At 43.1% G+C, this 106,267-nt stretch overlaps 5 protein-coding genes across 7 annotated transcripts; all 5 read left to right on the forward strand.

Annotated features, from left to right (window-relative positions):
- Nucleotides 1-607: 607 nt before the first annotated feature.
- tppp2 (tubulin polymerization-promoting protein family member 2) lies at nt 608-3,495 on the forward strand (the record flags this gene model as incomplete). The annotated part of the gene is made up of 4 exons (XM_080839992.1): nt 608-730; nt 1,898-2,089; nt 2,348-2,501; nt 3,301-3,495. Exons 2-4 carry the CDS (start codon nt 1,899-1,901, stop codon nt 3,493-3,495), a joined length of 540 nt encoding a protein of 179 aa, XP_080696118.1. The 5' UTR covers nt 608-730; nt 1,898.
- Nucleotides 3,496-17,469: 13,974 nt separating this feature from the next.
- Nucleotides 17,470-26,146, forward strand: tagln2 (transgelin 2). Its single transcript, XM_080834718.1, has 5 exons — nt 17,470-17,622; nt 24,586-24,776; nt 25,103-25,274; nt 25,391-25,493; nt 25,638-26,146. Exons 2-5 carry the CDS (start codon nt 24,597-24,599, stop codon nt 25,777-25,779), a joined length of 597 nt encoding a protein of 198 aa, XP_080690844.1. The 5' UTR covers nt 17,470-17,622; nt 24,586-24,596; the 3' UTR covers nt 25,780-26,146.
- Nucleotides 26,147-30,630: 4,484 nt separating this feature from the next.
- On the forward strand, nt 30,631-35,163 carry ftr84 (finTRIM family, member 84; the record flags this gene model as incomplete). Its single annotated transcript, XM_080845499.1, has 8 exons — nt 30,631-31,200; nt 31,663-31,758; nt 32,432-32,557; nt 33,218-33,325; nt 33,652-33,808; nt 34,084-34,137; nt 34,459-34,515; nt 34,622-35,163. The coding sequence occupies 8 exons, from the start codon at nt 30,631-30,633 to the stop codon at nt 35,161-35,163; spliced, it is 1,710 nt and encodes a 569-aa protein (XP_080701625.1).
- A 10,129-nt stretch (nt 35,164-45,292) lies between these two features.
- LOC308365868 (ubiquitin carboxyl-terminal hydrolase 32-like) lies at nt 45,293-69,542 on the forward strand. Its single transcript, XM_080839484.1, has 34 exons — nt 45,293-45,431; nt 46,865-46,992; nt 48,771-48,876; nt 49,231-49,349; nt 50,515-50,674; nt 51,802-51,933; nt 52,366-52,473; nt 52,651-52,766; nt 52,890-52,952; nt 53,103-53,186; nt 53,851-53,912; nt 54,204-54,306; nt 55,333-55,534; nt 55,971-56,134; nt 56,426-56,566; nt 56,775-56,892; nt 58,036-58,190; nt 59,078-59,159; nt 59,264-59,338; nt 59,737-59,875; nt 60,198-60,303; nt 60,761-60,934; nt 62,159-62,333; nt 62,716-62,867; nt 63,054-63,174; nt 63,573-63,778; nt 63,969-64,153; nt 64,509-64,595; nt 64,950-65,070; nt 65,474-65,665; nt 65,904-66,123; nt 66,401-66,861; nt 68,394-68,486; nt 68,705-69,542. The coding sequence occupies exons 1-34, from the start codon at nt 45,374-45,376 to the stop codon at nt 68,876-68,878; spliced, it is 4,782 nt and encodes a 1,593-aa protein (XP_080695610.1). The 5' UTR covers nt 45,293-45,373; the 3' UTR covers nt 68,879-69,542.
- An 11,303-nt stretch (nt 69,543-80,845) lies between these two features.
- LOC308373878 (amyloid beta precursor protein binding family B member 1-like) lies at nt 80,846-97,142 on the forward strand. 3 transcript variants are annotated; one of them, XM_080849537.1, is made up of 14 exons: nt 80,846-80,982; nt 82,188-83,127; nt 84,197-84,402; nt 85,125-85,181; nt 85,502-85,575; nt 85,770-85,830; nt 87,654-87,800; nt 88,188-88,315; nt 89,863-89,977; nt 90,505-90,589; nt 90,952-91,047; nt 91,894-92,009; nt 92,342-92,518; nt 93,168-97,142. In XM_080849537.1, the coding sequence occupies exons 2-14, from the start codon at nt 82,197-82,199 to the stop codon at nt 93,330-93,332; spliced, it is 2,358 nt and encodes a 785-aa protein (XP_080705663.1). In that variant the 5' UTR covers nt 80,846-80,982; nt 82,188-82,196; the 3' UTR covers nt 93,333-97,142. The 3 variants fall into 3 exon arrangements, with proteins under 3 accessions (XP_080705663.1, XP_080705664.1, XP_080705665.1); XM_080849538.1 differs by having other exon boundaries at nt 90,952-91,032; XM_080849539.1 differs by lacking the exon at nt 91,894-92,009 and having other exon boundaries at nt 90,952-91,032; nt 93,168-93,284.
- The last annotated feature ends 9,125 nt before the right edge of the window (nt 97,143-106,267 follow it).

The raw sequence follows: 106,267 nt of genomic DNA on the forward strand, positions 1-106,267 counted from the left end.
ACATCACATAATGCAACAATTGGCCTCATGATAGGTAGACCAAGCTAAACTAAAGAAGCTCTTAGTGGGTGCATGAGTGCGTTTGTGAGTTGCATCAGTCCCTCCCATGAGAACAGAAATGGTACTTCCCTGGATGCGAGACAGAAAGAGTGCAGGGTGTGGTTAGTGAGGACACGGAGAGAGAGGCAGAGAATGATGAAGGGATATGAGGAGAGTCGAGGAGGATGAGAGAACTAAAAAGAGCACACAGAGTGTGAAGGATGGAGTGATGGAAGGAGGGTGGAGAGAGATGAAGTGGAATGGAAAGAGGGAGAGAGAGAGGAAGGAGAGGATGACAGACCCAGAGCCGTATGATGTCATCGTTTGTGCTGGGCTGTGCTCGCTCGCTCTCCCTCCCCTCCCCTTCTCTCTTGCTCACTCCATCTTTCCTCCTCCCCCCTCTACAGCTCTCTCGCTCTCTCCATCTCTCCTCCTCGCCCTTCCCCTTCTCTCTCGCCCACTCCATCTCTCCTCCTCCCCCCTCTACAGCTCTGTCTCTCTCTCTTCCTTCCCTCCTTGCTGCTTCCCCTTAGTCTCACCATCTCTGCATCTCTCTCCGTCGTGCGCATCACAGTGTAACCAAGAGACAAACACTAGAGAGACAGAGGAGGGAATAAACACACTGATCAACACAGCAGCATCTGAACAAAAACAACAAAACACTCTCTGGATTCTGTCACCTTACCCTCAGGTACGTTAACCTTACAGTCTGGAATACACACACACACACTCAAGCACACACACACACTCAAGCACACACACACACATACATTCACACTTGTGACTGGATTTTGCCCTCATTTTGCCTACCACACAGACACCTTGTCTTTGACTTGGAGGAGACTGGCAGTTGGGATGCTCCTGCCATGTTGGATGTGTTACTTTAGTGTTATGCATTTACTCTAGTGTTTGTTATGCAGTGTCTTTTGTAAAAACAATAATTCATACAAATATATTACAGCTGTCTTAATGCCAAAGATGTTTGTTTAGAAATACTCATAAATAGTCTTAATAGTTTGACGGTTGTTTGATAATAAACTGTTGCTTCCTGATGATGTGAATTATATATCCCGCCTTTGGGTTAACACTAAGATTATGGTTGTGAGATGATGGTGATTGTGGGAAGTTTATCAAGTTAGAAAGCTTTCATTTTTGTATGTTTTACAGAGAGAAAAAGAGAAAGGGAGAGAGCTTTTATGTTTCTTTGGATTGTGTTTGTGTATGTTAATGTGTGTGTGTGTCTGTGTGTGGGTTTGGGTGTGGGTGTGGGTATGTGTGTTTGTGTGTGGGGGTTTGGTGTGGGTGTGTCTGTTTGTGTGTGTGTGTGTGTGTGTGTGTGTGTGTGTGTGTGTGTGTGTGTGTGTGTGTGTGTGTGTGTGTGTGGGTTTGTGGGTTTGTGTGTGTGTTAGTGTGTGGGTGGGTGTGTCTGTGTGTACAAGTGTGTAACATCCAGTGGTCATTTCTGTGCTGTGCAGTGAATCAGCTCCACTAATGGAATCACTAAATGTGCAAAGGCTCATGGGAGAACAGTAGGGTGTGCCTGAACCTCAGCCAGTTATTTCTCATTGCGGCCCACCCTTTCTCAGGCAGCAATGCTAAAACAGCACAACATTGCACCTCAAACAATAAACCTGTATAAACAGGACGTGAAATTGTGTGTGTAGTCACTTTTTTATAATTAAAAGAAAAAAGTACTTTTCCAGGAATATATTGGCTCTCTTAATCTTGTACACTGTTCAGTGCATTATCACAGTAACAGCAATCGTGTATCTTTGTGTATACTGCATTTTACCCCTCGTTTCAGATTTTTGGTCATTAACCCTATGGGTTCGGTTTTTATATATATTTATTATGGTAGAATGGCAGAAGGCACTGTGACGGTGGCTGAGGTGGAGACAGCATTCCAGAAGTTTGCCGTCCATGGAGACACCAAGGCGACTGGCAAGGAGATGACTGGGAAGAACTTTGTCAAGCTGTGCAAAGACTGCAAGGTCATCGATGGGAAAAATGTCACTAGCACAGATGTGGACATCGTCTTCAGCAAAGTGAAGTGAGGCAACTCACCTCATCGCACATTTTGTAGTGCCATTGATAGTGCATGGCATCAGTCTGACTGTCAAGATGCATAATTGCAGAGCAAATGCGCATACTATCACATATATTCCTCCATATATTCTACTGGTAAAAACACAAATATCTTCAATTCAATGTCGATCATTATGGTACAAAGAATCTGTAACACAGTGAATTAATACACTTCTGTGTGTGTGTGTGTGTGTGTGTGTGTGTGTGTCCCTACGTGTGTTAGGGCGAAGACAGCTCGTGTGATCACATTTGAGCAGTTCAAGCAGGCAATGACGGAATTGGCTCTAAAGCGCTTTAAGGGGAAGGGACAGGAGGAGGCCCTGCAGCTAGTCTATGGCCTCATCGCAGGCAAGGAACCCACCAACGTAGGCGTGACGGTGAGTTTGAGCCAATCAACACAGACACACATAATAACCAATCCATTCACAGTTCAACATGATTGACTCAAGACCTAGTAGGGGAGAGTGGGGTTAGATGAGCCAGTGGGTAAGTTGACCCACCGCTTGTATCTAGGCTACCATACACAATTTGCATCCCTAGATTTCTCCATGTTCATGGTGGTAAGAAAAAAACTATGTGGATGAAGTAGTAAGCAGCTTTTTTGGCATATAAGGTATAATTAGTCTCACATGCGAAGCAATTTATTTCAGTTTAGAAAGTCAGATTTGTTGATGAACTGGGAGTGTGTAAAAGCATGTGAGTGAAATAGAAAAAGTGTAGCCCTTTTCCCAAACTTTAGCCAAACTTTTCCCAAACTTTAACTCTGGAAACAATTATCTTCATGCAAAAATGACTTTCATTAATGTACCATCAAATGTGGCTACAAAAATCTCAATTAATTTGTATTTTTAGCCTGCTTTCATATGAAAATCCTTAAACAACTCTTGTAAGAATTTTTCTACTGAGTTCCTGATGTGGAAATTGTTCCTTCATAGTTATTGATCTGCGTTCATGTGTAAGCTACATCAAAACTTCATCAACCTCACAAATCTCAGCGTGCAATCCGGAGGATACCTCTAAAATCCGCTCTAAAAATGAAACCACAAAGAAATTCTTACCTCCCGTTTCCCATGGAAATATATATAATATATAATTGTTTCTCTCCACTCATGTTCTAATCTCCTCTCTGTTTCTCTCTCTGACTTAACTATTTCACATTCTCCATTCCCCCTGCAGAAAGTAGCTAAAGCAGCAGCGGTGGACCGGCTGACAGACACTACTAAGTTCACAGGCTCCCACAAAGAGCGCTTCGACGAGTCCGGCAAGGGGAAGGGGAAAGTGGGCCGAGAGGACGTCCCTGACGGCAGTGGCTACGTGGGGGCATACAAGGGCCAGGGGAGCTACGATAGCAAGGTCAAACAGGACGAATGAGGGGCAGGGGTAGTAGGAACAGGAGAGCAGGATAGGGGAGGTCAGGGAAGGATAGGTGAGAGATTAGAAGATAAGAAAAGAGAAGAGAGGAGAGGAGAAGAGAAAAGCAGCGTTGTGACAGAGAGAATTTAGACGAGGAGAGGAGAATAGAGAAGAGAAAGAGGTCACAGATTGTATACATTTGATGATTATATGCATTTGTTCAAATGTTACATTGATGTACTCTATGTGTGTATACTGGAGCTATGAAGAAGGCTCTGTATGATGCATTTCCACAGATCACAACCAGCACTAACTACTAACCAGACCAACCTCATTCACCCCCCCCCCCCCCCCTACTCTCTAACAACAGTGGAGCTTTTTAAACGCTAGAGTTAGTGTCTCCCTCACCTCAGATGCTTGTATTAAAAGTCCCCTTGGCTGTATGTATCCCTGTGCCTTAGCTACTGAATGCAATTCATGCGAAATGCCTTATTCTCTAGTAAGAACCCCCTTAACTGTTCACCAACTATCACTGTCTGTATCATTGTATGTATGACTGCTTGACTGCTACACTGAGATAATTAGTGATAAATCATAGTAATATTTAGTAATAAAATGAAGGACAGAAAAGGTCAGCTAAACAGATGAAAGAATGGATAAGGATAGCGCCTTGAGTGTTTGATGAACTGGGGGCTCAAGAGGACTGAGAGATAGATGGCACTGCTCTCTCGTCTTCTCTCCTCCCCCCCCCCTCTCTCTCTCTCTTTTCCTTTTCATCCTCCCTCCATCTCTCATATGTGAAAGTGATTGTTCATTCGTCTGAGTGTGTGAAGGGGCTCTGTCTTGTATTGGAGTGTCGGGTGCTGCCATCTCTTACTGAAATGTGTGGATAAAAAGTCCTAAATAAAGTGCTTGCAGAGAACGTACTGAATTAGAGGGTGTTTAATTTAGCATGCACAATCACACACACACACACACACACACACACACACACACACACACACACACACACACACACACACACACACACACACACACCACATGTTCAAACTCAGCCGTTCTTTCATACACCAGACACCCTAGACTTCACAGCTGCAATAGGACCCTAATGTACTTTCCCTTTCTTGTACTTGTACTATTCCACTCATCCTCTATTTCTCGAGTGTCGCTCTATTATTCCTCGTCTTTTTACCTTTCAATAATCAGGCCTCTGTGATAAAAGAAACAGGATGGAAAAGATGCAGGGCAAAGGAGCCAAAAACAGCACACCCAACAAAAATCTCTCTGAAACCAGGCAGCTTAAGTGTCTGCTATTTCACATTCCTCTTTTATATCAGATCTGACATTTTGTACACGGCTGAGGGATTAGCCCATAATATGTTCACAATGGAAGGTGGGGTGCTGTGGTCAAATAAATAAGGGACACCAAGAAAAACTTAACCTAACTGACTGAGCTGAGACTACCCAGAGATATTGCGGACACATCTTTGTGCCATCTGGAGACGCTGAGACCATCACTGAGACAAACCAGGGACAGGAAAAATGAAAGGTAAGAAAATTAGTAGTCCACCATCTGCCATTTTTGAATCCTAAAACATATCAAAAGTTAAAGTTTTATAATCCAAGGGTTTATGCAGATCCTTTGTTTTTACACTTCAAATTTTCTTCCATTTACTGTGATGTAATTTAATATTTAGATAAATAGATAGCTACTTTATTAATCCCGCAGGAAAGTTGTACCCTCCTAATCAATTTAGTATAGTGCTTTTGAGAGTTCCTCTGATTTTGTAGAACGGTTTAATGATCAATCACTGTGTGAACGTGTCGCTCCAAGGCACAGCTCTTGCTCTTCTTGGTCTGTTTGGGTTGGCGCTGGCGCTGGGCAGTGAGAACTCTTACTCCTGGCATGGTCCCGGAGCGACGCCACCACCTGCTCCTGATAACCGTGAGTGAGATACAGGAGGGGAGAGAGCTGACTTACATGGATTCTAGGACAGGATAGATAAACTGTACATAAAACATGTTAGATTTATGTCAATTTGAGTTAATTATTTTCTGTTGGTGAGTGTATATGTGTGTGTCCCTGTGTGTATACGTGAACATGACTGTGTATTTAAGTGAGCAGGGAGTATTCAGGTCCACTGGTACTGGTATAACCAATACTTCTCTGTGTTTTTAATAAACATTATTATACGGCTCTTCAGAACGTTCCAAAAAGTACCGTTGATTTGAATGGGCCATCCCTACGTCATACCCATACATTAATTCCTGCTAGCAGACCTCTGCCAAAGATAATCACCGCTGTCATTGGCAACGGGTTTTGTACTTCTAATTCACATCTTTCATATCATTCCGCCAGAAGTCCAGTCATTTTAACGCAACAGTAGAGAGTAATTTGAAGTCAGCAAGTAATGGGTTGCTATGCAACACCTGAAACTTCAAAGTTCTATTTGCTTGAAGAACTATTTATTTCTAAACGGGACACATGAAACGGCACCTAAATCATTAAAAAGAGGTATGTTGGAGGAATGTCTTCTATCGTTTTTGGCAAGTACCCGTATAATAAGCGGGATAATGTATTGTCCGTCGGTCATTCTACAAAAATAATTCCCTTCGGTACGAAACAACACCCTCCGCTGCGCGTCGGGGTGTTGTTCGCCCCGTCGGGAATTATTTTTGTAGAATGACCTCCGGACAATACATTATCCCTTACCTAGTGCAGTGCCCGTAGGGGGTAACATCTATGACGACGACTGTTTTATGATTATGACATCATTCACAAAAAAAGTGTCCCGATGTATCTGTTGTAATTCGTTTGTAGGCTACTTTGTTTTCTCATTATTGCAATATTATAAACCTCAGTCTGCATTTACCCTGGATGGGAGAGGCTGTCATTCGGAAGATACTGTGTGTGATCGCCTTTGCTCTGTGTTCATTAAACCTGTGAATAAAAGGCTGGGTGCCAATCAAAATCACAACGCAAGAGTGGAGTAGGCTACTACACCGCTACAACGGTGACATGGGTTTGCACCGTAGGCTACGGCAAACGGTAAAATACAAATATCTCGCAAACTATGAATTCAAAAATCTTCAAAATCAAGGATGCACAGGTTCATGACATGCGTAAGCTACATTACTTTGAAACTTAATATAAAGAAGCTTAAAAATAAACGAATAGATCAAATCAATCACTGTTTTAAGATTACCTGAGCAAAAGTCTGTATCTGTTCACCAAGAAGAATTTGAATGCGGACCTCGTATCCAACGGTATTCTGAACTTTGAGTGAAGGCAGTCTAGTTACTACGCGTATATTGTTTGATTATGACGTCACTACCCATAGTGCCGACGGGACGGGAAACGATAACCCATTAGTGGCTACGGGAAACGGTAAAATACAAATATCTCGCGAACTATAAATTCAAAAATCTTCAAAATCAAGGATGCACAGGTTCATGACATGCGTAAGCTACACGCAAAATCTCATAACTAACGTAACTACCGTCAGTGAGATACGCCCTAGACTGACAGACTGACAGACACACAGATTCCTGGATTTATAGATAGATATGATTAGTTGTGTGCATACATGGCAATATGCACATGGCCATATATGTACTATTGTGCTATGATATATTAATTTCTATATCTCCTTCAGTGTGTGTAGGGTGTGTATAGGTTTAGGCTATGTGTGTGTGTGTGCATGCATGTGTTTGTGTACATGTCTGTCTACACTGATATATCCTCTCTCCCTCTCTCTCTCTCTCTCTCTCTCTCTCTCTCTCTCTCTCTCTCTCTATCTCTCTCTCTCTCTCTGTGTAGTGTGTTTGACTGACCCGATGTCCTGCAGCTGCTGTGTGATGCAGCAGCGGATGTGGCAGATGGAGGGGCGCCTCAACTCCAGCCTCACAGACCTGCAGGACACACTGGACCAGACCCAGACCATCCTCTCACATTACTTGGGTGAGGAGCTTTAACCAGGAGCCTTCTGCTCCACTCACCTTCATTTGTGTGTGAATGTGTGTTTAAATGTGTCTGTGTGTATGGGTGCATGTTTATGTCGATATGTGTGTGTGTGTGTGTGTGTGTGTGTGTGTGTGTGTGTGTGTGTGTGTGTGTGTGTGTGTTTGTGTGTGTGTGTGTGTGTGTGTGTGTGTGTGTGTGTGTGTGTGTGTGTGTGTGTGTGTGTGTGTGTGTGTGTGTGTGTGTGTGTGTGTGTGTGTGAGTGCACAAACACAGTCTCAGTCATACTAAAGCATGTCTTTAAGCGATGTCTGCGTGTGTCGAATGGGGTAAATTAGCCAGTGATGAATCAGTGTTAGCTGTGAATGAGAAATGACTGTGTTGAAACTGAGACATTTCATTAAAAAAATGTAGACCTCACTCTCTCATCAGCTTCATAACACTGCCCCAGTTTGTATCTGAGACATGAGAGTGTTGTATTATCTTCTCTGTCATTGGTCACCATGCTGTTACCTGTTCTCAGAGAGCCGCACAGCATTTTCCGTGGCGCTGACGAACTGGCGACACTGCTTGGGCCCGGAGCGGATGGATATTGACGTGGCTTACCAAGCCGTCTTCCTGAACATGGGCATGGCGTACAACCCCTGGACCGGCATATTCACCGTGCCTCACTCCGGTGTATACAGCCTGGCCGCGACGGTGTACAGCGACGCCGGCTCCCCCGGGTCCCTCCTGGCCGCCTGCGCCCAGCTGAGCCGCAATGGCGCCGCACTGGCTAGCCTGAGGGAGAAGAACTACGAGGACCAAGAGGACACTGCCAGCCTGGTCCTCACATTGCAGCTCAGTGCTGGGGACCAGGTGTCCGTCAGGCTGCTCCCTGGCTGCTACCTATGTGACGACCAGAATCATTACAACACCTTCAGTGGCTTCTTGCTCTACACAACAGAATGAAAACACACTCACACACATCGTCGAACACACAAACGCACACACAAAAACACACACATCCACAAATAATAAAGAAATAAAATACACAATGCATTCTGCCACAAATAAAAAATGCACAATTATCTGATCATAGGTTTCAGAGGTCTGTTAGCAGAAATAAACTTTCATTTGAAAAACAAGGGACTTGTTTAAATTTGAAAGCTCTGATCTATCTACCATTAAACAGTTGGGTCATGTGAGAGGATATACAGCCATCCAATTAACGTCACAGCACATTACCAAAAATTAAACATTACAGTCAGGCATTCTACACAGCACCACTGTGGTGTTCCACAGCCTTGCCGATCTAACAATGTTAAGCAATGTCCTGAAACACAAGCCCATTTATCCGTTGGCAAGCTAGCTGATGTCATGCTAGTGACTCTGATACACTCCATGAGACAAACCGAAAAAACCTCTCCTTTCCACATTAAGCGGCACTCACAGAATCAGGTGATGTACTCTTTCACCCCATGGCCACTCCCTTCTCCCAAGAGGCCTCTAGTGCTATTCACGCTGATTAGACAAACAGATTTAGTCACTGATAAGCCATTTCACCACTGAAGATTCAGGACTTGAAAGATCTTTCATGCACAGACAGCTATTGAGCCATGAAGGATGTGAACAATGACGCCTATCTACGTCAACGGTGCCCTCTAGATTTTGGAAGCTTATATGAAGGAATACGGTAGTTTCAAATTGCTTAGTAATTCTACATTTACAGCAACCAGTCTTAAATAACCTGAAATAAACCCCAAGGCTTTTATTAGTTAAACATTCAGTACTATGTCAAAACAAGGGTATTTTCCCTAATCGTTTTTCACTGTAAGAAACCACATCCACACTCCACAGTGGACACAGAATAGAATTCAGTAGAGTGGAACAGAACCTACTGCACTGGAGATATTAAGTTCAGGAAAGAGCTGCACTTTAGATAAGGTTGAGGGAAAAAATATTGGGTTTTAAAAGGTAAAAGAAGAAGGGTCGTGCTCCTGTTCCTCTCTGAATCAGTTTTCACACTTGGGGATTATGATGATATTAATGTCACAAAGGGGGACTTAGTGCTCCTTCTGCTGGGGTTTGGAATTAAGACTTTGATTCTCAGATGGAATTGACACCAGTGATACCTGATAGATCTGCAGAGACAAGGCAGGCACTCGCAGGGAGAAAGATTAGCAGAATTAACACAACACACTCAACACTATTATGTATATGAAAAAACACAACACACATAACACACATCCCCTCATTGACACAAACACACACACACACACACACACACACACACATACACATACACACACAAACACTCACTCACACACTTGTGGATAAACCCAGGCATAGGCATAGGTGGAAGGAACTGTCCTGTAAACTAGGTCTCCCATTGAGGTCTATTCAAGGTGAAATACTATACCATGGGGATGGACAGGAGCCCCTATTGAAAAAAAGACTTATCTCAAATCTTATCTCTCAATCCATGCCACAGGTGACTCCGATGACCCAATACCACCAGTAACACACTCATGCAAGCACGATTCCCATCGGGTTGAGTCGGTTTTATTTAAAAAACACCTCTGGTGTCACTATCTTAGGTCACTGCACACCAGTCCTACTAATGGATATGTAGCATGGAAAGAAATCACTCATAAATCATTCAGACAGTTGCCAAAGGTACTCTTGTGCAATGGATAGAATACAAAAATAAATGATTATATATGAAACTATTATTATTATTATTATTATTTTTATTATTATTATGGTAACAGTTTAATTTGAATAGTCCACCTAAAGACACTTTACAGATAGTTTGCTGAAATTCAAGTTCAGTCTTTGTAATTGTTCTCTGAACACCACCATGGCCAAACCCAAACCCTGACCATTCAAATAAAGTGTGACCCTTAATATTGTTATTGTTATTTTTACAATACACCGCCCACAGCTGTAGGATTGTTTTTCCTCTCTAACACCCAGCCATCCATCAACATCTTTAAAACTGTCATCTGAGCCCATTTGAGAACACTGCCCAATGGCACAATAACACAATAACAATACCATAGTACACTGCATGGCCCCTACAGGCTCTCATGAACTGTGCCATAGGATATCTCTAGAGAGGAGGCTGTTGGGAATGGGGACTGGTATAATAGACTAATATAACAGTCTCTGTGTGGAGTCCCTCCACCCAAACGAATGAGAACATAAGTGGGAGTGGGAGAGGTGTGACAGCGGTGGTGTCTTAACGTTACAACCCCCCAGAATATAACCAGCTGGTGGAGGGGACCCATCCATTCACCTGGCTGATTCAGGCCTGCTTGATGGTACCAGTGAGTAAACATCACCGCTGTGTAGGTAGTGCTGAGAGCCTGTGAAGAGATATTGGCTGGATAACTGTGGCCATTTTTGCTGTGGCTAGTACAGTGTCTGTGTATGTGAATGTGTAATAGAGTGACTGAGTGAGTGAATGAGTGAATAAGCCAGGCTCAGATCATTTGTGTGGAGTACACTTGGAGATCTGGAGAAATTGGACAGGTTCATCTTTGACCCCTGAAAAAGAGAAGAGAAGACGTGAAGAAAAGAGAAGAAGGGTGTGAGAGGGATCTAATCTGCTGTCATTGGTGAGGTCTCTCTAGAATATGCAACACTTACCTTCATATTTCAGTGTTACTGTGAATGTCATATTATTGTCACATATTACTAGTCATATTATATGTCATATTATTGTCACATATTACTAGTCAGAGGTGGGACTAAGTCATTGTTTTGCAAGTCACAAGTTAGTCTCAAGTCTTTGCTGTCAAGTCCCGAGTCAAGTCCCGAGTCAAGACAGGCAAGTCCCGAGTCAAGTCACAAGTCAAGGCCGACAAGTCTCAAGTCGAGTCCCAAGTCCTACCATTTGAATTTCGAGTCCTTTCGAGTAGTCACCCTATTTAAAATGTGATAAGTAACATAACTATTTGAATTACTTAATCAAAGTAATGTTACTTCCTACATTTGATAAGTTTTGATTACTTTTTGATTGGCAAACAAGAGAACCAATCAAAAACAATGCTTAAAATGTGAGCGCATACTGCCAAATTAATGGAGCCTGTCCAGACGGCAACAAGATTCAAAGCAACAGAATGATTGTTATATTGTACCGATTAGCTTTAAAGCATTTTATCACAAAGAATATGTTTTGATGTAACCCTTTAATAATCACCATCATTTTGATTAGTAACTGTAATTTAATTACGTAACTCCATCACATATAACTAGTTAGTCCCTAACCCTGAAAGTAATCTACATATTTGTATCCAGAGGAATTTAAAGTCTTGAAAAAAAGACTGGGTTTGTATTTACAATTATGTATTTATGGAAATTGGAAATGGTCTGGATTCCTACAGTCCAAAAACTCAACTCACAGGTGTTATTTGTCTTAGCGGCCCAAACTGAATTATGTAACAAAGTAAGCAAAAAATAATTGTTTACACCACAAGCCTGTGTAGTGTAAAAAGACAGTGTTGGTTTGACGTATACCACAATTATGTAAGATTCTCTCTCCCCTCTCTTCTGTCATTACAGTGTGTGTGAGTGTCTGCAGCCGGCTCTGAGGAAAGATGAGAGCTGACATGACATGTTTGGGCCTCTTGGTGGTGCTGAGTGTGTGTGTAAGAAACTCAACCTCCATTACCTCGAACCTGAAAGAGGCAGCATGTAGGTACCCAGATGCTCATACACTCAGATATACCCCACACATGTAGGTACACGTGTACACAAACACAGACGCACACAAACACAACACTTTTCAAGAATATCTAAATACGGTAAAATAGCACATGATTGTGATCCCTCTTCCCATGTTCTTATATGTCACTCTTGCTTATTTCTGCCCCTTACCTTCCATTTCTCTTTTTTTCTATTCTCTCTGACTGCACTTTTTCTTTCCTACTTTTTCCTGTCATCATGTCTTCATTCCCCTATCCTATGTCCCTTGTGTGTCCCTCTCTCACTTTTTATCCCTCCCTCTCTGTCCCTGCACAGTGCAGGTGGACGGCTCCCTGCCGTGCGGTGGGTGGGACTGTGAGTGTGCATTTAACCGGCAGAGCGGGTGCTGCTGTGCTGCACAGGACTTCTATCGTCTGGAGGAGCGTGTCTTTACACGCATGATGGTCGAATGGCAAGCACTAAAGCAGCTGAACGACCAGATTGAGGCAGTTGCAGGTACAGTTGCTACCTAACTGCTAACCTGCCACAGGAAATGTCACAGTGTCTGAATTGTAATAGTAATACTCGACAAATCACACACACGCCCAAAACAGACTCCCAACTGTAGATCTGCAATCTGGTGTCCACCAATCTGGGCAGGTGTTACAAGGCCCTCGTTGCTTTACATTTTTAATGTGTCAGTATTAAAAATGTCAGTATGATACCTGAGAGACAAGACCTTATTGTAAATCAGAATTACTTGTTACAGAATTACTAGGCAACACTGCGAGGTGATAAATTTAGGTTTTATTCCGGAAGCTTCAACTGATATTGGCTTCCTTTTAATTTCCTGTTGTGCTTTAAAAAAAATATCCTTAGGTTTCTATGCCCCCACATACTTACACTTTCTGTGCTTTTTCTACCAAACTGTCCACAGGGGGCAGGCAGGTGGCGTTCACGGCAACCATGAGCCCCATGACAGAGTGTTTCGGTCCTTTCACAAGCAATGTCCCAATTCCCTACAAGGATATCTCCCTTAACTCTGCCAGTGGATACAACCCTGCTCTTGGTACGGGTGTGGTACATTCATTCACAAACCATCGGTTCAGATCAATGCAAATGCAAATATAGTGGCTAATTTGATCTTCTCATGAGCTATGGATGCATCCCAGAAGATCCTGATGTCTTTTAATTGAATTGATTGATCTCAAATATGCACTGTTATTGTACGGTTATTGTTGCTGTTCAACATTCAACACTCAAAACAACTGGATTGCCTTCTTAACAGCCATCTACATAAAAACCCATGCTGTGTTTCACAGGCATTTTCACAGCCCCGCGTGATGGACTGTATTCCTTCTCGCTCACGGTGTACTCCAACGTGGGCTCGTCGGGCAACCGGCTGTACCACCGCGTGATGCTGGTGAAGGATGGGCGCCCGGTGGCATCGGTGTGGGAGGACAACCGCGACGACGGCGAGGACAGCGCCACACACACCGTGCTGCTCACACTCACACGGGGCAGCCAGGTGTTTGCGGTGCTGCAGTCAGGCCGAGAGCTGTGCGGTGACACGCAGGGACACAATATGTTCAGCGGCTACCTGCTGTACCCAAGCGAGGAGTGAGGAGGAGAAATGCGCACACACACAAACATAAATACTGTAAACACGTGCACGCATATATACACACACACACACACACACACACACAACCAGAGCCTAGGTCACATGCACACACACACAATATCAACTAGTGATGACTACTGACTTTGTAAGAGGAACGTTTAACACACAATTATAGACATGCACACTACCAGCCGGCGTGAATGTGTGGTGGGCAAACATAAGATCTTACTCACCCACTCACTCACTCCCTTTATCAATCATTTTATATCATGACATGACCATTTATTAACAGCAGTGCACACACAAAAACACTTACACAGAGACCCATGAGCACACGGAGGACGCCCATCAAGACCATCACCAAGAAGCACCAGAAGAAGAATAAATCAGGTAAAAGTCAACCCACACAGCACCTCAAAAGAGTTTCAGACCTCTCTGGCAGCATCTGGGGTAAATGTACATGGGTCTACAATCAGACGAAAATTGAATAGACATGACATTCATGATCGGGTTGCTAGAAGGAAGCCTCTGCTCTCAAGAAAGAACAAAACTGGCGGTTTCAATTTTGCCCGAGAGCACTTGGATAAACCAAAGGCCTTCTGGAAGTCCCTTCTTTAAACAGATGAGTCCGAGATAGAATTATTTTGTCACGATCAAAACCAACAATTTTCGTCTGATTGTAGACCCATGTACATTTACCCCAGATGCTGCCAGAGAGGTCCGAAACTCTTTAGAGGTGATGTGTGGGTTGACTTTTACCTGATTTATTCTTCTTCTGGTGCTTCTTGGTGATGGTCTTGATGGGCGTCCACTTCTAGGCAGAGATGCGGTCATGTTGAATACCCTCCATTTCAAAATTATTTGTCTTGGATGGATGGATGGAGCTGGAATCTTTTGGAGATGGTCTTATAGCTTTCCCAAGACTGATGGGCTGTCAGTACCTTCTTCCTGATGTTCTCGGATATCTCGTTTCCTCTCGGCATTGTTGATCTGTGTGGGTACACCTTGGCACTACAGTAGTTTGGTTGGTTTCCTCTCTCTTTTAATCTGTATGGCCCAAACCTTTCCCTAAGGATGTCTCAGATGATCGGTTTGCTCAATTGACTAATTATTCACCCAAATAAGTTTCACTATATCTGTTACCTGCTTGACTTTATCAATTCAGCTGGGGGTTCACTTACTTTTGAAATGGACTAATTCCATGTTTCATGTAGTTTTTCAGCTTCTCAAACAATTTCCTCTAAACAAGTACATGCAAATGATAAACATAAACCTGACATTTCATCTATGGAAAATTGGTGATAAAAAAATGAAAAATCATGGTAAAACAACAGAAAACGCTTAAGTCCTCAAGGGGTTCACATACTTTCAAGTGGCACTGTAAGCCTAATACTATCCTACTGCATACTGCACCCACCCAGTGACATTACGTAAACCAAACCATTCTAACTCTCACAAAGACACACACACACACACACGCATGCACGTTACTTTCAACTGTAGCTCTCTATCATGTCACTCCATGTTTATAACACTGAAATAAAACATAATAAAGTGATAAAATATCATGTCATCTTCACACCAATTCCTTGGAACTGACAGACACTTCCTGAGAGAAGTGCTTGGTTGTCAAGTACTGACATCGTCACCCAGTGGAGAAATTTTACAAGAACTCTGTGCTGTGTTAAATGTTTCACAAACTAGAGTAAACATAGCAGACATTGAGTTATCACATACCAATACCAAACAAACAAGCAAACAATTGGCAGCGAGATAGGGAAACACCCTCTTCCCATGAGTGTGTGTGTGTGTGTGTGTGTGTGTGTGTGTGTGTGTGTGTGTGTGTATGTGTGTGTGTGTGTGTGTGTGTGTGTGTGTGTGTGTGTGTGTGTGTGTGTGTGTGTGTGTGTGTGTGTGTGTGTGTGTGTGTGTGTGTGTGTGTGTGTGTGTGTGAGCGATAAAGAGACAGAGATAGATAGGAGGTGGGGCTGTTGAAGCATTTTCCAATGAATCATCTCCTACCACTGAGTAATGAATGATTAAGTAACAGCCTTGCTGGTTGCTCCATACTGTTTGCAGAAAGTCAGACTGAATGACTAACACAGGTGTCAGTGCTGCTGAAAACACCTGGTGCCACTGTCTCAACTCAGGTGTTTGGCCTCCGCAGACCTCAACCGCACCTTTCCTGTCTCAACTCAGGTGTTTGGCCTCAGCAGACCTCAAGCACACCTTTCCTGAGGGCGTGAGTAGGATCAGCGGAGGCAAAAAGAGACGTCTACAGGACAAAAAAGAAAGTAAGAAGGAAAGAAAGGAAGGAAGGGAATAGAAAGACATGTTTACAGTAAACTCTACCAGTACTGACTGGCCTTTTGGGTAGTTGGTTGATTGGTCAGTTGGCTGTTTTTATCCTCGTCATACAAAGGTTGTTTTCAGGAGTTGCAACAAAAACATTTGTCTTTTTTCTGCTTTTAAAACTTTGTCAAGGATGCAACAATTTTACAAATTGGTTATTAAAGTATCATATCTGATAGTGCCCCAACCCATAAGATCTAGAAATATATACAGCTATTTTATAAAGGAAAGCTCTTTGCTGGAAACAGTAAGAGAAAGCCTGAGTCACCAGCCACTTGGCCTACTGCCATCATAACAAAGTAAAAAATCGAATCGAGCATCAGCCAATATATCTTAACCTGCCAACTCAGACCCGAACCATATGACTCTTCGGACTTGCTAAACCCAGTGCATAATGTCATTTGTTGGGCTCTGGTTGCTGATAACTGCAAATCTATCTTGATGATAACAACCAAACAGAAACAGACATGCTGGAGACATGAACTCCTGTAGATAAAGAGAGTGTGTAGGGTGTTGGCAGCTAGGTGATTACGTAGCCTGTACAGTATATCCATCCTGAGAGTTTTATCTGAGACGCTGACATCACTCCAGCGTTGGTTCATCAGCCTGATGTCAGTGTAGGCCGTAAGGCATGGATGTGCGGCAAACCCTGAACGTCAGAGCTCATTGTGCCACGTACACACACACACACACACACACACACACACACACACACACACACACACAGACACACACACACACAGACACACTCATGGGAAGAGGGTGTTTCCCTATCTCGCTGCCATGTGCCTTCTGTGTGCTAACGGACGAGTGTCAGAGAGTTCACCAACACTTAGTCACCATCATCACCATTATCATCTCTCTCTCTTTTCCAGCATTCCTGCCAGAGTGTATTTTTTCCCTTCATTAAAGACATCAGAACCACAGCTCACATGACATTCATAGTTGAATCCCAGAGCCTCTTCGACTCTACCCCTCTCCCACCCCCTGTAATTAATGCACTCTTGCCTCCCATTCACCCCCTTCGAATACCACTAGCCTTTCTCATTCATATCCATCTCCCTCCCTCCCTCTGTTCTCTGCCTAAGTGGTAGAATGAGGCATTTGGAGAATTTCTCTCTTGCTTGCTCTGACCGAGCCCTTTGGCAATGGTCCCGAGCTCTCAATCCTGCTCCCAAATATGGAGGTGCTTTTACAAACCAAAGGAGGAAAAGGAGGAAGAGGCACGCCCAGGAGGGAGAGAGAGAAAAAAGTAAAAAAGTACATGGCCTTCTACGGCCGTGGTTGCCTCCCACTGGATCTCTCTTTCTGTCACTCCTCCTCTTTTTCCCTTTCTCTATGTGTAGCCCTTTTTTTGTGAAGTCGGTGAAGTCATCTGTGCATGTCTGATCGCTTTAGACGGGCACTCCCAGGAGCGAACTCTGCGCTCTGTAGTAAATAGGAAGAGAGATCTGCGACGCGCGCACACATTCACACCTCACCGTAGCGCACCTCTGCCCAGGATTACACAGAAGAACACAGCAGTCCTTCAACGCAAGTAAGTGAAGCAAAATTGTGCCATTCATTGTGCAAATTAACCATTATCTTATCATCCGATATTAAATGTCTTCAGGATCTGTTATTCTTTTTTTAAGCAAATAAAGTAGCTAGTGTTGCATCCAACAACAACACAAAAAAACAGCTGAACGAAAATTGCAACCAGTTTAAAGTTGCCTAGCCTGAATTGTCCTCAAAATAATCTATGCTAGTAAAGGGACACACGCATTTGAGAGGCCTCAGAAAGGTCTTGGAAGCAGTTAGGTGGAGTGAAGTACTGCGGTTAGCAAACCGCCTTTAAAGCTTCAACTACTAAAAAAAACTTACTACGAGCAAGAACAGTACCGGAAACAAACCAACAGAATAAACTGCGATGTAGCTTGCCTGTAGCTTACCTGTCAAAAAGAATGTGCAGTGTTTAGGCAAGCAGTTAGCTCCATTACCATCTGTGTACTGTACATGCTTTAGCAATGGCATCCAAAAGAGGCATGTAGCTCTACCTGCATGTTAAAAAAACTTCCGTGTATTTGAGATTCTTAGTGTTTCTTGGGAAATATTAAGTCCAGATTTCTTCTACAGAAGAAAATCTAGTCAGAAGCTTGTGACACAGTGTGATACAGTAGATACCAGCATGGGATATCTCTTCGTGTGAGTGTTAGTGCTAATGTGTGTGTGTGTGAGTGTGTGTCATGTCCTTTAATGAATCTGGCATAGGTATACCACATCAAAACAAACACTCCTACATGTACAGTTTTCTCTTTAATATTCAAAAACCCCATGGCCTTTGTGTAACATGCAGGCCTCCTCCACTAGGACATGATGTTCTCGATTAATTCATTCTAATGAATTAAATAAGGCTTGACTGAATTACACAGATGTTTCTCTGCATACATGCTGTGTGCTGTCTAGATATCCTCCTGGCCTTTATCACATCCTCCCCTGCCAATATCTCACTTCTCTGTCTCACTTACCTAAAGAATGCAGTGTGGTATTAATAAGACTGATGTTACGGTGGGTTTTGGCTCCTCTTAAAGAGACGGACCGCGACTATGAAATTGAAACCAGTTGCACTAAAATAAACTTCTCTTTTCTGCCTCAAAGGCATTATTTTTACAGTGAAGTGCTTAAACCTGACAGCTAGAACAGATTTACTCTTGGATGTAAGACAAACAAATGTGTGGTGCAAATGCTCCTGTTGGCCGCATCTTGCCAGGATGATTTCAAGGGGAAAGACAGAACAATGCAAAGACCTTCATGCTATATTTAGGGTTCCTGCTCTGAATGCTTCTCAGGGATAATGATAGGGTCTGGTTGACCAATAACAAATTTTCAGGGCTTTGCCATCATTTTTGAGAGGAAGAAAACATACAACTGTGTCTTCATGGATGCAGTAGTAGTTACATTAGGCTTCAAAAGGATGATTGATTATGTGGAGTTGGTTGTTGACGCCAAAGTGAACACGGATCGTTCAGCAGAGAGGAGGCCTCTAATCCGTGATGCCGTTAGTGCTGTTGGAACATGTCGGCTCCATCACATCCCAGTCTGCTGCCAAAGCGGCCAAAGGCTGAGCTGAAGGTGCAGCACTCTCTCTTTCCCTCTCTCTCTCTCTCTCTCTCTCTCTCTCTCTCTCTCTCTCTCTATGAGCGGAGCCTTCAGTACCCTCTGCTCTCTCTTTCTCCCCCTCTCACTCTGTCTCTCTCCCTCTCCCTCTCCCTCTCTGGGCCTTCAGTACTCTCTACCCTCTCCTTTTCTCCATGTCCAAATGGACACATTCCAGACTCTCAGCCAAATGGCGGAAAAGAAAGAAAAAATAACTGAAAATAAAAGAAAGAGAAAAAGAATTCAAGACTGGTTTAGAAGGATAGCCTGAATTCAGGAAAGAAAAGAGGCAATTCAAGACAAGTTAAACAGGAGACCTAACATGCTGCTCTGATTATCCCACTGGATGATACAGCTGCAAGGTTAGGCACAAAGCCCCTATGGAAATGTTCAGAATCAGGCAGAGGGCACATGTTATAGATAGATACTGAGACAGAGGAGCCCCTTCTACACACTGTGGACACATCATACTGTTAAATCTGAAGGAGTCGGCCTAGCCCCCTGGGCAGAGTGTGTGGGTTCAGTTGAGCCCATGTTTATTGGTAAACGTGGGTGGGGAAGGGTGGGGAGGAGTGTGGGTGGGGGTGGATGTCCGGGAGTAAATGAGATGAGAGGCTGATCTCCAAGATGAGTCACACTGTCTGAAGCGTTCCCTGTGGATTGCATTGGAGATGCTCCCCCCCAGTCAGCTTAAATGGCAAACTGCTGACCGCTGTCCCATGTGAGTGTGCTACCCAGTCGTGTCATTCCTCCTCTGTCTATGCTGTGTTTATCGTTGGCTCGGGCATGCTGTGACTGATTTGTAGATTGGGAAATCGCATTCACAGAGGGAGAACGGGGGAGGGAGTACAAGACAGATAGAGACAGAGAGAGACAGAGAGAGTTAGAGATACAGAGGGAAACAGTCTCAGTGGGTGTTTGTGTGTGTGTGAGTGAGAGAGAAAGAGAGAGGGGGAAAGGGAGATTAGGAAGCTGGTATTTACGAGTGTGTTTGGAGTTGTTATTGTTAAGACCTGTCTCTGGTGATGACTTCATATGACTGGCACTCCATGAGGCATCTCTCCCCCTCCCCAAAAGCCTCTTAACCACAAGAGAGAGAAATGTACAGAATGCAGTCAGACCCTCAGCTACTCCGAAAGGAGTAGAGTGAGATGAGAGGAGAGGAGAGGGGCAAACGACGAAACTCATTACCTCTCTCCCTCCTTCATTCCTGGCATTACTTGCCATACTACTAGTCACAAATTTGCATTCAACGAACAGAATGCAGAGTACACACACTCAAACACACAAATACAAGTAAGCACACACACACACACACACACATGTACACAGGAGCACACTAACAAAATGGCTGATTAGCAAGGCCTTGAACAGTGACATTACAACACTTTCCGCTGGAACAGACCAGAGGAAGGAGAGAAAAGGAAGTCACACACACACACACACACACACAAACCTAAAGACACACAAACACACACACACATACATCCTCTCTCTCTTTCTATCTCTCTCTCTCTCTAAAACATTCCTATTAACCAAAAGTTACCACTTTTGCACTTTTGCGCCTGTCTGTGTGAGTCACTATGAGAAGTTTCATAAGAGATTCAGCTAGGGGCAAAATAAGGGTTGAAACAGTAGACCATTACGTAACATTTGATATAGCACACCTGTGAGAAAGTTCCCGCTTTAGAACAGCGCGTTCTTGATGTACTCGTTTCCTGTAGTTAAGGTTGTGTGTGTGTATGTGTGTGTGTGTGTGTGTGTGTGTGTGTGTGTGTGTGTGTGTGTGTGTGTGGGATAACATCATACTTATCCAGGTGGAGTGCACAAACACAGGAAGCACATACAGGAATGAGACACGCACACACACACACTGTGAAATATCCTCCACCCGATTGCCAAACACTGTTCAGCCAGTATAAACACACAATCTGACAAAGATCCCAGATGTCCTGTGGGTTTAATTAAAATGGAATCAAATCGATTTTCGGTTCCGTTCAGATTAGTTCAAGTCAGTTCAGTTCTAGAGGAGGATATTCTAGGAAGATCTTAGACAGAACGTGGAGCTTAAAGGTGCCAGGACTCATCTGAGTAAGAAGAATGATTCCTGGAAAAAGGTCCCTTTTCCAGGAATCACTTTTTGATGTCACTGAGTGCTGGGGAGGGTATCTCGTCTCGTTCTCGGTCTCGCCTAACTAGAACTTTCAGAGTCTTTTAAAGTGCAAATTTGACTTGGTCTCTGTCTCTGGATGTCCATTTACACTTCTTGAGGTTTACGATACTGAGACACTGTGGAGGGAGACAAAGTGAATGTAAACAGTTTCAGCAGGATGGACCTCAGTATCTTAAAACAGATGCTCAAGTCTGATTCTACAGTCATACGTATATGAGTTTCACCATAGTCATGACTAACATCAAACAGAGGCTCACGTCACTGACAGGAGCGATAGGAGAGATGTTGTAATTTGTCAGCAGGTAATTTAATTGGCATCAGTGCCAAGCAGCAGTTCTCAACTGTAATTATCAGCAAAGCCCTGCTGGCATAAAGCCCTGCCTGCCAGCCACTTAGAGGGAGAAAGAGGGAAATGGAAGAAACAGCAAGAGAAATAAAGAGGGAGAGGAAAGAGAGAGAGAGAGAGAGGGAGGGAGTGGAAGAGCTTGAGATAAAAGAGAGAGTGTGGGGGAGTGAAAGAGGGCGTGATTAGAGAGAGAGAGAGAGAGAGAGAGAAGGAGGGAGAGGAAAGAGAGAAAGGTGGGGTAAAACAGCTGGCCAGGGCAAAGGAAGTGACAGGGTGGGGATAGGAAGAGAGCCCAAGCCAGCGTGAATGTCTCGCTTCACAGATGGTTGACGCATGATGAAACCTCACACACAGTGAACCCAAAAGGTCCACCCTGATATCTGTGCATCTTGAAGCAGTCTATAATCAGAAACAGACGGATGAACACAACACTTATGTCAAAAAATGAAAAGGCACAAGAGGCACAAGAGGGAGAGAGACACAGCTCTCCTATTGCGAAGGCCAGAGTTAGAGAGAAGCACTGAACCAATGCCTTGCCTAACACATGATGTTGAAACCTGAACTGTAACTTGAGTGGTCTATCAGATATACCATCTTCGGTTATCGATGAACAGACTGGCAAGCACTCTGATGAATTAGAGTGATAGAAAGCTCCATTAGTCTCTTTGTTTGTTCATTTAACAGTAGAGCAAAAACAAAAAGTTCCTTTACTCCAAGGGTCCTAGAGCCCTGATAAATAATTTAACATCATGCAGTAAGTCACTACAGTCTCTCACTGGGGACCTATTCGGTCCGGATACATTCATGCTCGTCTCTCTCTCTCTCTCTGTTATTCTTCCTTGCTGCAGGCCCTGGCTCTCACGCCGGGTGCTGGCTCACAGCGTCACTCTGGAGAGATGTTTTCATCTCACTGTGTGGTCCCGCATGTTAGCTGTTAGCAGCACACACTCACCAACAAAGTCTGTGAGAGGGACTAAAGATAATGTATCTCTGCTGATAACCACAGCTGATTGAGAAGAGACAGGCAAAAGGATTTTTGCTCTAAAAGCAGAAAAAGCTGATTACTTACTGTTGATAATTATACCTGTTATGAGGTACAGTTAGACTTCAGTTAGAGAGGCAAAGTTCAGGCGTCTTCCACTAGCATGACATGAAAGACAAACAAACATGGAAAAAAAACAGTTACTACTGTTACATGTTAGTTACTAAGAGTACTTGCATGTAACTCTCAATCATTACTCTCACAAAGGTAAAATAGTGTTAAAATGAAAGATAAACTTAAAATGAAATAGTGATGTAATGTGTCGCTGCATTCCAATCTTTTAAATATTAACCCCACATGTGATGTGAAGTTCCGGATCAGTGTTTCTGTACTCCATAGCAACTGTAACAACCAGCATTGCCAGGCTCTGTATACAACCTCACTTGTGTTAGTTTAATGGATTCAAGTATTTTCGCGTGCGTGTGTGGTTTTGCCAGGCTTCAAAAATCTCCAGAGGAGATAGTACCAGACAGAGGCTTTAATTGCACTTTATTGACCTGTTATCTTCTCTTGTTTTACTTGCTTTTACTCGAACAAACACAGAAGAGAGAGAGAGAGAGAGAGAGAAAGAAATAAAGCACACATCAGGAAACTCAGATTACAAATAATTGCAGCACTTTCTGTGTTAGCTCTGAGGGAGTGTCCATGGCAGAGATTTAGCCAGCCGTCGTTGCTGCTTCCCTTGTGAGAGTGACAAGGGTTTGGCCTCCTGAGGGTAAACCGTTAATGCAGCACTAAAACACACATCCTGGCAGCGCTTTCTTTGGTCTGCTGATACAACTATGGGATGCATACGAATCTGGGGCCATCACATTCTAGTTAACAGGGACAAGGGCAGCTGACTGTTATTGTGCTTCTTTGTCATGCGATGTTGGGAGTTACAGCACTACTCAAGTATGGGTCTTGGGAGTATAATAGCCTATAATAACTTTTCCACCCATTTTATGTGTTATGATGCAAGATGTTGACAGACTGAGTTGAATGTGGAGATTTGTTATTTCAAAGTGTGTACATCCTAGGCATTATGTTAGTTTGCTGTTATTTGGAAGTTATATCAAATGGTGCCCTTTAAGGGCCAAAGTCACATACTTGGATTTTGTTTCTATCATAGGAACTGCCCGCTAGCAACACATGTGAAATGACAATACAAAACAGAAAAATGGGATTTATGTTCCTCCTTGTAGTATCACTTGTCTTGTCCAAATAGCTTGACCATACAGAAATACAAACAACTTTAAGTAGAAGACAAACAGAACCATACCAAGCTCAGCTCTCCATGCTTCAGTAACCTACGCTTGTGACACACAAGTTATTTGTACAGTAAATGTATTTTTTAATTTAGAGATGAATAATGTAGGAAGGAGTATAAAGCGACATATATACAAAGTGAGGTTTGCATTTGTCCTGTGTGTACTGCCCTGTCCTTAGACCCAGATCAATGGCGTCTGTGTTGCAAGTGTTTCATTTCAATTTTGTGTTAATTTACGTCATGAGTGTAGAAGAATAAATGGCACTCGATTCGGCATATGTGTCAGTATCAATTCATTGCTACACTGTTCATGCATGTGTTCATGTGTAGCCCTTCAGCCAAGTCTTCCACTTGTTTTTAATTAATGCCTAAAATAACTACAGATTTGAATTGTAAAAATAGATGGCATCCATCTTGCCCTTCCTTCCCCATCATATTTAAATTTGATGAAATTGGCTACTTGCAGGGTTGTTTTTTCCTGGCTTAATATAACCTCTCACAATCTCTCTATGTCTCTCTCTCGGTCTGTGTCTTTCTCTCTCCGTGTCCTGGCAGAAGCTACAGTCATGGCAAACAAAGGTCCCGCGTACGGTCTGAGCCGCGAGGTGCAGAGCAAGATCGACAAGAAGTACGACCCTGAGCTGGAGGAGAGGCTGGTGGCCTGGATCATGGCCCAGTGCGGCGCCGAGGTGGGATCACCCGAGCCCAGCAAAACTGGCTTCCAGAACTGGCTGAAGGACGGATGTGTGAGTTTCTGCCTCGCATTAAGCACTTCACTGGAGCGAGTGTGTGTGTGTGTGTGTGTGTGTGTGTGTGAGTGTGTGTGTGTGTGTGTGTGTGTGTGTGTGTGTGTGTGTGTGTGTGTGTGTGTGTGTGTGTGTGTGTGTGTGTGTGTGTGTGTGTGAGTGTGTGTGTGTGTGAGTGTGACAGTTCAGAAAATGCACTGGTCATTCCAGGAGGATGTATTTTTAGAAGCATATAGTTGCCTAATTTAATCTAAGCCCCTCAACATAAACCAGTGCTTCAGCATGTCTTTGATTTCTGTGTCTCTCTCTTCATCCTCATCCTTCAGGTGCTGGGTCATCTCATCAACAGTCTCTACGGTGCAACCAAGCCCGTCAAGAAGGTTCAGGTGTCAGGGATGGCCTTCAAGCAGATGGAACTGATCTCCCAGTTCCTCAACGCTGCTGAACGCTATGGAATCAACAAAACCGACTTGTTCCAGACCGTAGACCTCTGGGAGGGTGGGTGTGACACAGACTCAGCCACAGAGGCCCACTACTCACACACTCGTGACAGTTACTCAACTACTTTGATCATTTTTATTTACACTGTTTCTCATTTATGTATGTGTGTTTAGGTAAGGATTTAGCAGCTGTGCAGAGAACGTTGATGGCACTTGGTAGCTTGGCCGTCACCAAGGATGATGGCTGTTACCAGGGTGACCCTGCCTGGTTTCACAAGTGAGTAAAATGAGGAACTCTATCAATAAAGTGACAGTCACCATTAGAAATACGATACATGAACACCAAACCCCTGCAAAAAAAATTCAACTAAAAATGTCACCAGTAAATCCTTAATGTATAAATCTGTGTGTGAATGTGCAGGAAAGCCCAGGAAAACAAGCGGGACTTCACTGATGAACAGCTCAAAGAGGGCCAGAGTGTGATCGGCCTTCAGATGGGCACCAACAAGGGGGCATCCCAAGCTGGCATGACGGGCTATGGACGGCCCAGGCAGATTTTGTAAAACCAGCTCAGCTCCCCAATGTACCCAACCAACTTCATCTCTCTCGGTCATCTCCCACCCTCAACGTCCCAACATTCACTGAAACTGGAGCTTCACAGGGACCAACACACACACACACACACACACACCCCCACACAACACAAACACACACAACACACACACACACACACACACACACACACACACACACACACACACACACACACACACACACACACACACACAGCAACACAGCAACACACACAAACACACTACTATACATATGAACATACTTTGACCAAAGACTTTTGTTGTACACCCACATTCCTCATTTTTTTTGTACATTGTATGTTGATTATTATTAATTTTGAAAATTGAAATTAAAAAGACTTTTAATTTTAAATAACCTCTGAAGTTTCTTTGTTCATACTGTGGAAAAACTGCGTAGGAAAATGAGCCGGGAGCACTGGCTCGGGACACCCAAGTGAGAAAAGTTAAAGAGATTGGCCAACTGCTTTTCTCTTTTCTCCTCTTCTCTCTTTCTCCTCTAATCCGTTCGTTTTGACCTCTCAGCTTTGTTCTGGTCTGCCCTGGTTTGTGTCTTGGCTTTTAAAATGCTCCCACAGAATTGGGATAGACACTCAACATGAACGGAACAAGCAGGAAGGGATAGAGGGGGGATGTAAGACAGAGAGAGAGAGAGAGAGGCTGCTTGCCGGCTGGATTCTGTTACTTGAAGTGATGTATCTCACTGACAGGACCTTTCCTCATCCGCCAGTAAATGGGAATGTTCTCTGCTAAGGTAGAACACTAGGGACCAGAGTTACTGGGAACAAGGAAGTGCCAAATGCAATGAATGGAATAGGACAAAGTACAATGGGACACTAAGAAGTGAGTCAGCATGCCATACTGTTTCCAATGAATGACAGAATTTAGATTTCTTTTTCTTCTCCACCAATACAAAATTATACTGAAAGGTGATATTATTATTACAGAATAGAAAAGAAAAAAAAAAGAAACTGGCTGGCAAATAATACTCCTCCCACTCTTCCTTTTTTAAAGCTCAACTTTGCTTTTGTAGCAACTATGTTTTTATGTGCATAACAACCATGTAAGAAACAACAAGGCCTGATGCAACATGCAAAAGAGGCATTGTGTGACTCATTTCAAACCAGACTGACACAAACACACGTACACCTTCAAATAGCTTAGAATAGGATAGGCATGTTCCGAGACCTTATGGGACCCAAAGTTTCTGAAGACAAGAAAGAAGACATAGTTTCTGTTAACTGTTGGGCGTGACTCGTCTGAATTAAATCGCTGTAAGGTGGAAAATCAATCTTGATGTGTGTGTTCACCCTGCCTCGGGTGAGAGTCAGAGTAGCGTGTGGGTGGAACGGACATGCGTCTTAGCCGGGCTTAGATACCGTATCTCTGTCAGCCCCACAAAAGCGGTGACATCAGTAGGCCCGATCTGGTCACCCTGGCGACGGCAAACAACCAACATAACAACGACAAGGGGACTCGCTGCCTCCTTCCTCTGTCTCCATGTCAACCGTCAACCCCCCATTGCTTGCTCGCTTGCTTCCTTCCTTTCCTTCCTTCCTTTTCTCACTCAGACCACTTCTGAACTTCAAATAACCCCTCAGTTTGACTAAACACAGTAACACAATGACACTGCTAGGGGAACTCAATGAAGGGGCCAAGTTTGTGACATGGAGAGAGAGAGAGAGAGAAAGAGAAACAGAACGACAGAGAGAGAGAGAAAGGGGGTAATTGGTGGTGTAACATCAATCAATAGATAGAAAAAGCTGACAAATGTTCTCTTGGTTGTGAGAAGTTAGTTCGGTGCTCATGTGAAAGACTGTTTGGCACTGCCCTGGATCTCATGACCTGGCTGTGTATGACATTATTTCAGTCAGGACAGGCTTTTTCTGTGTTGCTTTATTAAGGCCTGTCCCCTTGTGGTCACTGTGGAGATTACACACAAATCCACCACCTTCTGCAGCCAAGTCAGGTCATTAAATCATAACCACAAGCTCTTCCAGCTCAGTTTCAACAAATACCAAATATAAAGACCTTGAAAAAAATATTGCTACATTTACGTGCTTGTCAAACAGGATTTTCAAGAGAGCTGATTAGTATGGAGCCAAATAACAGCCTCCAGTAATTTGACTTAGCCAGAGCAATGTCTTCATTGAAGAGAAAAGAGCTCAAGATCCTGCCTCTATTGGAGAGATTGCCTTCCTAATCCTGTAGATGGAGATCATATTTAGCATCAGGGTAAGGATATTATGGGGGAAAGTAATGGAATTTTCAGTAAGAGGTGACAGCAGGCAGAGATGGGCAGTATTTCAATTACTTGTATTTGAAATACTAGTTAATTTGCTTTTGAGTATTTTGTAATTTGTATTTGATAGGGCCGATAAAAAAATCTAATTTATTTTGTATCAAAATACTTTAGAGTGGAGTAATTTTGTATTTAAAATACTCAAATTACTTTCCAGTGTTTAGGCAGAAGGAGATTTTTGTCAGATTCTACCACGAGACCATCTGATCTGCCTCTGAATGTCATTATCGAATCAGTCAATTTGCCAAAAGTGTTGCTTCTTATGGCCCGAAAAGGAAATCACCCCAGATCTCTCTCATTGACTCTCATGTTAAATCAATTTTTTTCACAAAACAGGGTTGTGGTCGTAAACTTAGAAAGCTGTCTTGATCCTTGTCAATTTATCTTCATTAGTACACCGACTTAAAGGAGGTTCTTTCAAAGAGCAAATCCAGTTGTTGCACTGAACGTTAGCCATCTTGACACAATGTGACTTGATGAAAGCTGTGTGATGTCCTTATACGCAATTAGAGCTAAGGTCCGGGACGCGATCTGGCACCCCGCGCCTGGGCGAGACTCTCCACTTTGTGAATGAGACGCACCTCACCTAGAACGCGATCTGGCACTCCGCGCCGCATTGCATAGAGGAAGGGGCGCGGGCGCACATGAGACTCTTAATAAAGATCTAAGCCTACTATTAACGTTGTTGAGACTCTTACTAAAGATCTTACTCATTCTAAGAGAGACAAAACAAATAGCTACACGGTCATTTATCTGTGCGATGTCACATGTGTGCGCCAGTGTTGTCAATCACATGCGGGCGCCAATGTTGTCAAAGATAATCTGTAACTTGTGGAAGTTGTATTGTTAAACGGTGAGTACTTTGGTAGATTAAAGTGTAAACTTTGAATACAAATGCTATTACAACTTCTATACGTTATCTGTAAGGTTGTGAGTGTGCAGTGGTAATCTAAGTTGGATTCGTAAAACGTATTTTAGGAAATAAATGACATTGCTTGACGTATAGCTATTTGTCTCTGTTTTGTTACCAACTTTCAACCTAATAAAAATCTCAACAACGTATATAGGAGGCTAAGATCTTTAAAAAGAGTCTCATCGGCGCGGAGTGCCAGATCGCGTCCTAGGTGAGGCGCGCCTCATTCACAAAGTGGAGCGTCTCGCCCAGGCGCGGAGTGCCAGATCGCGTCCTAGCACTTACCTGGCAATTTCGTATGACGAAAGCACGGTGGGGATAGCCCTCCCGGAAGCCATAGAGATTGCAATGAGAGCCCTGTGGCGGCGGTTACAAACATGAAAAAAAGGATACGGAACCACTGACATGGGCCCATCATAAAAGCCTGCACCTGGCCCTGTGGTTACTACGTTACGCCACTGATTAGCCCAAACCTGAATGTTCTGCTATACCAAATTGTGAAAAATCTGAAAAAGTATTTCCTGTATTTTAAAAATACAAAATACTTGTATTGTATTTTGTTACATTTTCTGGCAACAGTATTTTGTATTTTATTTTGATACATTTATTTGAGGGGTATTTTGTATTTTGTATCAAAATACATTTTGATGTATTTTTGCCCATCTCTGACAGCAGGTCCATCTAATAAGTGGTATCGCTTTAACATATTTAGGCTAACCTGGATAGGAAAAGTTTTTCAGTATGTTGTATTCAATTTGAATTAATAACGTAAGTGATTGCTGATTATCAATCGATTACATTGTTTTCTTAAATCTAATCTTACTTTTCATTTCTACACATACAAATGTAACATTTACTGCTGTTGTTTGGGAGTACAATATATTTTAAATCCACCTTACTATGTAAATGTTGCAATGATTTTTTTCCATCACTGTGTTAGCAATTTGTGTTAACTGTTTTAAGATCCACTGACTATTCCTCTGCCCTTGCTTCTGTCAGGACACTCATATAACCTTGTCTGAACTATGAATACACTTTTTTCTTGTTATCAACAAAATAATATTGTCTGATGGTCAATGCTGAGCAGACACGGGCAGTCATGGCCTGGGGGTCAGTTGGTGTTTAGTCAGCACTTACACCACCATGAAACTGAGTTTCGCTGTTTTGTCAGCAAAAACGTCCCGTGGCGTGTTTTCATCCATTAGTTTGCCTGCAAGTGAGACATAGTGATTATATTTTCAGAAGAGACAGACATTAGTACTTTAACAACAAATTTGAAATGATATGCATTGGCCACAAAAAAAGTGTAGAAAACTGACTAATCTGAACGTATAGGCAAGTCAGTTTAGTCCCTGACACACACGCTTCACACATGATCACACTGGTCATGTTTCATCGTCACACCTACTCACACTTTGAGTTTCTGCTGAAATATCTCCCACATGCAACTTCCCTCTGCCTGTTTACTCCAAAACACACCACTCACCTGTGTGTCTCCATCTCCGATTCCCACACTTCTTACAGCACTATATATACCAGTGCTGTATGTGTGAGCACATCTCTGGATTTGACACACAGCACAGCCACACTCTCCCTCTCCAAAGCCATCATGACAGATTCAGCATTTCCAGACACATGTCCCCTCTGCATGGACACGCTGAGGGACCCCGTCACCATCCCGTGTGGGGACACCTTCTGCCTGGAGTGCATTAAGATCTACTGGGACCAGTACGACCACATCGGCGTCTACAACTGCACCCAGTGCCGCGCCAGCTTCACCCCACGCCCTGTCCTGCGCCGGAACATTCCCAGTATACGCTCCCCGGACCCCCATGACCCGCGACCTCTCCCTGAGCTCACACCGTTCCCCTACCTGAAGCAGAACTCGCTCTGTGACTTCTGCACGGGCCGGCGGAGCCGTGCGGTGAAGTCTTGCCTGGTGTGCCTGGCGTACTACTGCGAGACGCACATCAAGCCGCACTACGAGTCGGCCACCTTCAAGCGGCACAAGCTGGTGGACGAGACGGGCCACCTGGACCGCAAGATCTGCCCGCAGCACGAGAAAGGCCTCGAGCTGTTCTGCCGCACGGACCAGATGTGTGTCTGCGTGCTGTGCACCGTGCGAGAGCATCGCAGCCACAACATAGTGAGTGCGGAGGAGGAGAGAACAGAGAAACAGGTGAATTATTAGCCATTGAGTTCACAAAAATGTGCGAATATGTATGTATAAAACCTTTTTTCAAGGAGAATCCTTGAAGGAATCCACAAAAGATAAGACAATTCATTGGTTGATTGAATAATAAAGGACTGTACATAATAAAAGAGGACTGTAGGGTATTACAATCAAGAAGTGGTATGCTTGACATTTAGTTTCAAAACTATCATATCAACTGTACAATAAGACTCAGAATGTGGTCGCATTTTGTTCTGGCTAGCCTGCAAAGTTAACAAAATCTACAGTCATGCGTATCTGTTTCCACAGCCTGGAAATAGCCTGCATACTTTCTAGCTGTTTCATCTGACTTCACTTGGCAGGCCTGTGGCAGAAGAATGATGCTTTCATGGTTTCATTGCCAAATTTAATCAGATGCAACATACTCTCTTTTTTTCTCTCTCTCTCTCTCTCTCATGGTCTCCACAGAAAGTGCTGGTGATTACACAGTCAGATGTTCAGCATATCATTCAGGAAAGGATGAAGGAGCTGCAAGAGCTACGCCATAATGTAGAAGTACTTAAGGTGGGTCCTGCTGAAGTAGAATGTACACCATTGCAGACATCTCCACCACAGCACAGACCTATGACCTGTACCTGATGAGAATGTATTATCAATATATTCCAATGTAAAACAAAGAAGTAATTCATTTACTGTTTTACACTTTTTTGAAAATATTCTGATGAACAAGGTAGCAAATAGCGATGATGCGTAAGAATACCGTAAATGCTATTTGAAAATATCCCTGCACCTACCTTACCACAGCCATCTCTGTTAAAGTTGTAGTTTGTGATTCTAATCCAATACATTTTTTTTGTCAAATTCAGCGGATAACTCATCACGGTACTCTATCTGTCTGTTCTCTGTGTATACTTAAAAAAAAAAAAAAAAAAAACTTCTGGTGTTCGTGTCCTGGCTGGCTCTGTAAATGGGAAACAGAGTGGCTCAGACTGGACCTTTCACTATTCTATTCCATCAACATGTAGCCTCAGGAGCAGTGTAATTTGATTAGCTGTTGAGCTCAAATATCAACAAACTTTTGCCAGAACTGCTCTAATTCGTTCTAATTTGATATCGTGGAGACATCTTCTCTGGTACCCCTTTACCCCTCTGAACAATGTGCATGTTAGATTGCATGTATTGCATAGAAGTACTCTCATTTAATATCTCTCTCTGTCTCTGTCTCTTCTGTCTGTAGGGTAATGCCCATAGAGCGCAGGGGGACAGCGATAAGATTTTCTCTGAGATGCTGCAGGCCGTGGAGCGTTGGCATGCAGAGATCAGCCAGCTTATTCAGGCCAACCTGCAGGCTTCCATGGCACAGGTAGGCATGACTGCCAACCAGCTATGCAGCCCGAGACCCATCGGAGATGTATTTCCAAATCTCTTCGAGGGGACAGACTCTCCGGCTGTAATTATATTGACAGGAAACTGGCAATGAGCATAGCAATGAGCACAGAACAAAGTCCGCTCTGCATGGACGAAAGGGAATTTAACTTGGCAGAATCATTTTGGGAATTTGATACCATGCGCAAAATCCTATGGGCAAACATGGGTGGGTCAGCCCAAATCTCCCACATAACATATCTATAGTTCATGCACAACGGACTTTGTTCGCTACTAAATTTGCTCGTTGGCCTGACATTAGGGCCCTCCATTTGCATAGCACTCCTGCAGTGATTTCAGTTAAATGAGTATCATTTGAACGACGCAAAACAAATATTTTCACTGTATGGAAGGCTGCTGCTAATAGGAGAATGCAAACACTGGGACCTCCATGTGTAAACACCAGTAACAGCCAACACAAAGCAAGTCTATTTCTGTATGTGTATGGTAAAACAAAACAGAAAAGAAGCCTCCATTCCAGTCATTAGTTTTTCCATTGAACCATAGAGTTTCCATAACTCTCAGATGTATAGCAACAAGCTTGCAGAACATCCTCAGCAGTTAAGGGCAGCATGTCTTGTTTGTATGGGAAACACAGGCCCAGGGCTACGTGGAGAGACTGGAGCAGGAGATCATGGAGTTGCAGAGGAGAGATGCTGAGCTCAGGCAGATACTGGACACAGAGGACCACATCCACTTCTTGCAGGTACTCCAAACCCATGAACACACCAAGCACAAAGTCCGTTTAATATCAAGAAGTATATTGTGTGCACTTTATTACAAAAAAACATTTTCATTTTATTTTTACGACTTATCTGTTATTATTCAGGTATTATCTGCTAGGTACTTTTCAGTCTTGCTAGATTCCTCTTTTCCTCTACTTCTGTCTTTTTTCTGTTGCTCATCTGCTCTACCTATGTGCAATTTGTACATCACTTATAATTGAAAAATATAAATGACAGGTGTCGTGCAAACAAAGCTATTAAGACTTCTTCACACTACTCCTGACACCACATTTGTGTTTCATGGCAGAATTTTCCCACACTGTCTGTTCCCCCTGAGCCCATGGTTCCGAAAGTGCTCGTCAACCCCGAGTTCTCCTTTGGTGAGGTCACCAAGACGGTCACAGATATGAGGGAGCACTTAGATGACATCTGCAAGAAAGAGCTCAGCCAAGTCTCCAAAACAGGTACAGGACAGTCACACTTTCTCATGATAATAAATCCTACATAACAAGATAAGGAGGGAAACAAATAACAAAGTGGGCTTGTTTGGGCTTTGTGTGGGTAAACTGTTATATGTCTCTAACAAGTCTTCTATAGAGGATGTAAACCCTATGCCATAGTAGCCTATTCCATCAACCAAGCTCTCAAAGAGTCGAATGGTATATTTGTAAAATGTTCATTTGTAAATAAAGAGACAACAATAAGGACAAAAGCTAAATATTTACATTTTGTTTAACAGTGAACGACACCCCGGTTTATATCCTTGTCCCAAGAACTGCAGGACGCTTAAAAGGTAGGGGAGAGACAAGGGCTTAGATTCCAATGTGGACACGGTCACACAGCATAAAACGCTGTTCCATTTGCAGGTTTACAAGCATCTGAAAGCTAAACATGCAAAACAAAATGCTTTTCTGATGTTTAAAAAAACTACCCATAGTACAGTTGGATGATTCATCAGTAACGTTAAAAATGTATATATGAATTTATATTTAGTCCCTAATTGAAGACAAAAGTGGCTTTAAAGAACAGTTTTCCTGATACTATATATACAAAGACTCAATAAGAATGTAGGCTACAAAGTTATTCACCTATTTATGGTGTGGTTTATCTACAGCACTTCCAGCAAGATCGGACTTCCAGCAGCCCAAACACAGAGCAGATTTCTTAAAGTGTAAGTGTTAGTGCGGAAGCTTTACTGCACGCCAAAACTATATAATTTAGAATGACTGGCTCTGTTAAAAGAGCAAAACAACTAATCAACCGTTTTTTTTCTGCAGACACCTCTAGCCTCACGTTTGACCAAAACACAGCCTACAAAGAGCTGGTCTTGTCAGACAACGGTCGCAAGGCGATCAGGAAAAAGACAGCTCAGTTCCATCCTAACCATCCGGACCGCTTCGATGGATTCTGTCAGATTCTCTGCAGTGAGCCTCTCAGTGGCTTTCGCCACTACTGGGAGGTGGAGTGGACCGGTGAGTTCTCCATTGGTGTTGCTTACAAGACCATCAGCCGCAAAGGCAAAAATTCAAATAGCCTCCTCGGCTACAATGACAAGTCCTGGAGTCTCCTGTGCTCAGATTCTGGCTATTCCTCCTGGCATAACAAAATGGACAAAGACTTGCCCGAAGCTACCCGAGCCTCTCGTATTGGTGTTTATCTGGATTATGCAGGCAACTCTGTGTCATTTTATGCCATCACAGAGTCCATGGAGCTCATTCACAAATTTCAGGCACAGTTTACGGAAGCGCTGTATGCAGGTTTTGGGGTTGGTTCAACTGTAAGCATCTGCACCCCGGGGAACAGCATCCGTCCTTACTAATAAGTCATTGGTACCCTTGGTAACAGGATCCCTAGTATCACATTTCCGCTTGCACAATGCATCAACTCAACACTGATCTGTTTGTTCTGTTAAATATTATAAATAACTAAAATCCTAAATTTGCAAAAGTATAATATCAGCAGCATGCAAGAAAATATTGACTGAGTTTGTGATGGTTTAGGCCTATATTCAACAGGTGATGTGTGCATGTGGCCGAGGTTTATGTATACAAAATAAATACATTATCATATTATTGTGCTTTGTGCAATGTACAGCTGGATTGAAAATATTGGATGATATGAATATAGAAATGGCTAACAGTGATTTGTACATTTCCAATAAACATGCTGCCAAGTGCTTGTTTTATGTTTGTTGAAAATTATCATTGTCAAACAGTGCTGAGGTGGTCATAGAGCAGAATTGCAGCTACAATTGTCATTAGGCCCGTGTGCAGGAATGGGTATCATGTAAGGTCGAGCATGAAAACCAGAGTGCAGGTGCAGGGCAGTGGAAAGTAACAAAGCAGTCAGGAGGGGGTCACTCATACACACCCACACACACTTATACATACACACACATACAGAGATACACTTAAACATACACACACATACAGATATACACTTCTACATACACACATACACACTTACACGCACACACACACAAATACACACATTCAAACAAACACTCAATTACACATACACATACACACACACACAGATTCACACACACCTACACACACGGATACACAATCACACAAATACACACATACGCACACAACCATACATCACACACAAGATAATGCCAATCAAGGCCAAACATAGCCTTTCATCATGTGATAACCAAGAAAATTGGCAGGAGGATCTTTTCTCCCCAAAGCAAAAGTCCCCTCGCAACAGGTGAGCGAGAATATTCCGAGTGGCTAATAATGAGGATAAAATGTGTGAAAGTATGAGGGAATATTCTGATTGGGTCATTTTTAGATAAGGTGATGTCCATGACTTGCATAAACTGACGAATTATGAGTATAAAAGACAATGCATTGGGTCTTAGATTCAGAGCTGTTCCATGGACCAACACTCCTATATTTGGATGATCTGTCTGCAGGATTGAATAAAACTTCAGTTAATCGGAATCCGGACTTCTGACTCTGATTGAATATTATCTCTAAGTTTTTGGAAACAGTTGTAAATTCGCTACAACATGTTCCAGGGGTCCGTTCGGCGTAGAACTGAAGCTAAGTTAATGAATTGTCATTTAAGCATGTTAGGTTAATCGCGCTAAATGAGAACAGGATATATCGGCTCGTCGACGGCTGATCCATATCCTAATCATGTGGTTAATGTCCACCAGGCTAAACTTATCTGCTAAATTGCGCGTGCACGTCCTGCTTCAAAAGGCAGGAAAGGTCGATCACCAAAACCATGATTTTCTAACGGTATAATTGTTATAAACTCATAGAAAATGGCTCTTTTTTTCAGCGCTGGCTAGCAGGAGATGAACAGGAACGCTTATGAAGAATACAAGACCATAATCATGGCAAAATTCAACACCGCCAACGCTGTGAGAGTAAGGCAAGAAGTGTTGTGTGAGGATATCTTTTGGCTGATATCCACAAAAAAGTAGTACACAAAACATTACATAACCAAATCATCAAAATCTATCACAAATAATTCCTTTAATACATAAAAATGAAACACAAACCAATTTACACACACAAAACACATAAAAACACACAAACACACTGACAACCATGACTCATTCTGTGCCAAAACCTACTGAACAGGGCCTCGTTTCCCGATAACGATGTATCTTAACGGCCTACGTGGATTTCCGCGACATCGTACACTAAGTAGCACTTTGTATTTACGTGCGTTTCCCAACCATCAACTTAAAGTCAGGTGCACGAGCGCAACGTGCACGAGTTCTTAAGTAGCTCTTAGGAGCTGTTTACGTCAGGTTAACCTGTTTACGTTAATTGCTGTGAAATTAGCTAGCCTATGCGTGCATCGAACGTGCAATGTGCACTAAATTCGGGGCGGGGATAGTAACGCCATCTCCAGCAGAGAAGCCTATTTAAACTGTGTTCCCATTGTAAGGACATTTATTACGATCTGTCTGAGAGTGGGCTGTCAAAGCTAGCATCATCAAAGTCATACAGTACAGTAGGCTACATACATTCAATAAAATTAACCTACATTTGAGTCCAACTGCATGACCATTCTTGCCCTACACTTACCCTTACAATAAAGAAGTGATCCTATTTCAACCATAACTTCATTTTAAATAATGTCTTTCTTTATGACATTTAGTTTATAGTTTAGACAGCAACGTTGACATCTACAGTATATTCAACTGCATCCACTACATAATCTCAAACTTTATTTGTTGGTAACTCTCCAAAAAGGCTACCATTAACACATTTCTTAATGAAAAGGAAACATGCATCACAATAATACTTCAGTGTAACCTGTACCTATGTGGAGTGCAAATATGTCTTGCCATTACACTACCCAACAGCCCTACGTCTGCTAACACTACAGAATGCATAATTCCTACGGGCAATGCACTAGTTTTGTATAGCCTAATCTTTATTTTCAAATACTCAATATTCTTTATTTCTATTTTGATGGGAATAGGCAGGTGAAACAATGACATTCTCATGATGTGCTATACACAGAAACATCGTTTGGATTTCTTCTACATAATATACAACCATCTAGCTAGAAGCTACCATATAAGCCAATGGAGTGGTGGCATAAGCGCTAAATGTGCCATCAAACTACTGTTTGAAAGCTTCAGTCAAGACCTAAATACTCTGCATTGGTCGCGTAGCACATTTCCGATCAAACCGAGTCATTATAAACATATAAAAAGTTGTGTAGATAGCTTTATTCATGTAAAATATTCCTCGCTTCAAGTAGCCATGTTTTTTTTTTTTAATTCCCGTTTCTTCCGAACGACGGTCGAACGACGCCCCTGGTGGATTACATCGCTAAGTGTGAAGTTACTACTGGTCCTGACCACACGTAGAATTCCTCTCAATGAAAGATACACTTAAGCTAAGTGTGGCGTTGGGAAACCCGTCTGCAACGTAGGAATCCTCTTACGAGCGATTTCAAGTGCTTTTTAGGCTAAGTGCGCGTTCGGGAAACGAGGCCCAGTTCGGCGGTCATATTTTGTAACGCTTTGCGTTACGTCTAGTTATGAGTGCTTTGTTCTCCGCATCGCCGTCTCTACACAAATGTACCACTCGCAAAAAGTTCGACTGTGGTGTTTGAAATAAATGACTTGAGAAGGTCTTGTAAATTAATTATCCCTTGTCGGCTGAATCGGTAGCGCTCATACAAGAACTTATCATGATGGAATAATGGATCTTGGCGATCGCAAATAACTCTCTCCCTACGCTAATCAAACTATCTAGTATGACTCCTTGGTCAATGGGATCCCTCCTTTTGCCGGGGGTGTGGCGAGCTTATCCAGCTAAACTTAGGTTAGCCTGCCCTGGAGCAGGTTAGTGCTAATTGATATGTTACTATGGTGATTTATCGAAAGTTGCTTCGCAGAACCATAGCAGGGGCGGACTGGCCATCGGGAATACCGGGGGAATCCCCGGTAGGCTGATGGCCCAAAACACCAGCCCACCACCTTTCTAACCGGCCCATTCCCTTTGCCTGTCGGTACAATGGAAACCGAGTTAAACCGTGTTAATCAGCCCAGGCGTTAATTTCTCTAATACCTATATTATTGTTAAGGCACTGACTGAGTTTTATACTCCTACTCGCGATCTGTCTTCACACTTATGGTGATTATTTTTCGATTATTTTTCGAAAATAGGAATCTTCTTGTGTTTTACGGACTTCGGAAGTCCAACGTAAAGATCTCCACCTTATTAATGTAAACCTGAAAATTGGTTCTTACACAGCCGAAGTGTTCTCAGCTGTGCGGATTGAGGTAGAGGATTCTTAAATTTGGATTTGCATACATACACGCAACACGCCCCGCCAGGGCACGCAACTGTAGTGACGTGTGCAGTCAGCCCTAGCCCTTGGTTCTACGCATGCGCTCAACCCAGTTTGTGAGGGATTGCACAATCTGAAATGAGGCACAAGTTGTCGCTGCCTCTGTCAATCTTTTCCTGAGAGCCAAGATAAGAGCCAGGGTACAACGTACACCGTAAGTTACACTATTAAAAAAGTGCTTTCAGATAAACGCACTATTAACGACGCTAATGCAAACCCATTTTAACGACGTCAATATTTTTCTCGCGAGATTAACGTTCTTTTTGGCCTCACAAACTGTGTCGTTGTTTTTTTCATGCTGTTGCAACCACTATTAACCTTAGAAAAACTACAGCACCACGCTGGATACAGCGTTTGGGCTTGTTTGGTTTGCGCAAATGAAGCAAGCTTCACTGTTGTCTGAAAATGTCAACAGACTTGTCTGTTATAGTAGCTGGCTAAAAGCAAAGAAGTAGTAGGCTTACCTTCTATTGGTAACCTAACTGTTACGGTTCATTGTTAAATAAGAGGCCTGACTGCTATGTTCACAGCAAACTTGAAAAAAAAAGAAATTATTAAGCCATGGTTTGACTGCACTATAGGCTGAGTCCTTGTTTACCTGAAATGTGCACTTTAGAATTTTTTTTTGTACCGCTCTGTTTGGCAATGTTGTTTTTCAATAAAATAAAACATTTGCATAAAGCAAGCCAATCCACTTTTCCATGTTGATAAGAGCATTACAATGAAATGAAAATAAATTGGATAAAAAATAAATGAAGGGACATTTATAATAGATAAAAAAATTGCGATTAATTGTGTTTAAATATTTTAATAGTTTGACAGCAATAATTACAGGTATATTTATCTAATACGCTTCGTAGTTATATGTATAACCATCTGATACTAGCCCTGAGTTAAGCATATTCATCTAGCAAACTATACCTACCTTGGAGTGTTACAATAGCCAGTATAATTTTTACCATGTGTCCATCCAGGCAAATAGGTGGATCCAAATGTTATCAAAAACAAACATATATGCTGTAAATTCTTTGTAATCATCCAAAATAATGTTAAGTGTATGGGTATTTTTCCCAGTAGGCCACTGACTGGTCGATACGTGCGATGCTTTGACTGGGCAACGCAGCGTGTACTGAGTCGGCAGTGTACGTGTACTTAGCGGGCGGCGCGCTGTGTATTGAGTGGGCCGGTCTGACAGTAACTCCCGGGCCACTTTTTTCCCCTAGTCCGCCCCTGACCATAAGCCAGCCACCACTGACTACCACTAGAAGACACATAATCAAGAAAACCACCACCAGAGTGACGAAAATGTCCTCTGAACATGGTGCAAAAGAAGCTACACTTACTTGGAGTCATGCATGTTCTGACTGTGAAAATAATTTCACCAGGCTGTGGCAGTTGCGCTGACACAAGTGTGGGCCGATGCCATTTGCCTGCCAGAAGTGCGAGGTGACCTTTGCCTCCCGCACTCAGCTGGCACAACACCGGCGCATCCACGGCAAGATCCTCAGCTGCCCCTACTGTGGGAGACTCTTCCGTGACAAGTTCAACCTGCGCACACTGGGGAGAGACCGTACCAGTGCCAATCCCTTGACTGCGGACTACGTTCGCTCAGGAGAAGGGCATGCTGGAGCACCGGAACATTCACACGGGGCAGAGGCAATTCGTATGTCATGAATGCGGGAAGGGCTTTTGCCACAGCCGAACCCTAAGCAAACACCGGCAGCTGCATTCTGAGTTGAGGCCTTTCCTCTGCACGTTGTGTGGGAAGACATGGATAAATATGATGAAAGATGCATTTTGATCTGAAGAGTGGAATATAATGGGGTATCACAAGGGACAGAAGAATGGGATTGGCAATGGGGAAAATGTATCCAGGAAAAAGAAGAAAAGAGGTTAACATGATTATCAATAACTTCACCGAAATATAAGGGCATTTTTTGCTATAAAGATGAATCCTTTCATCATCTAATAGCCAGCCATCAACACACAATAAAAGAAGCACAAAATCTGTTTATAGCTGTTTTTTTAAAACTATATACAGCAGTTCTCACAGTTTAACAACGTATCTTGTTTCTCTTTGTTTATGTTATGGCAATTCATTTTATATGGTTTGATTTGAGTTTGTTTACCTTCAAAACACCTGGACTTTCCCTGTACTATCATGTTATTTTTTTTCCTTTGCAAAGCCTAAAATATAAATGTCTCTTTCTACTACCTAATAAACCAGTTCCTCTGTAAAAGATGAAGTATTTTCCACCTCGTTGGACAATTAAGGCCAATTATAAGGTTCACTGTGTGTGCAGCTGTTGTTCAGTCAAACTCTGGCAGAGGGCAACATTGAGTGCTACTGTGCAAATACTGCCTATCATAGATGCATGCATATCACAGAACAGTGACGTGCAGTAAGGCAGTGTGCATTCTAAAATCACAACTAGATGTCATTCAGCACAAAAAGGGTATGGCGTACAAAGGTATCAGAATCTGAAAGAATTGGTGCAAACAATAAACATACACAATAAACAATACAAATATAAGTTATTATACACATATTAAGTTATTAATTATAAGAAAAACTAAATATAAAATATATTTAAAAATGTACAGAATATATTAAATGGAAATAATGCAGAACTAGTGTGCAAAGAAGAGTTCAGGATTAGTCCGTGTTGGGGGGCTGGGGTCCAGGGCCTTGTTAATGAGGCCAGCCGCAGACGGGAAGAAGCTGCTCTGGTGGCGTGAGGTTTGGTCCTAATGGACCGCAGCCTTCTGCCGGAGGGGAGGGTCACACAGAGTTTGTGACCAGGGTGGGAGGGGTCGGCTATTATCTTCCCCGAACGCCTCAGGGTCCTGGATCCATACAGGTCCTGGAGAGATGGCAAATTGCAGCCAATAACCTTCTCCGCTGAACGAATGACACCCTGCAGTCTGCCTTTGTCCTTGGCAGTGGCAGCAGCGTACCAGATGGTGATGGAGGAGGTGAGGATGGACTCAATGATGGAGGTGTAAAAGTTCAACATCATTGCCTTTGGCAGGTTGAATTTCTTCAGCTGCCGCAAGAAGTACATCCTCTGATGTGCCTTTTTGGTGAGGGAGTTGATGTTTAGCTCCCACTTGAGGTCCTGGGAGATGATGGTCCAAGCGGATGGACTCAACACTGTCAACTGGCGCGTCTCTCAGGGTGATGGGGGTGGGTGAGGCTGGGTTCTTCCTGAAATCTACTATCATCTCCACTGTTTTCAGCGCATTGAGCTCCAGATTGTTCTGACCACACCAGGTCACCCGACGGTCAATCTCCCACCTGTAGGCAGACTCATCCCCTCCAGAGATGAGCCCAATGAGGGTGGTGTCGTCCGCGAACTTGAGGAGCTTGACGGACTGGTGACTGGAGGTGCAGCTGTTGGTGTACAGGGAGAAAAGTAGAGGGGAAAGAACGCAGCCTTGAGGGGAACCGGTGCTGATGGTTCGGGGGTCAGAGACATGTTTTCCCAGCCACACGTGCTGCTTCCGGTCAGAGAGAAAGTCTGTAATCCACCTGCAGATGGAGTCAGGCACACTCAGCCGGAGAAGCTTGTCCTGTAGCAGAGCCGGGATGATGGTATTAAAGGCAGAGCTAAAGTCCACAAACAGGATCCTGGCATATGTTCCTGAGGTGTCCAGGTGCTGGAGTATGGAGTGAAGGGCCATATTTACTGCATCGTCTACAGACCTGTTAGCTCTGTAGGCAAACTGCAGGGGATCCAGTAGAGGCTCAGTGATGGTTTTGAGATGCCGCAACACAAGCCGCTCGAATGACTTCATCACAACAGAGGTCAGAGCTACGGGTCTGTAGTCATTAAGTCCTGTGACCTTTGTTTTTTTGGGGACAGGGATGATGGTTGAGGTCTTAAAACAGGCTGGTATGTGGCATGACTTCAGTGAGGTGTTAAAAATGTCTGTAAACACCCGTGACAGCTGTTCAGCACAGTGCTTTAGGATGGATGGAGAGACAGAGTCTGGCCCGGTTGCTTTGCGGGGGTTCTGTCTCCTAAAGATTCTGAAGACGTCCCTCTCCATAATGGATAGAGTCTTCACCGTGGTGGGGGAGAAGGGGGAGTGCTCTGAGGTGGGCAGCTATGGAGAGGCGCAGGCCTCTGCTGTGGTGGGGAAGATGACGCTGATGAGCTGGAGCTGGTGGGTGGTGTCACAGGGGATGGTATCAGGACTGTATCAACTATGGCTACCAGATTCTCTGTTACTCTCTAAAACACAACTGATATGAGTTAGCCTCCTTAAGCATCATCCTTAGCAAACTCACAACCACCCAGTGTTGTCTAGTCTAGATGGAATATTTACATACAGTATGTAATGGAAAATAAAAGATTTGCATAAGCTTACACAACGGCAAAATTCCATCATACTGGCACGAACACCCTGTTGTGGCAAGCGCAGCTGAGAAGGCCATTTGTTATGTTCTTTTCAAAGAATTTTTGGAGCCTGATGAAGTCGGTTTAAACACTTGCTTAACTATTTATTAATTTTACTTTTTATTCTTATCTTGCGCTTGTAAATTACTTTAGTTGGTTCCATTGTGCCTTTACAATTCGGAGGGGTTTATATAGACATAAGCCTACTGCTGATTGGGTAATACCTATGACACATTGAATAAACCTAGTATACCTCAAGTCTTGTAGCACACCGTTTTCAGGTTGAATGAGCCACTGAAGCAACGCATTACACAAGGGACGCAGTATGCATGCATGCATCAGTAGGCCTATATCACAACATAGGCTACTTGAAAGTAGAGAGTTGACAGTGATTTAACTGCAAATTCATCTATATAGTTTGTAGTTGCAAAAACCAAAGAAGAGGCTGCCACTAAACTAACTGCAGCTTAAAACGTAATTCCTACACTTGAACACAAATAAAACAGTCTGTATGTTCTTCTCCAAGAAATCATCAAATGCACAGCACCCTGATGTCTTTATTGAAAATATAGAAAAGCTCACAGCTGTATCTGATTTTACACAAGCTGGTCACAAGCAAGTACAACAGCTCTGAAATCAATAGAGACCCTCTACAAGCAGACCTTAAAAACTCTAGACCAGAAACCTATCAGCTATCACCACTGCCATATAACAACAAAGTATAACTTATTCAAATATGACAGTTTCTTACAGTTTTTGGATGCCTGTCTCATTCTTGAAATATTACATGGGCTGGCACCTCCATCATTAAATGAGTTTATAAAGCTGAAGGATGCCAATGGCTTGGCAACTAGGGCAGTCACCAGGGGAGACTGTGTTATACAGTATAGACACAGTACGTTTGGACAGACAGTCCTCTTAGTATGCGCCTCTAATTACTGGAATACCCTCCCTTCTGATGTAAAGGAGTGTGCCAGTATTTCAACGTTCAAAAACAAACTTAAGAAATTAATAAAAAATAACCAAACTTGCAACCATAATAAGGCCACTGCATTACTCATACCCTAACTTCTTTTTATGTCTAACACCTTGTATGTCTGTCTGTCTGGGTTTTACAATTTGTTATTTTAACTGCACTGTTTTGTCACACTGTTGTTTACCATGTATGTATGTCTGCATACTCATACCCTAACTTCTTTTTATGTCTAACACCTTGTATGTCTGTCTGTCTGGGTTTTACAAATTGTTAACTTAACTGCACTGTTTTGTCAAACTGTTCTCTTTTTTATTTATATATATTTTAATTATATTATTTTGTATTATTATTTCTTTATTTTATTTATGTCTCTCTCATTTATTTATGTCTCTCTCATGTCCTGCCAAGGGACAGCGGATGAAAACCAGCAAGTGTGAAGTAGTTGGGTGGTTAGATTGTTCACCATGGAGTGAAATTGTTTAGGTTTGCATTTCTTATAACACTGAAACTTATTATTACTTTATTGCAGAGTGTACAAGCCAAGTCAGTGATACTAGTTATATTATATGGCGCAAATTTAAGTAAGGTCATGACGGCGCTTGACAGGTCGTTGTCACGTGACGTGGCATCGACTCGTATCGGAGTCTGGACCAGAGGCTCGGAGGGAGGTGTCATCCAGTGTGCAAACAGACAAGCTGCAGGGAATTACTCAGAAGCTAACATCATCTTGCCAGCTTCTTTTAACAATCAAAACAACACTCTGGAATATGCATTTAATTTCATAATATTTCATGCCATGAAATGAAGAGAAGATGGGGGCCAAAGAGTCAAGGATCGGTTTCCTCTCTTATGACGAGGCCATCAAAAGAGGTATTCAGCCATAATGTTATGATAACGCTAGCTAGCTAACATTAGCTAGGGTTAGCTAATTATGACCATAGCAGGTTTAACATTAGCAATGTTACCCTTGACTGAATTTAAGGATATAACAGTAAACCACAAATAAAACAGCTGCTCTGTTATGTCAACAAGATTGTGATACAACTGAAACTAGAATCTCTGAATGTCTGGTTTAATAGGGTGACTTAACGTTAATGCAACAAAGGCACAATGATGGTTAGCTTGACAAAACTGTCGCTCGCTAGCTGTCTGCTGGATGTGAGAAAATGAATAGCCTCAATCTCCGATTGTCCCCACAGATATTTGTCTATGCAGCTTAAGGTGTTATCATGCAGCTTAACTGGCCCAAAGAGGTCTCGCAAGCGACTGTTAATCAGTGCACAGGTTGCACTTGCAGAGCAATCATGGTTGCTGTTCAAGTAACGTCAGTACGCAGGCTAATGATGGCTAACCGGCTAATGCTATCCTTGCATGCTAACATTACAGGGCTAAACTGTGAAAGGATAGTAAACCTTGGCTGCTACCCTTTTTCTCTATGGCTTTTACCCTTCCAATTAAGCTTAAATTGGCCAGTGTATCTGTTGAACGCTGGGTACGTCAGTCATTAACTAGTCAGACACAGTCTTCATCTCACTTCCAAAACAACTTCAACATAGAAGTGTGCAAATAATCTGGTCTATTTAACCTTAGTCTTTATTGCTCATGTTGTTGATCTATCGTTTAACAGCTAACGTTAACTTGCGAATGCCTAAAGCGTTCATCGTATTCGCCTCACTATCGCGTCGTCAGACCTTCAGTTTTATTGGTTGTGCATAAAATATGCCTAACTCTTCACCATGATCTATTTCTCCAGTATTGTGGTATGAAATTCTGTGTGTAGCTAATGTGAGATGTTGTACACGTCATGTGGTACTACAAGACCTGCCAAATTGCGCAATCGAATTCAGTAAAAAAAATGGAGGACCTCTCATCATACCGAAAACATAATTTTAAGTGTTAACCTCTTGGGACTTTTTATGAACGTATGAAGGTTTCACCTCCTCCCATTTGGCCGAGCAGTTTTTCTAGATGTACTTCTAATGCAGACTTTGACTTCAGATTAATTTCTCTACTGTCGTAAATGCTTGAAAGTGTTTTTTTTTTTTTGCATTTGCAGTGGGGTTGAATCAACATTCTTGAATAGTCCTTAAAATATGCGTGACCTCTCACAGTCTAGGCAACTCACCACGGTATTGACACTACCTTAGGCTTCGAAGTGTTTTAGCCTCTTGCTTTAACTTTTGTTCTTTTGTTTTGAACAAACACGTACGCACACGTACACACAGACACACACACACGCCCACATCCCCATACACTCACTCACTCACCTACACTCATTTACGCTGTATTTTTTCACCCTACAGTCACTGATGTGGAACTCAAACGGCTGAGAGATGCCTTCAGGAGGACCAGTGGTTTATCCTACTACATGAACCAGCAATGCTTCTTCAAGGAGGTGCTGGGGGACATGGTGCCCCCTCGGGTGGCCGAGGTGAGCCTGTTTGTTTCCAGTGATAAACCAGTCCATGCAAGCTATGGAGCTGGCAAACTGCATTTCTTCAGTTATGGTGTGTGTGTGTGTGTGTGTGTGTGTGTGTGTGTGTGTGTGTGTGTGTGTGTGTCTGTGTGTGTGTGTGTGTGTGTGTGTGTGTGTGTGTGTGTGGGTCTGTTGGGTCTCCTGGAATGTGCCTTGGCAGGTTGCCGCATGTTTTAGTTGTATTGTAACTTTAGCTTCCCATAGATTTCAGGGAAACTGTCAGCCCTGATTGTGAAGTCATGAGGTGGCAGTGTTTTGCCCTGTATGACCTTTGCCGTTGCCAGTTTCTGTAGGGTCATGTTGGTATCCTGCCGCATGCTTAATAGGGCCAAGTGGTTGCCTTTTAGTTAATTACACCTGATTTGCCCATGCATTGGCTTATTTGAGCACTGTGCACTGCATTCTTAACACATATGCATAGTATAAACTTACACAAACATGGCCAATGCCCAATTTCATTGTCATGAAAGACCACTGTTACAACTCATTCTAATTCCTCAAAAGAAGGCGGAGATGGTTTAAATACTAACCAGGGCTATTCTTAAGGGACATGCAAAGAGTGTGCTGGAGATGGTGGCAGAGTTAAATTTGATCTGTGGTGTTTGTTTGAAAAAATGAATTGTGTTTTGCAATAAGAGCTTAAGAGGGTGTTGGTGTTTGGCTGCGTTATGGAGACACTGCTCTGGCGTTTGGAAGTTGCAGCTGCCGTCCTCAGCACTCTTCTACTGTAGTTTGTGAGGGAGAAAGGCCCATGCTGGAATGACCTGTGCTGTGCTATGTAAAGAAAGTCCACATTATTCTGTCTGGGGATGAATGAATGTTCTGTGCTGGGAAAGCACCCCTCTCATTGGGCTTTCATTTCTAAAAAATGATGCCGCTTGTGAGCTCTTCCCAGAAATGGGCTTGCGACTGAAAACTATACCTCTTTAGAACGCACGCTCACTCAAACACACACACACACACACACACACACACACACACACACACACACACACACACACACACACAGGCCTTCACTCATTTGCACAAAATACACAAACTCTCACACACACACACACGCAGTCATGCACTTCTTCCTCATTCTCACAAAATACATACACACACACACACACAGCCTGATCATGTACAAGTCAAATGCTTACTTGTTGTATCTCTACACAAACCTCCAACAAAAGTCGTTGTGGTGTTTCTTTGTTACCACACGTCATGGAAGCAAGGGTTTATAAGACTATAACCATACTATAGCATTGAGGAAGCCTACTTAACAACTGGCCTATATATGAAACAGTCCCATAGGAGGCCATTTATTAATGTTCAGCTGCCATTGGTATATAGCACATAATGAAGAAAACCAGTGAAATTTGCTGTTCACTTGGAAAGTAAATGAGCAGTTTTCCACAGGATGATGAAGAATGATCCCATTGCAGTAATATTTCTTCCTTAAATAGGGTATCAAAAGCGTCTTTTCCAGTTGAGTATGGCTGGGGCAGGACAGATTTAGATTTTCACTTGATTTTGAGAGAAATTTTGACATTGTATGAGTAGTATTAAAACCTTTTACTTGTTCACACTATATGGAGTTATGGACACAGTGGATTTAAAATCTGGGCTGTTTTTTGTGTGTGGAAATTGTGTTACATCATCTTCAGTGTTATCAACTATGAATTGGCTCTGGAATGATCACATTGATGTTTGTGTTGAGCTGCGGTTTTACCACATTCTTTTTCTCTCAGGTAATCTACAACTCATTTGGGGGGACGTCTAAAGGCCTGCACTTCAACAACCTTATCGTCGGGCTTGTGCTGTTGACAAGGGGGCGGGATGAAGAAAAAACCAAGTGTAAGTCACTGACTCGGGTGTGCTGATCTTATGTTTTTTGTTGTTTTGTTTTGCTCAGGTAGTCCTGAGATTTATGTTGTTCTTTGTTTTTTTCTGTGGTATTTCAGATTGTTAAAAATAAGCATTACCCACATCTTAATCTCTGAAATACCCATGGACATGTCTTAATGTCTCCAGTGTTTCTTGCTAACATGGTTACAATATTCAACAAGTCTCTCTGTCTCTCTCTGTGTCTCTCTTTCCCTCTCTCTTTATTTCTCTCTCTCTCTCCATCCCTTTCCCTTTCCCCCTCATTCTGCCTCTATCTCTCCTCTCCCCTCTTCTCCTCTCCTCTCCTCTCCTCTCTCCCTACAGACATCTTCAGCCTGTTTGCCAGTGAGTCGGGCAGCTATGCCACACGGGAGGACATAGAGGCCATGCTGCAGGCTGTGGATGGAGAGATCCCTGTCTCCCTCCGCAAGTGTTTCACTGAGGTCAGCTCCACACCAGTCTGGACCTCCTCACCCTTTACTTCCTGAGGTTCTCTGTGGCCTCTCAGAAATGTTTTTATTCCTTACACATATAGAGTAAGGTATATAGAGTATTGGTAGAGTATAAACTGTGTTTATACATTGATTTAGCAAAAGGTCTGAAGCCCTAGCCCTGGATGTTCGGAATGTTTCAGAAGATGAGGAAACCTGGGCGGTGCCTGTACTGTGTTGTGTGTTGTTTTCAATGGAATCTACTATCTGCGGTAGATTTAGGAAACGTGTCCCTTGTGGATACGGTGGCCCTACAGTATTCCCCATTGTAACGTCTCGTCTTCACACCGCCCAGCCAACACTCAACTGACACACCTCTGCGTAGGTGAACCCTGTAGCAAAGATTTCACCATCCAAACAGCCTAAGTCTCATTACAAGGCAAACACTAAAGCAGTAGTATTGTTCTACTGCAATATTTTGACTATAATTAAGTTGTTAAAACCGGCCCACGGGTATTTCAGGGTGTGTGTGCTTCATTCTGAGGTATTTATGTCTCTGAGAACCACACACACACAACACACACACACTCTCTCTTGTCAATGTTTGGCACATCAAAATGGGGCATTAAGAATCTAAAACTAAGGCTGATTTGTTATGGTATTATTTCTTTCTTCCAACGCCATTTATATTGACTGTACTATGTTTCCTTATCACAGTTTACCATCATATACTGGTAAACTGTTACATGTAAAACATCTCAAACTTGCGTTATTACGCCTTGACTGCAAGCCGTGCTGATGCAGTGGGTTCAAGTCTTAATTAACACATTTAATGAAAACAGAACCTGGGAATAAAAATCTGATTTATGAGTATGTTACACACCCAACGAATTTGGAGCAGTGAATACTCACACACTAGGTGCAGTTAGCAGCCACAGTGCCTGGGGAGTAGTTGGACGTTAGCTGTCAAGAGAACTGCAGCCGTGGGTGTTGAGGGAAGGGAAATCACTGTTCATTCACTCTCCCCACCCACATTCTTTCCTGCCGGTTCAGGGAATCAAACCGGGGGACCTTCCGGTCTCAAGACCGTGTTATTGTGAATTCATTACACATTTTGAAACTAAAATCTTCGACTGGGTTCTGTATTGATTTGTGATTTGTGATTTTTCTTGTTCAGGGGGAGAAGGTGAATTATGAGAAGTTTAAGAGCTGGATCCTGCAGAATAAGGATGCTTTCACATTCTCCCGCTGGCTGCTCTCAAGTGGCGTGTGTGTCACCCTGACCGACGACAGTGACACACCCACCTTCTACCAGACGCTGGCTGGAGTGACCCACTGTAAGTCCTCAAGGCTAAAATCTCTATTTAGCAAGTGTGTGTGTGGGCACTTGAAACGTCTATGTAATAAAGGCGAAAGACATTTGTGTGTGTGTGTGTGTGTGTGTGTGTGCGTGTGCGTGTGCGTGTGCGTGTGCGTGTGCGTGTGCGTGTGCGTGTGTGTCTCTTTGCCAGATCGTTTCACTAATTTCACAGAAAATGATGTTCATACATTTTGAGGTCTTTGCCATTTCCCCATTACCGCCATTACACTTACAAAGCATATCAGCGTCACACTCGCTGCTGAGAACAACCCCACAGTTAACCCCCGCAGTTTGCAGTCAACACAGTGGACAACCACACCACACCACCTCCATCCGGGCCTCTGACACTTTTCCAGGGAAGGGAACCATGTTACCACAACATGCTCTGTTTATGTGTCAGGGTAAACCACAGCACTTCCTACTGTTGCTTTGGGCTGTTCACAGGCTGGCATGGGTGTTATGAGTTCAGCACCTCAACTCAGCGCTGTAGTGAGCACTGCAGTTCCAAAGTTCACACGATGAAAGCAAGGAGGGGAAAGCAGTTTACAACTAATGAACACTCTTTTAAGGGTAAAAGTTGTAATAATTCCAACTGGATCTAGGTTGTCCTCACTAGTGGTTTGTGAAAGCCATCTGGGCTTGCTAGTTGAACCCGAGTGTGGGATGTAAGATGAATGAACAACGTCATTCTTGATCTTAATAGATGAGTAACGTCCTCGAACCTGAAACTTTCCAGCAGCAGCCATGGAAACTCTGTGAATGTAGGTTAAAGACATGAGGTTTGTTCGTAGGCGGAGTAGGTTTGTTTACTGGTGAGACTTGTAGAGCGTTTCACCCACTGAAACGTCTCTTGTGGATCACGGACAAAGTATCACCAATATCATTCTAGTCAAAAAAATGAAGAACTTGTATAAAAGTCAGTATAATGGGTGTTGTGATGATATATTGCAATTTCCTTTTTAAAATGTAAACAGATGTCCTCAACACTCTTTATACAGCTGGCTAAAAATCAGTTGTTGTCAGTCTCTTTTTCAATAATATGCAATGCAGCCTTTTTTTCTGTGCATCTTCCTGATGTCTGAGTCCATCCCTGTGGTTTCTTAGTGGAAGAGGCAGACATCATTGACCTTGAGAAGCGGTACTGGCTGCTGAAGGCCCAGTCGAGGACGGGCCGCTTTGATCTGGAGACCTTCGTGCCGCTGGTCTCGCCCCCCATTCACACATCACTGAGTGAAGGTACTGAAACACTGAGTCACAGCTGTCTGTTTTACTGCCCTCTCATTTAGGGTCCAGGTCTGTTTGCTCACTCATGTGTGTTTGCTATGTAGCATTATGAACTCCTAGCCTGTTATTATTGTTGTGCTAAATGGTCAGGCTCAACGCTCCTTAGCCTGAGTGCTTCAGGATTTAGGTACAGTTGTAATTTACTAATTTGTTCTTATCGTTACCTTTGCAGAGCCATCTTATGACAGTAGGACTATATACTGCGTGTAGGGTGGGATGAGGTTAGGGGGTAGAGTAGGATAGTATTACATAAACCTGAATCCAAGCCTAAGGGTTGATGTACAGCTAAAAAGGTAGCTGGTTAAAACAAGTAGAGTAAGAGGAGTTTGATCTGTCCAGTGGTTTGCTTCTTTGAACCCATACTGTCTCCCTCTTCGGTTGCAGGCTTGTTCCATGCCTTTGATGAGAACAGGGATAATCACATCGACTTCAAGGAGATCTCATGTGGTCTGTCAGCCTGCTGTAGGGGGCCGCGCGCTGAGAGGCAGAAGTGTAAGCTAACATCACTGCAGCGCTAGCATCACACAATACATAATACGTTATATAACAACAAACAGCCCAAAAAAAGTAACTTCTCAGCACATTGTCCTCCTTTTTCCCTGTAGACCTTTTGTTCTAACTTTGTTGTTCTCTCTTTTTGTGGTTACACCAACCTCCCCCCCTCCGCAGTTTGCTTCAAAGTGTTTGATGTGGATCGAGACGGGGTGTTGTCTCGAGAGGAGATCCGAGAGATGGTGGCTGCACTGCTGGAGGTGTGGAAGGACAACCGCACCGACTTCATTCCAGTAAGAGCACAGCTATCCTCCAGCTGTAGATGACCCTGGTCTTGTTTACACTTTGACATCATTGCACGGTATGTTTAAGACAAAGCTCAAATGTATGGATTCACTTCATTTCACTTTTTGCAGGAGCTGAGCATCAGTGTGACTGACATCGTGGAGGACATTCTGAAAACACACGACACAACCAAAGTATGGATTTATCACATTTTACTTTTATTTATACTGTTTATACTAGCGAATACAATTTTTTTGCTGAATTGTTCCCAATAAATCAGGCTAGCATTTGTGCTTAATGATGTTTTTAATACGATCCTCTGGTCCTTGTGCTGTGCTCTGCAGCAGGGTCATCTGTCTCTGGAGGACTATCAGATCTGGAGTGTGCAGAGTGCCCTGGCCGACGAGTTCCTCAACCTGCTGTTTCAGGTAACAATTATCTGAATACAGCTTACTGCCCCTACTTTTTATGTATATGTCATTAATTACTACATAATACAACAGCACAAACTGGTGATAGCCGCAACACTCACACATCCGTTAAGGCCCTCCTTCACAGTTCAACATGCGTTGTCTGTAACTGCTTAACACAACAACGTGACTTCCCAACCATAGAACCTCAGCAGCAGGCTACAGCAACAACAAAGCTGATTTCGTGAGCATTTCACTGGGGTTTTCTAACAGGCACCTCCCTTCATCAGTGTTTTGTTGTAAGTAGGCCCAGAACACCTCCAGAAGGCTCAACAGTGGTGTCTGGGGTCCCAGAGCATATCACTACCAGTGACCACAACAGATACACCTCTAGACCTCGAACAAGATTTCACTTATCTCAGTCTTAGTTCAGGTTAACTCCCAACTCCAATGGGTCTGGAGCGTCTCAGCCAGAACCACTGGCTCAAGTTTTCAGCAGCCTCCGACAACTTGGCTACAAAGCCTCTAACACCTATCTCCACTGGTTTTGTGTGCGCTTGCCAACCTTGTTACCTTGCTTCTGCTACCAGTTCCATTACTTTAGCTTCATCCTGTTAAATGCAACTCTACTATGTAAACGTCCATATTCTGCAAGTGTTCAACAGAAGTCACCTTTCTTCAGGTGTGCCATATAGTCCTGGGGTTGCGGCCTGCTTCTCCTGAGGAGGAGGGACAGATCATCAGGTGAGTGTGTGTTCTTGTTGGGCTCTAAACATATCCACTTACGAGTGAGAAGAACACAGAGGGTAGTGCTGATGCTCCAGTATCTACCATAAATGTTTCAGTTTCAACACTGGCCGCCTGATTACACACAATGGTCAACATTTTGGTTGAACCTGCAAATTCACGGCCTGCGTAATTTACACTTGATTAAATACTGCCTCAAGGGAAATCTTATAAAAGCATTACATAACTTACAGCAGCTTATGTGTACTGATGGATAAAAAGACCTCTGATTTGACTGTGTTTTTGCAGAGGGTGGCTGGAAAGAGAGAGCAGACATGGGTTGCAGCCAGGAGACTACTGGTTTCTCATCGCCACACAGTGGTGGCAGCAGTGGAAAGACTATGTCAAATATGTAAGTCGCAAGCTTTTAATTTCATAACACCGTTATGGGGATAGATGAAATATTCCTTATTATATAGGTATGATGACAACATTTTCAAACACCCCTAAACTCAAAATGGATCACATGACTAGACAGAGCCAGACATTCCCTTTACAATGACACCTGGATTGTGAATCAGTTGAGGATTGAGAGAGTTATGGTATTTGTAATATCACCGATTATATCAAAATATTATACATTACTTACAATGGAAGTCATGTGACCGAAAACGCTTATTATTCACATGTTTTTGCTTGTAACTTCCTCATTTTATCAGATATTTGCATGAAATTTGAACAGAAGGTAGACTTTTGTTGGTTCTTTCAAGTGAAACCATGAACATTTAGTTGGAATGGGCATCAGACCCATGGTACCTCACTGAAAACAACTATAATTAATAAGTGGCCATTCATATTCACGAACGACGCCTGCTGCAGTGCATCTGACAGGACGTTCGCTAATCTACTCATCACAATTGACTAACAATGACTAACAATTTTCCGCGATTTAGTTTAACACTTTCTCGACCATGGATTTCGATGTAATTTCGTATGTACCAAGATAAGAAGTATATATTCAAGTCCACCTATCTTTCATCAGTGTCCAAGGCTTTAGATGAAGTCCGCTGACCGGTTGAAAGCCACTCAAATTTTCAGAGAGTTGCGGTGAACTGAAAACACCTCAGGCCTGAAAGCTCGAAATGTCTAACGATTACAGTGGTTGTACTCGATGTAAATACTGACGTATTCAGGACAAACATACTCTCACCAGGCGGCGAGGAGTGAATTTTGTATGACACATATTGACAGTATTAACGCAGAGTGGATCATGTTATTGAGACAACAACCGCTCGCGGCGAACATTCTAGGTCAACATACCTATATTATATATTCTAATGGTGACTCAAGTAATTCTATAAAATTAGCTTCATACCCAAAATGCCTTGTTGTAAATCTTGTGTGTGTGCTGTGTGTGTGTGTGTGTGTGGTTTCCCAGGACAGTAAAGCGATCGTGATGGAGCAGCCGTCTGTGTTTGGGACCGGTCGTAGCCCAGTGGGGTCGGGGTCGGGTTCGGGGGGGATTGCTCACACTCCTGACGCTGGGGATGGGGGGATGGCCAACTCTCACTCCTCATCGGAGGAGAAATTCTCTGACAACATCTCCAGCGCCTCCGAGGCCTCAGAGACCACCAGTGGGAGTGAGTACACCTGCATAGATGGACCATGGTGAATAGGCCTGAGTTGGTACAGGTGTATAACCCTGTCATTAAGATTAGGTGATTTGGTCCTGCAAACTAACCCTACCATAGTGTTAGTAGTGTAGTATAATAGTATTTCTTATAGGTCTATGAAGAACAGTCAGAGGTGGTTTGCTGCAGACTTGTGGGCAGGTCATGCAGTAATATGCATGTCCCTTTTTAATTCAGGGTTTGAAAAAAAAAATTTAACCAATTGATCAGGTAGGCTTACGTCTGTATTTATACTCTGTGATGAACAGATTCCAAATTGCATCAGTAAATGGAACAATTTGTGTGTAAAACCCTCCATTGTTTTGGGTGGTATAGCCAGTGTGTGTGTGTGTGTTCTTATCAGCTACTCTGAGCTGTGGTCTGATGGCTCGTCTCTTCCCCTCAGGTCTTCTGCCCTCCAGCTCCACTGCGACAGACATCTGCTTCGCACGGCAGACGGACACCTCAGACACAGACAGCCAGAGTTTCCTGGGGTCAGATGGGAATGTGGCGGCCCAGAGGCCCGGTGCCATCGACAACCAAACACTTGTTACCTCAGAGCCCCTCAAGGTAGGACCCGCCCATCAGTTGCCATTGCTTTGTTTTTACTGTTGTCTTTTGTGTGTGTGTGTGTGTGTGTGTCTGTCTGTCTGTCTGTCTGTCTGTCTGTCTGTCTGTCTGTCTGTCTGTCTGTCTGTCTGTCTGTCTGTCTGTCTGTCTGTCTGTCTGTCTGTGTCTGTGTCTGTGTGTGTCGCAGCAAAGTCCTTTTTTGGGAGATGGGTTTTTTTGGAGATTGGTTGGGTTTTCTTTTCCTTTTCCCAGAGCTGCTCCTGAAGGTCTTTCCTTTGTTCTCTTGCCCAGGCTCCCACGCTGACCATGGAAGGAGGGCTGCTGAGGCGCTCCCCCAGGCTGCGTCTCGGGCAGGACTTTGAGGTTGTGCCCGAGCCCGTGTGGAGGGCGCTGTACCACTGGTATGGAGCCAACCTTAGCCTACCTCGGCCGGTACGTGACTACGCTTCTCGATTGTTAGAAGAGTAGCCCAGCTTGATTCAGTTACAGCACTTTCCCATTGTTGTAGTGAGCGTATTCTGAGCCTGTTCAAAAATAGTTTTTATGTTTTTTTGCTCTCATTATATCTCTCCTTTCTCTCTCTCTCTGTCTGCTTTCTCATCTCCACGTCTCTGTCTCTCATGACCTCATATGACCTCAGGTGATCAGACAGGTGGATATGGAGCGTGCTGAGCTGGAGCTCTTTCCCAGACACCTGCTCTTCCTGAGGCAGCAGCCTCCTCCGCGCACCCCCCAGTCCAACGGATGGGCCAACATGGGTAAGGGGACATCCGTGGAAGCATGGCATAGCATGTGGTCAAAGCCCAAGAGTAGAGGTGTACCATTGCATTGTTTTGACAGTTATCTACTTCATCAACATCCAACCAACCTGTGGTGGCTGTGGTAAGGGGTCTATGGTTATGCTATTTGGGTTAATTGGTCATAGGCTTGAGGAGACTGTAGGTCAGGGGTGTCAAACTAATTTTCACCCTGGGCCACAACAACATAATGGTTGCCCTCATAGGGCTGGTGGTAACTGTAAGAGTAGGGTTATGCTAGTTGGGTTAATGGTCATAGGCTTGCAGTGCACATTGACATGCAGGTTCTGTTTAAACAGCTGTGAGAGGCAATTCAATTCACTAGCTGAGTAGCTGTTAGTCTTGCTAATGACCGTCCACAGTTGCACAGGGAGTTTACAAGTTTCGTTCCACAACAGCCGGCGAGATTGTTTACATTATTGAATAACTCTTTTGGGGCCCCAAACTCAGAGTCCAATTTGAACCCACAACTTATTCACTGCCACTCTCAAATTGTACAAAATAAATCTGTTTTAGACCTGAAGGCCCGTGACATTCAGCGGCTATCTCTGCATCTCTTTTTTTCCCTCGCCCAGCTGCAGCCTTTTTTCAGTTCCCCTCTTCCTTGTGCTCTTCAAATGCCTCTTTGAGGTAAATGAATGTCACAAGACTGTCGTTAGCGGGGCTAAGGGGGGACTTTTATCCCAGTCATGTGAGGTCATTTTAGTGTCTCGCCACAGAGGCAGGACGTCCGCAAGATCAGAGACAATTGTGTTATTAGGCCAGCGACAAAATTTGGGAAGGGGATTATTCCCCTGGAATACTGAATCAGATGTAAATGACTAGCTTTTTATTTCAATGGTGGGAACTTGGCACTCGAAGCCCAAAAGATTCTGGGTCTTTGGGCTGGTCCTGCTACATTCTGAAAATATGTATAGTAAAACAGGTCTTAACAATGGAGACAGTCATTCTGTTTATTATAATTGGTACCTAGTCCTTTATACATTTGGCACCCAAAACCTGATACTTTCTTAATTGCCACACAAGCACACACCAACCAGTGCATTTTGCATGGATTAAATGTTGATTTGCAAGCTCAAATGTTGCCCCCCTCCTCCTGTGCAGGTAACATGCCCTCTCCCAGTGCCCCTCTGAAGCGAGTGCTGGTCTACACGGGCTGTTTCAGTAGAGTGGGTTCCATCAAAGACATCCATGAGTATCTGTCCCAGAGGCTCCGCATCAAAGAGGAGGACATGAGGCTTTGGCTGTACAACAATGAGGTGACTGGAAAGCAATGACATCTGACACAATGAAAACCTGAAGTGAAATGATGCAATGACATAAAAACTGATGATCACCTCGAAAAGTACACAAAAATTCATACAATGACAATCCCAAACTAAATGATACTATTACATTTAAAAAATATAATTTTATAATAATTATAAGTACATTTTAAAATTGATAATGACCTGTTAGAGTAAACGGTAGAGGCTACGCTTGTCAACGGTGCGTTCTTACACATAATCGGGCTGAGAACTTTTCTACATATAAAGCGGCATTCATGAACATATACTTGCTGGTAAGTGGCGTAAGCAGAATATTTATGATTTGAGACACCAACAGGAACTAACAGTGATGCATGTAGGCTAAACGGTCCGTGCGTCAATGCAGTCAAGAATTCTCATGAACCTATTGTTAATTGTTTAGGCCTCAATGTAGCTAGCATGCCAGTTGCGTCAGAAGTGACCACCCAGTTGACTTTGAGGTGTATTAAACAGCAGGTATTAAAAATGCGTTTTGCAGCAATGACAGGTTTGCACACTGTAATGTGCATGATAGACTGGACGATATATTCATTCTTTGGTAAAGCAGAAAAGTGGAGAAAAATGGAGAAGTGAATACATAAATACACATGTAAACATATATTTATTTACATGTAGCACATGTATATTTAAGCAATAAGGTTCGAGAGGCAGTACGGTATCGTCAATAATGTACTTGTTCGAGGGAGTTGTTAGGCCCGACGCGCAGGGGTGTCAAACTCCCTTACACTGCAGGCTGCCTCAACAACTTTCTAGTTTGTCAACTAAAAACACCCTTTCATAGAAATTGGATACATTCCATCGTTGACACACCTCATCTAATATGACATTCCTGTCCACAGAACTTTCTCACCCTTCTAGATGATGAGGACCACTCTCTGGATGACTTGAAGATTCCAGATGAACAATACATGGTTATAGAAGGTATGCCTTTCTTCCAATGGGTTCTGATTAGTACTATGAAATTGCTTTCTCCCTGTCCAGTGTCCTCTATACTAAATGTCTCTGTCTTTGCCGTTGTGTCTCAGTGCGGAACAAGGACATGAGCTGGCCCGAGGAGATGTCCTTCCTAGCCAACAGTAGCAGGATGAGCAGGCATAAAGGTACGTCAGTGTGGGCACTGACAATCCGCTTACTGAAGCTAAGGCCATGTGTGAAGTTCTCCAAGGGTGGAAAGTTTTTTGGGTCTCCCATTGAATGTCTTAACAGGCCATGTTAAACTGACAGAAAACACTGTGTTTCCTTTATCGCTTTTAATGGACAAACTCCATGTTCCCCGGTACAACTCACACAGTAACTACACCGTTACAACATCGGGTCCCTATCAAAGTAAAAGTATCAGAACCGGAAGTACATAGTTAATAGGCCAGATGGAGAGAGAGAAACTGGATGAAATCAATTGGCTTAAGTCAAGTAGGAAAACATAAACATGGGAGGATCTTTTTGAGGTGTTCCTCTGGTGTGCATGAGTTTAACCAGATGCTTTTTTTTGTTCTAGTAGTTCCTACTGAAAAGGGGGCAACTGGGCTCAGTAACCTTGGCAACACATGCTTCATGAACTCAAGCATCCAGTGTGTGAGCAACACTAAGCCCCTCACCGAATACTTTACCTCAGGACGTCACCTCTACGAGCTCAACAGGTGTGTGTGTGTGTGTGTGTGTGTGTGTGTGTGTGTGTGTGTGTGTGTGTGTGTGTGTGTGTGTGTGTGTGTGTGTGTGTGTGTGTGTGTGTGTGTGTGTGTGTGTGTGTGTGTGTGTGTGTGTGTGTGTGTGTGTGTGTGTGAGAGCGACTGTGTGAGGATGTGTCCTTATGGAATTTAAGTTTTTGTGTCAGTGTGTGTGTGTTTGCTTTACATCTGTGTGTGGGTGTATGTCTATCCACGACATATCAGTAAGATGCGTCTAACTTGAACATGACCAACAGCAGTACTGGACTCTAAAGCAGTGTTCTCTTCAACCCAGGATAAACCCGATCGGGATGCGGGGTCATATGGCCAAATGCTACGGCGATCTGATGCAGGAGCTGTGGAGCGGCACCCAGAAAAGCGTGGCACCTCTTAAACTCAGGGTATGATCACTGCAGTGGTGCCAACAACAAAAGTGTGCAGCATGTTAAACCTCAGGGCCCATTGCCAATGGTTCAGCCAACTAGGAGATGTTTATTTATAATTGAGTTTTGTTTCGATAGGTTGATTGTCAATCAGAAACTATGCCAGACTGGGGCCCACATATTAAATGACACCAGGTTTAGTTAGCCAAGTATTTGACTGAAGGCTGACAGTGTGGATATAGTGTGACTGACGGATGTGAACAAGGGTGTACTCTTCCCCATTCTAAATGGCTGACTTCATTGTCACTCTCTTACTCTCTTTACCTCTCTTAAGCTCTGGGAGTTTGGGTCATCAACAAGAGTTCTTTTTTTGTGAGGGCTATTTTCTTTCAAGTACATTCCAGGAATAGTCAAGGTCCTTTTAACAATCTCTCTCCATCCCCTTTGTTAAATGTCTCTCTCTGTGTGAACATAGTGGACGATAGCGAAGTACGCGCCGCGGTTCAATGGCTTCCAGCAGCAGGACTCCCAGGAGCTGCTGGCCTTCCTGCTCGATGGTCTCCACGAGGACCTGAACCGCGTCCACGAGAAGCCCTACGTGGAGCTGAAGGACAGCGATGGGCGCCCCGACTGGGAGGTGGCGTCTGAGGTCAGAGTTCTTCACTAGTACAGCATTCACACATAAGCACACTCATACGTACACATACACGCACATTAAGCCACATACCATACACACCTGCTCTCTGTCCAACACACAGACACACAGACACACAGACACACAGACACACAGACACACAGACACACAGACACACAGACACACAGACACACAGACACACAGACACACAGACACACAGACACACAGGCACACAGGCACACAGGCACACAGGCACACAGGCACACAGGCACACAGGCACACAGGCACACAGGCACACAGGCACACAGGCACACAGGCACACAGGCACACAGACACACACACTCAATCTTTGATTACAGAAGAATAAATTCCATTTGCAACATTTACACGTGCACCCACACAGGCCAATACATGTGTATCAAACACAATATGCACACACACACAAGTATACACAAAAAAATATTTCCATTTCAGACACAATTGTTCTCTGATGAATATGAAATGGAAGGTTGTGTCTGACAGAATGATAAGGCCCAGAATACACACCATACCCTCTCTGGGAAGTTGCTGGGAAACAGTCAACAACAGTCTGTTTTTTTGCTCTTTATCGATTGCCTTAACAGAATAAACAGGCTGCAGCAACTGATACTCAGCCTGAAAGTTCTATTCCAACTATTCTAAATGTTGTAAAACCACTTTTCCTTCAGAGGAATGTGAAGAGGTCTGAAGTCTTCATGCCAAGGCATAGCATTAGCCTCAGGCATGTGGTCCAGAAACTGAACATGAATGGGTCCATCTGTGTCATTTAAACTTGTGACCTGTGAAGAGAACCAATTTAGGGTTGTATATTTACTACTGCGCCTATTTATATTATCGAGTGTGGACAAGAATTTCCCTCGCCACTTTTAGGAGGTGAAATTCCACAGATCCAAATTAAATCACCACTCTAGGGTACACTTCCCGTACAAGGACTAAGATTAAGATTAAGCATCTCACATTATTGTCTGCAGCTCGCATTATTGTCTGCAGGTGTTTAAATTCACCTCACATGCTCTTTTCTACAAGTAAGCCTTTAAATAATGTATTTCTTGCAATTTTAAGTAGGGTTATAAGGGTGGTACAGTGCATAATCTTATCACCAACATTGTGTGACTGCTCTTATCTATGAAATGAGAAGTGCTGGTGGACTGTGGCATGAGACATTTAGGGTAACAGTTTCTGTCATATCTGTGTGCTCAGGCGTGGGAGAATCACCTGAGGAGGAACCGCTCCATCGTGGTGGACTTGTTCCATGGTCAGCTACGCTCCCAGGTCAAGTGTAAGACCTGCGGCCACGTCAGCGCTCGCTTCGATCCCTTCAACTTCCTCTCGTTGCCCCTGCCAATGGACAACTCCATGCACTTAGAGATTATAGGTAGTCATTTCTCTTGTGTGTCAGTCAAATGTGTGTGTCAGTCCAATCGAGGTGTGAGACAAATGTGTGCATGAGTCATATGTACGTGCGAGTCAAATGTAAGCACTAGTCATATTTAAGTGTGAGTCAAATTTATGTGTGAGTCAAATGTGCTTGTATGTGTGTGTGGGAGGGGGGGGGGGGGGGGGGGTTGGGTGTTTGCCGGCATTTTTTTTATGTAGTCCAACTGGGTTATATATAGAAAGTGTATGGATTGAGTAATAATAATTTTTGCATAACCCCTGGATAAGTGATCAAATGAGAGTACTGACCTACCCTGAGCGGTCTGATGTGTGTTGTGTTTTATTGTATCGTGTTTTATTGTATTGTGTGTTTCGTCCAGTGATCCGTCTGGAGGGCTCCACGCCGGTGCGGTATGGCCTCCGGCTGAATGTGGATGAGAAGTACACCGGCCTCAAGAGGCTCCTGAGCAAGCTGTGCAGCCTCAGGCCTGAGCAGATTCTGCTGGCTGAGGTCCACTCATCCAACATTAAGGTACAAAGAAAAAACTCTATAAAGCCTTGTCACGCTGTGTGTGTGTGTGTGTGTGTGTGTGTGTGTGTGTGTGTGTGTGTGTGTGTGTGTGTGTGTGTGTGTGTGTGTGTGTGTGTGTGCGTGCACGCACTTTGTGGATTCTTGAAGGTTGGGTGAAGGTCATGCCTGTGCTCCTGCTTCCTTTAGAACTTTCCACTGGACAACCAGAAACTGCGGCGTGCTGTGACCGGGTTCCTGTGTGCGTTTGAGATCCCAGTGCCAGGTTCCCCCTCGTCAGCTGTCTCTACTCCCGTAGAGAACTGTGATGGTGAGGGAAGAACTCATTCATATTATTCGTTTCTCACAGGAAGTCTGCTTTCTGCCTCCCTAGATTACCCTCAAATATTGAAAAAGTTTGTTGCTTTGCTATAAATAAACTGAAGTCTTAATATACGTAGCCTAAATGCTCCTTGGTCAACCTGTTCTGTTAACATTCTTTTTATATATCTTTATATATTTAAATCTCTGTGACACACTCAAACCAGATCAAACTCTTTCTGTAGTACGTCAGCAAAGAGAGTATGTATTTGTATAAGAAATGGAAGAAGATTGGCTGTAACCTTCAACAGAATCGAATACCTTCTACAGAGAGAAGCACGTGTGTCCAGACACACACTAGACATGATTGGATCAAATGGTTTTTTTTTCACCCTGTTCTGCCTGCAGAGGTGCCAGTTTTGCCAAATGGAAATGCCACCATGGTGGGGAACAGCTCCCACCTGAAGCTGGATCTGATGCCAAAGGGGATGCCCAGCACCATGGTACCCTGTGGCACAGAGACCAGCCCTGCCAATGGCATGCCCAATGGCCACGAGATGCCACCTATCGATAGCCCATTTACTGGCTACATCATCGCCATCCATAGGAAAATGGTGAGAACTGCATCGTGTTTCCGTGACTGTACACAAATCGATGTATTTTTCGTAAAACAAATGATCTGTGTAGAAACGAGTTTGTAGTTTGTAAGTTCTGTATAAGCACAAGTAAAACATCTGTATAATAATGCCATTATAATGATTGTGAATGTAACGTTAAATATCCCATTGCTCTTTCGACTCACAGATGCGGGCAGAGTTGTACTTCCTGTCGTCGCAGAAGAACAGGCCCAGTCTGTTCGGCATGCCCCTGATCGTGCCGTGCACGGTGCACACCCGGGCGCGGGACCTCTACGACGCTGTGTGGACTCAGGTGTCCCGCCTGGCCAGCCCCCTCCCCCCACAGGAGGCCAGTAACCACGCACAGGACTGGTCAGTGCTCCCGATGTCTCAGGCACTCATACAGCACTAATACAGCACACAGCACTTTTTAGGTTTCCTTTTATATACTAGCATCCATTCATTTAGCAGACAATCTCCAAAGTGATTTACTGGAACTGTTTTCTTTCATCGTTATGTGTTGTCCCTTGAAGATAAACGTCTGACTAATGCGTTATTAGCACGTTGGTGCCTCTTGGTGTTGTTCTTTCCTGCTACTGGCCTGAGAAGCCATTTCAGTTCAGTTACGTCAGTTGTTATGTTGTTTCTGTTGCTGTGGCGAGACATCACTGCTGTCTGCTTGGGTTTTCTCACTCTGACTGGTGCCTCCTGTGCTCTTATCCTGCAGTGATGACAGCATGGGCTACCAGTACCCCTTTACCCTTCGTGTGGTGCAGAAGGATGGCAACTCCTGTGCCTGGTGCCCCTGGTACAGGTGAGAACTCCCACAGTCATACACATTAAGGCTCAGGATTCAATGAGGAACACAGTGGAGGCTTGATACAGGCCAACAAATCCTAATAAAATAAATGGACTTGCAAACACTTGAAAAAATCATTGCTGAATAGCAAATAAGATCATGAGATGTGTGGGGCAACTTTCAGACTGATGTTAATTGTTAATGTTGTTCTGTTATTTTAGGGATACATACTTAAAGTAAAAGACCGTTACATTTATGCTGTTGAGTGCTTAGTGCAGTCAGTGTTGTTAGTGCCCATATTGAGCGGTTCATTGATCTGATGGCTCAGTGTGAAGGATCATGGTCTGTGTGTGTGTGTGTGTGCAACAGGTTCTGCAGAGGCTGTGCCATTGAGTGCAGTGATGAGCCGGCCACGGTGGGGAACGCCTACATCGCCGTGGACTGGGACCCTACAGCCCTGCACCTCCGCTACCAGACCTCACAGGAGAGGGTGAGACTCAGATCACTAGTTCAGTTTTATGCAGTACGTTCTTCTCCTGATGTAAAGATGTCCTCCTCAGTGAAACATCAAGGCTCCTTGATGTCCTTGTGTCTTTTCGTACCATTTTTCAACAGCATTATATGGTATGTGAATTATTGTATGTCACAAACAGAGTGTATTTTACGCGCCATTATCTTGAATCCACTGTTTATGCGTGGCTGTGTATTCATGTATGATTTGTGTTGTGTGTGTGTGTCTGTGTGTGTCTGTGTGTGTGTGTGTGTGTGTGTGTGTGTGTGTGTGTGTGTGTGTGTGTGTGTGTGTGTGTGTGTGTGTGTGTGTGTGTGTGTGTGTGTGTGTGTGTGTGTGTGTGTGTGTGTGTTTGTGTGTGTGTGTGCGTGTGTCTACACAGATGGTAGAGGAGCATGTGAGCGTGGAGCTGAGCCGGCGGGCCCAGGCGGAGCCCATCAGTCTGGACAGCTGTCTGCGGGCCTTCACCAGCGAGGAGGAGCTGGGCGAGGATGAGCTCTACTACTGCTCCAAGTGCAAGACCCACCGGCTGGCCACCAAGAAGCTGGACCTCTGGAGGCTGCCCCCCATTTTGGTCAGTGGATTTAGCTGCAGCATTTAATGCTTTCCATAGTCCTTCATGAAACACGTCACAAAGACTGACATTTAGACACACACAACGTAGCATTCATTTTGACACGGACTGCAAGCTGCAAACTTAATGTGATTTTGTCCAAACTCTTGAGGCACCACTTGTTAAGTTTTAAAAGCGTTCTTATGTCTATAATTTACAGATAGTCAAATAATCAACTATCCCTTGTTGTGTTTTGCAGATTGTCCATTTGAAAAGGTTCCAGTTTGTGAACGGGCGGTGGATAAAGTCTCAGAAGATCGTGAAGTTCCCGAGGGAGAATTTTGACCCCAGCGCCTTCCTTACACCAAGGGAGGCGGAGCAAGAAGGTTCCAGTGACGAGCTACGGGACCTGGGGGCGGTGCCAAAGTCTGGGAGTGGAGATGGTGCTAACTCCTCCTCCTCGGCCAGTGACATTAAAGGTCAGACTCTGCACAGACGCCTCCAGTTCCACTTCTGTCGTTGTTCTCTTCAGTGCTGATACTCAGAACAACATGGTGTCACCAAGAAAGCTTTAGGAGCTTATTTGAAATAATCGAGCATAGGGTGATATTTTGTGTGTGAAGAAGATATCATGGGGTATCTCTATCTTAACGTAGTACACCTAAGACCAAACCTTCTCTTGTCATTATTAGCATTATATGTCATTAGTACATCTGAGCAGTTGACCTGACCGATTGGTACCTCTCCCCCCTCCAGAGTCTCCTGGTGTGGCGCGCACCCCCAGTGGGCCCTTGAGTAGGGAGGGCAGCCCTAGCGACAGCCCCAAGCGCGACGGGAGGCGGCATGGACGTGTCTTCCCCCCACAGCTGGACGTGCGGCTGCAGCTTTCCCTCAGCAAGGAGAGCCTGGACAGCGGCCGTGAGAGCCCCATGGACCTGGAGCCCAACGCTACTGCTGCCACCTCTGGAGGCGCAGGAGGAGGCGGAGTGGTAGGAGGAGGAGGAGGACTGACGAGGGTGGATGCGGACGCGGAGGGCGTGGGGGGTCTGGACTCGGCTCTGGGGGAGGACGCAGGCAGCAGGGACTGCGATAACACAATGTCCATGTCGGAGCTGGAGAGCAATGGCTGCACGGAGGACAGCATGGATCTGGAGGCCTCACAGGACCAGCGCGACCGGGGCTGTTTGGACCCCATGTATGACCTGTATGCAATATCAGTGAGTGCAGCTTTCATTTCTCCTGTATGCAGTACCAGTGAGTACAGATTTAAACTGTTCTGTCTGCAGTGTCTTTGAGTATTGCTTAAATCCATCATAACTTTTTGAGTGGTTGGATAAGTGAATATATTGTCATTGTGACAGATCAGGTAGGAGGTTGTGCATAACTATCAAACGACAACAGCAGAAAACAATACCAGTACTTATACTTATATTGTATGATTAATTGTCTATAAACAACAGTCATTGTTTAGGCCAATAATTATTTAAACATTATGTCCCATCTTGATCTTTCAATCTCACTATGCTACAAGCTAGAGAAAATCTTTATGTGTTTCTGTTAAAATTGAATACAGACTGATATGTCATTATCGGATTTTGAAATCCTCAAATATCAAAATCCTATATCAGTCGGGCTGTAATACTTTTTTATATGGTTTCAGAGGTAGTGGTTGTCAGTGTGCAAAACATTAATTTGTAAATGCTGACTTAAAGGTCTGTTCCATTCACCCAATGAAAGACAGTTCCTCCTAGGACAAATAAAAAAAAAAACAGGTTTATCTGTGCTACCCTTAATCTCCCACTGAAACTATGCTGTGGTTACAGACTGTGGTCACACTGACACAGTGAAGTGTCCACAGATACGGCTGACGAGGGACTTATGGGATCAATATGACAGTCAGCAGAGATAAAATAATATTATTTATACTAATTTTGGCCCTGAATGACTGAGTAGAAGAATGAATTAGGCCCAATCTCAATACTTCCCCTTACCCCTTATCTTTCTCCTTACCCTTGAAGTTGCGCGTTCATGTGAGAGCTAGTGGTGTCTCAATACTCAATTTGATCAAGATTAAGGGGTAAGATTAAGTGGTGTATGGCCCTCGTTTTTAAGCTGATCGGAGAGCTACCTTGCTCCTCCAAGGGCCATCCCAGAGCACACAGCGAAACCAGCTCGGGAATTTTTTTTTAAAAATGGCTGCTTGAAGCGAGGAATATTTTACATGAATAAAGCTATCTACACAACTTTTTATATGTTTATAATGACTCGGTTTGATCTGAAATGTGCTACACGAACTATGCATAGTATTGTCGGTCTTAACTGAAGCTTTCAAACGGTAGTTTTAGGATACAATTAGCGCGTATACCACCACTCCATTGGCTTATATGGTAGCTTGCCAGCTATCATGCTACATACACTACATGTAAGTATTTTTGGCTTATAATTAATTTAAAAATGACGACAGTCTTGTTTCGTGCTCTACACAGTTGTATACACATATATTTGCAACCATGTTCTTCATTAGACTTTTTTTTAAATCGCTAGTTTCATAGCTCATACAGTCACGCATGACGTACCCGAAACCGAGTGGCGTCTCATTTCATAGGGGAAAGTTTTCAGCCCTTGGCCCTTACACTTGCAAGTGCTAGGGTTAAGACAAGACAAAGACAAAGCAAAAGGGGCAAGGGGAAGAATCGAGATTCGGCCTTAAAGGTATGTGATTGATCTGGTTCATGTGTGTGTTCCTCAGTGTCACTCAGGAATTCTGGGAGGAGGCCACTATGTGACATACGCCAAAAACCCAAACAGAAAATGGTACTGCTACAACGACAGCAGCTGCAAGGTAAATTAGCTTTGTCCCATCCATATTATTTTTCGTTTTTTGGCATAGGCTTCATCCTTCTTGTTGGATTTGATGTTATTGATGATATTGATCTTGTTTACTCTTCAGTTTGCGCTAATCCTCTCTCCTACATCTTTCCCTTCCTCCCTCCCTCTCTCCATCCCTCTTCCTTACTCCCCGTACTTCTCTCGCTCTTGTCTTCCCTCAATGGTCTGAAGGAGTTGAGCTCGGACGAGATAGACACGGACTCCGCTTACATTCTCTTCTACGAGCAGCAAGGCCTGGACAGGTCCCTCTTCATGCCAAAGACGGAGGGCAAAAAGATGGCCGACACCAGCAGCATGGATGAGGACTTTGAGATGGACTACAAGAAGTACTGCGTCCTTCAGTGAGCTCGTTCGGGCGTTCTTGCTGGACGCCTATGGACCTTTGGGGGTTTACGTCGGGTGGAGGAGGGCATACTGATGTCCACACAGCTGTCGAGGTCTCTCAGATTGAGAGGGAAATTCATTACTGAAATCGTCACAGATGTGTCTCTGTGCTGTGTTTCATGTCTGTGTCGTCATTGTTGTTTTCCATTTGTTCATTGTGGCCCCAGAAGTTTTTTTTTTAGTTTTTTTTTTACCTAAATGTATTAATGTAGTTTGGTTTGTGTTGCCAGTTTGCGGCACTGTCCGTTGATTTCAAGCCCAAATTAATCAACGGAGAGTATGTGTGCTCATTGCCAATGTCTTAACACTAAGAAAAGGTTTTTTTTACGACAAGATTTATGCTGGATATGTTTGTGGTCTTGAGGCCGAGCCAGGCGTCTGATCCGTGTCCATTTATTTGAGGACGGAGAGTAACACATCAGCATTTTATGTCCTCTGTGTATGAAATGGTACTTTTTTTTTTATTATTATTATTATTGCTGGACGTTTTATGGTATTGAATGTCACCGTTACCGAGAAATCGGAAACTGTACCATCAGGGAAGATGTGCACATGTCAGTTGGTGCCATGCTTGGATCCATTGTTACAAATTTATTTCAAGAAGCTTCTTTTGTAATATCAAATACTCTCTTAGTCGAGCCTGACGAACTTAGACGCTCGTATCCCTCGGATATAAGAGATAACGCACCTTTGGAGTGGGATTGGGGGGAGGGGCTGGGGTGGGGAGGGGTGTTGGATGTTTCCCTGTGATGTCACGCTAGTCCAGTTCATCTGTGCCAATAAGATTTTGTAGCCCAAACCTGACCTGTTACTTTGTTCTTCCAGAGTGGGAGACATGAAGAATTGCTGAATGGTTTTACTGAACTGTGTTGATCAAGCCACGCCAGATTTGGCTGAGACGACACAAGCTTATAACCTTAGTGCTATCTATTGGTGTTTATGTCCCATGGAGAATAACTTAGAGTCCGACAGTTTTGGATTATGGTCTTGGCCTTGATATGGTACAGATGATAGTCTCAACTGTTACAGACATGATTAGTCCCTTATTCAGTACATTGTACTGTGATCTATCTTCCCATGTGTTTGTGAAATGTTTGCCATGCTACCAATGTGTGGGGAAATTGTCTTTGACCACTGAATCCAGTCAAAAAAGTAATTTGTTGTCATTTGTAGGTAAGACTTCATACTTGCTGTTATTCTAGATTCAGCTTCTCAAATTTCATCAGGGTTTTTTTTTTCTTTTTTCTTTGTCATGACACAGCACTTTTCATTATCAGCAGACTATTCATGCATGATAATCGACTACTGAAACATTTGTCTTTTGTAATAATTTACATTTTGAGTTAATAATTTAATGTATGTTGTTTTGTATAGTTTTGTTTGAAAAAAAAAAAACGAAAACCTGACGCTTACTTTGCACTGACCCCAGAGGTGTTGAACAAGGTGTACATAGAGACTTGGCAAATTAATGTATGTGAACATGAACTGTGGAGAGATGAGCTGTACTGTATATGAGTAACGCTGTACCTGTAACTATTAAAGCTTGTACAAAGGCTGAAGCAACACACATTTTTCGCCTCTGTCGTGTTTAACTTGTGGAATCACTGTCCCTCTCCTTTGTCCCTTTAGTCATTTTTAAACATGGCGTACTGTGGACTTGAACAATGTTATATAGTATAGAGCTGTACCGATACAACTATGTATCCTAAGATAGCAATACTATCTATCACAATACTATATTGGTACTTTGATCCCTTGTATTATGATTTAATTATTAATTTGTACGTGCATTTGTCATGGTGTTTCTGAAGACTATAGAATACCAATGTACGTAGATTGCAGGAGCGACGGGACCTACCGATGTATTCAACTACCCGATACCTAGCCCCTTTGTAGTATCATGGAGCTGTATAGCATTTGTTTCTATACACCACTAGGGGCGCTCTGAGTCCATGTGTCTCCAGTTTTGTCTGAACATTAAGGGCTTTGGTTAAGTTTTAAAACTGAAGGCCCACAAGTTTAGGCCCACTTCCTGTCCTGAGTGTGTTTCAACAACAGCACACAAAGGTCTTACACACAATTTCCTTCTTGTAGAGAAAAACCTCAAACCAACATGTGTGAACTTGAGCAGTACATGCTCTCTGCTAATATCACATATTTTGAACATTTTGTGTTTAACCAATGGGTGGGTGATGGGTGAGAGGAAATGGTCTGCAGCCCTGAGCAGCATCACTTCTTATTCTGTCCTCACACACAACAGAAAAAACAGAAATAGTCGGTGCACTCTGCGTTGGAGGGGGAATCTGGAGTGAGGGACACTTCTGCTTCTTTTTTTAAATCTTTGGTACATTAACTGCTCTTACACTTCTGTTTCTTTTTAAATCTATGGTACATTAATTGCTCTTCTGTGGCAGTGAAGTTATCCAACATCGACAGATGCTAGTTTTGGGATAGATGACCCATCGGATGATGCCTTCGTGTGGCCCACAGGACTGGTGCTGAGAATGTCATTAAAAGGAAATGACAGTCAGAATTTGTAGGTGGACAAGAGGAAACAAGTGTTTTGTGTGACGTTGGCTTGATTAGACTAATTTCATGGATATAAAGGCATAGCATGTTTGGGTAAGTATTGCATTTTACTAGTCTTTTACTGGTCTAAATACCTGCTCTCAATGACTTAAAAAAATAAGCAAATTATTAACTTTAAGTATGCAATATGAGTAAATGGACATCTTTCAAGTTCTCCTTTTCTGTTCTATATTTTTGGCTTTTTTAGTTTGTGAAGCTGTGAACCCAGTTGAATCCTTTACGATATTCATGAAAACTATTATAAGTATAGAATACATAATACTGTTTTAATAGTAAAACAATGTTCTTCAGCCTTTCCGCTGGAACTTAAAGTCAGATACCTCGCTGTATCCAGAGGTCACAGTTGTTTTGAAAGTACTACCACTAATTCTGTTCTCCATAGATGATTTCTGTACACATCCTGTTCATAGCTCTACAATCGTTTGCATTCATGTGTTGTGTGGTAATTTTTTCCACGTTTGCTAGTAATCATGGGAAATACTCATTTTCACTCTAGATTGTTAAACAGTGCCAGTCACTTACTGTCATTATGTATAAAGACACATTAACACAAGGTTACTGATACATATTTGGTATAAATGTTTCTGTATTTGGAAATGCACCATACATCTCAGAAAAAAAACTTGGGAGATGAGATTTTGTTATATAACAGTTATAAAAGGAACAAAGAATTAAGCAGAGTCTGAACAAATATTTGGACAATTTCTATATAGTTGCTATTAGGCTATGTTGGACAGTTTGAAGTCGTGTGACAGTCATTTTACTTAAAATAGGTTAATTAGTTGCCTCTTTTTTCTTTGCCAATTCAAAGGTGTTGTGCTCAGAATTGAAGATGAACATGTGCATAGCAGATTTGATCTGCTCTTTGCTCTTTCATAATGCATCACTACTTAGCAGTACTGGCCACTAGCTATAGGTTGAGGGTATGAGGGAATTATTTCCAAAAGCACAGCCCACATGCAACTGAGCTTTTATATTCTGTATTACCATGGTGTAATATGGCTGAATATCACGACTAATAGATTGGGTGCAGTCTAACCTTTCCTTGGAAAAAGAGGAACACAGAGCACGCAGGGTCTCAGATGTCTCTGACGTCTGCATCTTTTAATGCTATTTTCTCACATCTACAAGAGGCAGAGGAAGATCAGTTTTGAGGCTGGTTAACACTTCATCAATCATTCCCTTCAGGTTATTTTCTGGATCCAGACAGCCACATACCAACATGTCAAACAACACCAGTGTCGTTTCCAGTGGCATTTCCTCCAACTCAACTGAAGCCAGTAAGGGACAGTAAAGATGACATCCAAATTGAATATCAAACTCATGAATTATGGCAGGATAAGACTGTGCCCATAGAACAAACCTCAGGACAGTTTATTTGAATGTACTTTTGATTTAATCAGCACTTTATTATGGTTATTAACTTTCTTTTTGTTTTGATATTTAGAAGATTTTCTGCTTGACAAGTGGCACATTTTGCTGATATCTGTGTGTGCATTTACAATTATGACAGCCCTACTGATGACATTTTTCTGGACCAAAAAGTAAGTCCACACAGCTGAATATTTAACAGCCATACCCACGTCATTATCAATGAGCCAAAAACCTCTCAAAATACCAGAGCATACCACCATACTCTTCTAACTCCCTTGAAAAACTTTACCCAGGTATCGTTCACTGATAAGGACTATTCAAGATCTGAAGCTTAGACAGCATTTGGCTTCTCCACATGTACCTCCAGCAGATTACACCTACAAACCAAAGAACATCACTGCAACGTTTGTAAAAAGTGAAGGCCTCGAACCTGAGTCTGGCAAACTTTCAATACAGGACACAAAGTCAGCCTCAACATCATTGTGGAAACCTTCGCAAATGGTAAATACACTAGCCTATTTGAACGGGGAAAGTCCTCTAGCTCTAGAAAGCTAGTGCATTAACTGGGCGCTTCACAGCTACTAATTCATGTGTTCCAGGTGACACATTTGAACAGGAGTGACCTGACTCTTCTGCAGCTTATTAAGGCTGGACAGGAGGGGGTGTTCTATAAGGCTAAAATGAACCGTGGCACCTGCAAGGGCCACTCCATGTTCACCTGCAAGGTCTCCAAGAAAAGTAAGAGTTCCATCTTGTTCACTAAATTATAGTTCTTGACTGAGACATACCCAAGTCTCCTTGGGAAAGAGAAAGTCACAGAATGCGTTCACCAAAAAAAAAAGGGGCTCTTCAGACAATCTGTTGAGGCCATATTATTGGGGGTTGCCCACATGTGCATGATAAACCTCCAGAGGTTGGTAGTAAAAAGCTCAGTTTACTCCGTTTAGGTTGCATGCAGCCTACTTAAGTGTTTTCCCCCCCAATAAATTGCACTTAGCCTACAGGAGTACATTTAATGCAGAATCATTTTCACCCATACTCGAGTACATGCATGATTAAAATGTACTTATACCATGTCGACTGCTTGGGCTACATAAACATATACGTGAACGCCGCATTGGCCTCTGCTTCGTAGACTGCGTCAACAGCACAGTTAGATTGAACCAGGACACTTGCCAGTGAAATCTATTGAGGTAAATTCGAAAACATTAGCTTCTGAGTACAAATTGGACGACAAATTTGACAATTTTTGCTTAATCTACCCACCTCTGTAAACCTCTGAACTGAGAGGCTAAATGAGTTTAGATGTATTCATTAACGATTGGATTTCACAAACACAGTACAAGAAATATCAGGTCTCTCAAGCGTTGATGCTAAATAATGCCTTCGTACATGATGGCATAGTAGGGCCATTCTACCGAATTCGTGTAATATGCAGTCCCTCAACAATAAAAACTATTTACAAAACAATTAGGTATTTAGGCATAGATATTTAATTAGAAAATGTTATGGTCTATATAAACCCAATCCATTACATGAGATAGTGATAAGCTAAATATATACAAAATCATCATTTATAGGGTACTTTCTATTGGGAAGTAGCTGTCCCCAACCCTGACATCTAAATTTCAATGCCTTTAAATAACACTTTTCAATTTTTTTAGATTTTTTTCAATGATTTAATTTCAAAGGTCTTTATGATTGGGTTGAAACAGAACTTGGAATATTTAGATTTATTGTGGGTTTAATTTTTAAATCAATTTACTATACTCAAAAAATCATGTCCCTAGTTTTCATGTCACTACCGAAACACAAGAGTTTTAGTCCATTGGCTGATCCTGTGTTTTAGCCACGACTCTGCATTTTTGACCATGCAGTGACACTGCATCTCTGTCCCTCATGGTTGAATGGTAAGTAGCTAAATCCCATAGTTTTTATATAAATGTGTTCCAAAGTCTGAAAATCAACGTGTAACCTTAAGAATTGTCACTACCGAAACGCATGTTTTCTTCAATTAAGTAAACCTTTTGGGGTTTCATGGAAAATCTTATGTTTGTATGTGTGTTCACCTCTTCAAAGATGTGTTTGAAAGCCGTGTGCTTGCTAGAATTCTTTATTTATGCTTAAAGTTAGCTAGAATTGTCACTACCGAAACAGTCACTACCGAAACATATGGTAGTGACCAGATGCTTTGGGTAGTGACAAAATGAAACGGTAAGTAGATCAATCCCATAATTTTTAAATAAATGTGTTGTGTGGACTAAAGGGCGGCCCAGAGCACCTTTTGGATGATTTTGGGAGAGAAATGAATATCCATCCAACAGTGCAGTCACTACCGAAACAGTGCAGTCACTACCGAAACAGATAAATTGAACTTGAAAATTTGGTAAAAAATTAATTTCTATGGATTTCATTGTGAAAACCTTCAAGAAATATTTGTAAAAATACACTTCAGAGAAGGGAAGGAAACACAATCTGAACAGGTCAATAATAATACTTTTTTACTATAGTAAATGTGATGTTTCGGTAGTGACAATTTTTGGAAGAGGAAAAACATTCCGACACAATCTGAAAATACAATATAAAACTTGACTGTTCTTTTACTAGATATGTGTACTTTAGATATGGTACAATATACATACGGACAAAGTTTTGGGAATTAACCATAAAAAAATTCAAAATATATCCGACATGACTTTGCATCAATTCGGTAGAATGGCCCAGTAATGCTGACGTATGCAGTGCGTCAAAAGTCATTTACCCTCTCTGCCCCCTGTACGTCCTCGTGTAGGTGTCACATACAAACAGGTGCAGAGGGAGATCGCCATCATGAAGAAACTGGGCAACCATAAGAACCTGCTTCATCTGCTGGACTGGGATATCACACAGTGTGAGCTTTTGCTTTCTGTTCTGTTCTGTTCTGTTCTGTTCCTCTCTAGAACATTCCTTCATGGAGCACGGGATAAAGGATTGGGCTGGTTGATGCTGGCACCATAATATACAGCAAACAAGATCTTGATCTTCTGAGCTCTAGCAGGCATGGATGCCATACTGAGGCCATATAGACACTATTCATTTACGCGCTCACTCATTCCTTCCTTTCTTCGGTGAGTCATTCATACATTCAATTATTTATCACATTTATTACAACTAGAATGTGCCATGTGTTTTTATCCCAGCACCCTACTTCCTGGTCATGGAGTTTGTGGCTGTCGGCACACTGCACAACTTCCTGCAGATAAATCGAGACAAATTATCTTCCAACAAAGACCTGCAGCACCTCTTCACCATCACTGCATACCACATAGCTCATGCCATGGATCACCTACGCAGCAAAATGGTACTTAGGCACACCATCCACCACAACTAAGTATCACAGCAAACTATTACTGAGTGTGTGCTTCTTGTATTTCCTGAGAGAAACACAGACTTCGGATGGGGTTTGATTGATTTAACTCTTTCAACAAGGCTTGACTTGTCAAGCAACAAATTCACATCGAATTATGTGATCTTTTCAGTTAAAAGTTTTTGTTGTGGGTACAAGGTTTGTGTTTGACCCCTCAGGTGGTTCACGGTGACATAGCCTTGAGGAACATCATGGTAAACAGCTTTCCTCAAGAGGTGAAGGTGGCTGAGTTTAGCTTTGCCAGAGACCTGACCCGGATGAAGAGTCTTCGCACCAGCAGAAAACATGGGGACCATGTGAGTGTTCCAGTAGCAGGAGAAGGACAGTCCACTCTTATCTTTCTTCTTCTTCTTCCTATACCTGTTCTTCATCAACGTCATCTTCTTCTTCTTCTTTCAGTTTTTCTTCAAACAATATTGATCACTAAGTTAGTTATGATTTACACTTCCTCCACAACAGGAAAGAATCCCTTTTCGCTGGTATCCCCCAGAGTACTTTAAGGACAAATATTATGGCTTCAAAAGTGACGTCTGGTCGTTTGGAATCATACTGTGGGAGATGGAAACATTTGGTGAGTGTTTGTCTTTCTCAAATAATTGCTACAAATTTGAATTACCTATTTAAGATACTACTGTCACTACTTCCACTACTACTATAGCTACAACTACTACTACTTCTACAACTGATAATAATAATACAAGTTTTTTGATACATGTTCTACCAAGTTAGCTACCTTCATAAATATATGTATTTCTGTGATCGCTGCAAACAGCAAAAGGTATAGTCAGGTTTACCATAGAGTCTATTTTTAATGAATATTCCCACAACATTTTGCAGAATTTAGCTAAGCATACACAACTGAATAACATATGTATTCAATTCCATCCTTTAGGCACATTGCCATACCCAAATCTGAATTCGTCAGAAGATGTTGTGCGCCATATCTGCGCTGGACACAAGAATGCAGAACCAGCGGGGTGCCGTGTGGAAATGTAAGTCGCAGGGGCGCAGTCTTGACACCTCTGAAAATAGCACAGAGTTGGATATCCTGTGCCTTGCAAGGGTACTGTTAAACCCTGTACGTGACCAGAGGTCCACTGTCACATGAGAAAAGGCTTTTGTAGTTGTTGTTGTTGTGGCAAAGGCTTAAGGAAAACAGGCTGTTGATGTTTTGGCTATAGCTGTGTTTTCTCACTATTGTAAAATGCCTTATCTATCTGTTCGCCTGTCTTTCTTTATTTCTGTCTTTATCTGTACTATTTCATCTGATAAGTTACCAATCTCTACCCAATCATCCGCATGCATTTAATATCACCCCTCCCTGACTAGTTTGCAGATGATGCGAGACTGTTGGGTGGAGCCCTACACACACAGACCATCCTTCAGGGATATTGTGAGAGTGCTAGAGAACATTCTGGAGAATGATTTAGTAAGTTTCAAAAAAACGGAGTAGACATAAATTCAAATGAATAAGAAATGTGGCTATGTGCTCTGTAAGGAAAACAATGCTGATAGATTAGTTGGTAAATTTAATTAAAAGAGTCTTTGTTTACATTTTTACAAACACACCTGTAAGATACAGTGTTGCTGTAGTTATCAATTCATTTTCTACATTTTCTTTTACTTTTAGGACTATGTGGATGTTGACAACAAAAGAATGGAGAGCTGATTATAATAATATGCCTTATGGACAGTGTTGGGGAAGCTACTTTGAATTATAGCAATGAGGCCTACTGAAAACTGGAACAAGTTGAACTACAGCAAAGCCAGCGGTGTTACGCACGTGAGGCTCCCCCACAGCTAAACCTGAGTGGACCCCTTTCCCATGGGATTCGTTTTGATTTGAAAAGTGCTAGGGACATAGATGGTACTGGGATTGTGTAGGGCTAAAAACATGCTAAAAACAAGTGTGGAAAGCAGATTCAGAACTCACTGCTTTGAGATATCTTAATTGCCTGTAGGGGTTGTAGTATAGGTCATTATTAGTATTTTCATCAGGGCCTCACTAGCGATAGCCATATACGTTCCATTCCTTTTATGGCCAAACAATTGGTATTTCCGTTGTTAACCAAAAATTGGCAAAAAAAAAAAGTAGTTTAACTACGTGAATTACTATGCACATATGAATGTAGTTGAACTACCAGCAAGCTACTGCAAAATTAAGTTAAACTACTTAATAACATGTTGTGTACTTTTACAATTGTTGCGTTTATTAGAATTACGTTTTCAAACAACACAATTTTAATATCAAACAAACCTTCCACCTTGTCTCTGGAATATAGAAATATTTGAGTCATCATACTGATTCCCTTTTTCAGGTCACTTTTTTGTGGTGAGCATTTCCTTTATTTGTATGACCATTTCTGAGGAATTAGTCAACTAGTTCTGCAATGGACTAGTGATTCCAGCGAATTTGTTATGTTTATTTCCCTATCCTACCCTCTCCTTATACGGTATATGAAAGAAGATCTACTCAACACACTACTATTCTGTATATGTCTTCCACTACTTCAAATTTACTGTGAGGATATTTGTATATAAAGTATATTTTTGTAAAAAAAACACCATTGTTGATTTGCAGGCTTGGGGAGAGACGGAAAACATGGAACACGTTATGTAATAAGGGTACAAAAAAAGTGTAACTGTATTCCGGTACAGTTACAAAAAATATATATCTAGATTACAGATACTTTTTGCAAAAATTGGGATTATTAGCAGGATTACAAATAGATTGCAGAACATTATACTATCATCCACATACGCATTTAACAACACGTCACGAGAAGACAACAGAGAAAAATATCATTTGATGAGCTGGTGTAAACTTACATTACGTGCAATAAAAACAATTCTGATTCTGATTCTGATTCTGATTCCGACCTCAAGTTCAAAAAATGCTTTCCCTGGCTGGAAATATCAACACTATTTTGTCTTTGAAGCTGAAAGTCCGTGAAGATAACAGTGCATACTTTTCCCCTGTGTTATTTCACATAATTACACATAACTTAATTGTTGAATTTATTTGTTTTGGTTTGGTTGTATGTATGGATTACCTGGTTTGTTACTTACATCTGGTGCAAATTTGTCAAAAGCACCTTTGGAAATATATTTACTGAGAAAAATGGTGATGTGTTCAATACTTACTTTACCCGCTGTATATACACACATCAAACCACAACCATACGGCCCTCATGCCCATTTTTCTTCAGGGCAACAAACTGAACTAGTTCACATTTCTGCCCAGCAGGCCCACGCTATATTACAAAGGGGATTGGGCAAAAAGTGTCAAATTATGCAAGGTATTTGTTTGTAAAAACTGTTGACAGTGAGAGAGTGTTCAACTATAGGTAAGAAAAGTGGGGGATGACCAGTTTATTTTTATTTTCAATGTTTCATACTTTCTTCTCTGTTGTAGTAAATGATGTGTTATTCACTAGTAAAATATCTCAGTGAGATGCTGCATTTGGGCCCAAAAAGACATTCCAATCAATACAGTGGCATATAAAAAGAGATTTACATATTTAGTATTGAGTTCAGTTTGTTGTCTAACACATAGAGCTATGATAATATAGTACATTTTGATATTTGTAGAATACTAAGTTTATTTTCTCATTAAGTAGGACGCTAACACCAGATGTTATTTTTATAGCACTACTACGTCACAAATGCAAAAAGTATGTCATCTGAAAAAGCTGGTGTGTGCCCTTTTATGAGGCAGATATCAAAAAGGATAAAACCACCAATACACAGTAAGGCCATAGATAGATAGATAGATAGATGAAGGGAAATTAAGGTAATCCAGTAGCTTAACTTACATACATACATGAATCACAATAAATACAAAAATACAAAAATCACAATAAATACAAAAACAATAACAATACACATAGGGAGAACATGTACACAGGGGGTGGGGTGTTTTCGTATAACATATACATATGACATTGTGCGTTACTTGTGAAAGGGCTGCAAATAGTGAGAAGTAGTGCAAAAGTGTTCATGTGCATGTGTGGATAGTGCAAAGAGTCCTGTGCTTGTGTATGTGGGGATAGTGTAAAGTGATATAATTTATATCACTTTACACTATCCCCACATACACAAGCACAGGACTCTTTGCACATATAAATACTTAATACTTATGTCTCTTTTCTGTTGTCTTCATTTGCACTTTTAGCTTTGAGGAAATCCAAAAGTAACAGAAAGTAATCAAGTTACATAACTTTTATATTGTGATACTTGGATTAGGTTACTGAATTCAATTTTTAACAGGTAATCAGTAATTGTATCCTCCCAACCCAGTTGATTTGTAGTTCATGTGTTCACGTGTCTTGTTCTCCTCTGTCTTCATAATTTTTTTTTGCTGTGTTACTTAATATCACGGGTTTAAATTGTATTTTCTCGGAAGCTGTGGTGCAGAGGCTCTGAAACCATGAAATAGCACATTTTTAAACATTGTTTTGTTTTCAACCCACCTGTCATCAAAGATACACTCGTTGGGTCTCCGGGTCGGGGTCTACGCTCGCATTTGCGTGATGACGGAAATGCTTGACGTCAGTGTAGCTCGCTAAGAACTTGCTAGCAAGCCAGGATGGTGCAGAGGTTTTCTGAAAACTAACACTAGCCAATACGTGCTGGATTACTTTATCCGATGATCCCCAAAAGGTTTATCAGATAAATGAAGATTTGTACATAAAATGTAAGTTATCACTTTGCTTTGTGCTAAACGGCCTGATTGGCAAAAGAACGATGTATTGCTTGATGATGTTCCTAATTGTAACGTAAACCCTAACGCTTGCCAGCTAGCTAGCTAGGAAAGGTATCTAGCTATTTATCTCAGCTGTCGATCATCGGTTAGATTAGCCAGCGGTGCTATGTTGGGGTGTGTTTGTGTTGGGAGCTCCTCAGTTTACACTCGAAATATATCTACGAACTACAACCGAATGATATCTTCTTTAAGATGTATCTATAACATGAATATAAAGTTATAGTATGAAACGTTAATACGCAATACGTACACATTGTCAATAGGCTATCCTTTCATCTGGATAGTGGGAAAGTTAGCTATCGCTAGCTATCTTATATGATAGGATAGCTAGCTAGCCATCGACAACATTAACCTTAGTTGAACAGCTAGATTGCTTGCAGCGATATGAAAGCAGGCAGCTGGTATGCGGATGGGAAAAGTGATGGCTTTAGCCCGCTTTGTATACTAGCACTGTACTTCAAGTTTTGGTATTATGCATTTTCTACATCATTGGTATTTTATTTAATGCTGTCATGTACAACCCTTATAACGTTAAGTCAATTAAAGTTAGCTAAGGATAGTTGGGTAGAGTACTTTTTTGGAGTGAGAAAACAACAGGTTAGGGAAATAGCTTGGATGCACAGGTGGATAAGGCAAACGACTAAACAGCTAGTTAGTAAGCTAGTTTCCCCCTAACGTTAATATTTAACATAAAAAATGAAATAGTTATTGTAGCTAAGAGCCGTAGGGATCCACCCACCAGCATTGCTCAGAATAGTATATCTGCATTATCGAAATGAGGCGACACGCACTGAGAATTATGGTTGCCATCCACTGGTGGATTGATCGTTTTACAGCGTCATGACTCGGGCATTTTGATTCTCTTCTCTTGACTCGGTGCTTTTAACATTGACAACCACCTTGACCAGATGATAGCCTAGTACATTCGAGCAATAGATGAGTATTGACAGGACGCATAGGCAAAATAACGCTTTTCTCGGCCCATGAACAATTAATAAAAGATTAGGCTCAAAGAAACATTTAAGTTCATTGTTTGAATGAAGAGGTTATATACCCCAAGTCTTACAAAGCCTCTCTCTCTCTCTCTCTCTCTCTCTCCTCTACACCTCTACGCCTCTCTCCCTCTCTGCTTCAAGCTCTCAGCCATGTCTCAGGAGAGCCTCTCAGACCTGGCCAATGAGAACACCTGCCCTCTGGTGACCCCATCCTTAACTCTTGACCTCCTGTCAACGCACAGTGCCCTCCTTCTCGATGCCGAGCTCAGCCAAAAAAATAAAATCAAGGGCTCTTGTTCCTCATCTTCTTCCTCATCCCCTAAGTGCCGTCGGAAGTACGCCACCACTACCCCGGCCGACCTTCTCAACGGAATGATGGGGGGTGGGGATCAGCAGGATGATACCTCAGTGTTGGCAAATAACCATGACAACGGCCATTGCCAGTGGACTGGGCAGGAGACGGGGCAGCAACAGCAGCACGCCGGTCAAGGCAGCAACGCCAAGTGGGTGAAAGAGGGACAGAACCAGCTCCGCAAGGTGGCTGAGAAGCAGCAGGACCCCAACCTCAACCACAGCCCTGACCAGAACCTGAATGTCAGCTTGAACGAGAGCAGGAGCGGGAGCCCAGACGCCAACCCCAACCACAACTCCCTAGTCCTCTGCGAGGAACGGCATGACACAGATGTGAAGAACACCTCCAACAAGACCCTCAGGACCCTGTGCCTGGAGCTGGACGCCAAGGAAACGGAGGACGGACTTCTCCTCATCGACACCTCCGAGCGTCCTCCTCGTCTGGGGAAGGAGCAGGAGAACCATGAGGAGGAGAAAGAGGTGGAGGAGGAGGATGAGGAGGAGGAGGAGGAGGAAGACGAGGAGACCATGCCATTAAGCGGAGGAGAGAAGGACACAGACTCCTCGGAAACACAAAGCCACAGCGAGGAGAGGACTGGAGAGGGCGAGAGTGGGAAAAGTTCTGCCCTCCTGTTCCCGGGGAAGAGTGGAGTGCCCAGCGACGAAGACTCCAGCTGCATGTCAATGTCTCAGGGAAGCACAACTAACAGCACTCCAGATGCGGAGACTGGTAAGAGATGTCTCCCGTTTCACTATCTGCTTACTTGGTCGCACTCATTTGAAGTTCTTTGTTGTATCCTATGAAGAAGTTACTTGGCAGAAAGAGATGAAATGCTTATCATTATGCTATGTGTGAGTCATGCTGATGCTACAGAGGAGAGGGATGTCTTAGGCTGAAGGACTGTATACTTGAAGGACAAGTAGAGTACACTTTTTATACGTTGCAACTGTAGCAAGCAACAGTTCAAGGAAAGCAAATCCTATCAGTACAGAGCCCTGCTCTGTGGTACACATGTTGCTTTTCAGCATCTGTAATTAGGCAGCTACCCTCTCAGATCAAACCTTGCAGCTGGCAGTCAGAATTAGCTGCCTGGTTGGCTGTCTAAATTACCACAGAATCCAGCCAAGTGCAAAATACCTTTTTGTGTGATTATTTTTTTAAAACTTTTTTCCATACCAGTGTTTTGCAGATAAATGTTTGTTGTAGCCAAAGAGGGGTGGTAATGGTCAATGTGGTCTTCTGCTTGACCATGTACCATGCCACATTGGCATGCTTTAGAGACCAAGTCTCATTTATTATTACATGCTTACAAATATTATATCTAGTTCTAATACAAAATCACAGCCAGATTTAAGAATCGTGGTAGAAGACAGGTAAACCTCTTCCTTTTCTCACATGTACGTTGATAAATTCATCCGTTGTCTCTTTGGCCAATCTGTAATCAGCTGTGCTGACGAGAAACCCCAGCGGTTACTAAATTGTCTCTGGGTATAGCCACACTGACCACTGCTGGGGTATTTAAAAGTCTACCCAGTGGCTTACAAGGTTCTCTAGATTTAGGAGCTGTAATTGTAGATCAGAAAACCACTACATCTCTCTCTCTCTCTTTCTCTCTCTCTCTCTCTCTCTCTCTCTCTCTCTCTCTCTCTCCTCCTGTGTGTGTGTGTGTGTGTGTGTGTGTGTGTGTGTGTGTGTGTCTTACTCTCTCCTCCTCATTGTCTCTCTTTTCTACTCTCTTCCCCCGCCCAACCTCTTGCCCATCTCCTTGCCTCTCTGGCTGTTGTGGCTGTACGTTTAGAGTCGTATTGGGATCGAAGCGAGTTTGAGACGGACGCGGACCTGCCGACAGGTTGGATGCGGGTGCGGGACACCACGGGCACCTACTACTGGCACATCCCCACGGGCACCACGCAGTGGGATCCGCCCTCGCCCCAGGAGGAGGGCGCAGCCCTAGAGAGACCCTCCAGCACCTCCCCTGCCATCACACCCAGCGAGGAGCCACAGGTAGGCTAAGCCCTCGACATCCACGTAGCCAATGACTTTGCGCATGAGGCATTCAAAGATTCACTCGTGGAGATTAGCTGGTAGGACTAGCTGCTAGTAATGTCAACATCTTTTGAGTCTCCCTGGGGGGTATTCGTCGTACGTGGTTTAGTGACAACCCTGGAGAAGTTAACTCAGAGTAAGTGGTTAACCTCCTAATAAAAGAACCCCCATTGGTTAATTCTCCTAGCAAAACAACATCAAAGGGCTCTTCTATTAGGAGGTTTACCACTTACTCTGAGTTAACTTATCCAGGTTTGTCACTAAACCATGTACGACAAATCTCCCCTGGAGAGGGTTGTAGTATAAGTATCAAAGACCACATGTATGACTTCACTTCTCAGTGTCTTGCTGCGTTCATTGTAGTGGACTGGAACCAACCCTCCAAGGCCAGCGGTGGCTCCTTTTCGTTTGAAATCAATCCTTGAACTTGATATTGTTGGTGTTCTTACATAGAGAGGAGAAGATTTGGATGAGAAACTGCACTGCAGTACACTTTCTCTACACTGGCACAATGGGATATATTGGTCGCCTCAAAAGTGAGCGAAGGGAGCAGAAAGGAGTAGGAGTGTACAATGGCCGCCCTGTAGGCACGCTTTCTGTTTCTCTAGTCAGCCATGGCTGCTGGTTTGGCGTATGGCCCGTCACTGATGGGTGTGTGGGTTGGTTGTTTGTGTCCTCAGATAACATGGAGAGGCCCCTCTCGCCACAACAGGTTCAACGACGAGGACCTTTGGAAGGTAGGTGACCGCTGCAATACGATGTGTTGCGTGTCCCCACCCCTACACATACTCGACACGCACACCCACATACACACACACACACACACACCCACCCACATACACACACACACACACACACACACACACGCGCAATACATTCAGTTAAGTTTAGTGTGTCTGTGATATGGGACTCTCTGTCTTGCTTCCCAAAGAGAGAGAACTAGATGACTAGAGAACTAGAGTGTGCCAGCGCTGGGTTTGAAACAGTGCTGCTGAGCCTGTCAGTCACCCCATCCCATCGCTCCTCTCTCACTCTGCTGTGGTGTTGTGCTTTACAGGATGATGTGACGTCTGATCAAAGTCTGAAGGAGTTTGAGGGGGCAACCCTTCGCTACGCCTCCATCAACCTGAGGTGAATATCATGACTGGCATATAAAAAAAAAGACTTAGCAGACAGAATGCCACTAGCGCCAGATGAGACTGACATTAATTGGTCTTTTCCTGGAGCATGTTTGGTGTATATGTGTTTGAAGTTATTTCTGTAAGTCTTTTGCTATTTCTCTCTGTTTCTTTGTCCCTTACACAACCCCTCTTGTCTTCTTTCAGTTGCAATCAATCGGAAGGTGATCAGAAACTTGATGGCTATAACTCAGACTCAGAGTCAAAGGTATGGTGGGCCAGAAGTCACGTTTTGGGTTACATATTGATCTGGATCAGATATTGGATGGGTCATTTAGCCTGTTTGTCACTGTGTGATGTATAGGGGTGCAACGGATCAAAAAACTCACGGTTCGGATCGTTCCTCGGATCAGAGTCACGGATCGGATCATTTTTCGGATCAGCAAAAAAAAAAAAAAAAAAATAGACAAGACAAATAAACATGTGGAGGAAGGGGCTGCTTAAATGCCGCAGTGATGAGCGGTTGTTGAGCCGCTTTCGGTTTCACTCCTGTCAGTGAAACACCAGGGTGATGTCGCTGTAAATGCGTGGCCATGCTCGATGTGTTTCCACTGTTGTATGGCTTTCTTGTGCCACAGTCAGTGGCGGTTCTAGACCATTTTTACAAGGGGGGCCAAGGAGGGGCCAGGGTTTAACCAGGGGGGCACATAAAAAACCAGCAACAAATTATATGACATGACATGTATAACTTAACATTATAAGAATAAGTGCAAGAGAGGTAGGGCAAGAGAGGTAGGGCCATACAAAATGAACAACAAGTCTTTAACAGTCATTTAACCCACCATGGGCAAAGCTGAAATCACTGTTACAGATAGTACAGTGTGCAAGACTGTAATTGTGGTTTACTTTTATAAGTAGGGGGTACGTACACCTTTGTATAGTCTGTTGTAAAATGTCTTACATTTTCTTTTTGGGGGGCACTCTCCCTGTGCCCTGTTCCTAGATACACTGAACTGATTCATTTCATTATTGATTAATTCGGTCGGGAGAAGAGATAAAAGCCCGCCCACACTGAAAATTAATTTGTTGACTTACCGAAACAGGTAAATCAGGATGCTCCTGAGGCACACACGCACACTGCCTCACACATGCACAGTCTCTAGGTCCCTCTCCCTCTCTGTCGTGAGCGCGCTACACAGATGCTAACGCAGTTTGGATCACGTCTGTCTCGTGTGCGCGGTCTGGCTCGCTCGCTCTAGATTCCGGGGGATTTTAAGTAATTTGCGGGCATCAAGGAGTCGTTATCAATATGCGGGAGACTCCTTCAGGGAGACTTGGGATGTCTGTGTATTCACATAACATCTGGGAAAGTCAACAGGCATAGGATATTTCCATCTTTTGGTTCTTGAAAAAAATCTTCTCTGCCTTCATGTGGCAGAAAAATCACCAGCTCAGCCGGTAGACAGTTGTATATCATCACTATGGTTACCACTACAGGCACAGGCAGACTACCAGCTTAAGTTTAAAACCCAGCGATCTATTAATGATAGGGAGCGAGCTAAACATTTAAATCGTAGCTCCTCTCTCCAACAAGCACCACACAGTATGGCAAACTACAGTGCGCTGTTTTAATTTACCCGTGTGGAACGTTGCGTCGCATTAGTACCGCTTTTGGCGCTTGGTGTAAAATCATAATAAATTCATGTTTTGTTTTATTTGGTCAGCATGGTCATTTATTTTTTTCATAAATCAATCCGCGGATCATGCGTGTGCCGAACCGAAATAGATGATCCGAACGGATCACGGATCAATGATGATCCGTTGCACCCCTAGTGATGTGTCATTCTTTGTTCATTCCCTAATCTCTCCCTGCACTGGCAGCACTCTCTTTTTTTTCTCTTCTTTTCTCCCCATTTTGTGTTTTCTTTGTCTCACTCTCTTCCCTTTTCCCTGTTTCATTCTATCCATCCATCCCTGCTTCTCTCTATCCCCTTTTTTCCCTGTCTAATTTTCCCCTTCTTTCTCCCTGTCTCTTTTTGCCCCCTCCTTCCCCCCTGTTTTCCTCTGTATAACCTCCCTCTCCCTTTGCAGTGTTTTGCGGTGCGCTCTCTGGGCTGGGTGGAGATATCTGAGGAGGAGATGGCTCCTGGCAAGAGCAGCGTGGCCGTCAATAACTGCATCAGGCAGCTCTCCTACCACAAACACAACCTGCATGACACAGCAGGCATCTGGGGAGAGGTGTGTGTGTGTGTGTGTGTGTGTGTGTGTGTGTGCAAGCAAGTGGTTGAGAGTGTGTTTGTGTTCGTTCATCACCGTGTGTGTGAGAGAGAGACTGATGATATTACTTATTTGTACGATTGTTTTTTTTTTTGTACAACACATAAACTATACCAAATCCCAGTTTATCTGTAAACATCTGTGTGCTTATGTCTTTAGAATTATTGGACACAAATTCATAGAGTACATGAGCTTGTACTTGTATGGAGTGTTTCAGGCATGTGTGACAAGGGTTTGCGTCTGTTCTATGGAGGGAAAACGTGTTTGCTTGTTTGTAGGTTTCACATATTGCAGTGGCCCAAGTCTGTGCCTGATTGTGCTCTTTGTCGCCCCCTGCTGTGTGTCCAGGGTAAAGACATGCTGCTGGTGCTGGAGAATGAGACGCTGAAACTGATTGACCCTATGAGCCAGACGCTGCTGCACTCCCAGCCCATCATCAGCATCCGTGTGTGGGGGGTGGGCCGAGACAACGGCAGGTAGGTGACGGAGGTGTCTGATCTCACACACACACACACTTCAACACAGACGGAAATGAACTCTCTAAAATGGGGTATTGTTGGTTTGTAATCAAAATTAACACTTCCTTCAATGCTGTATCTACCAACACAAAGACCTTGTACAGGTTTACCTCAATTGGCATAGTTCTTATGTTGATTTGTGCAGTGAGTTATTACGTTTTCATTTTGATTTGACTTTTGCCACTAGAGCAAAAGTTGTGCCTAACCTATGCCTGTGCTTCTTTCTGGCCGTGCTCCTATTAATTTGTGTGTTGCCCCTGCTCCCTCTCTCCCACTTTGGTTGTGTGTTCAACTGCTCTTTTGATTTCTTTGTTCTGCCGCATCTTTGGACGCAGGGAGAGGTAGTGTATCACTGTGCTACATTGATTGTTGTTGTCATGGTTACGCTGACATAGCTCCCCCCCCCCCCCCCCCCCCCTTCCTCTTGCATCCACCCTCATGCTTTCTGGAACGTTCATGTGCTACAATGCTACATTTCTCATGTTATTTATGTCTAGTCAGTGCATGCAAAATCCTATATAAGAGAGACATAAATGTCTTTTGCAGATATCTGTTATCAAAGATGAATGTATAATGTATTGTATCCCAATTGTCTGCCTTTTTGTGTTTAGAGACTTACTTACATGAAATCCCATCAGCTTCTCCTCAGTCTTCATATGCCCTAGTATCTCTAGTGTTCAGATAGAATGTAGACCGTGCCATACTACGTAGTTACACAAAGGCTGTTACACATTGTGGACATGGCAAAAAAAGTGAAGCAATTGGAATGATAAAAACAGTGAGGTGTTCCTCCTGTGTCGTGTGTAGGGTATGAACTATCATGTGATTCTGAACGAAGTGCCTTGTGTGTGTGTGTGTGTAACGGCCTTTGGTCAGATCTCAAAACTGACATGAATACAACTTTAGATTTTTCCTTTGGATTTTAAGACCACGCCCTTCAGCAGCACCGTCTATGTAGACTCCTTTCTTCCACCGTGCTGGCTGGTCTTTAAGATTCATAGGAATGGATTTATCATGACGTGTTTGTGTCATACTCACAACCTTCAGCTAACACCCATAACACAAGTCCTGTTGGTAACACTTCCAATGAATACCTTCTTTTATAAAGCATTACAAGCGCATTTATAATGCATTATAAATATGTATAACGCAGCATAAGTTTCCTTTATATAGGATTGCACGACCTCCCTAAAAGACTGCATTACAATAGTCACAAGAATTTAATGAGCAGGTATTGTAAGACTATGAAGTGCATACTATGCTTTATAACTGTGCTTGAGATGCATTGTAAAACAGTATTCATAGCAAGTGGTATCAAATAATGAACTGTCCTTCCATAGATATCGATGCAGGATTGTTCTTGTGTCACATTTTCATGCCGTCATTAGTATCTCCATGTCCAATAAGTGTGTGTGTATGGTGTGTCTGTATATGAGTACTCTGCATTGTGTGTATTTTGTGTGTGTGTTGGAGTATGTGCTGAGTTAAATGCTCTGTGGTGGCAGGGACTTTGCGTACGTGGCGCGGGACAAGCTGACCCATGTTCTGAAGTGTCACGTGTTCAGATGCGACACCCCTGCCAAGAACATCGCCACCAGCATGCACGACATCTGCTCCAAGGTAGGCACGCCCAGCAGCCAGCTCCCCCAGGTCTGATCGGGTATTGCAGGTAACGGAGAGCTTGTGACAGGCCGCATCGCCTCAAGGCAGTCCCCCACAAATCAAAGCCTGAACCTCCTCTAGAGGAAGCCAGTGGGCTCTATTGAACATCATGCTCTCACTTAATCACCCACACACTCTTACCTTTACTTTTATCTACACACACTTTTGCACTCAGTTCTGTCTGAGGTGTTTGCATTTCTATAAATAGTGTGAATGGTCCCCCAGTGGTCTACCAACTAGGACATATGGGTGTGATTTTGGGTGGATGTGTGTATACAGATTTTGCACACACTTCTTATCCACTTAGACACATGCACACACACACACACACACACACACACACACACACACACATACACACACACACACACTCAGCAAATCATTACTGTTAAGCATAATAAAGGTTATCCTCAATCCAGTGTCAGAGCAGCCAGTGCTAGTGAAGAAATATTTTTCTCCAATGTCCTGTATGTCCTGTTTTACAGATCATGGCGCAGAGGAAGTCCTCAAAGACCTCCATGAGCAAGCTGCATATCGACCCTTCCAAGCTGCTGGACATGCCCTTTCAGGGTAACTCAGTCAGGGCATCCTGAACCTGCTACTCCCCCTTTACTCCATTGACCTGCGCACCTCTGAGTAGGCCTCTGTCTGCCTACTGGCTCTGCACTACTGCTCACACTTCACAGAAGGAGTGCAGTACTACAGCACAGACATCACTATGGTAGTGGATATGAACAGTCTAAAGACTGTAGGGCTGTTAGTATCTCCATGGTAACAGTGACTTCTTAGTTAATTACGCCTAGTGTGTTGGTTACACATTCTTTGGTCACTGATGGCAGGAGGTTTTTAGTGATTTCCTGGCACAGGTCGCCACTTTTCTAATTGGTTGCTTCTCTTTCTTCTCCCTCATGACTGTGTTTCTTTTTCTCCAGAATTTCCCGTGCCAAAGAATGAACTGGTCCAGCGTTTCCAGGTTCAGTACCTCGGTAACGTGCCAGTGGCCAAACCTGTAGGTAAGGGACGTTTTGGTAAGGAATGCCTCTACTTTTCTCTTTCCTTCTACCCAATTACTTGTGCGTGCGTGCGTGCCCGTTGCGTGCCTCGTGCGTGCGTGCGTGCGTGCGTGCGTGCGTGCGTGCGTGCGTGCGTGCGTGCGTGCGTGCGTGCGTGTGTGTGTGGTATCCAGGATGGTGTAATGGGCTGTGTAAGCATGCTGTATATACCCATGCTGCAAGTTACTGCCTAGGCTACAACTACACAAAATGCTTATCAAAGCAATTACGCTACGCTATGAGATGAGAAATTCTGGGTTATTTGTCAACAGAATCAAAACATGGTTTGGGAAGTGAATAAGCCTATACTTACCTTTCTGAAGGTTCCTCTCACTTACCCTCATATTGAAGGCTATCAAACTAACCCAGACAGTTGCTGATGTTTCCAAAAGACTACATCGTCCTCATAGTACTGGAACAGTTTGATGAGCTAACCTCCATGATGTGAATGAAACACGATTGGATGAATTCCCCAATGCTGTCTTATAGCAGTAAGAAGCGGTGAGATTTTGTGGCTGCATTAACCCGAAAAATTAGATAATAACAATAAAGATGATCTATTGGCTTTGGTTAAAACACAAATGTCCCGTTTAATGACATGATTTGTATGAGCACAATTACTGGACATTTTCATGGATCGTTTTTGTCAATTTTACCACGCCAAAAAACGGTAATTTCCAGCCATTTCCATCATCCCTGGTGTGTGTGTGTGTGTGTCTGTGTGTGTGTAACTGTAACTGCAGATGTTCCTCACACTAATGACAAGTAAGTAAGCCAGATGAAGGTCAGCGTTTCGTATGTCTGTGATTTTTGAACATTCAGGAGTGGACATCATTAACGTTGCCCTGGCGACAGCCATGAACACCAAAGAGAAAGAAGACTGGACACCGGTGACTGTGAATGTGGCCTCGGCTACCCTAACTATACTAAACGCAGAGGTGAGGACACACGCACGCACGCACGCACGCACGCACGCACGCACGCACGCACGCACGCACGCACGCACGCACGCACGCACGCACACATACAGACAGACACACACACACACACACAGACACACACACACACACACACACACACACACACACACACACACACACACACACACACACACACACACACACACACACACATAATTACCTATAAAATGTTCGGAAATATCTCAACAACTTTCCATTCTCTTTTTCAATCAATCACTTCTCTCTGTCTGTCTGTATGTCTGTCTCATTGTGTTTGTTCCTCTCTCTATGTGATTCCCCCTCTTCCGCAGACGGAGGAGGTTGTGTCAGAGTGCCGCGTGCGTTTCCTCTCCTTCATGGGGGTGGGGAAGGACGTGCACACGTTCGCCTTCATCAATGCCGAGGCTCCTGGGCACTTTATCTGCCACATGTTCTGGTGTGAGCCCAACGCCGCCAGCCTGAGCGAGGCCGTGCAAGCCGCCTGCATGGTGAGTCTCAACCTTGGATGGCCTACATCGCCCCCCGGTGTAGTGGAATGGTCACAACATACAACCAACACTGATTTTACAGAAAGGTTCCTAGTAATAGAAAAGCTGTACATGAAGATAATAATAACCACAAACAATAACAAACTAAATAACAATCATAAGATTCATGATTATAATAATTATAACAATAATTAGATAATAATATAAGTAATAATAATAATAATAATAATAATAATAATAATAATGATGATGATAATAATAGCAACAACAAATTAAACTGATGAGGTGGTGGTGATGGTACTTGCATAGTCATTATAAGGGGAGGCACAAAGGTTGCCAGGCAACTGTTCCATTTGACTTCAGATGGGATCACAGGGATGGAGCAGCCACTCAATCAGTCACTAATCAGCCTGTGGAGAGTGGTCCAATGGCAGTCACTTCATTTAAGTGCTCAGTTCAATTTAGCAACACAAAGACAAATCAGCTTTAGCTCTTCTCCAGAGAAATCACTTTTACAGGCCGCAAAAGCACAAACTCTGGAAGGCAGTGATCCAAAATCCGAGTCTATCCAAAAACATTGCTGTAGTCAAGGGTTTGATGATGCTGATATTTGATTTGACCCCCGTGTGCACTGTTTGTCCCTCTGCAGCTGCGATACCAGAAGTGTCTGGACGCGCGGCCCCCCAGCAGCGGCGGCTCATGTCTGCCGGGGCCCCCTGCTGACTCGGTGGCCAGGCGGGTGGGCTCCAGCGTCAGGAAGGGGGTGCAGAGCCTGCTGGGTAGCTTCAGGCGCTCCGGTTCCCAGACGCCCTAGGGGAGCACACCCTGTGTCTCAGTCTCTCTCCAGTGGCCCCATCTGCCAATACACGTCCACTGTCCCCCTCACACACCATCGGAGGACTCTCTCTGTCTCTCTCTCTCTCGCTCTCTCTCTCTCTCTCTCTCTCTCTTTCTTTCTCACTCTTACACACACACAGACTCTCTGGAAAAACACTCCCTGTTCCTGGGTCAGTCAGTGTCCTCTCGGCCTCTAAACCTCCTGCCCCCCCCACACACACTCCTGCACACACAGGTAGAAATCACTCCCCTTCCCCTGTCCTCTTTGTCATTCCTTACCTCCCCACCTACTCACATTAGCTGCCAGTTCCTGGTCCTGTCTCCTCCCCTACCCTCCCCTCCTCTGTTTCGTTCTCCTTCTCCTCTCTGCCTTTCCTTTCCGGTCTGAGCTCAGCTTTAGAAGGTTATCTGTGGATGGTGTTCAGGATTGGATGTTCTTCACATGTTCTTCACCTGCCTACTTTATGTTCCTGTTCAGAGGCCAAGTATCTATCTTGATTACCACCCCCACTACCCACACATACACATACACACACACACACACACACACACACACACACACACACACCAATTAATTAATGGAACTGGAAGTGTGTGGGTGGAAAGTTCCCTTTCCAGCTGTCCTTGCAATGTTGTGTAAAGTAAGAGGGACTCACAGTGGTACGGGATCGTACGAGTTACTGATGATAGAAAATATTTATATATCAAAAATGATCATGAATGGGTCATGGCTTGTGCAATTTTGCAATGAAGTAATGACAAAGGAACTGAAAATATATATATATATATATAAAAAATGCCCATGAACAAGTGAGCATTAATGAACAAACGAACAAGTAGAAAACATTGTCAACACGGCAAATCATCAGAGCATTCTAGGAACACTACAGTGATCTTCAAATATGTAAATTCAAGTTAAATGCAAACTAAATACTTGTCTGTCTGTCCTATGATGTGTGTTTGACTAATTATATACTATGTATAGCTGCCATTTGTTTTGCCACCACACTAAAAAAAAAAAAAAAAGAGTCGGTTGATTATTTTAGACATTATGTTGCACTGTTTCAGGTTTAGGCCTGTCCAATGTAAATCTAACTCTTCATCAAAAGTTTGGTTAGGATGTTTGGTCATCCATTTCTGTTATGCAGCCCAGGTGTACTGGGGAGGCTTGTTGACGGTCATAGCGTCTTTCAAGACCTCTCTTTTGAGCGTTTTTTTGTCCACAGAGATGTAGAGTATAGCGTCGGGTTCTACTCCGTTACAAGGTGTGGTGCTTCTGTGATTCTGGCATGTCCCGTCTGTCCCAACAAACCAAGGTGTCCCTGGAGCTCAGAGGACACAGGACATGTCTTTGGAGGGCGGGCGAGTTTGTCCCCAGACGTCATGCTTTATGTTCAGCCCTCTTTGTTTTGTCAGTGCGTGTATGTTTCCATGTACTGTAGATTATCTACCGGCTGACTAGGAGAGCCACAGCAGATTGTAAAACCTACTTGTAGTCCTGCTGGTTGTACAAACCTACTATACTTACACTGATGTTGTTGAGGGTCACAGTTGTTGTCCTCTTTAAGAAGCTCTCGAAAGTAATAGGCCCTTGCATCTGGACGTAATATTTCGAAATAGACCTCTGGCTATTTTGAAAGTCTGTTTAGGTTTTCAGTCGAACGTGTATGATTGTATTGCTGCTGATTGTGGCATGACTGACCAGTTTTCTTTTCTTTGTATTTGTTTTTTTAATCATTAGCTGTCAATAATATATCACAGTCTTCCTAAATACATAGATCAAGTAAGTAGTAATACATTTCACTTGTAGCCACGTGGGCATTGGTCTTTATTTGAATTTTTATTTCGTAATATAATTGAATATTTTTGTAATATTTTGTAAGCCGGCTGCTCTTCTCAGAATGCACTACAGTTTATTTAAACTTTCACAAAATGATAGTGTGTTGATTTTTTGGCTTTGCTGTCCAACCACCCGCAGTGTCACCACTATGTGGTTCTTAGTGAAGGATAGCTGTGCTTCCTCATGCAGTTTTAAGAAAATCTGAGCATTAACCTCTGTTCGCCCCCTACTGTTTGCCTGCCGCAACTGCGCTTTTCCATCAGTAGAATCTAATATCAGGAGACAGATATTTGTGTCTGTGCATCACAGGGCACCTTTAAAAACCCTAAACAGCCATGGATTGTTACACAGGCTCTGGACAAAAACTAGTGGAGTGAAACTGGACCTAACTGGAGTTAACTCCTATTACCTTAATGATGAACTCATATTGACATCAAGGTGTATGTTTGAAAACCTACAAATAAATCTGTTGTGGGTATTTGACTTGACTTCCTTAGACAAATGTATTCATACAGTGCACCGTTGGTTAGCTATGATACCACAAATCCTCAAAGATTTCAAAACTGCCATGATGTCTGTGGTGAAACCTCAGATTTCGCTTCCATTGTCCTCCGCACTAGTAGTCTGCTCAGACTGGTCCTAAGCCATCCCTTGCTGTTGTGAGTAAGTTCCTAGGCTCTCCACTAGGGGCAGTGTGGTTGGGCTGTCTGTATGTAGGAAGAGGCTGCAGACAGAGGAAGCGTAAATTTTGGCGTTCTGACTTTATTTGGGCTCTGATAAGGGTTTATCACTGCCTCAGTTTTTATATGTCTGATCTTAACTGATAATGTGTTTTTTAATATTGATATTTCAGTGGTTTGTTCTTAAGTAATACATCTCCATATGCCATATCATCCAAGCGGAAGAGTTTAGTGACCAGGTGTTTGACTTTTTTTTTTAAATAGCTTTTAACATAGCTGTTGTTTATGTACTGATGTTGTTTTTTGTTTATTTGAAACTATCCGTTGTGTTTAGTTTGTTTGGTTGTTTTCAATGAATTAATTTACTTTCTTTTCGTTTTGTTTAATGCTGAGGCAGAATTAACATGCTTTGTGTACGCACACACACACACACACACACACACACACACACACACACTCCCTTTTGCCATAACATTTCTCCCACACTACACAACTGTTTTAATCTGTTGTTTATTTTGCTAATCTTTTTTGTTCTTACTGGATCTCAAGACTTACTCCCTCCTCTTGTCTGTGTTTTCTCATTCTGGTTGGCATGGCATGGTGTTATGAGTGTTGAAAAGGGATCTTATATTATTTCTTCATTTCTGTACTTGGAATCATTTGGACTTTTCCTGATGGAGACTTAAATAGTATGTCTTTTGGACAGGTCCTGCACGAGGAGCAGCTGTAAACGTTCCACACCCCTCTCCATGTGTTTGGTGTGGGGATGTGGATACTGATTTCCTTCTCTGTTTTAGAAGAGAACACAGGGAACTCAATCAGATTTTTTTTTTTGTTGTAGTTTTTATCTCGACACTAGAATTACTGCCTGTTACTCTGTTGCCCATCTCAGTTTCGCTGCCTCTCTCAATTTGTATGTTTTAAAGTGAAATCAAATCACTTCCTGTTGCACAGGCCTTGTTGGAATAACGGTGTGTCAGCGTAATAGTGTCATATCATGGTATACTTAAATGGCCTTTGGTGTGGTTTTAGCCTAAGATGATAAAGATAATGATTTATCAAAAACAAGTACACCCTTAAACAAGTTTGCTTCTCAGAAATACTATTATTTTTTGGAGGTAAAATGCCAAACTAACAAGGCGTTCCCCTGTGTGAGTTCCATGTGGATGTACTGTACTGGTCAGCATGAAGACTTTTAGTTTCACCTCTTGGGCGATCCATGAAACAATGAGGTTTTTAAGGCTTGTGCAGAATTTCCTTTAAAACTGTAAAGCAGATGTGATGTGTATATACATGTATATTAATATAATGTATCACTGAACAAAATAAAAATTCACAATGCGGTACACACGTTGGTGATTTAAAATGAATTGTACAAACAGTTAGAAATTGACTTTTGATTTAATTTTGTATGTATGACTGTCATTAATTTGAATGAGATGCAGGCTTTTAACATAGAACGGTGATTTAAATGCAATCCCGTTTAAATAATTGAGCATGTGTAACACTCAGTCACAGCGTAATTAACATAATTAATTGGCCTAAGTAAATGTACTCAAGCTGGGCTCTAACTTTCATTTAGGAGATTAAAATAGCGTAGTTCATCCTACATGATATACAATTAAATTCCTGTTCATCTTTTATATAAATGACTGATTATGATTATGTGATGGAGCGATCCCCCTGCAGATGGCATTTCATTCTGACGAAAGGCCATATTGTCATCACTACAAGATTGGGGATAGTTACTTACACATGTTGCTCACACGTCCGCTCTGGTAAATTACTGCAGTGCTTCATGTTGGCTCACAAACACAATCAATCCTCACTGCTGAATATGTATCAGGGTAAATCAATAGAGCCATGGCAAACAGGATCACCACATCCTCCCTGTGTTCCATGCCATTAACATTCAGATCGCACCTCACACGGGGAGGCTGGAGTAAATATAATCACATGTAAATATGCTGCATTCCAGTTGACACAGACGAAAGATTACCGTCTTTCCGTTTCTTCCCCTTTCTTTGTGTGTTGAAAGCTTACCGTAATCGCCTCTGGATTTTCCATGCCTTTTGTCCTTGGCGGTGTGTATCTAAGGCAGAGATCTCGGGCCTTGCTGTGGCAAATCTCTCTGTTGTTTCTCCGATTTCTGCTTATTTGTTCTGAGGTGCAGTGGAGGAACATGGGTGTGAAGGACACACGTTATGGCTCCAGGCCTGCTGCGTTGTTCTACTGCAGACCTCCACGCTGTGTCAGTCCACGTCCAGGTGGATTATGGCAGTCTGACAGCGTTTTTTAGGGATGATGCTGACTAAATCGGTTTGTAGTGCAGTCGCTCAGTGTTACCGTCTTATGTTCTTATGTGGTCAAGGAAAGTTTTGATTTGGTTTTGGTTTCCAGCGCAAGAAAAAGGGGATATCTGTCTTTCTCCCACCACACCCACTATTTGGGTCTGATAGAGCACATCTCCAAGCTATTACACACCACCACTATATGTGATGTCATGCTTCAAGGGAGGTTGTGTAGTTGAGGAATACACCATGGTGGTGGTTGTTACTTTTACCCGACCCTCACCCCAGCAAACCCACACTTCACACACACACACACATACATTTGGTGCGTGCACATTTCACTGTGAGCTTCAGATAGCTTAACATGTTTGCCATGCCATGGTAGGGTAGGGGATAATGGTTTGAAATGTGGGTCTTTTTATCTGACGCTATGAGAGATGAGTGCTGATGTTCTTCGGTGTGTGGGCAAACAGCTTGTTCAGCCCCTGTGATCCGACTACTAATTCTATTTCTGCTCTGGGCTGTAAACCATTAATCGCGTCTCATTAAGAGAACATAGAGAAACAGCATCAACATTACATGAGGCTGTTGTGGAAAAAGCTGTCTGGTTTGGAGCAGAGACTGAAGGCCTGAAACACAGAACAAAAAAACAGATTGCTACAGTTACACTCTAGGACTGGACATACACACACATTACTCTGGACATTAGGCACGGGTTGACCAAGGCTGTCACAGCAGGATGAGATGCTTGTTTTCCAGAAAAAGCACAATTTCTATCCACCGACACAGAAAGCATCCAGATGTAGCTAATAATGTTCCAGAGAGTTGTGTCCTTACAGAACAGTTGTGATGTCTATGTCGCGCATTCAGTTCCTTAAAGCGGCATGAGTTTTGACATGTTGATACATCCCTCTCCAAATAAGGAATACAACTTTGTTTCTTTTGAGCATAAAGGGTATTACGTTTGAGTTGCATGACATTCAAGAACTATTCAGCAAACTGTTCAGTGTTTAACTAGATTCATAAAAAGTAATTTGCTTGAAGACAAATAACATTTCCCTTACAGAGGTTAAATGAATCCTCACTTAAAATTGCATCCAATTAAACAGATACAAAATGAAGTAAGCATGTTCTGTTCTGTTCTACATTTCCAGTTAAGGTTGTTTATTCTCAAATACTTGAGAATTGTGTTGTTCATTGTGTGTAACTGAAAAGAAACCGCCATTGTACCACTGGTCCTCAAGTCACTTCCAATTTAGCAGCCCCCCCCCCCCCCCCCCCCCCTGTTTCTCCCTCTGACCCCCCCTCCCCCTCTCTCTTTGATCTGAAATTGTGCAGTGTGCTGTACAGAGGAGAGGATGCTGTTTCACACGGCTGTTGAACACTTCCCCCTGCTGATGTTATTAATCTTGTTCATGTGTAAACAGGAAATGCTTGTGTTGATGCTGCTGTTCTGTGACAACAGTGTTGGGAAGGGAGGGCAGCGGGGGTGTAAGCTCAGCACTGTGTGTGTGCGTGCGTGCGTGTGTTTGTTTGTGTATGTGTGTTTGTGTGTGTGTGTGTGTGTTTGTGTGTGTGTATTTTTGGGCCAGAAGATTTTGTAATGCATTGTAAGAGCCACATGCACCATGTAGAACTGCTACTTGCCAGAAGAATGGAAGATTAAAAGCGTGATGGAGGCGGGGATGCGTGTGTTTGTGACGTGACACAAATATGCAGCTCTGTACACTTTTATTTACTGCCCCCTCCCTCAGACCCTCGCTGACTGCGCAGACACAGGACACAAACACACACACATGACACACACACACATATGACACACAAACACACACACACATGACCCACACTTACTGCTGCTGCCTGCTTACTTATTTGCAGACAGACTGCATGATCATTCTTCTATTTCATGCCAGGTCCTCACATTCAAGCAGAACAAAATAATGTGGCAGGGCTTCCAAGAAAAGACTTCTACAAAGACTTCTACAATATGCAACCTTGAAAGATCTGTAATTTTTACTTGAACTTTGTATGTCTCTCGATTCCGGCAAAATTTGAAGGGGCTGTAATGGCACATTGTAATGAACCATAGAAGGACATTACAACCTTTATAATAATCTCTCGTTCTCACATGTTCTCTTTCTCTGTCTCTCTCTCTCTCCTTCTCTATCTCTCTCTCTCTCTCTCTCTCTCTCTCTCTCTCTCTCTCTCTCTCTCTCTCTCTCTCTCTGTGGTTTTATCTGTCCTTCAGTCTCACTCCTCGAGCTGTTGTTGGGTTGATGCCCTAAGGCTCTGTTCTGTTCCTTTTCACGGCGCTTCATTAGGGCGCCATTAGGAGCTCTGTGATTGGCAGGTGAGTGCCATGTTGACGCACATTCTTTCCCCATCTCTGTGGATGGGCGGCCCCGGGGCTCAGGTGTTTCCATGCCACACATGGTCAAGTCTGGGGGGAGGGGGGGGGGGGGGGGGCTCATTGTGATGGGCCTTTTATGACCGGCAGCCACTGTGAACAGCACCAAAATGAAATGACACGTCTGATATATTTTAGAACATGTTGACACTTATTTATTCCTTTTTTTGTGTTGGTGGAGGATTTTTTTTTTGCCTCTATATGTCATGTTGAATGGTAGTTGTTTAAAAGCTGACAATACGATTTCCACTCACTGCTTTGTGTGTCTGTGTGTGTGTGTGTGTGTGTGTGTGTGTGTGTGTGTGTGTGTGTGTGTGTGTGTGTTTTGATGACTATGAAGGTGAAATGAAAGAGGAAATTTTCCTTCATCCATTGATCAACCCTTTCAGCCTTCTAGAGTGGATTTGTGATGAGAAATCTTTGAAAAAATGAAAAAGATACCATCTCCCGACCCATTTATTTTGCCTCTCTTATTTTCACACTTCTCTCCACAAGCTGTGAAGGTCTTGTATTATCTCAAATGAGTCTTCCTTCTGGTTCGATCGCCTTTGTGAGCTGCAGTGTGCCCAGTGCAGTTACTATACTCTGAAAGGCAGTATCTGTGCCCTGTCTTGTTCCAGTGTTATAAGTTGTATGCACAAATAGTTCCACTAACATGGAAACCACTTCAAATTAAAGCTGTAGTTTGACATTGTAACCACACAGTCAAAGGAACATTTTTATTTCAAATCTAGTCCTGGAGCACACAAACGAAGCAATACTCGTTGAATCATCATGCAAATGGTTACAGGCAGCTCCTTATATATGATAAACACTCATTCAATTGAATACCGTAAGCACTTAGGGCCTGATTTACTAATATGCGAGCGCTTCTTAATCTGCGTTCGCAAATTAACGCACGGTGTTTTTGCGCATTTTACTTGGTATTTATCAAGCCAGATCTGCGCTGGGCAAACTGTGCTTACTCCGCCCTTTAAAGAGCCTGATTTACTAAGATTGATTTGCGAACGCATCTTTGCCAGGCGCACATTAACGCACGGTGATTCCCCGCATTTTCCGTGATATTTATCAAGCCAGATACGCGCTGGGCAATCATTATTTAGCGCGCCGTTAAAAGACTGGAGAACTTGCCAGCAAGTTACTGCCACCATGGAGATTCGAGGAAGAAAAAACTAAGGTTCAGCGAATAGATAGCGAATAGATAGCGAGATAGATGTATTGGTTCACGTTCGCTCAATCACTGAACCTGATTCAATGGGTTATATTGTTGTTTTGCCCGCCATCATCTACAGCGAGATGTTTAAAAGAACACGATTATAAATAATATGCTATTGGTGGCATTAATGCATACACTGTCTATTATAACAATATATATGTGTACATGGCGAGATTAATACGTTCTACAAGGGACATGGGTTCACTACAATATATCCCCACTGAAACAAATACATTTACCAAGTAGACAGGCCTCTCCAAAATCACCGTTGCTCAATCATGGATAAATGACACTATTCCGAAAGATAAAACTGTCATGGACAGACCACTACCACGTAAGTAATGGTCATGTTGGCATCACATATGACCTGGACATTCATTGAATATGTGTGCTTTCTGTTTCGGTAAACGTGTTCGCGGATTGAAGGTGGGACTGTTTGCATGTGGGTGCGATCAATTTCTCCAATTACGTTCGGAAAGTTTAATTTCATATATATGAATATATGAATTATACGAGTTGAAACAAATATTTCTGTTCGCTGTCTCTGTCTATGTCTTTGCCTTGCTGCTGCCATATCAACGTTTTCAGACTCAGTGGAAATGCGCATGGTTAAGACGTGCTTTTATGAGGCGGAGAATTAGCGTGCAAATCAGAGATGTGCGCTCGCCGGGCAGTTTAGTAAATACCACGCAGTTCATCATTAGGCGCACTCCTCCCATTAAATAGCGCTACACGCCTACGTTACCACCCACGTTTCCGAACCATCCCACCTGTTTGCAGGTACACACCCTCAAAGCGTTAATATGCGCTGCGCCAGCTTAGTAAATACCGTTTTTCGTTACGACCGCTATTTTACGCCAGAAAATGGGCGCAATCCTGTTAGTAAATCAGGCCCTTAGTGTTACTTCACATAACACTCACCATTCGTGTGAGCAGATGATGGCACTTCATATACCGTAAATCCTCAAATAAAGGCCGGGATTCAATTAGAAGCCGGGCTTCAGATAGTAGCCGGGGTCGTGGTCCATACGGACAAATAAAGGCCGGGCCCCGAATACAAGCCGGGGGTTAAATAAAGTAGCCTACCGGTATATTACTGTAGCCTACCAGCATCAGTCCGTCGGCTCGAAGTAGGCATCACAATTTCATTGAATGCATTTCACAAATACATGTTCTCCTCATGTTTAATATTATATTATATTATATACTATTGTTGGCTAATCTCATAGGCTGTTTGCAATAAAAAAAAAAAGAAATGTCCCCACGTAGGACTACTAGGCGAATGTTTAGCCTAAATGCACGTATCGTATAGCCTACTGTTGTTTATCTGTAACGTTTTAGTTGGCTAGGTTACTTTTTCCAGAAGGGATCATAAAGCAGTAGTAGACTTACGTAACTTTGATATTAAATTCAAAGAGATGGTGTATGCTGATTGCTGAAGAACATTCGGGAGAAAAAGCAGCAAAGAAGTTTGACATTGACCCGAGACGAATGTGATAGGCTACGACTAGCAGGTGGAGGTAGAAAGAAAGTTAGGCTGGATGTCAAACCAGCTCGTTGAATAAATGTTTTCAGTCCGCGATAAGCATAATAGAGTGTCTAGAAAAATGATTAAATTCAAGGCTTTGGAAATCTTTTCCTCCGTGACTGACAGTGGAGAGACCATAACTCCGATGTTTATTTTTTACGTTGACACCCCGACCTAAAGCGCTACGCGATGTGCAGGAAGTGTTGAACGCATATGCAATGAATTATATTAGCCTACTGCAATTATGCCCATTATTTAAATAATACAATTCTATAACAGAAGATAAGTAAGAAATAAAGGCCTGCCCCTAATACAAGCCTGCCCCAAATAAAGGCCGGTGCGTAAATACAAGCCCCGGCCACTATTTGAATAAAACGGGCCTGTGTGTGTGTGTGTGTGTGTGTATGAGGAGGTGAACATGAAAGTTGGTGTGTTCAGTGTAGAGAGAGCATGTTTGTGCTGTTGGTGTTTATGTGTGTTTGTTTTGAGTGTGTGTGCTTGAAGCGAGGCACGGTGGTGGCAGCGGAGCGCTCTGTGCTGGGAGAGCAGGCTGTCCTGGGAGACCCCTCTAATTGCTCTGAAACGCACCAGTTTAATAACAGAACAGAATCAGCCACTAATGATGATTTATTGTCAGAGGTGTGTGTTTGTTTTGTGTACGTGTATGTGTATGTGTTTGTGTGTGTTTGTGTGTGAGAGAGAGTGAGGGAGAGAGAGAGAGAGATCCAGAGGGGAAAAAAAGTAGAGCTGGCATTTTGTTATAGAGAGAAAAGAGAACCAAAAACAACCCCATTATCCCTTTAGGAAAGAAGACTACAAACTCAATCCCCCTCCCTCCAACTATCAGTAATACCCTCAAGCAGTTGAACACTTTTTAGCGTCTAGAGCCAAATCACTGGGAGTGAGGGCAACCACAGCATCTGGCAATGCGAGCGTCTCCTGGTGCTGAGCCCCTGATCTAATTTCTAGAACCTTCTAAAGGTGAGGAAGGGCTCCTGCTGCCCCTAGAGAGGATGGATGGAGTGGCTAACTCCTCCATCAACAGTGACGGGAGATGGATTCATGTTACCTCCTTTCTCTCCCTTGTTTATTTTTTGAAAATATTTATTATATTCTTTTGTTAGGAGCCATTCTGCCTGATGTGCTCCAGGCTAATTATTGTGCCAGTTTTTTTTTTTCATTTGTTTTGTTTTTGTTTTTGTTTTGTTTTGTTTTTCTGAAGCCCGAGTGTGTTTATGAGCGTCAATTCATTAGAGCGAAATGATTTTGCCTGCCGCTGATTAAAGATTTCCAGGCGGCTCATTTGTCAAACGCCGCACCTCTCCTGGCACAGTCGGGGGCTCTTTGGGCTCCAACTCACCCCCCCCCCCCCTCACACACACACACACACCCCCCTACCCAACCCCTACACCCCCCTTTTCCTCCTAACAGCAACACTCCCCAGGCATCTGGGACACCCTCCGAAAAGAAGAACACCAACCATAAAGAGTGCCTGACAACTTGTACAAATAGCGTGGAGCTGGATGGGAAAGAGAGCCTGGATGGATCACCCAGCACCCTCATCGGTCTCGGGGCCTCAGCACCCCTAATCCATCCCTGTGAATGATGGCTCTGTTCCAGCACTGGAGGGGGGTGAGTGGGAGTTCATCTGCGTCATCCATCCCCTCTGTCATAACTAGTGATGGAGTGGACGTCACTCCTCTCAGTGTGCTGGGTGTGAGCTGGGCTGATTTGACTGGGGATAACGGGGGGGCGGGGGGGGGGGGGGGGTTGAGGAGGGGGGCTGTCAACTAGTTTTCACCATAGGGGTGAATTTGGAGGGGATGAGAATTTACCTCAAAAAGGGGGCCTGTGTTTGTGCTGTGAAGGACATTTAGTTGTATGTCATTGACATACATTTTTTTGTATGTCAATGAACATTAACACCGCCATTGCTCATTCCTGTCTGTTTATGTGGCATGTGTGAGCATAATATCCCATAATATTATTACTCTCTCTGGTAGACACCACAAATATGCTGCATTATACCTAAGTGTTATTTCAGTCTAACTAGCAGAGCCTCTTTAAACCAACTCTTCACCAATGCCATATGTTGATTGATTAGTTGATTTGGTGGCACTTGAACACACCATGAGTGATTATTAATCAGAGATAATCAGGCAGTGCTTTCTTCTGTTCATCCTCTTGTTTGCCTCCTCCATCATGCCCTCCCAGGGAACGGTCCTCTCAAATCTGCCTTTCTGCCTGGACTCTAGTGAGCATGATCTAGTATGGTACTTCTGGATCCCTGAGCCTTATAGCAGGTCCACCACGCTGGCACAGGCCTTTAGCTGATTATGCTCTTCAATGTTGCTTGATGGCCTCCATGGGTCCCGGTGCTTGAGAAAGCTTCAGCCATGGGATCATTAATGCAACACGAACAATGACAACAACATAACATGAAAATAATATAATACTATCTCAATGCAACATAAACCACATTGTAATAGTTCTTAAACAAGTAGTTGTGTTATTTCTTAGTTAGTGTGATATTGCGGGTTGAATAATAAGAGTGAGTGAGTGAAAGAGAGAGAGAAAGAGAGAGAGAGAGCAAGCACGCACATTTGTCTGCTTTCCTGTCATATGCCCATGATAGATGTGGTCTGCTCTCAGACTCTGAGGCTGTTTATCCCTATTTCAGAAATATCTGCAAACATCCACACACATTCATACCCCGGGTGTCAGCCTGGAAACGAGTCTGGCTTTTGTTCTGGAGCGTAACTGCCATTTAATTCAAATCTGATCTCCAATCTGACAGGTTTAAATATCAGTGAGCACAGCAGTCTAAAAAGCCTGCGTGCGTCTCCAGCCACACTGTCAGTCAGTAATTTCCACAGCCGTGGCCCGTTTTGGAGTGGATTTTGCTCCGTCGGTTTGTATTTTCCCAAGCCATAGCTGCTGTGTTACAGTG

Source organism: Sprattus sprattus, assembly GCF_963457725.1.
Source record: "Sprattus sprattus genome assembly, chromosome: 1".
Classification (NCBI taxonomy): Eukaryota; Metazoa; Chordata; class Actinopteri; order Clupeiformes; family Clupeidae; genus Sprattus; species Sprattus sprattus.

What these genes read in the sequence shown, in the direction of transcription:
- LOC308365868 (XM_080839484.1), top strand. Translation starts at nt 45,374, where the DNA reads ATGGGGGCCAAAGAGTCAAGGATCGGTTTCCTCTCTTATGACGAGGCC. An exon ending in CTCAGAGACCACCAGTGGGA is followed by an intron (nt 55,535 to 55,970) that starts GTGAGTACACCT and finishes TCTTCCCCTCAG; the next exon opens with GTCTTCTGCCCTCCAGCTCC. An exon ending in TCCCGTAGAGAACTGTGATG is followed by an intron (nt 63,175 to 63,572) that starts GTGAGGGAAGAA and finishes TTCTGCCTGCAG; the next exon opens with AGGTGCCAGTTTTGCCAAAT.
- tagln2 (XM_080834718.1), top strand. Translation starts at nt 24,597, where the DNA reads ATGGCAAACAAAGGTCCCGCGTACGGTCTGAGCCGCGAGGTGCAGAGC. An exon ending in ACTGGCTGAAGGACGGATGT is followed by an intron (nt 24,777 to 25,102) that starts GTGAGTTTCTGC and finishes CTCATCCTTCAG; the next exon opens with GTGCTGGGTCATCTCATCAA. An exon ending in GACCCTGCCTGGTTTCACAA is followed by an intron (nt 25,494 to 25,637) that starts GTGAGTAAAATG and finishes GTGAATGTGCAG; the next exon opens with GAAAGCCCAGGAAAACAAGC.
- LOC308373878 (XM_080849537.1), top strand. Translation starts at nt 82,197, where the DNA reads ATGTCTCAGGAGAGCCTCTCAGACCTGGCCAATGAGAACACCTGCCCT. An exon ending in ACTCAGACTCAGAGTCAAAG is followed by an intron (nt 85,831 to 87,653) that starts GTATGGTGGGCC and finishes CTCCCTTTGCAG; the next exon opens with TGTTTTGCGGTGCGCTCTCT. An exon ending in GCTGGACATGCCCTTTCAGG is followed by an intron (nt 90,590 to 90,951) that starts GTAACTCAGTCA and finishes CTTTTTCTCCAG; the next exon opens with AATTTCCCGTGCCAAAGAAT.